Source organism: Bos grunniens, chromosome 1 (assembly GCF_055505025.1).
Source record: "Bos grunniens cultivar Pamir isolate PY7600 chromosome 1, Bosgru_T2T1.0, whole genome shotgun sequence".
NCBI lineage: Eukaryota > Metazoa > Chordata > Mammalia > Artiodactyla > Bovidae > Bos > Bos grunniens.
In genome coordinates this window covers 20928257-21072435 of record NC_141165.1, presented here as the reverse complement: position 1 = coordinate 21072435, position 144179 = coordinate 20928257, and the positions used below count along the sequence as shown (strand labels likewise).

The 144179-nt window shown below is 40.0% G+C and overlaps 1 long non-coding RNA gene and 1 pseudogene across 1 annotated transcript; both read right to left on the bottom strand.

Annotated features, from left to right (window-relative positions):
* Nucleotides 1-57292: 57292 nt before the first annotated feature.
* LOC147379098 (sodium/potassium-transporting ATPase subunit beta-3-like) lies at nucleotides 57293-58364 on the bottom strand (annotated as a pseudogene).
* Nucleotides 58365-72188: 13824 nt separating this feature from the next.
* Nucleotides 72189-126533, bottom strand: LOC147379097 (uncharacterized). Its single transcript, XR_015145997.1, has 3 exons — nucleotides 126250-126533; nucleotides 123823-123857; nucleotides 72189-73343 (listed from the first exon to the last, which is right to left on the bottom strand). It is a non-coding gene; the product is annotated as an uncharacterized LOC147379097 (long non-coding RNA).
* Nucleotides 126534-144179: the final 17646 nt, after the last annotated feature.

Sequence of the window (144179 nt, the reverse complement as noted above, 5' to 3'; positions counted from 1 at the left end):
CATGGTAGTAAGCTACCAACTTCTGAGTCTATTTTTCATGCTGAAATAAGAGGAAAAAATTTACTGAATGTTGGCAATCAGCACTGTCCTGTGTTCTCAGGGCCCAAAGGAAATTTAGCAATCATTCTGCTAGAAATAGAATTCTCTAGAATAGATTCTTTATAGTCCTCTTGTAATTCAATGGTTATAGAAAGCTGCATGTCTATTTATCCATCCAATAAACATTTATCAAGAGACCAATCTACACCAGGCTCTGTGCTAAGGGCAAGAAATATAGAAATGAAGACTGGACAAGACTCATTTTTCAAGACTCAGCCCAAATACCATTCTCTCTGTAAAACTGTGGTAGGAACAGTGCTGTGTAGCCACCCAATTCATGTTATTTTCCTTCTGTGCTGTCTGGAAAACTAACTTCTCAGCTTCCTTTGTTGTTAAATTTGAGCCATGTGAATAAATTCTAGCCAATGAGAGATCTGGCAAATGTGATATCTGAATGATCACCCCGGCCATAAACCCTCTGGGACATTCTCTACATACTCTGTTACCTTCTGTGGTGGCTGCAGGGACCATATGACCAAGATGGTGAGTTCACTTGATGGAAGGAGTCTGAGTCCTTGAGTGGCCCCATGGAGGAAAGCCACCCTGTTGGCCACATTGAAACGTGACAAAATCAATTAACTTTTATTGTGTGAAACCACTAGGATTTAAGTTGTTTGTTCCTTCAGTTACTCACTTACTCCCTGCAACTGCCCAAAAACTAATGGAAAGTTTTAATTGCCACATTATTCAGGGTTGCTCAGGAGGCAGAAAGCATAACATTTTTAAGAATTTTGGTAAAATACTCATAAAATTTGCCATCATAACTGCTTAAAAGTGTACAGTTTGGTATTGCTAAGTATGTTCACTTTGTTGTGCAACCGATCTCCATAAGTTTTTCATCTTACAAAGCTGAAATCTATATTCACTAAACAACTCCCATTTTCATCTCTCCAGCCCCTGGAAACCACCATACTACTTTCTGTTTCTGAGTTTGACTATTCTAAATAGCTCATGTAAATGGAATTGTATAATATTTGTCTTTTTGTGATTGACCTATTTTGCAGCATAATGTCCTTAAGGTTCATCTATATTGCAAACTGTGTCAGAATTTCACTTTTTAAAGGTGAAATAGCATTTCATTATATGCATAAAGTGTTGATTTCACCTCTTGGCTATTGTGAACAATGTTGCTATGAACACTGGTGTATGAATGTCTCTTTGAGGCCTTGCTTTTGATTTACGTGAATTTATATCCAGAAGTAGAATTGTTGGATCACATGGTAGTTCTAGGGCTTCCCTGGTAGCTCAGCTGGTAAAGAATCAGCCTGCAATGCAGGAGACTCCCGTTTGATTCCTGGGTCAGGAGGATTCCCTGGAGAAGGGATAGCCTACCCACTCCAGTATTCTTGGGCTTCCCTGGTGGCTCAGTGGGTAAAGAATCCACCTGCAATGTGGGAGACCTGAGTTCGATCCCTGGGTTGGGAAGATCTCATGGAGAAGGGAACGGCTACCCACTCCAGTTATTCTGGCCTGGAGAATTCCATGGATAGTCCATGGGGTCGCAAAGGGTCAGACATGACTGAGCAACTTTCACACACAATGATAGCTCTATTTTTATTTATTTATTTATTTTTTTGAGAAACCTTCATATCATCTTCCCTAATAGGTGCACCATTTTACATTCTCACCAGCAGTGCACAAGGGGTCCAATTTCACATCCTCAGTAGTCTTACCATGCATGCTTTTGAACAGAGGAAATCTAATATAAAGAATCACTTGCTAGGTAACTGAAAGGGTAAAAAGGAAATAGTGAAGTTTTATTAAGGAAGTTTATTGACTATGCCAAATCCTTTGACTGTGTGGATCACAATAAACTGTAGAAAATTCTGAAAGAGATGGGCAAACCAGACCACCTGACCTGCCTCTTGAGAAACCTGTATGCAGGTCAGGAAACAACAGTTAGAACTGGACATGGAACAGCAGACTGGTTCCAAATAGGAAAAGGAGTATGTCAAGGCTGTATATTGTCCCCCTGCTTATTTAACTTATATGCAGAGTACATCATGAGAAACCCTGGGCTGGAAGAAGCACAAGCTGGAATCAAGATTGGCGGGAGAAATATCAATAGCCTCAGATATGCAGATGACACAACCCTTAATGGCAGAAAGTGAAGAAAAACTAAAGAGCCTCTTGATGAAAGTGAAAGAGGAGAGTGAAAAAGTTGGCATAAAGCTCAACATTCAGAAAACTAAGATCATGGCAACCCGTCCCATCACTTCATGGCAAATAGATGGGGAAACAGTGGAAACAGTGGCTGACTTTATTTTGGGGGGCTCCAAAATCACTGCAGATGGTGAATGCAGCCATGAAATTAAAAGATGCTTACTCCTTGGAAGGAAAGTTATGACCAACCTAGACAGCATATTAAAAAGCAGAGACATTACTTTGTCAACAAAGGTCCATCTAGTCAAGGTTATGGTTTTTCCAGTAGTCATGTATGGATGTGAGAGCTGGACTATAAATAAAGCTGAGCGCTGAAGAATTGATGCTTTTGAACTGTGGTGTTGGAGAAGACTCTTGAGAATCCCTTGGACTGCAAGGAGATCCAACCAGTCCATCCTGAAGGAGATCTGTCCTGGGTGTTTATTGGAAGGACTGATGTTGAAGCTGAAGCGCCAATACTTTGGCCACCTGATGTGAAGAGCTGACTCATTGGAAAAGACCCTGATGCTGGGAAGGATTGAGGGCAGGAGGAGAAGGGGACGACAGAGGATGAGATGGCTGGATGGCATCACCGACTCGATGACATGAGTTTGGGTGGACTCCAGGAGTTGGTGATGGACAGGGAGGCCTGGTGTGCTGCAGTTCACGGGGTCGCAGAGTTGGACACCACCGAGCGACTGAACTGAACTGAAGTGAAGGAAGTAACAACACATGTGGCAACTAACATTTCTCGGGCTGAGTGTACAAAGGAAAGAGGTAGAATTTATTAAAATATAAAAACAGAGGAGAGTTCTGTTGGGCAGGGATCCAGATCCCTGGGAAGTGGTCACAAGCTGTCTGGTTCTGGTCCCTCTGAGAAGTAACAGTGAGGCTGGTTCAACGGTGTTGAAGACACTGCAAACTGGATTCAGCTGCTGTTACAGGAATGCACTGCCATTGCCAAAGTGCTGCTGCCAGGGTGAAGAAGCACTGCTAAAGTGGTACTCTCGGGAAGAGAGAGTGAACTGGTGGAGTGAGCCCGTTTTTTCTCCAGCCCTGCAATCTTCCCCTGGCGCCCCCTATGGCAGAGCCTAATAGAGCAGAAATGTATGTATAGTTTGCAGAGTCCCAACATGACTGAAGCTACTTAGCAGCAGCAGCAGCAGCAGCAGCAACCTCAGTGCCAAAAAGCAGACTATGGAAGGGCATATTTGGAACTGAGAGACAGTAACTCAAACAACCTGCCCACCAGGTAGTGACCTGTCTCTGCACAGTACTCTCAGCATTTTGCCTGCTTTCTTGTATGTCTTCGTACCACCGCTACCTTGAATGGGAGTTCTTTGGCTATGTCTTAACTCTCTGATTCTTATATAAAGTCCTTTAAGAGCAAGGTCATCTTGCTGATTAAGTGGCTGATTCATCTCCGTATACCTTTCTGATGTTCCCAAAGCCTAGCACAATGGTTATACATAAATGACATACAGTAATTTTGTCAAATGAATGATCTTCAATGGGTAAAAGGGCAGGGGTTAGAAAGTAGCACAGAGGGAGCCCAACCACCATGAAAGTCATTGCAGATCTGTGGATTGACTGGAATTTGGGCTGAGATATTTGTAAAGGCTAGTGAGAAGCAGACTCACACCAACTTTGTGCAAATGCTTTAAGACTTAACTGGAGGTGCCCTGAAAAGCTGCACTTATTTGGTATTGGCTCCTCAACTTGGGCAATAGAGAGGTGAAAGCAGGAGAAGAGGGCCTGTCCCAGGGCCCTCTCTTTACAGATAGCCTGGTCTGTCCAGAGTCTCTTCCTCCTCTTCTCAGAATACTTTGGATTAGTACTTAGACTCTAAGCAGTAACATCAGGCAGAAATATTGAAAAGCTAGTGTCCCAATTATTATTTCTGCTCAACAAATTATCTTCAGACTTAGTGACATAAAACAACAAACATTTTATCATATTCATGGGTTCTGTGTGTCAGAAACTCAGAAAGAATTCAGTGGAAATGACTTGCTTTTGTTTGTGGATGTCTGGACTCTCAGCTAGGAAGACTCCATGACAGGAGACTTCTTGGGTGAGATCTAGAATGCAGGCACACATGGGAGATATTGCAGGTTCTATCCAGACCACTACAGTAAAGCAAATATTGTAATAAAGTGAGTTACACAATTTTTTTTTCTGGAGCATATAAAAGTTATGTTTACAGTATACTGTAGTCAAACATGTTTAATAACATTATGTCTAAAAATATGCATGCTTTAATTTAAAAATGCTTATACACCCATGGCTGATTCATGACAGTGTATGGCAAAAACCACCACAAATTGTAAAGTAATTAGCCTCTAATTAAAATAAATTAATTAATTTAAAAATGCTTTATTGCTAAAAAATGCCAACCATCATCTGAAAACACAGGGTTGCCACAAAGTTTCCATTCATAAAAAAAACATAGTATCTGTGAACCACAATAAAATAAGATATGCCTGTACTCTGGGGACATCCTCACTTACATGTCTGGAGATTGATGCTGACTACCTGCTGATGTTGACCAGAGTTCTATGGCCTCCACATGTGGCTGGGGTTTCCTCCTGGCACAACAGCTTCAGAATAAGTTTATTATATGGTGACTTAGGGGTCTATAGCAAGTATCCCAGGAGACAGAGTGGAAACTTTCATGTCTCAGCATCACAAAGTGGGGAAAAGGGAACTCTTGTACACTGTTGCATGCATGCTAAGTCACTTTGGTTGTGTCAAACTCTTTGCAACACTATGAACTGTAGCCCATCAAGCCCTACTGTCCAAGGGATTCTCCAGGCAAGAATACTAGAGTGGGTTGACATTTCCTTCTCCAGGGGATCTTCCTGATTCATGGATCAAACCCACGTCTCTTATGTCTTCTGCATTGGTAGGTGGGTTCTTTACCACAAGTGCCATTAGCGTCACCTGAGTAAATTGATATAGCCATTGTGGAAAACAATATGGAGGTTTCTCAAAAAGCTAGAGCTACCATATGACCTACCTATGATTCTATATATGTGAAAAAGCCAAAAACATCAATTCCAAAAGGCAAATGCACCCCAATGTTTAGAGCATCATTATTTACAATAGCCAAGACATGGAAATAACCTAAGTGTCCATCAGTAGATGAATGGATGAAGAAAATATGGTATATATACAATGGAATATAATTCAGCCATGAAAAGGAATGAAATTTTGCTGTTTGAAGCAACATGGTTGGACTTGGAGGGCATTATGCTAAGTGAAATAAATCAGAGAAAGATAAATATTGTATGATATCACTTATATGTGGAGTCCACTCCATGGATCACAACCTTGTGGTGACAAAGGGGTTGATTAACTCAATGAAGCTATGAGCCATGTGTGCAGGGACCCACAAGGCTGACGGGTCATAGTGAAGAGTTCTGATCAATCATGGTCCACTGGATGAGGAAATGGCAAACCACTCCAGGATTCTTGCTGTAAGAACCCCATGAACAGTAGGAATAGGCAAAAAGTTATGACACCAGAAGATGAGCCCCCTCAAAGTCAGAAAGTGTCCAATATGCTACTGGGGAAGAGTGCAGGGAAATTACTAATAGTTCCTAAAAGAGAGGAATGTCTGGGCCAAAGTGGAAATGATGCTCAGTTGTGGATATGTCTGGTGGTGAAAGGGAAGCCTGATGCTGTAAAGAACAATATTGCATAGGAACCTGGAATGTTAGGTCCGTGAATCAAGGTAAACTGGACATGGTCACGCAGGAGATGGCAAGATTGAACCTCAATGTCTTAGGAATCAATGAACTAAAATGGATGGGAATGGGTGAATTTAGCTCAGATGACCATTATATCTACTACTGAGGGCAAGAATCCCTTAAAAGAAATTGAATAGCCCTCATAGTCAACAAAAGAGTCCAAAATGTAGTACTTGGGTGAAATCTCAAAAACGACAGGAGGATCTTGGTTTGTTTCCAAGGAAGACATTCAACATCATAGTAATCCAAGTCTATGCTCCAACCACTAATGCCAAGGAAGCTGAAGTAGACTGGTTCTATGAAGACTTGTGACACCTTCTAGAACTAATACCAAAAAAAAAAAAAAAGATGTCCTTTTCATCATAGGGAATTGTAATACAAAAATAGGAAGTCAAGACATACCCAGAAAACAGGCAAGTTTGTCTTGGAGTACAAAATGAATCAAGGCAAAAGTTAACAGAGTTTTGTCCCCAAAACATGCTGCTCATGGCAAACACCATTTTCAAAGACCCAAGAGATGACTATACACATGGACATCACCAGATGATCAATACTAACATCAGATAGATTATGTTCTTTGCAGCCAAAGATGGAGAAGCTCTATAAGTCAGTAAAAACAAGACCAGGAACTGACTGTGGCTCAGATCATCTGCTCCTTATTGCAAAATTCAGGCTCAAATGGAAGAAAGTGGGAAAAACCACTAGACCATTCAGGTAAGGCCTGAATCAAATACTTTATGATTACACAGTAGAGGTGACAAATAGATTCAAGGGATTAGATATGGTAAACAGAGTGCCTGAAGAACAAAGGACAGAGATTTGTAACATTGTACAGAAGATGGTGACCAAAACCATCCCCAAGAAAGAGAAATGCAAGAAGGCAAAATGGTTGTCTGAGGAGGCTTTACAAATAGCTGAGGAAAGAAGAGAAACAAAAGACAAGAGAAAAGAGAAAAGATATACCCAACTGAATGTAGATTTCCAAAGACTAGCAATGAGAGATAAGAAAACCTTCTTAAATAAGCAATGCAAAAAAAAAAAGAAGAAGAAGAAAAAAACAATAGAATGAGAAAGACTAGAAATCTCATCAAGGAAATTGGAAATATCAAGGGAACATTTCATGCAAGGATGGGCACAATATAGGACGTAATTGTTAAGGACCTAACAGAAGCAGAAGAAATTAAGGAGAGGTGGCAAGAGTACACAGAAGAACTATACAAAAGAGGTCTTAATGATCTGGTTAATCAGGATAGTGAGGTCAATCCCCTAGAGCCAGACATCCTGGAATGTGAAGTCAAGTGGGATTTAGGAAATGTTACTACAAACAAGATCAATGGAAGTGATGGGATTCCAGCTGAGTTATTTCAAATCCTAAAAGATGATGCTGTTAAAATGCTGCACGGGGCTCACTCAGCAGTGGGCACAGGACTGGAAAAGGTCAGTTTTCACTTCAATCTCAAAGAAGAGAGAAGTTGCTCAGTCATGTCTGACTCTCTGCGACTCCATGGACTGTAGCCCACCAGGCTCCTCAAAAGTAATGCCAAAGAATGTTCAAACTACCATACAATTGGGTTCATTTCTCATGCTAGTAAGATTGTGCTCAAAATTCAGAGGTACATGAACTGAGAACTTCCAGATATACAAGCTGGATTTAGAAAAGGAGAGAAACTGGAGATCAACTTACCAACATTCACTGGAACATAGAGAAAACAGGGGAATTCCAGAAAAATGTCTACTTCTGCTTCATTGACTATGCTAAACTTTGACTGTGTGTATCACAACAAACTGGAAAATTCTTAAAGAGATGGGCATACTAGACCACGTTACCTGTCTCCTGAGAAACCTATATGTGGGTTGAGAAGCAACAGTTAGAACAGTACATGGAACAACTTACTTGTTCAAAATTGAAAAAGGAATATGACAAAGCTGTAAATTGTCACTCTGCTTATTTAACTTGTATGCAGAGTACATAAAGGGAAATGCCAGGCTGGATGAATCACAAGCAGGAATCAAGACTGATGGGAGAAATATCAACAACCTCAGATATGTAGATGATACCACTCTAATGGCAGAAAGCAAAGAGCAATGAAAGATCCTCTTTTTTTTTTTTCTTTTTCTTTGTATGTTTATTTTTTTTAATTTAATTTTATTTTTAAACTTTACATAATTGTATTAGTTTTGCCAAATATCAAAATGAATCCATCACAGGTATACATGTGCTCCCCATCCTGAACCCTCCTCCCTCCCCATACCATCCCTCTGGGTTGTCCCAGTGCACTAGCCCCAAGCATCCAGTATCGTGCATTGAACCTGGACTGGCATCTCGTTTCATACATGATATTTTACATGTTTCAATGCCATTCTCCCAAATCTTCCCACCCTCTCCCTCTCCCACAGATTCCATAAGACTGTTCCATACATCAGCGCCACTTTTGCTGTCTCGTACACAGGGTTATTGTTAGCATCTTTCTAAATTCCATATATATGCGTTAGTATACTGTATTGGTGTTTTTCCTTCTGGCTTACTTCACTCTGTATAATAGGCTCCAGTTTCATCCACCTCATTAGAACTGATTCAAATGTATTCTTTTTAATGGCTGAGTAATACTCCATTGTGTATATGTACCACAGCTTTCTTATCCATTCATCTGCTGATGGACATCTAGGTTGCTTCCATGTCCTGGCTATTATAAACAGTGCTGCGATGAACATTGGGGTACACGTGTCTCTTTCCCTTCTGGTTTCCTCAGTGTGTATGCCCAGCAGTGGGATTGCTGGATCATAAGGCAGTTCTATTTCCAGGTTTTTTTTTTTTTTTTTTTTTTTTGAGGCTGAAAAAGGAGAGGGAAAACGATGGCTTGAAACTCAACATTGAAAAAACTAAGATCATGGCATCTGGTCCCATCACTTCATGCGAAATGGGAGAAAAAGTGGAAATGGTGACAGATTTTATTTTCTTGGGCTCTAAAATCACTGTGGAAGGTGACTGCAGCCATGAAACTACAAGTTGCTTGCTCATTGGAAGGAAAGCTATGACAAACCTAGACAGTGTATTTAAAAGCAAAGACATCACCTTGCTTACAAATTTGCATATAGTAAAAGCTAGGAGAAGGCAATGGCACCCCACTCCAGTACTCTTGCCTGGAAAATCCCATGGATGGAGGAGCCTGGTGGGCTACAGTCCATGGGGTCGCTGAGAGTTGGACACAACTGAACGACTTCACTTTCACTTTTCACTCTTATGCATTGGAGAAGGAAATGGCAACCCACTCCAGTGTTCTTGCCTTGAGAATCCCAGGGACAGGGGAGCCTGGTGGGCTGCCATCTATGGGGTCACACAGAGTCGGACATGACTGAAGCAACTTAGCAGCAGCAGCAGCAGTCAAAGCTATGGTGTTTTCAGTAGTCATATATGAATGTGAGAGTTGTATCATAAAGAAGGCTGAATGCCAACGAACTGATGCTTTTGAATTGTGATGCTGGGAGAAAAATCTTGAGAGTCCCTTGGACAGCAAGGAGATCAAACCAGTCAATCCTAAAGGAAATTAACCCTGAATATTCATTGGAAGGACTGATGCTGAAGCTGAAGCTCCAATACTTTGGGCCACCGATGCAAAAAGCCAACTCACTGGAAAAGCCCCTGATGCTGGGAAGGATTGAAGGCAAAAGGTGAAGGGGGTGGCAGAGGATGGTTAGATAGCATCACTGACTCAGTGGACATGAATTTAAGCAAACTCTGGGAGACAGTGGACAGAGGAGCCTGGTGTGCTGCAGTTCATGGGACTTCAAGGAATTGGACACAACTTAGCAACTGAACAACAACAACATGTGGAATCTAAAAAATACCAGAAAATACTTGTGAATGTAACAAAAAAGAAACAGACTCAGATATAGATCACAAACTAGTGGTCACCCACAAGGAGGAGGTGGAAAGGCAGTGTAGGGACTGGGGAGGGGGAGATACAAACCATGGCTTGTAAGGTAGGTTCAAGGATGTATTGTACAGCACAGGGAATACAGCCAGTATTTTGTAATAACCATAAGTGAAAAATGTTAAAATTTGTATAAAAATTTAAAACAGAAGTCATGCAGTACTGCTTTTGCCTCGTTCTGTTGGTTATAACTGAGTCATGAGCTCACTCATATTTAAGGGTAGAGGATATGAACCTCATCTGAATGAGTGTCAACATGATCAACTGTAGAAAAGTATATGGGATAAGAAATATAGTTGCAGATGTTCTGGGAAAACACAGTCTGCCACAGCTGTTAAACTTATTCTTCACATTTTTGGGATGAGGACACCAAGTTCTAAGAACCTGGGAAGTGGCTTGCAAAGACCCTGCAGTCAGTTCTCAGAATGTTTAGAGAACCCAATTTTGCCATGGCTGCTGTAACAAATTCCACATACTGAATGGCTTTAAATAGCAATAATTTATTCTCTCACTCTTCCAGAGGCTAGGTTTCAGTTAGGGCCATGCTCTTTCCGACTGCTCTAGGAGAGGATTCTTTCTGACCTCTTCCTAGTTTCTGGCGGTTCTCAGAAATCTTCCTGGGGTTCCTCAACTTGTAGACCCTTCACTCCAATCTCTGCCTCATCCTCAGCTTGGCATCCTCGCTGTATATCTGCACAATGTCTTCCCTCTGTGCATGTCTAGCTCTGTGTCCAAATTTCCCCTTTTCACAAGGATGCCAATTATATTGGATTAAGTTGCACTGTAATGTCCTCACTTTAACTCTATTCCTTCTGTAAAGGAAGGAATCCTTCTGCTCCTTATTCCCAAGTAAGGTCACAGTAGGCAATGCAGGGGGTGGGGGGAACTGGTGGCAAGGGAGTAGTGCTTCCCAGCTGTCACTAGTGATAAAAAATCTGCCTGCCAGTGCAGGAGACTTAAAGACATGGGTTTGATACATGGGTTGGAAAGATTCCCTGGAGGAGGGAATGGCAACCCACTTCAGTATTCTTGCCTGGAGAATCCCATGGACAGAGGATGTAGTCCATTGGGTTGCAAAGAGTTGGACACGACTGAGAGATTTTTACTTTTTACTTTTCAGGAGGAGTTTAGGTCATCAACATATATTTTGGGGAAAGTGAAGTCGCTCAGTCGTGCCTGACTCTTTGTGACCCCATGGATAGTAGCCTGCACCAGGCTCCTCCGTCCATGGGATTTTCAAGGCAAGAAGTACTGGGGTGGGTTGCCATTTCCTCCTCCAGGGAATCTTCACAACCCAGGGATCGAACCCAGGTCTCTTACATTGTAGACAGACGCTTACCATCTAAGCCACCAGGGAAGTTTTTATTTTGGGGAGGGGGGGACACAATTCAACCCAGAGCACCATCTTTTATGAAACCCATGGGAAGAGAACTTAGAGACTTACTCTAAGGTAAACTTAGAAGCACATGCAACAGCCATGCTGAGGGAATTTCCCTGGTCAGCAAGCCTGGGCCAAAGTGCTGAAGGTGTTCTAAGAGAAAAATGGACTGGGATTGTTGAAACACACTGAAAATGTTTAAACATTTTCATGACAAACATAAATGGGGAAAAGTGGGTGCTATCAGAAAGGATCTCAGTGACTTCACAGAGATTAGATGCTGGAGACTTCACAGAGATTAGATTCCCCCTCTCTCATGTCTGAAGGGTGATGATTAAACTTCATAAGCAATTTGGGCCCCAGTACCTGATACAATGAAAGTGAAAGAGGAGAGTGAAAAAGTTGGCTTAAAGCTCAACATTCAGAAAACGAAGATCATGGCATCCAGTCCCATCACTTCATGGCAAATAGATGGAGAAACAGTGGAAACAGTGGCTGACTTTATTTTTCTGGGCTCCAAAATCACTGCAGATGGTGACTGCAGCCGTGAAATTAAAAGACGCTTATTCCTTGGAAGGAAAGTTATGACCAACCTAGACAGCATATTAAAAAGCAGAGACATTACTTTGCCAACAAAGGTCCATTTAGTCAAGGCTATGGTTTTTCCAGTGGTCATGTATGGATGTGAGAGTTGGACTATAAAGAAAGCTGAGCACAGAAGAATTGATGCTTTTGAACTGTGGTGTTGGAGAAGACTCTTGAGAGTCCCTTGGACTGCAAGGAGATCCAACCAGTCCATCCTAAAGGAGATCAGTCCTGGGTGTTTATTGGAAGGACTGATGTTGAAACTGAAACTCCAATACTTTGGCTACCTGATGTGAAGAGCTGACTCATTGGAAAAGACCCTGATGCTGGGAAAGATTGAGGGCAGGAGGAGAAGGGGATGACAGAGGATGAGATGGTTGGATGGCATTACCAACTCAATGGACATGGGTTTGGGTGGACTCCAGGAGTTGGTAATGGACAAGGAGGCCTGGCGTGCTGCAGTCCATGGGGTTGCAAAGAGTCGGACACAACTGAGCAACTGAACTTAAGTGAAACTGATACAATCCACTGAAAAGCAGAGGTGGCTTGTAGAGGAGATGAATAGCTGAACAGAAAAGCTATTCTTTCAACCCTGGCTTGTTTTATTTTTTAATTTTTTAATATAAATTTATTTATTTTAATTGGAAGCTAATTGCAATATTGTATTGGTTTTGCCATACACTGACATGAATCCACCACAGGTGTACATGTGTTCCCCATCCTGAACCCCCCTCCTACCTCCCTCCCAATCCCATCCCTCTGGGTCGTCTCAGTGCACCAGCCCCAAGCATCCTGTATCATGCATCAAACCTGGACTGGCGATTCATTTCACATATGATAATATACATGTTTCAATGCCATTCTCCCAAATCATCCCACCCTTACCCTCTCTCACAGAGGCCAAAAGACTGTTCTGTACATCTGTGTCTCTTTTGCTGTCTTGCATACAGGGTTATTGTTACCATCTTTCTAAATTCCATATATATATGTGTTATTTTACTGTATTGGTGTTTTTCTTTCTGGCTTGCTTCATTTTGTATAATAGGCTCCAGTTTCATCCACCTCATTAGAACTGATTCAAATGTATTCTTTTTAATGGCTGAGTAATACTCCATTGTGTATATGTACCACAGCTTTCTTATCCATTTGTCTGCTGATGGACATCTAGGTTGTTTCCATGTCCTGGCTATTATAAACAGTGCTGCGATGAACATTGGGGTACACGTGTCTGTTTCAATTCTGGTTTCCTCGGTGTGTATGCCCAGCAGTGGGATATGAACCCTGGCTTTGAAACGGGGCAGAACCCTATGGTTCTGAACTCGCCCTTCACCACCATATCTTCTGCCTGTCTTTTGTCTGTGTAAAAAACTTTAATAAAAGAATAAGTTTAATCAGAGAAGCAAGAAATGTAGAAACAAAGAACAGGAGACTAAATAATAATACAGTCATGAAGCATAGGTAAGGACCTTTAGTTCTTTCTCAAGGGCTACAGATAATATTCTGAGCCACATTCTGCAAGCTGTCTTATAGCTACTAAAACCCCAGGTGGAGAAATTAACAACAAGATGACCAGACTACCCAGGACATGAGCTGCCACAATTCTGAGAATTCACCTCTAAGAAATGGGAAAAAATGGACCCTGGAACTGATGATTAACTGTACATAAAACAATCAAGATGATGCTGGTCAGACCACCGATGATCAATGTGAAGAAGACTGTCAGAGATGATTGTGCTGTTTCTACATGTAGTCCCCTGCCTCTCACTTACGTCTATGAAAGCTCTTGCCCCACTGATTGCTAGTTGGGGAAAATCTGCCTTTGGCCAGATGTCCACCACCCTCTCCCTCCAGTTGCCAGCATCTGAAATAAAGCAAATTTTTCTTTCTACCAACATGGTCTGTTTATTGGCTTTTGAGCAGTAAGTATCCAGACCCACACACACTCTTTTGGTAATAGCTTCAAATCATGAAAGGTAGCTTTCCCTTCCACCAAAACAGTGTTGTGAAGCAGATGATTCAGGCAGAGATAGAAGAGACTGTGGACTTCTGCAAAGCTAGACAGAGCCCTAGATTGGAGGAAAACTATATTCTACCTTATCTACCAGTGTCCTTTCCTCCAGAATTTAGGGGAATACAAAGCATTTTACATTGTTTACCAATAACAGCATCAGAAAAAAACAAGAATTGTTACTACTTATTGAGGGGCAGTTTATCTAGGCCATCTATAGCTTTGCTACAGTTTTTTGCTTATATCCCTGGCAATTCCATTATTGTTTCCTAGCACACTGACGTCTGGTAGAGTTTTGCCCCTAAAACTGCATCCTTTTGTTGGCTGGCTGCCCCCAGTTTGCTATAACTGGCTTTTCGGGCCACAGTGGGAACTGGAAGTGCTTTGGAATTCACACTCCCTTGGGTATCCTTTATCTAATGGCACAGATATGGTAGTGTATGGGGGCTTCCCGGGTGGTGCCAGTGGTAAAGCACCCACCTGCCAATGCAGGAGATGTAAGGGATGTGGGTTCGATCCCTGGGTCGGGAAGATCCCCTGGAGGAGGGCACAGCAATCCACTTCAGCATTCTTCCCTGGAGAATCCCATGGACATAGGAGCCTGGTGGGCTGTAGTCCATAGGGTCACAAAGAGTTGGACACAACTGAAGCAACTTAGCACACACATGGTAGTGTATAGCAAAGGGGTATAAATTCCCTGGGCGTCCCTGGTGGCTCAGCAGTAAAAATCTGCCTGCTCAGGCAGGAGACAAGTGTTCGATCCCTGGGTTGAGGAGATCCCCTGAAGAAAGAAATGGTAACCCACTCGAGGATTTTTATTTTGGAAATCCCATGAACAGAGTAACATGGTGGGCTACACTTCATGGGTTCAAAAAGCAGTCAGACATGACTTAGCGACTAAACAACAACAAATAAGTTCCCTGCTTCTCCCCCTCCTCTGACTCAATACCTACACTCTCCTGTAAAGAAACTGTGGGACTGAGTCAAAATTGCTCTCGGTGATACATGATAACTCACTCTTTTGTGGCCCCCTTCTCCTACCTGTCTCAATTTCCCACTTCTGTGTGTGTGTGTGTGTCTTAAGCCACTCAGTTGTGTCTGAATCTTTGCAGCCCCATGAACTGTAGCCCGCCAGGTTCCTCTTTCATGGGATTCTCCAAGCAAGAATACTGGAGTGCGTTGTCATGCCCTCCTCCAGGGGATCTACCTGACCCGTGGATTGAACCCACGTCTCTTGTGACTCCTGCATTGGTAGGTGGATTCTTTACTACTAATGCCACCTGGGAAGCCCTCCCATTTCTCTACTGCTAGTTTTTACTGATATTAATTCCTAGTAAATGATTGTCACATTCTAATTTCAAGATTAGTTTCGGGGGTCCAGTCTAAGACACCATCTTATCTAACCTTCACAACCACTTCTCCAAGGCAGGGAGGACAACCATGGAAACTCTGGCTTTGAAAGGACTGCCCCCAACCACATCATAATTGTACTTGTCTTCCCTGGTGGCTGAGATGGTGAAGAATCTGCCTGCAATTCAGGAGATCCAGATTCAATCCCTGGGTTGAAAAAACCCCCTGGAGAAGGCAATGACTACCACCCCAGTATTCTTGCCTAGAGAATTTCATGAACAGAGGAGCTTAGCAGACTACAGTCCATGGGTTTGCAAGCAGTTGGACACGACTGAGTGACTAACACTACTAACTACCTAACTCAACTTTCAAACCAGTCTTCTCTCTGCTATATTATATTGCCTCAAAGAAACAACTTGTCTTATTTCTTTTTCACCTCTTAATTGCCTTTGGATTTCCTGAATTGCTTCACTTAGAAGAAATACACTGAATTTTTTCAACTAAAGTAAAGAATTGATATTCCTATTATTTTCTCTTGCTATGTTTTCCAAGTCTAGGTTTTTATCAAAGCAGTGAATGAGGTGAAGACAGTCTACTTCATGTTCCCTTCTCCTGAGATACTGTAATAGACTAAAGATAGACCTAACTTATTTGACAGTCCTTCCACTGAAGGCTGGAGTCTGTATACCCTCCCTCTGAATCAGGGCTGACCCATGACTGTGTGACAAATGTGTGTACTGTGTGCTAAGACAAATGTGATCTGCGACTAGATTTTTTAAAGGGCTGGCAGCTTTTGCCTGGATCTTTTGAAGTCCTGAGCTGTCATATAAGAAATTCCACTACGCTGAGAATGCTGGCCCTTGACAAAGCCCAGGCTAGCCACAAGGAGAGGTCATGTGGAGACAGAGGTGTCCAATGAGGCAGCACCCTTTTGAGTTGTCCTGGTTGAATCTTCAGACATAAAGGAGCAGAGATGATCCATCCATCCCTCCTGTGCTTTGTCTGAATTTTTGATCCACAAAATCCATGGTCATAAAAAGTGGTTTTTATACAATGAAGTTTTAGAGTATTTTGGTCATGCATAAATAGATAACTTGAACAGCCAGACACATCCGATGGTGCAGAAAACATCTGTATTAGCACAGAGGAACTAGTCTACCCTCTATCTAGCACCCACCATATCATTCCACCTGCTTTTCAAACTTTCTCACCCTAGTCTTGGAGCTGGGAACAGATGAACTCTTCTTTGAACATCACTCAGTCATAGCCACCTTTAAGTTCTAACTGGACACCTGATCCAGGGCAGGGAGGACTATCATTAGGGATCAGTCTTGGGTTAACAAAATAACTTGGGGACCAGTTTCCCCCCAGCACATCTAAACTTCTGCCTTTTAACTCTTGGTTACCTTATAAATTATTCGATCTGCTACTGGGCCCCAAACCTTACTAACCTGGGCATAGTTAGATTGCATGTTCTTATTTGTATGAAAAGCACTGCTTAAGCATTTGGTTCTGTTTTAACTTTGTTACTTTGCCACTGTGGGCAAGTCACAATCTCTCTGAGTTTCATTGCTTCATTTTCATTCTTCTAAAATGAGATGATTGTCTTGTGAAGCGTTTCTTTTGCCTTCTTCAGGGGAATAATTTGTTTGTATGGTGGGATTTCTGTGGAGGTGGCACTAGTGATAAAGAATCCCCCTGTCAATGTAGGAGATGAAAGAAATGCAGATTTGATTCCAGGGTTGAGAAGATACCCTGGGATAGGAAGTGACAACCCACTCCAGTATTCTTGCCTGGAAAATTTCATGGACAAAGGAGCCTGGCAGGCTATAGTGTGTGGGTCACAAAGAGTTGGACACAACTGAGGAACTGAGCATAGGCACGTGGCGGAGTTTCTGCAGCACTTTGTACACAGTCATTTTGTAAATATCACTTATATTACACACATATTTTATTCACGCTATACAGAGCCAGTGCCATGGCAGAAAGCACTGTGTAGGTTATAAGTTTCCAAAATCAGACTTGGGTTTGCCATTTACTAGGTATGCGACCTTGAACAAAATATTGCCTCTCAAATCCTATTTCAACTTACATGCCTACCTCATACACTTGTATTGAGGATCGAGGTAAATAGTGAAACAATGAGTAGCTAAATAAACATTCAAAAATTGCTGCTATCATTATGATGAAAGCCTTTCCTTTACAAACAATTCATGATGCTATTTACTTCATGTACATTTTAAATGGTTTGAAACAAAAATTATTACTCTAAAAACAGACAGTTTAAAGAATGCTCTGAATTAAGGATTTCAGAGTCAAAGGGAAAGTTTGCTTTTTTTCCATATCACAGGCAAAAGCACAGTCCAAATGTATGCCTGCTCCACTGATTCCCAGTCTGCCAAAGAAGACAAACATATTTCATGTAGACCCAGCAGGTCTCCCATCTTTAGTCTGAAGTCATCTTAGTTGCCCTCTAAAGCTTTTGAAAAGAGAAGGGAAAAAGAGAAGAAAGTCTCAGCAGTGTCCACGGTCCATTCAATAAACCAAGGCAGTATTAAACCACTTTCATCTTACGAACCCTATGTGTGTCAGTCAGCAAAACAGTGGCCCTGTGTCATCACCCGGAGACAGAGGAACCTGGACAGAGGGGATCTGAGGAAGCTGACCAGCACAAATGGCCTTGGGGCATGAGCTCGACTTTAGCTTTGAATCTGTTCAGCACTTAACTTGATGTCCGGGACTGCTGAGGAGCACTTGTCCCTGCTACTCACTTGCTCCAGGGCTGCGGCTGGAGATCCGGTGTCAGTGTCCAAGTCTCACTCCCCCTCACGTCAAATTCTGATCTCTCAGGACAATACCAAGACAGCACACAATCAATGTGTATTGACTGAATGAATAATTAAATGAATTAATATGTAAATTATATCAACTGAGTTTTGTTTGTTCCACCATTTACATTGACTTCCACTTCTGACATTGTTATTTGGCACTTCTTAAATTTGGTCTGGAAAGTAGGGAGAAAATACAGTTTATAAAGCTCTATCATCTACTCATTGAACACCCAGTTACTTTATTCTCCCAGCAACTCCATTTCATGATGAAAAAGGGAAGTTCAGAAAAATTAGCTCATCTAAGCACCCGCAGATAATGGATGGCAATTTCAAGATTCAAACTCCAATTTTCTGACTTAAAAGTTTATGATCTCACTATTATATTTCTTGACATTTCTCAGAATTGGAGGAAATTGCTTGTTGGTATAAAAGAAAAAAAGGTGGGATGTCTGACCCTTGACTTAAGTGATCTTTCTTATGAATGGTACCCACCATACTTTTGAAAGATGGGGAGTCTATTCCTGTTACAGATATTCTGGAATGGGGACAATCATTCACTTCATAAAACTTGACAGAGTAGCCTCCACATTCTTGCTGTTGTCTGAGAAAGATAAAGCATTATCCATGGCAACTTTCAAGGAGCTGCCTAGGAAAACTCCCTTGACCTCCCTTTTAAGGGAATTATTAAAAATGAATTTGCATAACATTGCTTTTTTTTTTTTTTTGCAGTAGCAGTAGTAGAATCAGAAGAGCAGTGAGTACAAAAGGAGATGGATTTCATTTTAGACTTTTAAGTCACATCATAGGAATGTGCACAGATGCAGAGATGGCTATCATATGTGGAGGAATAGTTAGAAGGCTGAAATTCCTAAAAATAGTGTCAGATGCTGGTGACACACCCCTCTGTAAAGCCCAAGATTGCTGACCCACATGTTCCTCTGTGTCATTTTTCCTCAGAATCCTCCTTAAACAGGCCAAAGCTTTCAGAGACCATAATCTAGCAGATTCATGGCTAGAAGGAGTTTTAAGGCCCCTTAGTTGAAAGATGCTTAATGTAAATCTGCAAAGAAGAGCACTTGAATGTCAGCAACTGTAACTGCTACAAAATCACTTTCCTTCTCACCTGAGAAGGTTAAATAATGTCTCAAGAAATATATGCAATATATGCTGGCATTAGGAGCAGTATGGGGACTCTCCATCCTGACTACATTTCCCCCCAAACAGACCTTACATTTTGGAAACAAGATATAAAGACTTGAAGCTTCTGGCTTTAACAAAAATTATACCAGAGTGGAAAAGTTCTCAAAAGTTCCATTTTCATATAGCTATGGACATGTCACTGCCTCTCTGCTTCCATTTTTCATGCCTAAATTTTTTACCCATCTAATACCTGGGGCAAAATTTAATTTTTATCTAACTCTACTTGGGATTATCAGAGAGAATTTAACTGGACAATGTATTTCTTAGATCTCAACGTGTACCTCATTTTTCAAATGATTAGACAGGGAATTTTCAAAAATTTCTAAGGGGTAAGAGGATGTAGGCATCACATAGACCTTCCATCCCAGTCTTACTCAACCCTAGGAGTTCCAGACCACTCATGGTTACACACTAATGCTATTCCAAAGAGGACACCATGTTCTCAACTGGCATATCACTCACATGGATCCTGAGTATAATACATTTCACCTCAGTACCCACTTTTCCAAGCCATATACAGAGGAATGGTGATAAGATAGAGGAATAAAGGGGTTAAGCACCTGATTTTCACTGATGTGATCATGAGACCTCCCATTGTATTTTTGGAGTAAAGACATGCAGATTTCACAGTTAGACTTTCACATTCAGCTGGCCTTCAACCTCACTTCCATGCCTCGTGAAGGAAGCAGAGATGAGGAATATTGCATGCATTCATCCACCTCTTTCCTATAATTGAGAATCACTCAGAGGGAGGAAGGAGAAGAAAAATAGGCCCTGCTCCCTGATCTCAGCATCTAAGATCAGCTGAAGCAATATTTCTCAAGTGTTTAGGAAGAGGAATGAGATTATAACAGATTATAACAGAATCCATGTTGACAGTGTTGGGAAGCCCAGTAAGGGAGATTTGAGTTCTTATTCTGGCATTTCCCAAAACTTGATGAATAATCTAAGAGTAAATGACTTGAAGTGTTTTGGCTTTTAAGTTTAATTTGGACCCATTTGTTTATTTTTGTGTTTATAATATTACCATTACTTTAGGAGGTGGTTCAGAGAGAAACTTACTGTGATTTATGTCAAAGAGTGTTCTACCTATGTGTGTTTTTTTTTTTTTTTTTAGGGTACCTATGTTTTCCTCCAAGAGTTTTATAGTGTCTGGTCTTATGCTTACGTCTTTAATATATTTTGAACTTATTTTTGTGTATGGTGTTAGGAAGTGTTCTACTTTAATTCTTTTATATGTAGCTGTTCAGATTTCCTAGCACCACTTATTGAAGAGGCTGTCTTTTCTTCATTGTATATTCTTGCCTCCTTTGTCAAAGACAAGGTGCCCATGGGTGTGTAGATTTATCTCTGGGCTTTCTATCCTGTTGCTTTTATCTATATTTCTGTTTTTGTGCCAATACCATGCTATTTTGATGACTACAGCTTTATAGTATAGTCTGAAGGTTGATTCCTCCAGCTCTGTTTTTCTTTCTCAAGATTGCTTTGGCTATTCAGGGTCTTTTGTGTTTCCATATGAATTGTGACATTTTTTTCTAATTCTGTGAAAAATGCCATTGGTAATTTGGTAGGGATTGCACTGAATCAGTAGATTGCTTTGGGTGGTACAGTCATTCTCACAATATTGGTTCTTCCAATCTAGGAACGTGGTATATTTCTCCATCTGTTTATGTCATCTTTGATTTCTTTCATCAGTGTTTTATAGTTTTCTGCATATAGGTCTTTTGTGTCCTTAGTGAAAGTTGCTCAGTTGTGTCCAACTCTTTGCAACTGCATGGACTATACAGTCCCTGGAATTCTCCAGGCTAGAATACTGGAGTGGGTAGCCATTCACTTCTCCAGGGAATCTTCCAAACCCAGGGATCTACCCCAGGTCTCCCACATTGCAGGCAGGTTCTTTACCAGCTAAGCCACCAGGGAAGCCCTTTTGTGTCCTTGGGTAGATTTATTCCTATGTATTGTGTTTTTTTGTTGTTGTTGTGATGGTGAATGGGATTGTTTCCTTAATTTCTCTTTCTGATTTTTCATTGTTAGTGTGTAGGAATACAAGAGATTTCTCTGTATTAGTTTTGTATTTCATGACTTTACTAAATTCATTGATTAGTTATAGTAATTTTCTGGCAGCATCTTTAGGGTTTTCTACATGTAGTATCATGTCATCTGTAAACCGAGAATTTTACTTCTTTTTGAATCTTTTATTTCTTTTTCTTCTCTGATTGCTGTGTCTAGGACTTCCAGAACTATATTGAATAATAGTGGCAGGCATGGGCACCCTTGTCTTGTTCCTGATCTTAGAGGAAATGCTTTCAGTTTTCCACCACTGAGAATAAAGTTTGTGTGGGTTTGCTGTATATGGCCTTTACTATGTTGAGGTAGGTTCTTTAAACAGTATGGAGATTCCTTAAAAAACTAAGAATAAAACTACCATATGACCCAGCAATCCCACTATTGGGCATATACCCTGAGATTATCATAATTGAAAAAGACATATATACCTATGCATCTTTGCAGAACTGTTTACAATGCCAGAACATGGATGCAACCTAGATATCCACTGACGGATGAATGGATAAAGAAGTTGTGGCACATACATACAATGGGACATTACTCAGCCATAGATGGGAATGAATGTGAGACACTTACAGTAAGGTGGATAAACCTAGAGCCTGTTACACAGAGTAAGTCAGAAAGACAAAAACAAATATCATAATTAACACATATATATGAAATCTGGAAAAATGGTACTGATGAACCTATTTGCAGGACAGGAATAGAGACTCAGACATAAAGAACAGACTTATCGATACAGTGGGAGCAGGAGAGTGTGGGACAAATTGAGAGAGTACCATTGACATATTTACACTACCATGTGTAAAATAGATAGCTAGCAGGAAGAGGCTGCATACCACAGGGAGCTCAGCTCCGTGCTCTCTGATGACCTAGATGGGGAATGGGGGTGGTGGGAAGGAGGCTCAAAAGGAAGAGGATATATGTAAGCTTATAGCTGATTCATGTTGGACAGCAGAAACCAGCACATGTAAAGCAATCATCATCCAATTAAGAATAAATTAAAAAAATAAAAAATACAATGTTTTGGCTTTCACAAGGATAAAGTAAGGAACTGGATGAAATAAGCACAGTGCTATCTCTGTCAGTGAGAGTAGAATAATTGGCTGGAGATAGATGGCAAAGGAAAATTTACTGAGAATTCTGGATTCTATTAATTGACAAGAGAGATGTTATTCCATACTATTGGCGTAAGCACATCCTTATCCTGGCTGTCATGGTCTAGACTTAACAAGGATAACTGTCTTTTGCCTTAGAGGACATATAATCACAATATAGCTTACAAACCTTATGGTTAGATCTCACCTGCCTTCATCTTCCTCTACTATTGGAATGGTGTCATAATTTAAGACCAAGTTTAGAGATTTTTCAATCCAGAAACAATAATGGAGTAACCTAGGCTGCTAGTAGCTCTCCCCAGACCTAGACCTGTAGGACATGTTATTATAGTAACAAGAGTTATCGCAATAAAAACAGCGTGTTTCTGAACAGAAACCCAGACAAATAGGCCACAGGAGGAGCACAGAGAGGCCTTGTACATGTGGGAACTTGATATGTGTTGGCATCTCAGTTTTTAAATAAGCTTTTAAAATTATAACTTATTTTGTGTAGATAGATGGTGCTGGAAAAACTGAGTTCACCAAATAGAGAAAAGTAAAGTTGGATTTGTACTTCACACTACAAGAAAAAGAAAGCAAAGATATACAAAAATTAAAAACAAAGATCTAGTGTGAAGGGTAAAATTGTACAGCTAAAGCAAATTGAAGATGGAGATAATGGAGGAAGTGGACAATGGAAGTGGACAGTGCTCAGAATTCAACATGACCCCAAATTTTCAAATGATAAGGGGCTCTATTTCTAATCTTACAACAAAATTGTGCAAAACTGCAGCAGAAACTTCTCTGTGCTCCTCAAAGCCTCTTTTCTTTCCCTCCAGTTGTTGTTCAGTTGCTCAGTAGTGTCCAACTCTTTAAGACGCCATGGACTGCAGCATGACAGGCATTCCTGTCCTTCACCAACTCCTGGAGTTTGCCCAAGTTCATGTCCATTGCATTAGTCATGCCATCTAGCCATCTCATCCTCTGATGCCCTCTTCCCCTTCTGCCTTCAATCGTTCCCAGCATTAGGGACTTTTCCAATGAGTTGACTGTTTGCATCAGGTGATCAAATTGCTGGCACTTCAGCTTCAGCATCAGTCCTTCCAATGAGTTTTCAGGGTTGATTTCCCTTAAGATTGACTGGTTTGATCTCCTTGCTGTCTAAGAGACTCTCAGGACTCTTCTCCAGCAACAAAGTTTGAAGGCATTAATTCTTTGATGCCCTGCATTCTTTATGGTCTAGCTCACACCCCCTTCGTGGATCACTGCCTTGTCATGGCAAAGGGGGTTGTGTAGCTCAAAGAAGCTATGAGCCATGCCATATAGGGCCATCCAAGATGGACAGGTCATAGTGGAGAGTTCTGACAAAAGGTGATCCACTGGTGGAGGGAATAGCAAACCACCCCAGTATACTTGCTATGAGAACCTCATGAACTGTACAAAAAGACAAAAAGATATGAAACCAAAAGGTGAGTCCCTCCTATTACACAGATTCTTTTGCAGTTTTCTGTGTCCATGGACTGAATCCTGACCAGTGGAATGTAGGTATAAATGATGTATGCTACTTCCAGGACTGGCCCATATAGCTATAAATATAACATTCTGCCATGTTCTTCCCTATAGGTTCTTGGCCAGTACTGTACTGACCTAACTGGGAGCACAGACTCAAGATGCAAGAAGTCTGGGTCCTTGCATGTCCATACAGAAGGCCGCATAGCTAACACCTGCTTTGGACTATTCTGTGGGAAAAAAAAAAACAAAACTTAGTGTGTTGAGCCTCTGAGATTTGGAGGGCTATTGTTACTGTGGTTAGTGTCACCTTAACTAACAAAAATGGCAACATCATGGATTAAAATATAAAATTATAAATGCTCTAGAACACAATTTACAAGAAAGATTTTATGATGTAGAGATGGAAAAGAATTTTCTAAGCATGGAAAAAGAGACAAAAGCATACATTAATGTTTAATAGATTTCATTACGTACAATTCTTTTAAACCAATGACTATTTAATTGTGGTAAGTACACTTATGATGAGATCTACCCCCTTAATAAATTTTTAAGTATACAGAACAGTGTTGTTACCTATAGATGCAATGTTATACAGCAGAGTTCTAGAATTTACTCATCTTTCACAACTGAAATTTTATACCCACGGAGCAGAAGTTTTCTATTTCCCCCTCTCCCCAGCCCTTGGCAACTGACTTTCCACTCTGTCTCTATGAATTTGATTATTTTTATTGCCTCGTAGAAGTGGGATCCTGCAATATTTATTCTTCTATGACTGGCTTCTTTCACTTAGCATAATGCTCTCCAGGTTCATCCTTTTCGTCACATACATCAGGATTTCCTTCTTTTTTTAAAGCTGAATAAGATTATGTTACGCACACTATACATATATATTATTTACATTATATTTTATAATAATTATACCACATTTTGTTTATTCATTCTGTATATTCCACGTTCATATCCTTTCATTGACAGACATTTAGGTTGTTTCCATATCTTGGCTATTGTGAATAATGATGCAGTAAACATGGGAGTGCAGTTATCTCTTCAAAATTGACCACTAACCACTATTTATTTAGGTAAAAATAAACTGTTATATTTGATTTATAACTATAGTCAACACACCTCTGAGCAAACAAAAACTGTATTTGCAGTTTAAAACAACTCCTGTATCTGAGCTACACATATATTGCTCCTGTTGCTGTTCAGGTTATAATGATGGTAATTAAAAATTAAAGTACCAGTTTATTTACTAACTAGGTGGCTCAGCGGTAAAGAATCTACCAGCAAGGCAGGAGATGCAGATTCGATCCCTGGGGTGGGAAGATTCCCTGGAGGAGGAAATGGCAACCCACTCCAGTATTCTTGCCCGGAAAATTGCATGGACAGAGAAACTTGGTAGGTTACAGTCCATAAGATTGCAAAGAGGCAGACAAGTGCATGCACATGCATGCAAAAGATAAATAGAAATATTACTCATAAATTGATGTACTGTGCTTGGTCACTCAGTCGTGTCTGACTCTTTGTGACCACATGGACTGTAGCCTGCTAGGCACCTTTGTCCATGGGGATTCTCCAAGCAAGAACACTGAAATGGGTTACCATGCCCTCCTCCAAGGGATCTTCCTGACCCAGGAATCGAACCGGGGTCTCCTGCATTGCAGGCAGATTCTTTACCAGCTGAGCTATCAGGGAAGCCCCACAAGTTGAAGATAATATTATCTTCAAAACATTAAGAACCAGAGTCCCATCAAAATGTAATTCAAGCAAAAATTTTGTCTCTTAAGTAATAGCAGTTTTTTAAACTAATGGCAAAAGATAAATAATCCCAAACTATTTCTTTTAAAAGAGACAAAAGTTTTTCAGTATAGTCTGGATATCAGCACAGTTCTGAAATATTTGGTTTGTTTGAAAGTTGAGTTAATCTAGAATGAATCCTCTTTTATTTTCAGGATATTAGGATGGTAGAGGCGTGAGGTGAAAATGGAGAAGGAAACAGTGAAATATTTGGTTTGTTTGAAAGTTGAGTTAATCTAGAATGAATCCTATTTTATTTTCAGGATATTAGGATGGTAGAGGGGTGAGGTGAAAATGGAGAAGGAAACAGAGAAAGGGAAGAAGGTGAAAAGGTCGTTCTTGCAGAAATTGTCCCCTTGGATCAATATATATCCCCTTGGCAATAATGAATTTGGATAGATGGACATAGTCTAATAGCAAACATGAGATGCTAGTGGCGGAGAGAGGAAAGCTCTGATTTCAACAGGAAGCTCTAGCTGCTGGTGCGGGATTAGGTGGGGATTTGCTCTTGGCCTCATATTCTGTTGGAAAACTGCTTGTGGAATGATTACTCAATTCATTTTCTATTGAATGGATCAATGTTATAAGTTCAGCCACCAACTTCACTTGTTCTGTGCATGTAGGGCTTTCTTCTTTCAAGTCTTATTTTCAGGAAATTACTTCATTCTTAAACTTTCAATTTCCTCCAGGCTTCAGATTTCTGATGACTCTTTCTCTAGGCTAGAAGTCTTCAAAAATGACTCCATCTTTTCTTATTCTTTTTGAACAGAGCTAAGCCATCAAGGAGTTCATGTATTTTCTGAATCAATGCTAGCATGCTCTGGGGCAAGTTTTTTCTTTTAAATAAAAAGCCAGCTTTTGTTTGACCTAAATATTCTGAACAAAATATGTGCTGCATGCTCCGTTGTGTCTGACTCTGAAATCTCATGGACTGTAGTCTTCCAGGCTCCTCTGTCCATAGAATTTTCCAGGCAAGAATATTGGAGTGGGTTGCCATTTCCTACTCCAGGTGATCTTCCTAACCCAGTTATCAAACTTTCATCTCTTGCAGCTTCTCCGTTGGCAGGCAGGTTCTTTACAACTGTGCCACCTGGGAATTCTGCCTAATAAACTGAGGCTTCCCTGATGGCTCAGGCTGTAAAGAATCTGCCTGTAATGCAGGAGACCTGGGTTTGATCCCTGGATTGGGAAGATCCCCTGGAGAAGGGAATGACTACCCCCTCCAGTATTCTTGCCTGGAGAATTCCATGAACAGAGCCTACCAGGCCCAATAGCTTCAGTCACTACTGAATACCAAATAGTGTATACTTTGAAAGGACTGTATTTGAAGACTCTAGGTTCTTTGGGTCAAATTATAGGATCTGATATTAGGAATAAAATATAGGACTTGTAAAAAAAAAAAAAAATGTGAGTCTAGCTCCCACAAGAAGCTGTACAATTCAAAGTCTAGACAAAGTCATCAGTCAGCAAGGCCACTGCCTTGCACAGATTTCCAAAGATTAGCTGGGAGTAAGGTTTCTTAGAGGTTCACAGCCCCTCTGTGGCACCAACATCCCCCACCCAAATCTACCTTCACAACAAAGGCTGTATTAGAGTGTAAACTGCAGTGCACACTCCATAGAGTTGCAGTTGGACCCCACACATTGCCACTGGGATGCACCATCAGTGGAGCAGAGGATGTTTATAATAAAGAACACACATGCTCCACAACTCCCTATTCTCACTCTCCTTTGTAACTTTTTAATTAGAAAAAATTCAGATAAAGAAAAGTAGAAATATTATACAATGAACATCCATTTAGCCACCACCTAGATACAACACTATTAACAGTTTATACTATTTGCCTCACCTACCTCTCTCTCTCTCATTATTTATTTTTGTAAGTGAATCACTTCAAAATAAACCATTGACATCTGGACACTTTGGCATGCAATTCCAAAAAATAAAGACATTCTGCTGCATAACTGTATATCCTGCTGGTAGTATTGTTTCCCAGTTTACAGATGGGGAAACACTGAAAATCTCTTTGAAGAAGGTAGGGAGCTGGAGCTTTAGCACACTAACTGTGCAAGGCTGTAGGGTAAGGTGGTGAGTGGTCCTGAGACATGGGTGAGTATCCCTTCAAGTGGCAGCTCTGAGGAAACTCACTGAACTGTGGGGGCTTATGTAAAAATCTTTCATTACTATACAAAGAAAGGTACACCATAAACAAAGTGAAAAGACAAGTGACGAGCTGTGAAAAACATAGTTTATATAGTAAAAATCAAATGTTAACATTCTTAACATATAAAGAGCTCTTTCAAATCAAAACTTAAATACCTCATTTTGAAATAGAAAAGAGTATTTTAATGACGATTTGTTTTGCCAGCCTTTCCTTCTACTTTGCACAATTTTGCTTTGGGAAAATGCCCTTTGCTGCTGCTGCTGCTGCTAAGTCACTTCAGTCATGTCCGACTCTGTGCGACCCCATAGACGGCAGCCCACCAGGCCCGGCCCCACCGCATCCCTCCTCCCCCCTCCCCCCTCCCCCTCTCCCCCCCTCCCCTCCTTCCCCCCTCCCCCCCTCCCCCCCTCCCGCCTCCCCTCGCCCCACCAGCCCCCGCCCCTTCCCTGGGATTCTCCAGGCAAGAACACTGGAGTGGGTTGCCATTTCCTTCTCCAATGCATGAAAGTGAAAAGTGAAAGTGAAAGTGAATTTGCTCAGTCGTGTCCGACTCTTCACCACCCCTTGGACTGTAGCCTACCAGGCTCCTCCGTCCATGGGATTTTCCAGGCAAGAGTACTGGAGTGGGGTGCCATTGCCTTCTCCAAAAATGCCGTTTACTATCTCCTAAAACTGTCAAGAGCTTGTTTTCACCTTCCCCACCTCAAGAACTGACATGTAACCAATCAAACTACCTCACCCCTCAGGTGTGCTGATAGTTCAGGGGTTGGTACGTTCCCAATAAGTCAATCTTTTGCAGGTGTAGAGGCTGTTACATATGCTATAATATAAAAGGAACCCCTCCTTCTAAGAAGACAAACTTTCAGAGAGGGACAGTAGAAGAGAGAGGGGGAGAGAAAGAGGTGATTTCATGATTATATGGTTTGAGGTCTTGGATCTAGACTTGCATAAAAGTAGCTGCACCTGTTTCCCAGTTATAAAATCTAATAACTCCTCAATAGGTTTAATAACTCCTTTGTTAGGTTTCTGTAATTTGCCATCAAATATTAGATTGGTGCAAAAGTAATAGTGGTTTCATACCCTTAATTTTAAATCATTATAATTAGCCTCAAACACACCTTTGTTAATCAAAATAGGAACCATTACAATCAACACATTTCTGCCAATGAGAAATAAGTTTGTTTATTCCTCTAGCATAAAAATCCTTTCGTTTTTGACTCTAGATTCAACAAACTCTTGGAAAGCATTTTCTGTATCCTGCCGGCTGTGGAACTATTTTCCCTTCAAAACATTGTCAAGATGCTTGAAGAAGTGGTAGTCAGTTGATAAAAAGGCAGGTGAATATAGCAGATGAGGGAAAACTTCACAGCCAAATTCATTCAAGTTTTGAAGCATTGGTTGTGCTACATGTGGTCCGGCATTGTTGTGAAGAAGAATTGGATCCTTTCTGATGACGAATGTTGGCTGTAGGTTTTGCAGTTTTCAGTGCATCTCATTGATTTGCTGAGCATACTTCTAAGATGTAATGGTTTTACCAGGATTCAGAAAGCTATAATTGATCAGATTGGCATCAGATCACCAATCAGTGACTATGACTCTTTTTTTGGTGCAAATTTGGTTTTGGGAAGTGCTTTGGAGCTTCTTCTCAGTCCAATCACTGAGCTGGTCATCACTGATTGTCATATAAAATCTATTTTCCAGATGGGGAAACACTGATGCCTGAATGTTTCCCCATCCATTGTGTGTTTCACATCACAATCCAGTACAGAAATAGTTTGTTGTTGTTGAGTAGAATAAGAGAAGATGACACTTCAAAATGACAATTTTTTTGATTTGCAGTTAGCTCATGAGGCACTGGTAAGCTACAGTCCATGGGGTCTTGAACAGTCAGACACGACGGAGCAAATTTACTTTCACTTTTCACTTTCATGCATTGGAGAAGGAAATGGCAACCCACTCCAGTGTTCTTGCCTGGAGAATCCCAGGGATGAAGGAGTCTGGTGGGCTGCTGTCTATGGGGTTGCACAGAGTGGGACATGACTGAAGCGACTTAGCAGCAGCAGCAGCAGCAGCATGAGGCACTGACTTATTGAGCTTTTTCATTTTTTAATTTGCTTCAAGTTCCAAATGACTGCAGAATGGTCAACCTTGAGTTCTTGGGAAACTCCTTATGTAGTTGTAAGAGGATCATCTTTGATGATGTTCACAGTTGTCGTTGTCAACTTCCGGTGGCCAGCCACTGTGCTCCTCATTTTCAAGGCTCTTGTCTCCTTTGCAAAACTTCTTGAGCCACCACAGCATTGTAAGTTCATTAGCATTCCTGGGTCAAATGCATTGTTGATGTTGCAAGTTGCCCCTGCTGCTTTACAACCCATTTTTGAACTCAAATAAGAAAATTACTTGAATTTGCTTTTTGTCTAACATCATTTCCATAGTCTAAAATACATGTAAAATAAACAGCAAGTAATAATCCATTAGCAAAAAACATAAAGCAAGAAATGTGCATTTTTATGATATATAACATAACCACATTTATTTAAGAATGCATTCCATTATCAAATGACAAACTTCAGCAATGCAAAACTGCAATTACTTTTGCACTAACCTAATGTATGGCAAGCCACTCCAGTACTCTTGCCTAGAAAATCCCATGGACGGAGGAGCCTGGTAGGCTGCAGTCCATGGGGTCGCTAAGAGTCGGCACAACTGAGCGACTTTACTTTCACTTTTCACTTTCAAGCATTGGAAAAGGAAATGGCAACCCACTCCATTATTCTTGCCTGGAGAATCCCAGGGACAGAGGAGCCTAGTGGGCTGCCATCTATGGGGTTGCACAGAGTCGGACACAACTGAAGCGACTTAGTAGCAGCAGCAGCAATGTTGTTTAGTCTTTAAGTCGTGTCTGACCCTTGCAACCCATGGACAGTAGCCTGCTGGGCTCCTCTGTCCATGGGATTTCCCAGGCAAGAATATTGGAGTGGGTTGCCATTGCCATTTCCTTTTCCAGGGGATCTTCCTGATCCAGGAATCAAACCCATGGCTCCTACCACCCTCCTGCATTGCAGGCTGGTTCTTTACTGGCAGAGCCACAGGGGAAGCCCTAGCACCAACCCAGTAGTATAGCTTAATATATTTGTTGATTAACAAGCCACGAAAGAAAAAATTTTAAATGGCTAGTGGCCCAATTCCCAACCATGAGAACTATCTCAGAGGGGAAAAAAACAATTTAACATCAGATAGTAATATGTTTTTTTTTCACATTTTCAAAGATTAAAAGGGTTGATAAGTACTGAAAAGGTGTAAAATTAAATATTGCTTAAGTTTTAGGTGCATATGGAGGGTGGTGTGTGGACAAGGGGACTTGACTGACCCTTCTGTCAGTTTAATCCTTTTTGCCTTCCTTGGGCTGGATTCTGCTTCCAGAAGTTCCTTCACTTCACTCAAACTTCGTGTTCAACTTCCTGTTCCGTCCATATGCTATGAGCCACCATTTTCCTAAAGCCCCTACATGCCCTTACTGTGATCCACTGTCCAGTGGCTTTATCTCAACTTGCTGATTTCTCCCCAGAAGATGTTCTAAGTGTTCTGTGTGGCCAGGCATCCTGAAGTCAGAGTCTGCTCTGCAGAAAACGACTAGCAAGCTAGAAGCTTTACTTCTTCCCCATTAGCCTACCTCTTCACACCACAGTTAAGACACATGTGTACACACACACACAGGTTAACACCACAATTAAAACACACACATACACACACACACACACACACACAGGGGTTGTATGGCAACACGGTTTTGGGTGGGGACTGCGGCATCTGACTACCAGGGTTTAAATCTTGACTCTGAATCTTACTAGACACATGGTCCTAAGAAATATGTCTAACCCCTCTGTGCCTCAGTTTCTTTATCTAGAAGATTAAAAATATCTATCTGTTTTGAGGGTAAATGAATACACATACAAAACTTTCAGCACAGCATTGTACATGTGGGTTACCAATGGCACGTGTAGTCATTGGTCCTAAATAAGCACACAGACTTGTTTCCAGAATAGGAAAGCTCGTAAATCATTATGAAAATTTATTGACAAGTGACAGAAATCAATGTCAAGTAGCTGGAGCAAAGAAGGCAATTTATCAGCTCATTTAACGGGGGAACCCAAAGGTTGAGCTCACCTTGAGCCTGGTTACATACAAAGTTCAAATGGTGTCAATGCTAGCTGCCTAAGAATTGGGCCATTGTTGTTTCATAACTGTGGTTTGAGATGTGTGAAAGAGTTAAAGTTAATAAAACAGGTCTCAAATTCAAATTTTACCACTTGTCAATGTGTAAATTTGGGGGAGCAATGTCTATTTTTGAGAATTTGGGGGACAGTCCCCTGCAAAGGGCCTGAGATCCATGTCATCATATGATCACTTCTCCACCCCATTTGGACATGAGATAAACTAACAGGCTGTGACTGTCATTTAGGAAAGATATATATCTCCTCATTTAATATTCAAGACTGTATCTTCCCTAGGCACATTTAGTTTCCACAATAGAAAGATGTGCTAGAATAGCTTTGTGTAATAAACTTGATTAACAAAGAACAATTCCACTGTGCTGTATATAAATCAGGCAGTGGACATGGAGCCCAGCACAGAATAACGCATTTGTCCACACAGCATGCCAAGAAGGAGTTTGGAAGGTTGTGCAAGAAATCACAGAGGGAAAAAGGAAACTGTTTGCCTGCGCTTGGTAGGAGCATCATCCTGTCAGATCCCTGCCACAGGGCTGGTTCTAAACATCTGCTGTCATCTTTTTGTGTGTGTTGAGTAACAATGTTTCACTTCTCAGAAACAGCCAGTCCACTGTGCTGCTCTGGCCCTTTACATAGGAGACAAATTCTGAGCATGTAGGCTCGAGGCAGCAAACGCCCCCTCCTATCCCCATCACACCTTCAGGCCTCTGAGTCTGAAAAGTTGTGTACATATGTGGCTTCTTACAAGAAGAAAATCACTAACACTTCTAGTAATGCATGTATCTGGGTCAAAACTCACAGTGAGACTGGAATGTCACTTCCTAATTATCAACAAAGTGAATCTTTTCACACATTTGGGAGACTTTGGTTTCAAAATGTAAGAGGTGGAAGAGATCTCAGAGACAATCTTGTCCAACTCCCTCATTTTACTGAGGAAGCTCCATAAATAGTGGTGGTTTTTTTCTGAGCCAGGAGCTTCTGTGCCCTCAGTCAGTGTACCTGTTTACTCTAGAGCAGCCTTCCTAATACCAGCTAGATGATTATACCCCCTTCTTTAACTTTTGTGCTGTGGATTTTCTCTGGTGGATTTCAATGTCCTGCATTGTTATCATCTCCCTGACACCCTCCCTGACTACAGGCCCACCCTCCATGGGGATATGTTTTCAAATAAGTGAACTCGTTTTAGTACAAACATAAGCACATGTCATGATTTCAAAGCTGATTTGGCTCATTTAAGCCCTTGTTCCACTTCATTAAAGCATTCCAGGAGTGAGCACTTGTGCGCATTCATTGGGATGACATCCTCTTGGAAGTCTCTGACCCATGACCCTGGAGAGGACTTCGGCTGCAGCCCAGGTGCTCCCAGAGTTTTGCACATTTTCCCTTTCAACATTCAGCCAGATTCCTGTAGTGGTTTATCTCTACTGTGACTGTTGTATTTTATGGTTTATCTTTAGGGTCTTCCTCTTGCAGAGTGACCATTTTTGCCACAGGCTGGTCACCCAGGCAGCTGATTATGGAGGAGGAGAGGAGAGCTTTAGAGAGAAAAAAGCAGTACTTGGAGATTTGAATCTAAGACATGTGGCATAATTTATGAACAGTCCTTTTTGAATATCCAGCTAAAGGTACATGTCATGAACATAGGAGTATTTTATGTATTCAATTTTTCTTGGATTAATGAATAAAAAAAAAATGACTCAATAAAGCAGGAGCCCTTCTTCCATTTCCTCTGCTCTGCAGATGTGTTTCCTGCCACTTGAAGCTAAATCAAATTGTCATATCACTGTCCTCACATTACTTGACTCATAAGCAGCATTTGACAAGAGATTGTCCCCTCCTCCTTGACACATGTTCCTCTCTTAGCTTTGAGGACACTGTACTCTCCTGGTTTCCCTCTCTGACCATTTTCTCCTTTTCATTCACAGACTGATCCTTCATGCTTCTAACCTCCACATTTTTGTAACCCTGGGTTTAGTATTTAATCCTTTTTTCTTTATACATACTCACTCCCTTGTTGATTTCATCAAGGTCCATGATGGATGACTCTTCAAGTCATGTCTACAGCCTAGACCTCTTCTTTCAATTCTCACTCAGTGTATCCAACTATCTACTTATATTTTCACTTGGATGCACAATTTAACAAGCCTAAGTGAGGTCCTCATGTTTGTCTCCTAAATCAACTTCCATTTCAGCTAATGGCAACACCAGTCTCTGTTGATGGCAGGTCAAATCCCTGACATCATCCTTGCTCTCATCACTCAGATAAAGACAAAACTCCAGAGCATGGTGGAGCCACAGGATAAAAGGAACCTCTGTTCCTAAATGGACTAGAGCTGTCGTACAGTCTGGACCACCCACTGCCGGAATGTTACATGACCAGAAAGGAGTTCTAAATTACATAAGCCACTGTATTTTTGGATATCTTTGTCACAGAAGCTTACTTAGCCTGTGCCCTAACTAACACAGGAGGTGAGGTTGTGACTAGAAATCTTTCTTTCAAGAAGTCTTAGAAGGTGGGAAGGAGAGAAATAAAAAAGATTATTGCTGGAATGCTTGATGAAAAGATTGTGAGAAAATTTGGCTCTAGGGGAAGATGCTGGAATGCCTATGCTCTGAAACAGTAAATTTACTGAATGTTCCTCAGAGAATCCAAGTTACTCAGGATTTGGGGGACAGAGGTGGACCTGGAAAGGCATAACTATCTATGCCCCATTTACAACATCACTTCCTTCTTTTTGATGTAATACACTGAAAATTTTTAAATAATGGCATTGATAACCCAGTAGTAGAAAACACAGACTGAGATATTTAGTTCTTAAATGGGAGAGATTTTGTACTAAACCATCCATGATCATAATTCCCTCTCATGATAAGAACTATACATCTGAAGTAGACCTTGTCAGGGATGATGAAAGTAATACAAAGGAATAAAAATACCAACAACTCATAGTTGCTAAGCACTGAAAATACATCCTTGCCTTTGTAGGATACTTTGCATCCTTGTCTAAACATTCATACCTTTGTATACATTTAAGTGAATCAAATTTTTCAGGTAATAATATTTTTCTTACTATGTGTGATGCTCCTTGTATTTTTTGTTTGGTCCTATTTAATTATATTGCATAATAAAATTGCTGTTTGGACTTATTAATTGATTTCACAAAGTATTTGTCACCCTGCTTATTTAACTTATATGTAGGCTACATCATACAAAATGCCAGGATGGATGACTCACAAGCTGGAATCAAGTTGCTGGGAGATATATCAACAACTTCAGATATGCAGATGATAACACTATAATGGCAGAAAATGAGGAGGGACTAAAGAGCCTCTTGATGAGGGTGAAAGAGGAGAGTAAAAAAGCTGGCTTAAAACTCAGCATTTAAGAAAACTAAGATCATGGTATCTAGTCCCATCAGGTCAGTTCAGTTCAGTCACTCAGTCGTGTCTGACTCTTTGCAACCATCAATCACAGCACAGCACAGACCAATTCCTGGAGTTTACCCAAACTCATGTCCATCGAGTCAGTGATGCCATCCAACCACCTCATCCTCTGTTGTCCCCTTCTCCTCCGGCCCCCAATCCCTCCCAGCCTCAGGTCTTTTCCAATGAGTCGACTCTTCGCATGAGGTGGCCAAAGTATTGGAGTTTCAGCTTCAACATCAGTCCTTCTAATGAACACCCAGGACTGATCTCCTTTAGGATGGACTGGTTGGATCTCCTTGCAGTCCAAGGGACTCTCAAGAGTCTTCTCCAACACCACAGTTCAAAAGCATCAATTCTTTGGTGCTCAGCCTTCTTTATAGTCCAACTCTCACATCCATACATGACCACTGGAAAAACCATAGCCTTGACTAGATGGACCTTTGTTGGCAAAGTAATGTCTCTGCTTTTGAATATGCCATCTAGGTTGGTCATAACTTTTCTTCCAAGCTTACTTCATATCAAATAAAAGGAGGAAAAGTGGAAACAAAGACAGATTTTATTTTCTTGGGCCCCCAAATCACTGCAGACAGTGACTGCAGCCATGAAATTAAAAGATGCCTGTTCCTTGGAAGAAAAGCTATGACAAAACTAGACAGTGTATTAAAAGCAGAGACATCACTTTATCAACAAAGGTCCATATAGACAAAGCTATGGTTTTTCCAGTAGTCGTGTACAGATGTAAGAGTTGGATCATAAAGAAGGCTGAGCATCAAAGAAATGATGCTTTTGAATTGTGGTGTTAGAGAAAACTCTTGAGACTCCCTCGGACAGTAAGAAGGTCAAGCCAATCAATCCTAAAGGAAATCAACCCTGAATTCATTGGAAGGGCTGATGCTGAAGCTGAAGCTCCAATACTTTGGTCACCTGATGTGAAAAGCCAACTCATTGGGAAAAAACCCTGAATGGGAAAGAGTGGTGAACTTATTGGAAAAGACTCTGATGCTGGGAAAGACTGAGGGCAGGAGGAGAAAGGGGATGACTGAGGATGAGATGGTTGGATGGCATCACCCACTCGATGGACATGAGTTTGAGCAAACTCTGAGAGATAGTGAAGGACAGGGAAGCCTGGTGTACTGCAGTTCATGTGGTTTCAAAAAGTCAGACACAACTTAGCGACAAAACAAAATAACAAAATTGCTGGTTGGACTTACCAATTGATTTAATAAAGTACTGATGGTGTGGTGACATGCAGTTTTAAACACATTATTTTTGATTGCTAGAGTAGAGAGATTTTTTATAAATCAGCATGCTAACAAGTTGGTGAGTTTTTTTTCATATTCGTTATAGACATCTTTCTCTTATTTAAATTTTATAAAGCAAGTACCTTCTTTTGTGAAATCTCAGAGTATTTATCCTGTGTATAGCCAAGCAGCATTCAACAGTCTTGTATCTGTCTGGTGTATATACAGACCTGGCCACCCAGATCTGCAGAAGGAGATCTCAAGAATCAGAGATGAGGAAGGGGAAGTGGGTGTAAAGAAGGTGAGAACAAGCCAGGAGCTGGGCATAGAAATGGGACCTCAAGTGGGAAGAGGTTCCAGGGAGGAGGGGAAAAAAGGGATATGAGGAGAAGAAACATCAGAAAGAGCATGGCCCCTTCTCCCACTCCTATCTGTACTCCCCACCCTTGGCAGCATGGTTTCAGAGGTGCACACATCTGTCTACTCAGCCTTCCAAGGCTTTCTTTGGGGGCCTCCATCCATGGAAGGTTACCTCCTGGTTCCCAATTCCCCACCATAAGGAGATTCCAAAGACTTTCCACACCCTGCTTTCATCCAGCTCCTCCTCTGACAAGCCCAGCACTTCTCCTGCTAATGAGATCTACTCCTGGCCCAATGCTCCTTCCAGCAGACTCCATAACACTTTCAAAAAACTTCATATTATAGAAAACTTCAACTATATCCCAAAGTAGAGAAAATAGTTTAGTGAATTCCCATATACATACCGGAGAAGGCGATGGCACCCCACTCCAGTACTCTTGCCTGGAAAATCCCATGGACGGAGGAGCCCGGTAGGCTGCAGTCCGTGGGGTTGCTCAGAGTCGGACAGGACTGGGCGACTTCACTTTCACTCTTCACCTTCATGCATTGGAGAAGGAAATGGCAACCCACTCCAGTATTCTTGCCTGGAGAATCTCAGGGACAGGGGAGCCTGGTGGGCTGCCATCTATGGGGTTGCACAGAGTCGGACATGACTGAAGCGACTTAGCAGCAGCAGCAGCAGCAGCAGCAGCAGCATATACATACCACCCACTGTCAATAATTATCAATATTTTGTCCATTTTGTTTTATTGTGTGCATGCTCAGTCACTTTAGTCATGTCCAACTTCATGGACTGTAGTCTGCCAATCTCCTCTGTCCATGGGATTTTCTTGGCAACAATACTGAAGTGGATTACCATGCCCTCCTCCTGGGGATCTTTCCAACCCAGGGACTGAACCCATGTGTTTTGCATCTCCTGCATTGGCAGGCAGATTCTTTACTACTGAGCCACCAGGGAAGTCCTTTGTTTTATTATCCCACCCAATTTCTGACATTTTTAAGAGCTGGAAAAGATTATATGAAATAAAATGATAGTTATTTGGAAATTAAGTGCAAGTTAACCATCTTGCTTAACATAATATACTTTTAAATAATTTTCTTATTTTTAGTCACAAGGATTAGATCTAGATTTCTTTGAAAAATTTAGGATATATTCAGTGACTAGGGGTAAGAGCTGGAGTGCCATGCTTGGTATGTGCTTCATGGGGACGGTATGGGGATTCCAAGGGGCCTTGCCAGACTACAAGGAGACTCTGGGAGAGAGGCTTAGAGGGAGGACTCTCGAGGGATTCTGCCCTTTCAAATAATTCTCAGCTAACCCACCTCTTGGAGTCTGCCTACTAGGCATGGGAGAATACTGTTTTAGTCTTCAGCCTTGCGTCTCTGCCTGCTTAGTGGGACCCCATGTGGCTGGAGTTCCTTCATATTTCCTTTGAAATCTTTGGGTGAAGGTCAAGAAAACAACAGAGAAGAAGGCAATCACAAGGTCAAAGGATACAGAGAAAGCCCTAGAAGATAGGATTTTAATAATTGAGAAACAATACTCCTCATATCTCCTATCAATTTCCATCAAGTTATGACAGACACCTTTTAGAAGCTATTCAGTTGCTTTCTCAAACAACCTTAAGCCACAGAAAGCTTTTTCTTCTTCTTCCTCTTTCACCCCTTCCTTCTTCTTTCTCCTTCTTCTCTTCTACTTTCTTCTCTTCCTTTATCTTCCTCCACTTTCTTTATTTTCTTCTCTTTCTCTCCTTCCTCTTCCTCTTCTTCTTCTTGCCTTTCCTCCTCCTCCTCCTTTTCTCACTCTCTCTCAATTTAAATCTTATGAGGAATCTCAAAGCATAATCCAAGTAGAAGTTGAGCTGCTCAGGTGGATGGTGGAGTATAGGAACCTTTCTCTGACCTCCAAGGTGGCCCCTGAGTGGAAACTACTGATGTGGTTAAAATCCTTCATTTTATAGTTGAATCTGAGGTCCAGAGAGCATCCCCAAGTCACACACCTGGCATTAAAAATAGACCTGAAAGCAGGAGGTTGTTAAAACACCATAGAAATGTGTTTTCTAGAGTACTTAAAATCTAAAACTATTTTGTCTCTTTCTTAAAGATGTACTTTATAAAACCACTGATTTTCAAAAATGTAAATCCTACCAGTCACCCAAAGAAGCTCTCACAGAGATACCAGATACTCCCAACAGGGGGCAGAATAACTTACTGTAGAGCCAGGGTACTATCACCACGGCCTTTCCTTCCCAGGGATCTTTATACATTCCAAACCTGAAACGGAAGGCAAGTAGAAGAATCTATACAAAGGCATCCGTGGGGACTTTGGAGGGTTGCCTCTCACAGGGGCAGAGCTGTCTGAGGTTTCAATTGATGAGTCTCTCATTGCAACATGTTACCATAGGGAGCTGAGAATGCCCTAGAGTACATGTTTTCACATCCCTAAGGTTTGATCAGTTGTGAGCTAATGGGAGTAGCAATGGACAGAAGAGGCGAAACAACTCTTCCCTACACTTCTGTAGCCTAAGCTACAGTGACAGCAAAGCAGGGAATACGACAGATGGATCAGCAAGCAGAAGTGATCAGATCAAAGAGCACCACACACACATACAGGCATTCACACATATTCACCACATATGCACACATACACATACCCAACACACACATACACATACACTCATACATACTCACCACATACACACTTAAACATATACCCACCATATACACACATACCCACCACACACATACCGCACACTCCCATACCAACACACACTCACTACACACACACACCACACTCACACATACCCACCACACACACACTCTCATGCATATACATACCAACCACACATACACATAGCCACCACATACACACACACACTTACATATACTCACCACACACAAACACACATATGCAGATATAGCTTCCCAAGTGTGTAAGCCACAGGAGTAGTTCGGCTCTGCCTCTGTGCATTGGCACTCCTGATGTATGCACCTAAAGCAATACTATTAATATATTCACGTCCAAAAGCTGATGAGCACCACTATCTAACTTTTGTCTTTCCACCCCTCTACACCTCTCAAACTGAGAGCTTAAGGGAGGAGAGAAACATAAGAAGAGCAAAAGGTAAACAGAAGATACAGCCTTCATTTTTCTTTGGAGTAAGTGAAACTGTGCCAACATCCAGAGTTCCTTGTGTCATTTTGACTCAGTTGCCAACATACTTAAATAGTGAAATTAAGATTAGCATCCTTTACACGTATTAAATTGAAATCCCCTATGTACTCTCATAAAGTTTGGCACTGATATGAAAAACTGCAGTCAAAGAATGTGTAACTGAGTAAGGTATATAATCAAATGCTAAAAACATTATTATTAGCATAATTCCAATTATCTATCATAAGATTATAGAAGTGAAAAGCACAAGATTTCATCCTGAATCACGTGTCTGTCTCTTCAACTAGACCAACTGAAGACAAGTTCACTCTGGAGCTCACGGATCATCTTACTAGGGGTATGCTGATGGTAACAAAGGTATTAAGGTGAAAGTGTACTAGGGTGGCTCTAAAGAGAGCATGAGATATGCGAAGCATCTTTTTTTTTGACATAAATCATATCAAGATTCTTTATTTTTTTTAAGTTTTCAGACTCATCTTTTTTTCTTTTTCAATGATACAAAGCCAGTGTTAAAAATATTACCGTGTGTTGAATAAAAATTTTAAAAAGAAAAAAATTTTTTGAAATCTAGTAATCCTCTGCCAGCCACTGGAGTATTATGATTGGCAAAACTTAAGTTGGCAAGTACACATTCTTACAGATAGTAGGGGTTAGGAGAAAAATTGTAAAATTGGAGTTAATATCCATTTTCAAAAAGTTGAAATAAACAGAAGTTATTAAAAGCAGCCATACTTCAAATCAGAGTTTGAGGTATAATCAGTTCTTTGCCATTTTTGAGAACATTGCTACTGTGCTGTGACCTGAAGAGGTGGTCAGTTCAGTCGCTCAGTTGTGTCTAACTCTTTGCAACCCCATGGACTGCAGCACACCAGGCTTCCCTGTCCATCACCAACTCCCGAAGCTTGCTGAAGCTCATGTCCATCTAGTTGGTGATGCCATTCAACCATCTCATCCTTTGTCTTCCCCTTCTCCTCCTGCCTTCAATCTTTCCCAGCATCAGGGTCTTTTCCAGTGAGTCAGTTTTTCATATCAGGTGGCCAAAGTATTGGAATTTCAGCTTCAGCATCAGTCCTTCCAGTGAATATTCAGGACTGATTTCCTTTAGGATTGACTGGTTGGATCTCCTTGCTGTTCAAGAGACTCTCAAGAGTCTTCTCCAGCACCACAGTTCAAAAGCATCAATTCTTCGGCGTTCAGCATTTTTATAGTCCAACTCTCACATACATCCATGACTACTGGAAAAACCATAGCTTTGACTAGACAGACCTTTGTTGGCAAAATGATGTCTCTGCTTTTTAATATGCTGTCTAGGTTGGTCATAGCCTTTCTTCCAAGGAGCAAGCATCTTTTAATTTCATGGTTGCAGTCATGATCTGCAGTGATTTTGGAGCCCCCCAAAATAAAGTCTCTCACTGTTTCCATTGTTTCCCCATCTATTTGCCATGAAGTGGTGGGACTGGATGCCATGATCTTAGTTTTCTGAATGTTGAGTTTTAAGCCAGCTTTTGAACTCTCCTCTTCCACTTTCATCAAGTGGCTCTTTAGTTCTTCTTCGCTTTCTGTCATAATGGTGGTGTCATCTGCATATCTGAGGTTATTGATATTTCTCCCAGCAATCTTGATTCCAGCTTGTGCTTCATCCAGCCCAGCATTTCACATGATGTACTCTGCCATAAGTTAAATAAGCAGTGTGACAATATAGAGCCTTGATATACCCCTTTCCCAATTTGGAACCAGTCTGTTGTTCTATGTCTAGTTCTAACTGCTGCTTCTTGACCTACATACAGATTTCTCAGGAGGCAGGTAAGGTAGTCTGGTATTCCCATCGCTCTAAGAATTTTCCACAGCTTGTTGTAATTCACACAGTCAAAGGCTTTGGCATAGTCAATAAAGCTGGAGTAGATGTTTTTCTGGAGCTCTCTTGCTTTTTTGATGATCCAACAAAATCTGAGCTAACCTTCCCACTCATAAAGAGTACATGAACCAGAACGTCCAGATGTTCAAGCTGGATTTAGAAAAGGCAGAGGAACCAGAGATCAAATTGCCAGCATCCATTGGATCATCAAAAAAGCAAGAGAGTTCCAGAAAAACTTCTACTTCTGCTTTACTGACTACACCAAAGAGGTGATAGTGCCCACAAATTTTAAGTTATGTGCAGTCAACATCTCTGTAAACTTTTAATATCAGATCTTCTGGCTGGAAATTTAATGCCTTTGATACTGTAAGTCTTCTTGGTTTTAGTTTTAGAAGTCTCAGCAAAACACTTTTGTAATTCCCCAGGTAAATTCACAAATGGTACTGCCCAAGAACACATTTTCTGAGCTAACACTCCTATTCATAAATTGAGGATTGGAATTGCAAGAGTTCACCTCATAGACTCTTTCATGCAGTTTATAAGATGGGGAAGCAGTATTTGTTTCTCTGGGGACTGCATTAGTCAGGGTTTTTCAAAGAAATATAACCAGTAAGAAATTTGTATTCATTATAGAAATTGGTTCACATGGTTATGGAGACCAAGAAGTCCCACAATCTGCTATCTGCAAGCTGGAGAACCAAAACAATTAATTACATCAATTACAGGTGATGTAACTGAATTCAAGGTCCAAACATCGGAGAACTGGGGGGGTTGATGGTTTAAGTCCCAATCTGAGTGCAAGAGCCAGAAGCGCTGATGTTTCAGGGCAGGAGAAAATGTGTGTCACAGCTCAAGCCAATAGAGAAAGTTCATTCTTTTTCCAGACTTTTTGTTTCACTCAGGCTTTAGGTGGATTGAATGATGCCAACTCACCAATTCAAATACTAAGCTTTTCTGGAGACACCATCACAGACATAGAAACATAATGTTTTACCAGCTATCTGGGCATCCCTTAGCCCAGATAAGTTGACACATGAAGCTAACCCCCACAGAAACTGAGGTGAATGGTCTGTAGGTTGACTGGTCCCCTTATATCATTAGTTGAAGCCATGCAGTTACAACTCAGAACTTTCAAATGTGAGGCCAGAGATATTTTCTCACTATACATAAGATAGCAAATGGGCTTCCCTGGTGGCTCAGTACTAAAGAACCTGCCTGCTGATGCAGGATTCAGTTCAGTTCAGTTCAGTCGCTCAGTCGTGTCTGACTCTTTGAGACCTGTGGGTTCAATCCCTGGGTCAGGAAGATCCCCTGGAGAAGGAAATGGCAACCCACTCCAGTATTCTTTCCTGGGAAATCCCATGGACAGGAGAACCTGGCAGGCTACAGTCTGTGGCATCAGAAAAGTTGGACATGACTTAGTGACTGAACAACAACAAAGAAAACTCAAGTTATTTTATTTACAAGTAGCTTTTCACAAACACATCCAGTTAACTCTTACTTGTGGACTCAGGTCAAACCACTTCAGGGAAGCTTCCTCTGACTGTTTTTGGGTCATTTTCTATTTATACATGTTCATTGTACTACATTTCATCCCTTTCTTTCCTCCAAGTCAGTTGAAGCATCTATTCATTAGTTTTATTAGTGGTTTAATAACTGTATTCCACCCTTTCAGGCAGCGAGTTCATGAGAGCAAAGGCCCTGTCTTGCTTTGTTACCATCACATCCCAAGTGTCTGTTACAGTTCCTGGCATTTAGTAGACATTTATAAACAGTTGCTAAATGAATTGAAAAGTGGGCATTCATTTCTTTTTCTCTTAAATTTCTCTGAGACTCATGTCAGATATGTTATCTTTCATTGCACAAACTTTCAGGAGACTAAGGGCATGTGTGTACACACCCACCTGTTGGAGGTTACAAACTTGGAGATGTTGGTGTTTGATATGCTAAGTTTATGAGTCTCTAGATTTGTTCTCAACTATAGTTTCCTCCGGGCTTCCCTGGTGGCTCAGCTGTAGAGAATCCACCTGCCAATGCAGGAGACGTGAGTTTGATCCCTGGATTGGGAAGATCCCCTGGAGAAGGAAATGGCAACGCACTCCAGTGTTCTTGCCTGGGAACAGAGGAGCCTCGTGGGCTCCAGTCCATGGGGTTGCAAAGAGTCCGACATGACTGAGCACCTAAACAATAGCGACATAGTTTCCTCCAGGTCTATTATACACATATTATCTGTGTTGCTATCTGAAGATGTTAATTTTAGCTTCTTATAAATGTTGACAGAGCTTGGAAGGGAATCAGAAATCTTTATTTTTCGATGGAGATGATAGTGCAGTGTAGGGAGGAACAGACAGGAATCAGTAGATCTGAAATGATGTCCTAGCCATCATATATTAGCTTAGAAACATTGGAAAACTAATCTGTCTTTATTTGTAAAATGATGTCAGTAGTTTCCAAAACTACTTTTTTTTTTTTTGCTGGAAATGCTTTTTAACATGAAATTTCAGAAATCTGTAGAAGCACAGCACACAAAGGAGATGAAGTGGTGCCACCCCAAGTGAAGGTGAGATGTAGAGACCATACCTGGAATCTTCCTTGTGCTGCCTCTCCCACACCTACAAGGAAACTCCTAAAGAAGACACAGGCACCCCATTTAAAAACATCTAAAATCTTGAAATAATTATAAATGTATGGGGAGTTTCACAGTTAACACGGAAAGGTCTTGTCTGCTCACCCAGTGTCCCCTAACAGGCCCGTTGAAATGAGACATTTGGCACAACAATGTGAATGAACTTAACACCACTCATCCGTACACTTAAAAATGATAAAAATGCTAAATTTAATGTCAGATATACTTTACCACAATAAACTTTTTTTTTTTAATTAAAGAACCTTTCAGTTCAGTTCAGTTCAGTTCAGTTGCTCAGTTGTGTCCGACTCTTTGCGACCCCATGAATTGCAGCACCCCAGGCCTCCCTGTCCATCACCAACTCCCGGAGTTCACTCAGACTCACGTCCATTGAGTCAGTGATGCCATCCAGCCGTCCCATCCTCTGTCGTCCCCTTCTCCTCCTGTCTTTAGGACCTACTATTAGACAATCCTTCAAAGCCCATCCAGCTCTAAATTCTATGTATGTATCTTAAGTGTTAGATCATTCTCATTACAGTTCTGCAATCACAGACTTACCAAGCTTGAATGCACCTTAGGAATCCGCCAGTGGAAGACATAGTTCAAGTCTTCACTACTTTTCAGGGCGTCTCTCTTGTTACTGAGTTTAACTAGAGTATGGCATCTGGCCTCTAAGAAACGTGCTTTACAGAGGTGGTCTTTATTATCTTCTTTTCAGTTGTTTTCACAGTGGGCTTGGCAGTGTTGCCTTGTGTTATTTTCCATGTCAATGTCAACTTACAATGCTGTTTAAGGTGGCACCAAAACATGTAGGCTGCATTGAAATGCCCAGAGACTCCATGGAACTCATTTCCATTATTCTGATACTTTTTTATTTTTAATATTTGTATATGTAGTCACATATAATTTTATATAAACTCAAGATATGTGATCATATAATACACCCTGTTTTTTGAAGGTAGTTTTTGTTTTGGTTTAGCTCTTCCTTTCCATATACCCCTTTCTCAATCTACATTATCTCCTCATAGACACAAAGCTACCCATGGTAACAACCTACTGTATATGCTTTCATATTTTTCCTTATGTTCATGTGTTCATAAATAACTACACATAACATACATATGTATTCATAATATATAGAAACGCACAAAGAGAGGTTTTGTCATTATTTTGCAAAAACTGAAGCACGTATTTTTGAATCTTGCATTTTGTGAACAATGACTTTCTTCCTTATGGCTGCCTAGAATTTTATATTCCAGTGTGTTGTAATTTCAAACATTCTATTACTGACGGACCATCACTTTGTTTCAGTTTTTTTCTTTTGGGCTTCTAAAATAATTATGCAATAAACATCTCTGTATATACACTATAATGATACTTTTGCTTTCATTTCAATGGAACAGATGACCAGAAAGAAGCATTTATGGCTCAAAATGAAATATGATTTCTTCTAGAGAACCAGTCACATCGGAACACAATTTTAAGAAGTGAATGAATTCCCTTATAGCCATATTGATTAGGATTCCACCCTCTCTTTCTTATGGTAATTTTTTAATTAGTTTGTACCAAAGTCTAAACTTGGCCTGAAATCTCTTCTCTCCTTGTCTGAAGGAAACCGCTCAGCTTCAGCTCTGTACAGCACAACAGTACCCTTGGGTGTTGTAGAGAGCCACCAGTGTCCTTCAACCAAATGTCAGGGCAATGCATTGTGCAGCACCTTTCTCCTGGTGCTGAGGGTTAGGTTGGTATGTCTCACATAGAGGGATTTCCTCTACCTTATGCCTTTAATAAGCAATCTACAGCTTGGATAAGCGCAGACAGAATTCTACAAAACAAGAAGGAAACAACAAGTGAAAACTATGCAAGCATGTGGAAATTTTTCTCCATTGAGCTCAACAAATCAAATAAATCAGAGGCATTTATCTTTCATGAAGGGGGTTCCCAGCTTCATCTGTCATATAACTGAATAAGAAATTGTGTGGGCGACAACGTTTCTCTAAGTCTGGGTCCATTTCATCAACCATGCTGATGGCAGTCGAAAACAGGTCCTTTAGCTCTTTACCTCCTCTGCTCTGCACGCTCTCCTCAGCAGCCCCCTCTCCACAGTGTTCTTCATAGAGATGTTTTTAACTCATAATGAATGCTGAGAAGGTTATTTGATCCTTACATTATCCTAAGGATAAAAAGATTTTTTAAAATAGATTTACTGGTGGAAGACTTGGCTAATATTTCTATTTCATGACCCCACAAAAGATATCTCTTTATTTCTAGATGGAAAATGATTACATTGATGTGTTTCTGGTTTAATAGTTAGAATTTATTTATTTACTTTGTGCCCCTTACAATGCTAACTAAGTGCTTAATGTACCTTGAAAAAGTGAAAATGTTAGTTGCTCAGTTGTATCCAACTCTTTGGAGAGTTCATTGATTTCAGCCCAACAGGGTCCTCTATCCACAGAATTCTGCAGGCAGGCATACAAAGTGGATTGTCATTCCCTTTCCAGGGGATCTTCCCAACCCAGGGATCAAACCAGGACTCCTACATTGCAGGCAGATTCTTTACCATCTGAGTCACCAAGGTTAATGTACCTTGGGTTCTTTAAATCTTACAACCACCATGGGATATACATGTTACTGTGTCTATTTTACAAATGAGAGAACTAAGCCTCTTTGACTTTAACAGGCCCATATGTGCCAGGAAGTAGCTGATCTTGGATTTAAACTTGGATCTTCTTGACATTTGAAGCTGTGTCTGTTAACTACAACTGTTCTATACTGCTGTAAATTTGACCTCACCTCTGGATCTGATCTCCTGTGAGGGCAAAGAACTGGTATTTATCCCTGGGTAAGATCATGCAGTAAAATGAATTCTTTAAAAGTTCCTAGGTACAAAGTTGTATAGGAAATGTGTCAGTCAGAATCCAGTCAGGGAAGTAGAACCACTATTAATGATGGGAAGGAGGAATTCATTGTGGGAATTTGGGCTTATGCAGTGGTGGGATCTGGTAAGAAGTCTATACCTTTTGCTAACAGGCCCTGCATCACTACCAAGTGGATGAATTTAAACAGTCCCTGACCTCATGGACCTTATAAACAAGTCTAGAAAACTCTGAGAATCAAAATATTAAGTCTATACTTATGAGTAATTTTTGAAACAGGTTTATCAAGAGTGAAGTCATTTTAAGTATGTGGAGATGTTAAATGAATTCCTGGTCACTGATGATGTCTATGTTCTGGGAGAATCTCTCACTGTATTCTTTACACAGGCACTGAAAAACCATCCTCAAACTGCAGCCAGCAATTTGTTCAAAGATTTGTTATATCCCAAATGATGTTTTCCTCCTGCACAATTCTGTCCTGAAAATACATAATGAAATCTATAATAAAATCTTTTAGTTTTTTTTTTGTTTTTTAATTTTACAGTGCTGTATTGGTCTCTGCCATACAACAACGTGAATGACCCATAATTATAAATATATTCCCTCCCTCTTGAACTTCCATCCCCTCCCATCCTACTCCTCTAGGTGACCACAGAGCACCTGTGTTATGCAGCAACTTCTCACCAGCTATCCATTCTACACATAGTGGTGCATATATTTTGATGCTACATTCTCAATTTGTCCCTTGATGTCTCTCCATCCCCAACTGTGTCCACATATCCATTCTCTACATCTGTGTCTCCATTCATTCCCTTCAAATAGGTTCATCAATACCATTTTTCTAGATTCCATGTATATGTGTTAATATAAGATATTTGTTTTTATCTTTCTGACTTCACTCTGTATAGGCTCTAGGTTCATCTGCCTCACTAGAACTGATTCAAATGCATTTTTTTATGGCTGTTAATGTTCGATTGTATATATGTACCACAGATTCTTTATCCATTCATCTGTCAGTGGATATCTAGGTTGCTTCCATGTCCTGGCTATTATAAATAGTGCTACAATGAACATTGGGGTACATATGTCTTTTAGAATTGTGGTTTTCTGATGATGTACGTCCAATAGTGAGGTTGCTAGGCCATATGGCAGATTTATTCTTAGCTTTGTGAGGAAACTCCATACTGTTCTTCATAATGGCTGTATCAGTTTACATTCCCACCAGCAGTGTAGGAGGGTTCCCTTTCCTCCATATCCTCTCCAACATTTATTGTTTGTAGATTTTTTGATGATGGGTATCTAGTCAACGCTATGGTTTTTCCTGTGGTCATGTATGGATGTGAGAGTTGGACTATGAAGAAGGCTGAGCACTGAAGAATTGATGCTTTTGAACTGTGGTGTTGGAGAAGACTCTTGAGAGTCCCTTGGACTGCAAGGAGATCCAACCAGTCCATTCTGAAATAGATCAGCCCTGGGATTTCTTTGGAAGGAATGATGCTAAAGCTGAAACTCCAGTACTTTGGCTACCTCATGCGAAGAGCTGACTCATTGGAAAAGACTCTGATGTTGGGAGGGATTGGGGGGTAGGAGGAGAAGGGGACGACAGAGGATGAGATGGCTGGATGGCATCACTGACTCGATGGACGTGAGTCTGAGTGAACTCCGGGAGTTGGTGATGGACAGGGAGGCCTGGCGTGCTGCGATTCATGGGGTCGCAAAGAGTCAGACACGACTGAGCAACTAAGCTGATCTGATCTGATTCTAACTGGTGTGAAGTGACACCTTACTGTAATTTTGATTTGCATTTTTCCAATTATAAGCAATGTGGAGCATCATTTCATGTGTTTATTGGCCATCTATATGATTCTGGAGAAATGTTGGTTCAGGTCTTCTGCTCATTTTCTAATTGAACTTTTTGTTTTCCTGATATTGAGCTGTATGAGCTGTTATTTCATTTGCAATTATTTTCTTCAATTTGGAGGGTTGCTTTCCATCTTGTTTATTGTTTCCTTTGTTGTTGTTTTTCAGTCATTGAATTGTGCCCAAGTCTGTGCGACCCCATGAACTACAGCACACTAGGCTTCCCTATCCTTCACCATCTCTTAGAGATGCTCAAACTAATGTTCATTGAGCGGTGATGCCATCCAACCATCTTGTCCTCTGTTGTCCCCTTCTCCTCCTGCCTTCAACATTTCCCAGCATTAGGGTCTTTTCTAATGAGTTGACTCCTTGCATCAGGTGACCAAAGTATTGGAGTTTCAGCTTCAGCATCAGTCCTTCCAATGAACACCCAGGAATGATCTCCTTTAGGATGGACTGGTTGGATCTCCTTGCAGTCCAAGGGACTCTCAAGAGTCTTCTCCAACACCACAGTTCAAAAGCATCGATTCTTTGGTGCTCAGCTTTCTTTATAGTCCAATTCTCACATCATACTTCATTACTGGAAAAACCAAAGCTTTGACTAGATGGACCTTTGTCTGCAAAGTAATGTCTCTGTTTTTTAATATGCTGTCTAGGTTTGTCATAACTTTTCTTCCAAGGAACAAGTATCTTTTAAATTAATGGCTGCAGTCACCACCTGCAGTGATTTTGGAGCCCAAAAAAATAAAGTCTGCCACTGTTCCCCATCTATTTGCCAAGAAGTGATGGAACCAGATGCCATGATCTTAGTTTTTTGAATGTTGAGTTTTAAGCCAACTTTTTCACTCTCCACTGTCACTTTCATCAAGAGGCTCTGTAGTTCTTCTTTGCTTTCTGCCACAAGGGTGGTGTCATCTGCATATCTGAGGTTATTGATATTTCTCCCAGAAATCTTGATTCCACCTTGTGCTTCATCCAGCCCAGCATTTCTTATGATCTACTCTGCATATAAGTTAAATAAGTAGGGTGACAATAAACAGCCTTGATGTACTCTTTCCTGATTTGGAAACAGTCTGTTGTTCCATGTCCAGTTCTAACTGTTATTTCCTGACCTGCATACAGGTTTCTCAGAAGGCAGGTCATATGGTCTGGTATTCCCATCTCTTGAAGAGTTTTCCACAGTTTGTTGTGATCCACACAGTAAAAGGCTTTGGCAGAGTCAATAAAGCAGAAGAAGATTTTTTTTCTGGAGCTCTCTTGCTTTTTCGATGATCCAACAGATGTTGGCAATTTGATCTCTAGTTCCTCTGCCTTTTCTAAATCCAGCTTGAACATCTAGAAGTTCACGGTTTACATACTGTTGAAGCCTGGCTGAGAGAATTTTGAGCATTACTTTACTTGCATGTGAGATGAGTGTAATTGTGTGGTAGTTTGAGCATTCTTTGGCATTGCCTTTCTTTGGGATTGGAATGTAACTGACCTTTTCCAGTCCTTTGGCCATTGCTGAGTTTTCCAAATTTGCTGACATATTGAGTGCAGCACTTTCACAGCATCATCTTTTGGGATTTGAAATACCTCCACTGGAATTCTATAACTTCCACTAGCTTTGTTCGTAATGATGCTTCCTAAGGCCCACTTGACTTTGCATTCCAGGATGTCTGGCTCTAGGTGATTGATCACACCATCATGATTATCTGGGTCATGAAGATCTTTTTTGTATAGTTTTGTGTATTCTTGCAACCTCTTCTACAGACTCGTTCCAAATCGGGAAAGGAGTATGTCAAGGCTCTATACTGTCACCTTGTTACTTAACTTATATGCAGAGCACCTCATGAGAAATGCTGGGCTGGAAGAAGCACAAGCTGGAATCAAGATTGCCAGGAGAAATATCAATAACCTCAGATATGCAGGTGATACCACCCTTATGACAGAAAGTGAACAAGAACTAAGGAGCCTCTTAATGAAAGTGAAGGAGGAGAGTGAAAAAGTTGGTTTAAAACCCGACATTCAGAAAACTAAGATCATGGCATCTGGTCCCATCACCTCATGTCAAATAGATGGGAAAACAATGGAAACAGATTTGGGGGCGCTCCAAAATCACTGCAGATGGTGACTACAGCCATAAAATTAAAGACACTTGCTCCTTGGAAGAAAAGCTATGACCAACCTAGACAGCATATTAAAAAGCAGGGACATTACTTTGCCAACAAAGGTCCATCTAGTCAAAGCTATGGTTTTTCCAATAGTCTTGTATAGTTGTAAGAGTTGGACTATAAAGAAAGCTGAGTGCTGAAGAATTGATGCTTTTGAACTGTGGTTTTGGACAAGATTCTTGACAATCCCTTGGACAGCAAAGCGATCCAACCAGTCCATCCTAAAGAAAATCAGTGCTGAATACTTATTGGAAGGACTGATGCTGAAGCTGAAACTCCAATACTTTGGCCACCTGATACGAAGAAATGACTCCTTAGGAAAGACCCCAATGCTGGAAAAGATTGAAGGTGGGAGGAGAAGGGGACAACAGAAGATGAGATGGTTGGATGGATCACCGACTCAATGGACATCAGTTTGAATAGGCTCTGGGAGTTGGTGATTGACAGGGAGGCCTTGCATGCTGCAGTCCATGGGGTCGCAAGGGTTGGACATGACTGAGTGACTCAACTGAACTGAACTGAAGACGTTTCTTTACAGTCCAACTGTCAAATCCACTCGTGACTACAGGAAAAACCATAGCTACGACTATGCAGACCTTTGTTGGCAAAGTAATGTCTCTGCCTTTTAATATGCTGTCTAGGTTTGTCACAGCTTTTCTTCCAAGGAGCAAGCATATTTTAATTTCATGGCTGCAGTCACCATCTGCAGTGATTTTGGAGCCCAAGAAAATAAAGTCAATCACTGTTTCCATTGTTTCCCATCTATTTGCCATGGCGAGATTGGACTGGATGCTATGATCCAGTCATTACTTTTTTGAATGTTGAATTTTAAACCAGCTTCTTTTTGCTCTCCTCTTTCACTTTCATCAAGACGCTCTTTAGTTCCTCTTTGCTTTCTGCCATAAGGGTGATGGCCTCGGCATATCTGAGGTTATTGATATTTCTCCTGGAAATCTTCTTCTTGTGCTTGTGCTTCTTCATCAGGCTTGGCATTTTGCATGATGGACTCTGCACATAAGTTAAATAAGCAGAGTGACAATATACAGCCTTGACATACTCCTTTCCGAATTTGGAACCAGTCCATTGTTCCATGTCCAGTTCTAACTATTGCTTCTTGACCTGTATACAGATTTCCCAGGAGGCAGGTAAGGTGGTCTGGCAGGTAAGGCAGGTAAGGTGGTCTGGTCTAGACCAGACCTTAGATCCCATCTCTTTAAGAACTTTCCACAGTTTGTTGAGCTAAACACAGTAAAAGGTTTTAGTGTAGTCAGTGAAACAAAAGTAGATGTTTTTGTGAAATTCTCTTGCTGTTCCTGTGATCCAAGGGATGTTGGCAATTTGATCTCTGAGCTCTGCCTTTTCTAAATCCAGCTTGAACATCTGAAAGTTCTCAGTTCATATATTGTTGAAGCCTAGCTTGAGAATTTTGAGCATTTTTTTTTTTTTTTTTTGTTAGAGTGTGAAACGAGTGCAATTGTGCCATAGTATGAACATCCTTTGGCATTGCACTTCTTTGGGATTGGAATGAAAACTGACCTTTTCCAGTCTTGTGGCCATTGCTGAGTTTTCCAAATTTGTTGGCATATTGAATGTGACACTTTCATGGCGTCATCTTTTAGGATTTGAAATAGCTCAGCTGGAATTCCATCACCTCCATTAGCTTTGTTTGTAGTGATGCTTCCTAAAGCCTGCTTGACTTCACATTCCAAGATATCTGGCTCTAGCTAAGTAATCACACCATCGTGGTTATCGGGTCATTAAGATTTTTTTTTTTTTTTAAGATCTTTTTTGTATAGTCCTTCTGGGTATTCTTTCTTGCCACCTCTTCTTGTCTTCTGCTTCTGTTAGGTCCATATCATTTCTGTCCTTTAGTGTGCCCATATTTGCATGAAATATTCCCTTGGTACCTCTAATTTTCTTGAAGAGATCTCTAATCTTTCCCAGTCTACTCTTTTCCTCTATTTCTTTGCATTGTTCACTTAGGAAGGCATTCTTATTTCTCCTTGCTGTTCTTGGAACTCTGCATTCAGATGGGTATATCTTTCCTTTACTTCTTGCCTTTTGCTTCTCTGTTTTCCCCAGCTCTTTTTAAGGCCTCCTCAGACAACAAAAAGACAATTTTGTCTTTTTGAATTTCTTTTTCTTGTGGAAGGTTTTGATCACAACCTCCTGTACATTGTTACAAATCTCCACCCACAGGTCTTCAGGCTCTCTATCAAATCTAATCCCTTGAATCTATTTGTTATTTGCACTGTAAATTTTAAGGGTTTTGATTTAGGTCATATCTGTTTGCCTAGTGGTTTTCCCTACTGCCCTCAATTTAAGTCTGAATTTTTCAATAAGGAGTTCATGATCTAAGCCACAGTAAGCTCCTGGTCTTGTTTTTGCTGACTGTATATCACTTCTCCATCTTTGCCTGCAAAGAATATAATCAATCTGATTTTTCTATTGACCATCTGGTGATGTCCATGTGTAGAATCATCTTTTGTGTTGGTGGAAGTGGGTGTTTGCTATGAACGGTGCATTTCCTTGGCAAAATTCTGTTACCCTTTGCCCTGCTTCACTGTGTACTCCGAAGCCAAACGTGCATGTTATTCTGGGTATGTCTTGATTTCCTACTTTTGCATTCCAGTCCCCTATGATGAAAAGTGGAGAAGGCAATGGCACCTCACTCCAGTACTCTTGCCTGGAAAATCCCATGGATGGAGGAGCCTGGTAGGCTGTAGTCCATGGGGTCGCTAAGATTCGGACATGACTGAGCGACTTCACTTTCTCTTTTCACTTTCATTCATTGGAGAAGGAAATGGCAACCCACTCCAGTGTTCTTGCCTGGAGAATCCCAGGGATGGGGGAGCCTGGTGGGCTGCCGTCTATGGGGTCACACAGAGTCGGACACGACTGAAGTGACTTAGCATAGCATAGCATAGCATAGCATGATGAAAAGTACATCTTTTTTTTTTTTTTTTTTTTGGTGTTAGTTCTAGGTCTTGTAGGTTTTCAGAGAACTATTCAATTTCAGCTTCTTTGGCATTAGTGGTTGGGGCATACTTGGATTACTGTGATATTGAATTATTTGCATTGGAAATGAACAGAGATCATTCTGTCATTTTTGAGATTGTATCCAAGTACTGCATTTCAGACTTTTGTTGACTACATGAGGGCTACTCCACTTCTTCTTTGCTGTGTAAAAGCTTTTAAGTTTGATTAGGTCCCATTCATTTATTTTTATTTTTTTATTTCCATTACTCCAGGCAGTGTGTCAAAGAGGATCTTGCTGTGTTCATGTCAAGAAATGTTCTGCCTATGTGTTCCCTGAAGAGCTTTATACTTTCTGACCTTACATTTAAGTTTTAATTCATTTTGAGCTCATTTTTGTGTATGGTGTTAGGAAGAAAAGACAAGCAAAAAAGTTGTCTGAGGAGGCCTTATAGATAGCTAGGAAAAGAAGAGAAAAGAAGGGTTGATCTTCACACTATACAAACAGCTCATGCAGCTCAATAACAGAGAAACAAACAACCCAATTGAAAAATGGGTGGAAGAACTAAATAGACATTTCTCCAAAGAGACAGGTGTCTAAAAAGTAGATGAAGAGATGCTCACTAAATATTTGTTGTTGTTCTTAAGTCATTCAGTCATGATCTACTCTTTGCGACCCCATGGACTGCAGCATTCCAGGTTTCCCTGTCCTTCACCATCTCTCAAAGCTTGCTCAAATTCATGTCCATTGAGCTGGCGATATCATCCAACCGTCTCATCCTCTGTTGTCCCATCCTTTTCTCACCCTCAGTCTTTCCAAAATTCAGGGTTTTTTTTCCAATGAGTTGGCTCTTCACATCAGATGGCCAAAGTATTGGAGCTTCAGCTTTAGCATCAGTCCTTCCAATGAATACTCAGGGTTCACTTTCTTTAGGAATGACTGGTTGGATCTCCTTGCTGTCCAAGGGACTGTCAAGAATCTTCTCCAACACCACAGTTCAAAAGCATCAATTCTTCGGCACTCAGCCTTCCTTATGGTCCAACTCTGACATCCATACTTGATTACTGGAAAAACCATAGCCTTGACTAGATGTACCTTTGTCTGCAAAGTGATATCTCTGCTTTTTAATATGCTGTCTAGGTTGGTCACAGCTCTTCTTCCAAGAAGCAAGCATATTTTAATTTCATGGCTGTAGTCACCATCTGCAGTGATTTTGGAGCCCAAGAAAATAAAGTCTGTCACAGTTTCCATTGTTTCCCCATCTATTTGCTATGAAGTGATAAGACTGGATGCCATGATCTTGGTTTTATGAATGTTGAGTTTTAAGCCAAATTTTTCACTCTCTTCGTTCACCTTCATCAAGAGGCTCTTTAATTCCTCTTTGCCATAAGAGTGGTATCATCTGCATATCTGAGGTTATTGATATTTCTCCTGGAAATCTTGAGTCCAGTTTGTGCTTCTTCATCCAGCCTGGCATTTCGTATTATGTACCCTGCAGAGAAGTTAAATAAGCAGGGTGACAATATACAGCCTTGACATACTCCTTTCCAAATTTGGAACTAGTCCATTGTTTCATGTCCAGTTCTAACTGTTTCTTCTTGATATGCATAGAAGTTTCTCAGGAGGCAGGTAAGGTAGCCTGGTATTCCAAAATCTTTAAGAATATTCCATGTTTTTTGAGATCCACACAGTCAAAGGCTTTAGCATAGTCAATGAAGCAGATGTTTTTCTGGAATTCTCTTGCTTTTTATATGATCTAGCAGATGTTGGCAATTTGATCTCTGGTTCCTTTGCATTTTCTAAACCCAGCTTGTACACCTGTAAGTTCTCAGTTTCATGTACTGTTAAAGCCTAGCTTGGAGGATTTTGAGCATTACCTTGCTAGCGTGTGAAATGAGTGTCATTGTGCCATAGTTTGAACATTCTTCGGCATTGCCCTTCTTTGGTTTTGGAATGAAAACGACCTTTTCCAGTTCTGTGGCAACTGCTAAGTTTTCCAAATTTGCTGACATATTGAGTGCACCACTTTAACAGCATTATCTTTCAGGATTTGAAATTGCTCAGCTGGAATTCCATCACCTCTACTAACTTTGTTCGTAGTGATGCTTCCTAAGGGCCACTTTATTTCGCTCTTCAGGAGGTCTGACTCTAGGTGAGTAATTGTGATTATCTGGTCATTAGAATTTTTTTTTTTTTTTACCTTTCAAATCCACTTTTATTTTCCTTTTTCCTCCTCATGCACAGAAGTTTTCCACAAGCTGATTTTCTTGCAGGTATAAAGTCATTTGATTTTGGTCAGATGCCATTTTATCCCCTAAAACTTTGCTAGCATCAAAATATGACAGTTAACCAGTGTTAAATCTATAAAGTATTTACATAACACAGCACATTAAGCTTTAGACACTTGGCAACTAAACCACATAAAAATTGGAGAAGATTCCCAACCTACATGTTCAGAATCAGGAGTTCACAGTTGCTATCTAGTGACTGTACATGGTTCAAAAAGCAACAGAGGCAACACACGGTTACTTGGAAAGACATGGACCACTATCATCTGGAAGCACATTATGTTACCCCAGTGTCATGTCCCACTCCACCTTTCTCCAAGGTGGTCTCATAATTCTGGAATGACAGGTTTGGCTGATACAAAATGAAGCCAGACAACACAACGTTTACTCTGTGGAGACATCCTAACTCCTACTATGCATGCATGGTGATCTTGAATGTAACTCATCCTAAAAACTTGTCATGGTCATTCTGGGTTTTTAGGTTGGGTGATCCATCAATCTTGCACTCAACCATTGCTTCTTTTACTTCAGCATCACTACCAAAGCGAGCTGGATGGCAACTAGTGGCTGCAGGTAGCTCCCATGCAGTTTTTTTTCCATAATATGGAAAATATTTTTTTTTCCCATTTTAAGTAAACATTTTAATGATTTTTACAAATGTACACATCCCTCACACAAATGTACGCATTTTACAAATGTACAGGCTCCTCACACAAATGTACACATTTTACAAATGTACACATCCCTCTAACTCTAATCAAGATACAGAAAATATTTTAAATCTATCTTTCCATTGGGAGAATAAGTTGATAGAACTGCTGTGCTTTCACTCTTTGCAATACCATCTATCCTTGGTTCTCCTTGAGGCTGTAATCCAATTGTTCTGTTAATTTTCATAAGAACACAAGTGTTTCCTACTTGGTAGCCAAACGTGGGATCATCCACACCACTGCATCCTTCAAATAAGGCGAGAAGAAACTGACATGTTGTGTATTCTGGAATCTTCTGCTCAAAAAAGGTTCCAGTCTGTGAGATTGTTCTATTCTTCTAAGCCATATGGCTTTAGAAATTTCTTAAGGTCATCAATGTACCCTTGATAGGATTCTGAATCAGACAAAGTGAATGAAAAATCCAACGCCGACACTGCTTTTGGAAAAACTGTAAATCCTGGACTAGGAATCTGGTCAGGGTATTTTGGAACCTCATCGTTCAGAGTCTGAAGCATGGTCCACATTGTGAATGAAAAGAGTGCAGCCAGGAACCCATAACAGACTAGGTGAAAGAGTACAATCAAACCTCAGCTCTTGGTGGTCCAGTTGGAGACGAAGAGCTTCCATTCAGCCAGGCTCTGGTTGAAGGATTTCTTGTCTTTCTTCATCATGGTGGGTGTGTGTGCTGTTGACAAGGGGAGCTGCGGCCGTGGGGGTGGAGCAGCGAGGAGCGCAGAGACGCGTCCAGTCTCCAGCCACACAGCCCAGCGCCAGCAGCGGAAGACAACGGGGCTGAGGAAACCTCCTGGCTGTGGAGAGCAGTCAAACCGCCTGTGCTGAACTGCGCCCAGTTGGGCTGCTACTGGACTACAGTTCCGTCCTCCAGAGCCAATCCCTGCGCTGTTCAGGCCCCCAAGACTTTTTTTGTATAGTTCTTCTGTGTATTTTTACCACCTCTTCTTAATATCTTCTGCTTCTGTTAGGTCCATATTGTTTGTCTTTTATTGTGCCTACGTTTTTAATGAAATGTTCCCTTGGTATCTCTAATTTTCTTGAAGAGATCTCTAGTCTTTTCTATTCTACTGTTTTCATGTATTTCTTTGCATTGTTCACTTAGGATGGCTTTCTTATCTCTCCTTGCTATTGTTTGGAACTCTGCATTCAGATGGGTCTATCTTTCTTTTTTTCCTTTGCCTTTCACTTCTCTTCTTTTCTGAGCTATTTGTAAGGCCTCCTCAGACAACCATTTTGCTTTTTTGCTTTTCTTTTTCTTTGGAATGGTTTTGATCACCGTCTCCTGTGCAGTGTTATAAAACTCTGTCCATAGATCTTCAGGCACTCTCCATCATATCTAATCCCTTGAATCTGTCACTTCCACTGTATAATTGTAAGAGATTTGATTTAGGTCACTAATTACTGGGACTTCCCAGGTGACACTAGTGCTAAAGAACATGTCTGCCAATTCAGGACATGTAAGAGATGCGTAGGAAATGGCAACCTACTCTAATATTATTGCCAGGTTAATCCCATGGACAGAGGAGCCTGGTGGGCTACAGTCCATGGGGTTTCAAAGAGTCAGACATAACTAAAGTGACTTAGCACTCATGCATGCACTAATTATTAGAGAAATGCAAATCAAATCAATAATGGGGTATCACCTCATACTGGTCAGAATGGCATCATCAGAAAAGTTTCAAACAATAAATACTGGAGAGGACATGAACAAAAGGGAGCCCTCCTACACTGCTGGTGGGAATATAAATTGGTATAGACACTATGGAGAATAAGAAAATAAAAATAAGCTAACATATGATTCAGAAATACCACTCCTAGTCATATATCCAGAGAAAATCATAATTCAAAAAGATACATGTATCCAAATATTCATTGCAGCACTATTTACCATAGCCAGAACTTGGAAGCAACCAAATGTATATCAACAGAGGACTAGATAAGAAGATGGGGTATGTATATACAATGGAATATTACTTAGGCATAAAAAGGAATTATTTAATGCCATTGACAGCAGCATGGATGGACTTAGAAATCATTGGTGATTGAAGTAAGTCAGACAGAGGAAGATAATATCATATGATAGCATTTGTATGTGGAATCTAAAATAAAAAAGGGTACAAATGAGCTTATTTGACAAAACAGGAATTGAGTTACAGATGTGGAAAACTAATTTATGGTTACCAGGGGTAAGGGGTGAAGGGATAAATTGGGAGATTGGAACTGACATGCACACTACTATATGCTTTTGAACTGTGGTGTTGGAGAAGACTCTTGAGAGTCCCTTGGACTGCAAGGAGCTCCAACCAGTCCATTCTAAAGGAGATCAGTCCTGGGTGTTCATTGGAAATGAAGTCACTCAGTCGTGTCCGACTCTTTGTGACCCCATGGACACCAGGCTCCTCCGTCCATGGGATTTTCTAGGCAAGAGTACTGGAGTGGGTTGCCTTTTCTTTCTCCAGGGAACTTCCTGACCCAGGGATCAAACCTGGGTCTCCCGCCTTGTAGACAGACGCTTTACCGTCTGAGCCACCAGGGAAGTCTGAAGGTCTGATGCTAAAGCTGAAACTCCAGTACTTTGGCCACCTGATGCGAAGAGTTGACTCATTGGAAAAGACTCTGATGCTGGGAGGGATTGGGGGCAGGAGGAGAAGGGGACAACAGAGGATGAGATGGCTGGATGGCATCACCGACTTGATGGACATGAGTTTGAGTGAACTCCGAGAGTTGGTGATGGGCAGGGAGGCCTGGCGTGCTGCGATTCATGGGGTTGCAAAGAGTCGGACACGACTGAGCAACTGAACTGAACTGAATACATAAAATAGGTAACTAACAAGAACCTGCTGGAAATTACTCAGTACTCTGTAGTGGCCTATATGGGGAAAGAATCTAAAATAAAGTGGAGATATGTATATGCGTAAGTGTTTAATTTCGCTGTATATTTGAAACTAACACAACATTGTAAATCAACTATACACCAATAAAAATTTTAAAGATAAAATAAAGTCTCTTAATTTGTATTCTTAAAATGGAGAACACAGAATCTCACGTTAGAAAAAACCATAAGGAAAATATTTTTGGGTAGTAATATAATTATTCTAAACATAATCATTTATACTCTAAAATGATTATTGTGGTCAGAGAAGATACTTGACATGATTTCAATTTTCCTAAATTTACTGATGTTTGATTTGTGACCCAAGATGTGATCTATCATGGAGAATGTTCCATGTGCACTTGAGAAGAAGGTGTATTCTGCATTTGGATGGAACGTCCTGAAGATATAAAGAAGATCCATCTCATCTAATGTATCATTTAAGACTTGTGCTTCTTTATTAATTTTCTGTTTTGATGATCTGTCCATTGGTGTGAATGGGGGGTTAAAGTCTCCTACTATTATCGTGTTACTGTTAATTTCTCCTTTTATGTCTGTAAGTGTTTGTTTTATGTACTGAGGTGCTCTTACGTTGGGTGCATAGATATTTACAATTGTTATGTCTTCCTCTTGGATTGCTCCCTTGATCATTCATGTAGTGTCCTTCCTTATTTCTTGTAATAGTCTTTACTTTAAGGTCTATTTTGTCTGATATGAGGACTGTTACTCCAGATTTCTTTTGCTTTCCATTTTCATGGAATATATTTTTCCATCCTCTCAGTTTCAGTCTATATGTGTCTTTAGGTCTGAAGTGGGTTTCTGGTAGACAGCATATATATGGGTCTTGTTTTTTTTTTTTTTTAATCCATTCAGCCAGTCTGTGTCTTTTGGTTGGTGCATTTAATCCATTTACATTTAAAGTAATTATTGATATGTATGTTCCTATTGCCATTTTCTTAGTTATTTGGGGTTTGATTTTGTAGATCTTTTTCTTCTCTTGCATTTCTTGACTATATAAGTCCCTTTAACATTTGTTGTAAAGCTGGTTTAGTGGTACTAAATTCTCTTAACTTTTGCTTGTCTGTAAAGCTTTTGATTTCTCCATGAATTTTGAATGAGATCCTTGCCAGGTAGAGTAATCTTGGTTTTAGATTTTTCTCTTTCAGTACTTTAAATATATCCTGCCATTCTCGTCTGGCCTGCAGATTCTGCTGAAAGATTAGCTGTTAAATGTATGGGGTTTCTCTTGTATGTTACTTGTTGCCTTTCCTTGCTGTTTTTAATATTCTTTTTTATGTTTAGTATTTGTTAGTTTGATTAGTATGTGTCTTGGTGTATTTCTCCTTGGGTTTAATGAGACTCTTTGCACTTCTTGGACTTGATTGATTATTTCCTTTCCCATATTGGGGAAAATTTCAACTACAATCTCTTCAATAATTTTCTTGTGCCCTTTCTTTTTCTCTTCTTCTTCTGGGACCCCTATAATTTGAATGCTGGTGCATTTAATATTGTCACAGAGGTCTCTGAGATTATCCTTAGTTATTTCCATTCTTTTTACTTTATTCTGCTCTTCAGAAGTTATTTCCACCATTTCATCATCCATCTCACTTATCCATTCTTCTACCTAAGATATTCTGTTACTGATTCTGTCTAGAGTATTTTAAATTTCAGTAATTGTGTTGTTTGTCTCTGTATATTTATTTTTTATTTCTTCTAGGTCTTTGTGAATTGATTCTTGCATTTTCTCCATTTTATTTTCAAGGTTTTGGATCAACTTTACTATCATTATTCTGAATTCTTTTTCTGGTAGTTTGCCTATTTCCTCTTCATTTATTTGGATTTGTGGGTGTCTAGGTTGTTCCTTCATTTGAACAGTATTTCTTTGCCTTTTTATTATTTTCTTTTAACTTATTATATTTGAGGTCTCCTTTTCCCAGGCTTTGAGGTTGAATTATTTCTTCTTTGGTTTCTGCCTTCATAAGTTTGGTCCAGTGGTTTGCGTAAGCTTCTTGTAGGGTGTGCCTTGTGCTTGTGTTCTGGTAGGAAGAGATGAATTGTTTTTCTTCCTCTGACTGTCAGGGCTGAGTCAGGTGGTAATCCTTATGCAGATGATTGGGTTTGTATTTTTGTTTTGTTTGTTGTTTGGATGAGGCGTCCTGCACAGGATGCTACTGGTAGTTCAGTGATACTGGGTCTTGTATGCAAGTGGTTGCCTTTGTAGGAGTTCTATTTGATATTCCCTAGGATTAGGAGTTCTCTGGTAGTCTAGGGTTTTGGAGTCAGCACTCCTACTCCAAAGACTCAGGGCTTGATCTTTGGCCAGGAATGGAGATTCCATGAGTGGTTTATTATGGCATTAATAAATGAATGGGATTGAAACAAACACACAAAAATGAGAAACAGAAGATGCACACCAGACAAATGACAATTACAAAATCAGGCAAATAATAACTAAAATAATGAAATATACACAGACACATGTAAGCAAAACCAAAACAGTCAAAAAAAAAAAAAAAATGAAGTACAATGGATTAACCTGGGAAACAAAGGAAACCAAAATGATATCTACCAGTTAAGAACAAAACTAACTAAAGCACAAACTGGAAGACAAAACTAAAGAAGGTGCAAACTGGGGAATAAAGCAACAAAAACAAAACTAACAAATATGGTGAGAAAAAGGAAGAATAGAAAATCAAAGTTAAATACAGGTAGATGAAGATTTGTATATATTAAAGATTAACTGCAATGGGAAAAGAACAGCCAGAAAAACAAAGAAATAAATATAGAAAAAATAATAAGTTTTAAACATTAAAATAAAAAAAGATATAAAAAAGAAAGAAAAGCAAAAACTCCACAGAACAGCAAAAGGCCAATGTAGAGGCAGAAGTATATAGTAGAAATAAAAACTGTGATTGAAAAAAAAATTCTCAAAAGCTTAAATAGATTTAATAGTACTAATAAAATTGACAACTACAACAACGGGGCGGGGGGGGGGGGGGGGATGGGGAGGAGGGGAAAAAAGTGGAAAAAAAAGAAAGAAAAAATCCAGAAGCAACTACAGAACAAGTCAAAATATAAGAAAAATAAATGTTTTTCTTGAGTCTCTGCTGTCAGCATTCTTTCCCTAGTTGGGAGTCACAGTCCACCTCACCTCCCTACAATGCCCTCCAACACTGGGCTGGTCTCTGGACCTGCTCTGGGAGCAGCTCAGACTCTAATCTGGTCCTATTCCTGTGTGTTCTTGCCTACAAGGCCCAAAGCTGTCAGAATTACTGCATTTTCTTTTTTGAGAACTCCCATTGTCTTTTTGTATATTCCATAGACACGGAGTCTGCCTAGTTGATCGTGTGGATTTAATCTGCAGCTTATACAGCTGGTGGGAAGGTTTTGGGTCCTCTTCCTTAGCCACACTGCTTAGATCAATGGGACCCTGGCAGCACCAGGTACTTAGGAGAGCCTGTGGCTTGGGCAGCAGGAAATACGGTGCTCTAGAAAGGTATGACAACCCACTCTAGCATTCTTGCCTGGAGAATCTCCCAGAGAAGCCTGGCAGGCCACAGTCCACAGGATCACAAAGAGCTGGACACGACTGAAATGACCCCATGTGCACATATGCAGGACTTTTTCTAGCCCCTGGCAGCTCTGTTCCAGTGGGGATCATGCATGGAGTTGGCACGGTTGCTTGGATCACAGGGACCCTGGCAACGTCTGCTGTGGGAGTTTTCTCTCCGGACTCGGAAATGGCAAACCTGAAAGAACAACACTCGGACAGTCTCTGCAAGGACTGACAAGTTTATTTCTGCAGTCAAGCCTTTTTATAGGAGCAAGGAACAAAGAGTTCAGAGCATACGGCCAGCAGAGCACGTACAAGGCTAAGATATAATCAGTAAAAGATATTTCAAGAACCAGTGCATTCTTAATGACCCATGTGTTTAATCCCTTGACCCATTTTCTTAAGCAATGTTTTTAAAGTTTAATCGTTAAATTCTGGTGCCGAGCATAGCCAAAGGCAGGAAATGTTTTTCAGCTATCAGTACACAATGCCTGGGTACTTCTGGCCCTTCGCCATTTTCCCAAGGACCTTCTCCTTCAAGGCTATTTTGCACTGTGCCTCCCAATACCTGCTAACACAGGAGGGCCGGCGGCTAGTGTCACAGGAGATATGGTACTATTAAGGCTTTTTCTAGCCTGTGGCAGCTCTTCCCCAGTGAGAATTGAGCATGAAGGTGATGCAGCTGCTTGGAGGGGGTGAGGGTGGGTAGGCAGGGATTAGTCCTCTGGAGGCACCAAGTGTCCAGCGACACAGACTGCCTCAGCCACAGGAGCTATGGCCCTGTCAGTCTTTCTCTAGCTTCAGGCAACTGGCAATCAGAAGGCCTCTTTGACTGGTTCTCTGCATTGCTCCACCCATTCAGACATTTAGAAGACTCCCCTGGCTGGGGTCCTTCTGTATTGTTCAGCACACCAGGCACATAAAGGTGCCACCCCCCACCACCCCACTGGGGTCCTGCTCTGATGTCAGAGCATCAGGCACTAAAAGGGCTCCACTGGCTGGGGTCCTTTTCTGTTGTTCAGGCATGTCAGGTGCTTGAAGGGTCAGCCTCTCTATTGTTCACTTGCTGGTGCTAGCGTATGGAGAGAGACAGAGGCTATGATGATGGCTCCACCCCCTACGCATGACTCAGCCATATTGCCTTGCCTCCATGCTGCCTAGTTTTCCTCCACAGGCATTTCCTACCATAATATCCCTTTTCACTTCCCCTTGGGCTGTCTCCCCATAGTCAACAGCAGACCTTGCCCTGGGATTGCTCCACAATCCCTATGCTCCAGTTCCCAGCCACTGTGCCTTCTAAGGGACCCATGTCCCTGTCTGGGGTACGTATGGCTGTGACAAGGATTGTCTGTGTGATTCTCATTCCATTTAGGAAGTCACAGATCAGCTGCTTCACTCTCAGCCTCAAATGCTTCTCCTCTGTTCTAACAATTGCCCTGATGTGGGGATCGGACCCCTGCTTCAATTCTCTTACCGGCTGGGGGCAGATCCAGTCCTACTAACTCTCCTCTTTTTCCCTCTACTTCCTTCATCCTACAGAGTTTTGGGTGGTTCTATATATTATTTCCCAGTGGTCAGGTACTCCTGCCTGCTCTCAACTGGTGTTATGCAAGCAATTCTGGGTCTGAGGTGTATTCCTGATGTATCTGCAGAGAGAGATGTACTCCATGTCCACCTACTCCTCCTCCATCTTGTTCTCCTGTATTTTGGTGCCTTGAAAAGCCCATGCTGTCTTCCTGCCAGGGTTTCTCAACCAACTCTGGGGATAGAGGGCTGTATTGTCAAGTAATTCTGGACAGTGTGTGCACCGTCACTCCCCTTTACTATTTTACAATCCAATGTAAGCACATTAAAAACAGTAAGAAATCTTTGGCTTAACATCATCTAACTCCAAACTTCCCAAACTTATTTCTGACTCCTGCTCTTCAAAAAATACCTACTGTACCTCACGGAACTGGAGTTCTGTGATACTTACCTTGGGGACCAAGATAATATGTCATAATCTTGCCTTTGATTTCATAAAAATATCTGAGAGCCATGGGCTCCCTTCCTTTGTGCAAGAGATACCAATGAGTAAGAGCTGGCTCCAAAGGACTTGCTGTCTTATCTCTCCCACTCTTTCCCCGGATATTTCCGTACCCCCAACTCTGAAAAGGAATTCCACATTATGTTAACCAGATGAGTATATTTATTCTCAGCCAGTGATACTAGAGATGAGGGGATGACTCTCTAAGCATAGAACTGGAAGAATTGATAGACATAGTAACAAAATGGATATAGGGTTGATGTAGGTTATTTATGTCCCCCAAAATTCATATGTGGAAACCTAATCCCCAGTGTGATGGTACTTAGAGGTGGGAAATTTGGGAAGTGATTAGGTCAAGAGGGTAACATACTCATGAATAGGATCAGTGCCCTTTGAAAAAGGACCTCAGAGAACTCCCTTGACCTTTCTACCACCAGTGAAACGATGATTGTCTTGAACCAGGAATCAGGCTCTCACTAAACATCAAATCTGCCAGTGCCTTAATACTGGTATTCCCAGCCTCCAGAACTGTCAGACATAAATTTCCACTGCTTATAAACCAACCATAGACAGACTAAGATAGGTGTGAAGGAGAAGATGAAATCAAAGATGATTGTGGTGTTGAGTCCATTCATAAAGAAAGAAAATGGAAAGAGGGGTAGAATAAATTATTGTGTGCTCACCATGCCTAGCTCTATTTTACGCTCTGGGAACAGAGAAATGAACAAAGATAATTTTTATTTTTACCTGTCCAGATTACAGTGCAATGGAATATCTGGCCAGAGTCACCTGAAAAATTCACAAATGGCCCTCAGGCAGACAGAACCACATGAGCAATACACTTTAAATTACTCTTGTAAATTTACTTCTTGAACAAGCCTTACAGTTTAACAGTTGTCCCCTTATTAAAGCACTCCCTCTTAATCTACTGTTAAAAATATATGTGCTTTCTGCCCTCAGGAGCCCTGTAAGGCAGCACAAAGAACATGCAATGAACAGAGGGAGGGAATGAGCTGTGATTCCTACTTCAGTCTTTTCAGTCACAAAAACAGAAGAGAAAATTCACAAGCAGCAAAAGCAACGTTTGAATGAGATGTACATGTTATCAGCATTTGATATACACTGAGAACTTTCAAGATACAAGACTGTGTTGGGCGCTTTATGAACGCTATCTCATTCTCTCTAAGATGCACTTTTTTCAGCCTTGTGAATAATTGAAAACTTGCCATAGAGGTCTCTCTGTTCTATCAAGGAGGTAAATGTTTGTTTTGCAAATACAAATAAAATTTCAACAAGAGGCTTACTAATTTTTCTGTGATCAATTATCCCTAAGATATAGAAACAACAGAATCAGACCTAGTTGCAAACTATAAGAGGTCTATTAACAAGTATATTCATTCTTTTATACAACATGAGTTTATTCTTGGATTGAATTTTTGGAAATCTATATGTTACACTTAAATCAGAGGGAGAAGTTTAACCTTAAGAACATTTTATAGCAGAATGCCAAATTAAAGGTCTTTTCTCCTGTGACATCAAGCAAGGAGGCCAACCAAGGGTCATTTTTAATTTCTTCTTTTGCTTGTCTATGTTTTACAATTTTTCAACAATGAAAATGGGGCGGGGGGTGGGGGGGCAGGCAAGAAAAGGACAGGACTATGGAATTATTTTAGTAAAGTCTCTTAAAACCCAAAATATAAACAGTGTCAAAAACCAGTTGCTAAAAGTTAATATTGATTTTTTAATGTGATAAAATAACTACAGCTATGCCATATCTGATCTCCTTCTGTTCATTTAAGATGAAAGAACACTTCAGGGAGAACTTGAGGTATTCTTCCTTACTGTCAGCATCCCCCATCTCTTCTCAAATCGTGTTGCTGCTGCTGCTGCTAAGTCACGTCAGTCATGTCTGACTCTATGCGACCCCATAGACAGCAGCCCAACAGGCTCCTCTCTCTCTGGGATTCTCCAGGAAAGAATACTGGAGTGGGTTAGGGTTAATGAAGGTCAATTCATATGTTTGAGTCCATTTGGCCAGTCCCTGGTCTTGATGTAAAGCCTTTGGTAATTACAGGGCTTTAAACAATCCATAAGCCTTGACAAGACTGTTTTTCACAGAAGCAAATTATCTCTTCAATCTCTCCTAAAAGACTCGACTCTGAATATCTGATTCACCATCTTCATGATTAATGGATGGCAAGAAGGAGACAAGATGCATAAAAACAACAACAACAACAACAAAAACAGCCTGCAAAAGATCAGCTGTCCAAGCAGGAATCAAAACCAGATGACTTGAAGAGGAAATCTAAAGAGGGTTGAGAGAAATAATAGACTTAGGAGTCAGACAGGTCTGAATTTGAATTCCAGCTTTATCACTTAGAATTAAGTAACTGGCAAGAATTTCTAACCTCTTTGAACCTCAGTCTCTTCATTAGTGAAATGAAGTACATTACAAAGTGGCTTTAAGGATTAAGTGAGATGGCATATATTCATAGACAGAAACTCAGAAGCTGTACATGGAAACCTTACCCTTGTCTTAGAGGGTGATTTGGGAGATTATTTGAAATAGCACATCTAAGACACATATCACAGAGTCTGGCACATGGTAAATGTTCATAATATTATATGATGATTATTATTCTCATTGAATTTTTATGTCCTTACTCATCTGGATGTGGGTAAGGTGAGCTACTTCTAACAGGAATGCAGATGACCAATTTCAAAACCCCGAGTTACTAAGAAATGAGACTGGGCCAAGTCTAATAAAAATAGCAAAACCTCCAGGGCAGACAGAGAAGAAATACAGTCTCTTCATATTTTTTACATTTCTATTCATATGGACCACAGACTAAGGGGAGTATGTAAACAAATGCACCTTGTTACCATGAGACCCAATGTTGAAGGTCCCTGGTAGGTGACTGAGTCCTACATACTCTGGCACTACAATTGAAGTTTATACCAGAGCACTAAAGAGTTCTAAATACTAAGAAGCTATTCACTAGGACCAAACAGAACTGAACAATAGGCATCATCCACATTTTCCCAGAAGAGACGGGATGGAGAGGTTGATAAAAATTTATTCATGTCTTCATTCGTTCAAATTTACAACCTACCTAACTCTGTAACAGAATTCCAGGATGGTGAGGCCTTCTATAGCACAAGGAGGCTGGGGAGTGCAGTCTACCCTGAGGGCCCTTTGAATATAATGAATAATACATATGATAAGGTTATTGCTGTTTATACTTTAGAAAATTAAAGTTCTGGAGATGGATGGTCATCATGGTGGCACAACAATGTCAGCATACTTAATATTGCCAAGACGTAAATTTAAAATGGCTCAAATGATAAATTTTACATTCTTTATATCTCATTACAATTTTAAAAATTAATATTTATTTTTCCTTTCTTAACTTCAGGTATTGCCTCTGACATTCACATAAGAAAAAAAAAATTGACACTAAGGCAATAGCCCTCCATCACAAAACAAAACAAATTTTACAAGGAAAAATGTCATTTCTCAATTATGTTGAGCATGAAAATTAGCAGGTACTTTTAAAATATGAGTGAAATATTTATCATCCCCTGGCAATGTGTGTGTGTGTGCACTTAGTCATGCAATGATATCAGTAAATTTAGGTTTTACAAGTCAAGTCAGCCCTCTACAACAGAACAGAGATTATAATGACTCCAGGCTACAGAAAGGACATTGTAGCTGCTGCTCAACTCCTCACCTGTACATCAACTACACTTGCCAAATGTACTACTCTCATTAACAAACTGTAATTTTTAACCAAAGAATTCATATTTGTGTTAATATAAGACAACTGAGGATTTCTATTTAAAATCACCCAGCACAAGCAGTGATCCTCTCAGTAGTCCTTGGAAGTACTAGTAAATAACTTCTATTCACAGACTTACTATAAAAGTTTGCCCACATAACAGAACAGAGGCTGCACTAAGATTCAGATTCCATCAGTGGAACAGTACACTGAAGGCACACAGTAAGGGCTCAAGCATTTCTCCAATAATCACCTACTTGCCACTACTCAAGTACATCTCAGGACTATTTTCCTTAACTCTTGTACTTCCTGGTGGCACTGCTTCAAATTCACTGGGCCAGGGCCACATCCCCTCTTCCTTGTTTAGAAAAAATTAGGCCAGATTTTAAGGAAATTATATGGATGAAAGACTGGAAAAGTCATTTTTTAGGTTATTCCTTAAAAAGTTGTCTTTTCCCTCCTAATAGCATGTGGATTTGAAAGGTGACTTCACATCCATGTGGTTTAACTTCTAGGTTTATTGAAGAGCTACACTGTATTTTCCCCTCATGGCTCATTGCCTTGTCAAGGCAAAGGAGCTTGTGTAACTCAATGAAGCTATGGGCCATGCCATGTAGGGCCACCCAAGATGGACAGGTGATAGTGGAAATTTCTGACAAAATGTGATCTACTGGTGAAGGGAATGGCAAACCACTCCAGTATACTAGCTGTGAGAACCCAATGAACTGTATAAAAAGGCAAAAAGATCTGACACCGAAAGATGAGCCCCTCAGGTCTAAAGTTGTCCAATATGCTATTGGGGAAGAGAGGAGGACAACTACTAATAGCTCCAGAAAGAATGAAGCAGCTGGGCCGAAGCAGAAATGACCCTCCATTGTGGATGTGTCTGGTGATGATAGTAAAATCTGATGTTATAATGAACAATATTGTGTAAGACCCTGGAATCTTAGATCCATGAATCAAGGTAAACTGGAAGTGGTTAAGCAGGAGATGGCAAATGTAAACATTGACACTTTAGGAATCACTCAACTGAAATGGATGAAAATGGGTGAATTTAATTCAGATGACCATTATATCTGCTACTGTGGGCAAGAATCTCATAGAACAAATGGAGTAGCCCCCATAATCAACAAAAGAGTCTGAAATGCAGTACTTGCATTAAAAATGCATTTTTTAACCTTAAAAATGACAGAATGATCTTGGTTTGTTTCCAAGGAAAACCATTCAACATCACAGTAATCCAAGTCTATGACCCAACCATCAATGCCAAAGAAGCTGAAGTTGATCAGTTCCATGAAAACCTAGAAGACCTCCTAGAACTAACAACAAAAATGATGCTCTATTCATCATAGGGGATTGAAATGCTAAAGTAGGAAGTCAAGAGATACCTGGAGTAACAGGCAAGTTTGGCCTTGGAGTACAAAATGAAGTAGGGCAAAGGCTAAAATAATTCTGCCAAGAGAACATACTTATCATAGCAAACACTCTTTTTCAAGAACACAAGAGATGACTTTACACATGGACACTACCAAATGATCAGTATTGAAATCAGGTTGATTACATTATTTCGTGCTGAGGCTGGAGAAGCTGTATACAGTTAGAAAAAACAAGACCTGAAGCTGAGTATGGCTTAGGTCATCAGATCCTCATAACAAAATCCAGGCTTAACTAAAGAAAGTGGGGGAAAACCACTAGGCTTGTCAGGTATGACTTAAATCAAACCCTTTATAAATATACAATGGAGGTGATGAATAGATTCAAGGGATATGATCTAGTAAACAGAATGCCTGAAGAATATGGATGGAGGCCTATAATAATTGTATAGGAGGCAGCAAACAAAACCATCCCAAAGAAAAAGAAATGCTCAAAATCCTCCAAGCTGGGCTTCAGTATTACATGAACTGAGAACTTCCTGATGTTCAAGCTGGGTTTAGAAAAGGGCAGAGGATCCAGAGATCAAATTACAAGCATTCACTGGATCATAGAGAAAGCAAGGGAATTCCAGGAAAACATCTACCTCTGTTTCATTGACTACGCTAAAGCCTTTGACAGTGTGGATCATAACAAACTGTGGAAAACTCTTTAAAGTGATGGTAATACCAGACCGTCTTATCTGTCTCCTGAGAAATATGTATGAATCTCAAGAAGCAACAGTTAGAACCCTGTATAGAACAACTGACTGATTCAGAATTGAGAAAGGAATATTACAAGGTTGTTTATTGTCACTATGTTTATTTAACTTACACATAGAGCACATCATGTGAAATGCTGGGTTAGATGAGTTACAAGCTGGAATCAAGATTGCTGGGAGAAATATCAGCAACCTCAGATATGCAGATTATACCACTCAAATGGCAGAAAGTGAAGAGGAACTAAAGAGCTTCTTGATGAGGGTGAAGGAGGAGAGTGAAAAAGACAGCTTAAAACTCAATATTAAAAAAACTATGATCGCGGCATCTGGTCCCATCACTTCATGGCAAATAGTAGAGGAAAAGGTGGAAGCAGTGACAGATTTCCTCTTCTTGGGCTCTAAAATCACTGTGGATGGTGACTCCATGAAATTAGAAGACAATTGCTTCTTGGCAGGAAAGCCATGACAAAGCTAGACAGTGTGTTAAAAAGCAAAGACATCTCTTTGCTGACAAAGGTCCGTATAGTCAAGGCTCTGGTCTTTCCAGTGGTCATGTACAGATGTGAGAACTGGACAATAAAGAAGATAGAGCACTGAAGAATTGATGTTTTCTCACTGTGGTGCTTGAGAGTCCTTTGGAAAGTAAGGAGATCAAACTGGTCAATCTTAAAGGAAATCAGCCCTAAATACTCTTTGGAAGGACTGGTGCTAAAGCTGAAGCTCCAATACTTTGGCCACCTATGTGAACAGCTGACTCGTTGGAAAAGACCCTGATGCTGGGAAAGATTGAAGGCAGAGGGAGAAGAGGATGAAAGAGGATGAGATGGTTGGATGGCATCACTGATTCATTGGACATGAACTTGGGCAAACTCTGGGTGATGGTGAGGGCCAGAGAATCCTGAGGTGCTGTAGTCCATGCGGTTGTGAATAGTTGGACACAACTTTGTGACTGAACAACAACACTGCAATTCATATAAAAAGCTTGACTTAAGGAAAGTTATTATTATTATTACAGGAAAACAACAATCCACTGTTATATGCTTAGTAGGTTTCTGGCAGGCAGAGATGGTCTTCAGAGGCTCTGGTCACTATCTGAAGTCCCATCATCACAAGCTTGACTGGGTCTTCCCTCAGATGCAGAGACACTTCTCTGTAACCCATCAGCCACCATTCATTGTGAAGCTCTGGAAATCAGGCTCTTGTTCTGCCCTTTGGCATGTGTTCAGGACCAATGGTTTCTCCTTTCAACTCCATTGACTTCATTCAGATAATCACTGAAATCATTAATATTGGAAAGAGAAGTTTGTATTGTTAGTGTTTGGAAGACAAAAGAAGAACCAAATCATTCAAAAATTTCAGGAATTGAATTTACTCCTTTTGTATGCTTTGCACTGCTCCCAGTACCCTGAAGTCCTTAGAGCCACAGCAACTATGAGGTTGTTCATTTAGAGTTAAGTGGCATGAACCTGGAGCCAGGGTTTCTAGGTTCAAATCCTCTCTCTACCACTTCATAACTGTGTGATGGTGAGCAAGTTAATCTAATACATTTGTACCTAGGTTTCCCCAACTGTAAAATTGGGCTGGTGGTAATTTAGTCACTAAATTTGTTCAACTCTTGTAGCACCATGGACTGTAGACCACTAGGCTCCTCTGTCCATGGGATTTTCTGGGCAAGAATACTGGACTGGGTTGCCAGTATCTTCTCCAGGGCATCTTCCCAACCCAGGGATTGAACCTGTGTCTCCTGCATTGCAGGTGGATTCTTCACCACTGAGTCACCAGAGAAATCCTGTAAAATTGGGCTAATGATATTCAATAGTGTCTACCTCACAAGGTTTCTAAGATTAAATGAGTTATTATCTATAAAGTAGTTAGAACAGTATTCAACAAATATTTACATGGCACATAATAACTGTTGTATAAAATAAATCCTTACTCTGCCCTCACAGAAATTCATCATTGTCTATCAGTTACCAAGTCTTATTGATTTTGCTTTCTAAATACCTTCCAAATCTATCCCTTTCTTTTGATTCCCAGGGTTCTGGTTTTGTCTGGTTTTTGTTGTTTATTTTATAGTTTGCTGCTCTAGTGTTAGTCACTCAGTTGTGTCTGACTCTATGGACTGTAGTCCATTAGGCTCCTCATTCATACTGGAGTGAGTAGCCATTTCCTTCTCCAAAGGATCTTTCTGACCCAGGGATTGAACCCTTGTCTCTTATGTCTCCTGCATTGGCAGGCATATTCTTTACTGTCTGAGCCACAGTGATTTTGCTTTCTAAATGCCTTCCAAATCTGTCCTTCTTCTGACTCCCAGGGTTCTTGTTTTGTCTGAGACTTCATCACTTCTTGCCTGGATGACTGTAATCCAGATCAATTAGACATCCTTCCACCCTCCTACTGACTACCAGGATCATATTCTTACAATCTTATGACACCACTGTCATGACTCTAGTGGCTCTCCTATCAAAGTTGGCAAGGTTCAAACCCATGGCATGGTATCTCAGGACCTTTACACTTTGGTCCCAGAACTTTTCCAGTCTCATCTCAAGTCACCCTTCTCCCATCACTTGTGCCCCAACTACTCCTGCATGCCACATTCTATCCCAGCCATGTTTTCTCATAAAAAATTTTCTCTGTCTTGAATGTCAGCCTACAATACTCCTGTCTACTTTCTAAATTCCTACTTATCCTGCAGCCTCCATCTAAAGTATCCTCTTGTCAGTGACATCTTCTCTGACTCCCCTGACACCCCTGGGGCAAAATTACTTTCTACCACTACAGTATCCTACAGCTCATTCAATATTCAGCTATTTAGCTGCATATCAGTTGTAATGTAACCATGTATCTACCAGACTGTGAAAACAAGGCCATATGTCATCATACATTCATTTATTCAACCACAATGAGGTTGGAGACAAATTTATAAACAAGGCACACTTGATCTCAGTCTTTGTGGAGCTTATAATCAAGTACCCAAGAAATAAACAAACAAACAAAAAATAAATAATTATCAAGTATAATGAGTACCAAGAAGGAAAAAACATGCTTCTGTGGTGGAGAAAAACAGGGAGTGACATTTCTACATCCTTAGTACTAATCATGCCCTCTGGCTCATATGCCCTCATGAGTGCAGTCAGATTGGCAGAGACCATTGTGATTACTCATTTTAGTTATCAAGTGATTGATTTCATTTCAACCCTAATCCCAAGTTCTGTACAAATATATCCCTACAATAAGACATAATCACTATGGCAACTATTTACTTCCTGTTGTAAAACATTCACAGATCCTGGCCATTCATCAACTAGTAGATGTAGAGGGAAGTAGGGGGAAATTTCAGTCTTTCAGAAATGTGAGTCTACATCAGAGCCAGACAGAAATTTGTGGATTATAAATCCTGGTCTTAAATTAGCATGAGCCCTAAAGGACATCTGAAGTGAGCAGTGGTTTCTCAAAGCATGGCCCCTGGACCAGCACCAGCATCACCTGGGAAATTGTTAGAAATGTAAATTCTCAGAGTCGGCCTCAGACTTACTAAATTAGAAATTCAGCAAGGGGGCCGTTAAACTGTTTTTTTTTTTTTTTTAAGCCTTTAGGTGATGCTGCTACAAACTTTAGTTTCAGAGCTATATATAAAAATCTAAATCTTGCATAACTTGTCACACTGATTACTCTTACTCTGAGTAGGATTACAATGAAAAGGGACATTCCAGGTATGTCATATTAACTTTCTGACCTCGTGTCTCCAAGCTCTCTGGCAACTTAATCTCATGAAAGTACTTGCCATTTCCTAATTATGCCAGCTTCTGTGCCCTGAGTTATTGCCTTTGCCTAAAAAATTAATAAATCTTCCTTGCCCTTTAAGACCAAGTTGAAATTCCAGCAACTCTGGGGTGGCTTATCTGACCTCTCCAGCAGAACTAATCACTCTCCTTTTGTCATTTTATAGTGTGTTGTATATATTTTCCCCATAGTCTTCATCATATTATATGGTTATTGGTGATATACACAAATTTCATGGTTTCTTCCTTGCCCACAGTTCCTAAAAGAGCATCTCTCTACAAGTAGAGATCTCTATAAGTAGAGATGCCTGCTCACCAGGAGTGCAGACCTCACCCCAAAGCAGCCAATACAAGCTCACTCATAACTTGAGTGGTCTAGTTCAAATAAATAGTTAGACTATTCTAGATTCTCCTCCTTGAGAATTTGGACTGAGACATCAAATTGACCATCGATTTGCAGTCGGACATAAAGCAACAGAGTGGTGACATACATGGGGCCAAGGTGAAGAATCCATGGGGTCATAAATGACTCACAAGTACAGCAAGGAATCCTATCTTCCATGAGAGGGGAGAAAGGCAGGTGTGCAGAGGAGAACAGGGAGATCTTCTTGAGAGGTGGAATGTGACTGCAGTTTCTCATGGTTATTCTACTGTCTTTCAAGTTTATGAGACGATTTTTAAACATTATAAACTTCATTTTATTTGAGTACTTGTGAGGTCCTTCGTTCTCTTGTAGTCACTGGAGCAGTGAATATTCATTCACAATATTCATTCACAAGCTTCCAAGTCATGGCACTGGCTTCCCAGGTGGTGCTGGTTGTAAAGAATCGGGCTGCCAATGCAGGAGATACAAGAGACATGGGTTTCATCCCTGGGTCAGGAAGATCCCCTGTAGAAGGAAGTAGCAACCTATTCTAGTGTTCTTGCCTGGGAAATCCCATGGGCAGAAGACCCTGGCAGGCTAGTCCATGGGGCCACAGAGTTGGACACGACTAAATGAGTAAGTAGTGGTACAAAACAACCACCGTGTTGTTATACCATAGATTCTGTGGGTGAGGAATTAGGATTTGGCTCAGCAGGAATGACCTGTCTCCTTTTCATGCTCCTTGAAGTATTGGACCTCAGCTGTGAATATCTGAAAGGCTAGAGGCTTGGAAAGATCTGGAAGCTTCTTCACTCACATAATATGTTGCCTTGGTTGAGATTGTCAATTGAAATGCCTACACACAACCTCTCCAAATGATTTGGGCCACCTCACAACATAGCAGCCTCAGAATAAACATACATTTTATGTGATAGTTCAGGGCTTCAAGAGCAAGTATTCCAAAAATTTAGGCAGAATATGTACAACCTTTTACAACCTAGGCTTGGAAGTCACACTACTTCCATGGTACCCTATTCATTAAAGCACTTACAAGCCAGCACAGAATACAGGGGAGGAGAGATAGAACACATCTCTTTATGGGAGGAATGTCAAAGAATTTGACACCATGCTTTAAAATCATCACAATGTGCTAATAATGGGCTTCTTTTCAAGAGCAGGCTGTGTTCACTGATTCCAGCTGTGAAGAATAAGACCTCACACACAATAAAGAGAAAATAGGGTGTTTGCAAATATCTTACACTTCAATCTACTGAATCTGTTAATCACTATAGAAATGATATGGTGTGATTTCAGTATTCTTGAAGTGTACAGAGGTTGGGGTAATATTCAGTCTTGCCAGAATTTATTGAGATGTGGGATTAGGACTAACATAATTTATGTTGGCTTATAATGTACAAATAACTCAAATACTTCAATAAAAAGAACACAAATAACCTAGTAAAATAGATATAAATAGACACCTCATCAAAGGAGATATACTGATGGCTAATAGCACACAAAAAGATAGTTATCATTAGTCATTAGAGAAATGCGACCTTATACTTCATACACTCTAGGATGGCTATAGTAATAAAGACAGATAATAACAAATGTTGGTGAGGACATGGGGAAACCTAGCCTTCATGTATTACTGGTGGGAATGTAAAATGATGCAGCTGCTTTGGAAAACAGCTTGGTGGTATCTTAAAAAGTTAACTATGAATTTACCATATTCCATTTTTTGTAGACTCTTATGTATCTTCCCAAGTGAAACAAAAACACAGATTTGGACATGATTTTTCTTAGCAAAATTATTCAAAAATAGCCAAATATTGAAAGCAATCTAAATATCCATCAACAAGTGAGTGGATAAATAAAAGGTGATACAGTCATATAATGAAATACTATTCAACACTTAAAAATTTTTTTTGATTTAATAATAATTGCTCTACAGAATTTTGGTGTTTTCAGTTCAACCTCAACATGAATCAGCCATAGGTATACATATATATACATATATTTGAATCTCCCTCCCATCTCCCACCCCATCCCATCCCTCTAGGTTGATACAGAGCCTCTGTTTGAGTCTCCTGAGCCATACCCATTGGCTATCTATTTTACATATGGTAATGTAAGTTTCCATGTTACTCTTTCCATACATCTCACCCTCTCCTCCCCTCTCCCCATGTCCATAAGTCAATTTCTATGTCTCTTTCTCCATTGTTGCCCTGTAAATAAATTCTTCAATACCGTTTTTTCTAGATTCTGTATATATGTGTTAGAATATGGTATTTCTCTTTCTCTTTCTGACTTACTTCAACATTTAAAAGAAATGGACTACTGATAAATGCTATGACATGGATTAAGCCTAAAAATCATTACGTGAAAGAAGCCACTTAATATGAGACCACGTATTACATGGCTCTACTTAAATGGAATTTCCAGAAAAGGCAAATCTATGAAGACTAAAAGCAGTTATTTGTTGCCTGGGTGGATGGGTAGTAAGGAGAATTAAGAGTAAATAGGCATAAGGAATTTTATCAGGGTAAAAGAAATGTTTTAAAACCGATTTATGAAGATGGTTGCACCACTTGGTGAATTTATTCTGAAAATCATTGAAATATGGGCAGTTTATATACTATATAAAACTTGCTTCTATTGGTTACAAAAATAAATTTATTTTTGAAAAGAATAAATTCAAATTTTTCTTCATTTTTATTTTACTTTTTCTGAACTGATCTTTATTTCTGAATATGCAGCACATATAGAGTGAACTTTAGAAAGATATATTTATTCTGTCAAAGAACTAGACTTACGAGACCACAAGAGAATAATGTGCATGCTGGCTGGCAGTTGATCATGACTAATTGATTGAGGCCAATGAATGCAGAGATTAAGAGCAGGGTTTGGAGTCAGATATACTAAGGATCAAATCTTGCCTCCACTTCCATTACTTGATGGGTAAAATTGACTAAATTTCTAGATGACAGTTTGTTCACATACAAAATGAAGATTAAGCAAACCTCAAAGGATTGTCAGAATTAAATGAGATCATGTTTTGGAAACACATATAAATGGTAGCTATGAACCATTACTGAGTGATATAAAAGTAATTTCCCCATTTATTAAAAATATGTTTTAGAGGTTTTTTTTTTTTCCTGGTAAACAGCCTGAGGTGACCTCTAGAAATGGTTCACTATTCACTTGACCCAGAAAACCCCACCAAATCATGCAAATCTAGAGCTTTGAATCTTCCTGTTCACTTTTAGAACACTCATTAAACCATCCAGGCCATCAAGGGTATGCATATCTGAAAAGCCACCACGTATCTGAAGGATGTCCCTTCATAGAAGCAATATGTGCCATTTCGTTGTTACAATGGTGGAGTTGGTAGGTGTATACAGGCCAGCTAGTGGGGCTGGACACAGAGTTGGTGGCCCAAAAAGACTACTGAATTATTACTGAACATGCTCAAAAGTGCAGAGAGTAATGCTGAACTTGGTGGTGCTAGTAGTAAAGAACTTGCCTGACAGTGCAGGAGACATAAGAGACACAAGTTTGATCCTTGAGGCAGGAAGATCCCCTGGAGGAGGAAATGGCAACCCACTCCAGTATTCTTGCCTGGAGAATCTCATGGACAGAGAAGTCTGGCAGGCTATACAGTCCATAGGGTTGCAAAGAGTTAGACACAACTGAAGCAACTTAGCATGCAAAGCTGAACTTAATGTAGATGTAAATGTAGAGTCTCTGGTCATTGAACACAGCCAGATGACAAAGCCTCCAAGATGTGGTGCAGAACTTACAGAGCTCATGGTCAAATAAACCCATACATGAGCTCTCCTCACCACATTGAGGTGATCCTTACTGAAAAAGAAGATCGTTCCTAAACCAGAAGAGAATATTTCACAGAAGAAAAAGATATCCCAGAAGAAATTGAAGAAACAAAAACTTATGGCTCAGGAATAAATGAAGCAAATAATAATAAATGCAAATAAAAGTAAAAAAATGTCTAAAACTTTAAATATGGATTTTGTATTTCAGTGCTTAATAGACACTCAGTAAATGTTAGCAAATTTTTAAAAGCCCATATAACTCTTGCCACATTGTCTTAATATATATAAATTAAAGCTTAATCCAACTTTTTCTTGTCTCCAAATCATATTAGATATGCTTTTTTTTTTTTTTTTTTTTTCTTTTTTAACTGATTCATTTGTACTCAGTTGTTTCTAGGGCTAAGATAGATAACTATAGGATTTGGGATAAGCATGCTATCAGAAACTTTCAATTATTTTCGTGGTTTTTGACTGTGAATACTCTAGATTATCTCTTCTATAGTTCTAAAAATAGTCTTTTCTTCTCAAAAAGTGGTTACTGATCTTACAGCTCTCTTTCCTATATCAACAGCAAAAGGAAGAAAACCAGGGACAAAATACAGTATTTCCTCCGCTGTTCACTGCTCCCATCTTCCCTGACCTCTCCCAGCCGCAGGGAGGTAGGAGTGAGGTCTGCAAAGTGAAGCTCCTCCTCAACAGGAAGGCTGCTTTCCACAAACCTGACGGAAGTCATTGTCTACTTAATTTAAAGAATAAAGACATCTTTTTCCTCCTGAAAGATGCTTCCTGCTGCTAACTGCTCTTCCAGATGTTGCTTGAAATTAAATTCAATGGGAGGCATATTTACTGTTGAAATTGCCCATGGAACTTGCAACTTCTATAGTTTAGGCATAGAAAAAGACACTAAAATGAACTTTAGAGACTCTTCTATTCTAATCCTTTCAAGTAAGGAATTTGCTTCTGATGCAACTGTTTTAGTAAGAGTTCCTTCAAGCTAATGGTTTAAAGATTTTATGTATATTACATGTGTGCTTCTGTGTGTATAGAAAAATGTTCTGGAACAGAATCAGTTCTAAACAGATTTGAAGCATCATAGTATTTCTCAAACTTTTGTGGCTTGAGAACCACATGAAGGACTTGTGAAACAGATTGCTACTCGCCTCCTTCCCCTCCCCAGTTTCTGATTTAGCAGATCTAGGATGGAGACAGAGAAATTACATTTCCAACAAGTTCCTAGCTCATGTCCATGATACTGGTCCAGAGACTACACTTTGAGAACCATCATTCTAGAAGAATGACTACTCTATCTGCTGACCCAAATTCTTAGAGTCACCATTTTAAACTGCAGTATTCAAACAAATGATTTTCCATTGTGAATCTTCTGAATGAAGAACTCTGAAACCTTTACTACTCTAAGTGTTATCCTTTTTTTTGCTGTTTCTTTTTTAACACAGATTTTTGTTGCCTAGGGAACAGATTGAGCTGGAAGAGGTTTCTTAACCAAAGTGTTCCCCAGTTCAAGATTTTATTTCCTATAAACCAATACATATCTTCAAGTAGATCACTTCTCTTTTCCAGGTCTCTGCTACTTAATTTCTATACAGGAGTATATGTATATTTCTTATCACATTCCTCTTTTTAAAAGATGAAAAGTAAAATAATTAAATCATGGTTTATATAAGAATTTAAAACAAGGTAAAGGCTGACACACATATGTTACTGATTCTCACATTTGTCCTTTGTGTGGACATTTTAAAATTGCGTAACATTTTATCTTCTTCCCTTTGTGCTTGTGGGGAGTACATGGTGAGAAAAATATCATCATATAATTAACAAGATATTGTAACCTGGGATATTCTTAGTGTAGGTTTGACTTTATATAATAAATGTGGTTCTAAAAAAATTAAGTATAGATGAACCTGATGTCAAATCCAATTCTCTTACTAGTTCTCATCATAGAATTAAACATAGGCTCCTTTGGGGGAGGGTGGGGAATGGCTCTAACACATAATAAAGGCATACCTAAGACTATAATAAACCATTTAAATAGAAAATGGTAATTTTCTGATAAAAATAATAACAGCTAATCTATGCCACAAATTATGAATACCAAGTAGCTAAGGTCATTCTCATATTTGATACACTTGCTTAAAGGTCGGTCCTGAAAAACTGTCAGGCTAGCTGAAGAAAATTTCCTTCTCTTCCTAGTGATGAAATGTCACTAGGAAAGCCAGCAGTGATAAACTGCAGCAATTAACACATGCAGGGGATAACATGTCCTCTAGAGACACACACATGTCTCCTGTAGGCCAGGAGATTTGTACAGCTTTAAAGCTAGTCATCTGGCATGGTATATCAAGTTAATTCTTTAGAATTAAAATTTTGGCTGTTAAAATTTCTCTAAGCAGCAGTGCCACAAAGTGGTAAGATCACAGACTCATAACCAAAGAGCCTAGGTTCTATTCCTAACTTTAAAGCATTGGAGCTGCATAACCAGGATCTTGTAATCATAAACCAGCAGCACTGCCATCACCTGGGACCTTGTTAGAAATGCAGACTCTCAACCCTGGCCCAGAATCCACATTTCAAGATACTTGAATAGGCAGATTATATAGTGGCTGCTGGATGAACTTCCCAGTTCCCTCTTTAGGACTGAGATGCTTACTCCCCCAGTGACTGAGGAGGCTGTCCTTATCTGAAAAATGCTATTGATGGTGAGAGCTGCTTTACCAGGGTCATTACCCCTTTTCCAAAGGCAGCCTTCATCCAATGACTGGTGATTGTGAAGGTCTTTGCTCCTGACCCTACTTGGAACTACTCTGAAGGCCACCACATTTTCAAAGTTCCCCTGTGTTGACAGAAACTGTTGCTAAGATTGCACTTGGTCCAAATTCTCTTTCTGCCCAATGTCCCTTTCTTCTTTTGCCTTCTACTGGTGTTTTCCTGAGAGTACTTCTTATTAAACTTTCTTCATGCTAAGCTTCATCTCTAGATCTACTGTCTGGGGAACCAAATCTGCAATAACATTGACATCTGAAATGCTTGAATTTTGGTTATGTAAATTAATCTCTAGCTCTTCAGTTTTCTCATTTGTAAATGGAGATAAGAGTATCTTCAAGGTATGCTGTAAGGATTAAATATCCTAATGTTTGTAAAATACTTAGAGCAGTGACTGACTCTTGCAGTGTCACATAAGTGTTAGTTAACACTATACAGTAAGTCTGTGGATAAGGAGTTAACATCTGCAAAAACTCAGATTCCTCGTAAAATTTTAACAAAACGCTACCATGAATATGCAAAAATTAAGTTCAATTAGGGAATAATCATTTTACTTATATGTTCAATCACATTGCAAGGGCTGATGGGAAGGAAGTGTAGGAACACATATACTAATATGTTATCTGAATTTAAATCAAAGATATCAAGCTGAACCTACCTCAACATAACAAGGGCCATATCTGACAAACCCATAGCAAACATTTTCAACTGTGAAAAACTGAAACCATTTCCTCTAATATTATGAACAAGACAAGGATGTTTACTCTTGCCACTTTTATTAAACATAGTTTGGGGAGTGCTAGCCACAGCATTCAGAAGGGGAAAAAAAATAAAAGGAATCCAAGTTGGAAAAGAAGTAAAGCTCTCACTGTTTGCAGATGACATGATACTATGCATAGAAAATCCTAAAGATGCCACCAGAAAACTACTTGACTGTATTCATGAATTCAGTGTGGTTTCAGGATAAAAAATTAATACACATAACTCTCTTGCATTTCTATACACTAACAACAAAAGTTCAGAAAGAAAAATTAAGGAAACAAGCTCATTTCCTATTGCATCAAAAGAATAAAATTCCTAGGAACAAACCTACCCAGGGAAGCAGAAGATCTCTACTCTGAAAACTATAAGAAACTGATGGAAGAAATCAAAGATGACACAAATAGATGAAAAGATATACCACATTCTTGCGTTGGAAGAATCAATATTGTCAAAATGACTATACTACCCAAGGTAAACTGCAAATTAAATGCAATCCCTATCAAATAACTAATGGTACTTTTTCAAAAAATTAGAACACAATTTTTTAAAAATGTGTATGGAAACACAAATGACCTTAAATAGCCAAAGCAGTCTTGAGAAAGAAAAACTGAGCTGGAGGAATCAGGTTCCCTGACTTCAGACTATACCACAAAGCTCCAGTTATCAAAATAACATGGCACTAGCATGAAAACAAAACTACAGATCAATGGAACAAGATATAAAGTCCAAAAATAATCCCATGCACCTATGGTCAATTAATCTATGCCAAAGGAGGCAAGAGTATACAACGGCAAAAACACACTTTCTTCAATAAGTGGTGCTGGGAATACTGGACAGCCACATGTAAAAGAAATAAATTAGAATGTTTTCAAACACCATACACAAAATAAATTCAAAATGGATTAAAGACATAAATGTAAGACAAGAGCCTATAAAATTCTTAGAGGAAAATATAGGCAGAACACTCTTTGACATAAATCACAGCAATAATCTTCTTTGATCCACCTCCTAGAGTAATGAAAATAAAAACAAAATTAAGCATATAAGACCTAATTAAAACTTTTGCACTGCATAGGAAACCATAAATGAAACAGAAAGACGACTCACAGAATGGGAGAAAATATTTGCAAATGAGGTGACCAACGAGGGACTAATCTCCAAAATATACAAAAACTCATGCAGCTCAATATCAGAAAAAAACAAACTGAATCAAAAATGAGCAGAAGATCTTAATAGACATCCCTCCCAAAAAGACAGACTGGTGGCTAAAAAACACATGAAAAGATGCTTAACATCACTAATTATTAGAGAAATACAAAACAAAACCACAGTGAGGTATCACCTCACACTGGTCAGATTAGCCATCATGAAGATGTCTACAAACAGTAAATGCTGGAGAGCATGTGGAGGACTGAGAACTGTCTTACACTGTTGGTAAAAATGCAAACTGATACAACCATTCTGAAGAACAGTATTAGGTTCCTTAGAAAACTTAAATAAAACTACCATATGATCCAGCAATCTCATTCCTGGGCCAACCAATCTGAAGGAAACCATAATTTAAAAATATACACACACCTTAAAATTCATTTACACTATTTACAGTAGTCAACACCTGAAAGCAACCTAAATGTCCATCAACAAATGTATAGATAGAGATGTGGTAAATATATACAATGGAATATTACTTTGCCTTAAAAAAGAACAAGATAATGCCATTTTCAGCAACATGGATAAACCTGGAGATTATTATACTAAGCGAACTAAAGTCAGTCAGAAAAAGACAAATATTGGTGGCGGTCCTAGGATGGCAGAGGAATAGGATGGGGAGATCACTTTCTTCCCCACAAATTCACCAAAAGATCAATTGAACACTGAGCAAATTCCACAAAACAACTTCTGAACGCTGGCGGAGGACACCAGGGATCCAGAAAGGCAGGCCATTCTCTTCAAAAGGAGGTAGGACAGAATATAAAAGATAAAAAGAGAGACAAAAGAGTAAGGGAGAGAGACTCATCCCAGGGAGGGAGTCATGAAGGAGGAGAAGTTTCCAAGCACCAGGGAGCCCTCTCACCGGCACGTCTGTGGAGAGTTTTGGCATCTCAGAGGGCAACTTAACTGGGAGGGAAAAATTTAAAAAAAACAAAAAAAACCAAAAAAACCCACAGAATACTCTGCTAACCGCAACTCCCAGCGGAGAAGTAGCCCAGATGCTCCTGTCCACCAGCAGTGAGCAGGGGCTGAACAGGGAGGTGAGTGTGCTGCACATTTGGGGTTAGGACCAGGCCTGAATGCCCTGAGGACAATCTGAGGGAGCTAACATGAGATAGCAACCCAAACTGTGGGATAGCCAGAGAGAGGGGAGAGAGAGAGAGAGAGAGAGAGAGAGAGAGAGAGAGAAACTTTCCTGTGAAAAGCTCTAACCTAAGGAACTGCCGGGACTGTTCACAGAACAAAGGACTGAGCGAATACTAGAGGAGAGCTAGCCAACTGAGGACTGGCCCCTCCCTGCGCTGGAAGCAGAGAGGCAGGCGACAGCCAGAGCGGGAAGGTGAGGGGCAATCTTGGCCCCAGAGATGGCATCCTTTACCAAACTGTGAGCAGGCTCCCAGTTGCTAACCAAGTCTTCCTGGGATCCTGGACAGTTGACATCTGCCAGGAGGGTTGCAGTCAAAGATCAGCTCCCCAGAGGAGACACACGGCAGACCTGAGACGACACTGTCACTGCACACCCAGGAAACCGAGCGGCTGGGACCAGGGAGGTGATAAGACACACTGCACACCTGGGAGAGTGCATTCACCAAGCACCTGGTCACCTGAGCTGCTTGCACCTGGGAAGGGCACAAAACACAGACCCAACCGAGTCTGTGCCTTTGAGTAGTACCCAAGAACCTGAACCTGAGTGGCTTAGACCTGGGAGTGCACACAACCCAGGGCCGGCTTTAGACAGTTCCCCTGCAGAGCAACCTGGAGCCTGAGCAGTGTAGACAGGGAAAACACACATGCCATGAGCAGGGGCAAACCCAGTGTGGCCCAGAAACTGTGAGAACTCCCCACACACACCAGTGATATTTATTTGCAGTGTTCCTCCCCCCCACCCCAACAAAACACAACTGAGCAAGCTAACCTACATAAGTGACCACTTCACCCCTGTATATCAGGATGAGAATTAGACACTGAAGAGACTTGCAAACAGAAGAAGCCAAAATAATGAGAGAATAGCTTTGGAAGTGACAGGTGTAACAGATTAAAACCCAGTAGTTAGCATGGACTACATGGGAAGGTGCCTATAGACCTTGAGAAGAAGTATAAGCTGGAACGAAAAACTATCTGAAACTGAACTGACCCCACACTGCCCTCCACAGCTCCAGAGAAATTCCTAGATGTATTTTACTATTCAGATCAGATCAGATCAGATCAGTCGCTCAGTCGTGTCCGACTCTTTGGGACCCCATGAATCGCAGCACGCCAGGCCTCCCTGTCCATCACCAACTCCCGGAGTTCACTCAGACTCACGTCCATCGAGTCAGTGACGCCATCCAGCCATCTCATCCTCTGTCGTCCCCTTCTCCTCTTGCCCCCAATCCCTTCCAGCATCAGAGTCTTTTCCAATGAGTCAACACTTCGCATGAGGTGGCCAAAGTACTGCAGTTTCAGCTTTAGCATCAGTCCTTCCAAAGAAATCCCAGGGCTGATCTCCTTCAGAATGGACTGGTTGGATCTCCTTGCAGTCCAAGGGACTCTCAAGAGTCTTCTCCAACACCACAGTTCAAAAGCATCAATTCTTTGGCGCTCAGCCTTCTTCACAGTCCAACTCTCACATCCATACATGACCACTGGAAAAACCATAGCCTGACTGGACGGACCTTTGTTGGCAAAGTAATGTCTCTGCTTTTGAATATGCTATCTAGGTTGGTCATAACTTTCCTTCCAAGGAGAAAGTGTCTTTTAATTTCATGGCTGCAGTCACCATCTGCAGTGATTTTGGAGCCCAAAAAAATAAAGTCTGACACTGTTTTCCCATCTATTTCCCATAAAGTGATGGGACCAGATTCCCTGATCTTAGTTTTCAGAATGTTGAGCTTTAAGCCAACTTTTTCACTCTCCTTTTTCACTTTCGTCAAGAGACTTTTGAGTTCCTCTTCACTTTCTGCCATAAGGGTGGTGTCATCTGCATATCTGAGGTTATTGATATTTCTCCCAGCAATCTTGATTCCAGCTTGTGCTTCTTCCAGCCCAGTGTTTCTCATGATGTACTCTGCATATAAGTTAAATAAGCAGGGTGACAATATACAGCCTTGACGTACTCCTTTTCCTATTTGGAACCAGTCTGTTGTTCCATGTCCAGTTCTAACTGTTGCTTCCTGACCTGCATACAGGTTTCTCAAGAGGCAGGTCAGGTGGTCTGGTATTCCCATCTCTTTCAGAATTTTCCACAGTTTATTGTGGTCCACACAGTCAAAGGCTTTGGCATAGTCAATAAAGCAGAGATAGATGTTTTTCTGGAACTCTCGTTTTTTTGATGATCCAGCGGATGTTGGCAATTTGATCTCTGGTTCCTCTGCCTTTTCTAAAACCAGATTGAACATCTGGAAGTTCATGATTCACGTATTGCTGAAGCCTGGCTTGGAGAATTTTGAGTATTACTTTACTAGCGTGTGAGATGAGTGCAATTGTGCAGTAGTTTGATCATTCATTGGCATTGCCTTTCTTTTGGATTGGAATGAAAATTGCTCTTTTCCAGTCCTTTAGCCACTGCTGAGTTTTCCAAATTTGCTGGCATATTGAGTGCAGCACTTTCACAGCATCATCTTTCAGGATTTGAAATAGCTCAACTGGAATTCCATCACCTCTACTAACTTTGGCCCACTTGACTTCACATTCCAGGATGTCTGGCTCTAGGTGAGTGATCACACCATCGTGATTATCTTGGTTGTGAAGATATTTTTTGTACAGTTCTTCTGTGTATTCTTGCCACCTCTTCTTAATATCTTCTGTTTCTGTTAGGTCCATACCATTTCTGTCCTTTATCGAGCCCATCTTTGCATGAAATGTTCCCTTGGTATCTCTAATTTTCTTGGAGAGGTCTCTAGTCTTTCCCATTCTGTTGCTTTCCTCTATTTCTTTGCATTTAAAAGGAGGAGAAGAGGGGGAGTCAAAAGGAGAGAGAGAGATCTAGCCAATAATCAGTTCCCTAAGTGTTCTCCACAGCCTGGACACCCAAATAGATTCACAGAGTTAGGTAGAGAAGAGAAGGGGGAGGGAGGAGATAGAGGTGACCTGGGGGAGAAATAGGAGACTCAAAAGGGGAGACACCAATCAAGCCAGTAATTACACTCCTAAGGAAAAATGGGTACTGAATATTGGATTCGTAAAGGTACAAAATTGATAACAAATGCCAAAAATCAAAGATTAAAAATCTAGAGTAAAGGTTAGACTCTCAAAAATACAGTATTAAAAAACCAAAGCAAAATCACAAAAAATATAAAAAAGTGTATATATGAAATTTGCTTTAAAAATAAGGTCTTTTTGGCAAGGTAATAGTAGATTATAAAAATGAAAATTAAAGGAGTAATAAAGAACTTAAAAATTAAAAAAATTTTTATATTAAAAAATGATATGGGGAAACAGTGGAAACAGTGTCAGACTTTATTTTTCTGGGCTCCAAAATCACTGCAGATGGTGACTGCAGCCATGAAATTAAAAGACGCTTACTCCTTGGAAGGAAAGTTATGACCAACCTAGACAGCATATTCAAAAGCAGAGACATTACTCATTCAAATATGAAGAAGAAATCAAAAGCTTTACAGACAAGCAAAAGCTGAGAGAACTCAGCACAACCAAACCAGCTCTTCAACAAATGCTAAAGGATCTTCTCTAGACAGGAAACACAGAAAAGGTTTATAAACTTGAACCCAAAACAACAAAGTTAATGGCAACAAGGTCATACCAATAATTACCTTAAATGTAAATGAGTTGACTGCCCCAACCAAAAGACAAAGACTGGCTGAATGGATACAAAAATAAGACCCTTATACATGCTGTCTACAAGAGACCCACCTCCAACCAAGGGACACATACAGACTGAAAGTGAAGGGCTGGAAAAAGATTTTCCATGCAAATAGAGACCAAAAGAAAGCAGGAGTAGCAATACTCATATCAGATAAAATAGACTTTGAGATAAAGGCCATGAAAGAGACAAAGAAGGACACTACATAATGATCAAAGGATCAGTCCAAGAAGAAGATATAACAACTGTAAATATATATGCACCCAATATAGGAGCACTGCAATATGTAAGGCAAATGCTAACAAGTATGAAAGGGGAAATTAACAGTAACACAATAATAGTGAGACAATTTAATACCCCACTCACACCTATGGATAGATCAACTAAACAGAAAATTAGCAAGGAAACACAAACTTTAAATGATACAATGGACTGGTTAGGCCTAATTCATATCTATGGGACACTTCATCCCAAAACAATGAATTTCACCTTTTTCTCAAGTGCATACAGAACATTCTCCGGGCTAGATCACATCCTGGGTCATAAATCTAGCCTTGGTAAATTAAAAAAAAAAAAAATGAAATCATTTCAAGGTCTTTTCTCATCACAATGTGGTAAGATTAGATGTCAACTACAGGAAAAAAAAATATTAAAAATACAAACATATGGAGACTAAACAACACGCTTCTGAATAACCAACAAATCACAGAGGAAATCAAAAAAGAAATAAAAATATGTATAGAAAAGAATGAAAATGAAAACACAACAACCCAAAACCTATGGGATTCAGTAAAAGCAGTGCTAAGGGGAAGGTTCATAGCAATACAAGCTTATCTCAAGAAAGAAGAGAAAAATCAAATAAATAAACTAACTCTACACCTAAAGCAACTAGAAAAAGAGGAAATAAAGAACACCAGGGTTATCAGAAGGAAATAAATCATAAAAATTAGGGCAGAAATAAGTGAAAAAGAAACAAAGGAGACCATAACAAAAATCAACAAAGCTAAAAGCTGGCTCTTTGAGGAGATAAATAAAATAGACAAACCATTAGCCAGACTCATCAAGAAAAAAAGGGAGAAGAATCAAATCAACAGAATTAGAAATGAAAATGGAGAAATCACAACAGACAACACAGAAATACAAAGGATTATAAGAGACTACTATTAGCAACTATATGCCAATAAAATGGACAACTTGGAAGAAATGGGCAAATTCTTAGAAAAGTAAAACTTTTCAAAACTGAACCAGGAAGCAATAGAAAATTTTAACTGACCCATCACAAGCACAGAAATCGAAAATGTAATCAGAAACCTTCCAACAAACAAAAGCCCAGGACCAGACAGCTTCACAGCTGAATTCTACCAAAAATTTAGAGAAGAGCTAACGCGTATCCTACTCAAATTATTCCAGAAAATTGCAGAGGCAGGTAAACTTCCAAATTCATTGTATGAGGCCACCATCACCCTAATACCAAAACCTGACAAAGATTCCACAAAAAAAGAAAACTACAGGCCAATATCACTGATGAACATAGATGTAAAAATCCTTAACAAAATTCTAGCAAACAGAATCCAACAATATATTAAAAAGATCATACATCATGACAAGTGGCTTTATCCCAGGGATGCAAGGATTCTTCAATATTTGCAAGTCAATCAATGTGATACACCACATTAACAAATTGAAAAATAAAAGCCATACGATTATCTCAATAGATGCAGAGAAAGCCTTTGACAAAATTCAACATCCATTTATGATAAAAAAAAAAAAAAAACAAACCTCCAGAAAGTAGGCATAGAAGGAACATACCTCAACATAATAAAAGTCATATATGATAAACCCACAGCAAACATTATCCTCAATGGTGAAAAAATTGAAAGCATCTCCCCCTAAAGTTAGGAACAAGACAAGGGTGCCCACTCTTACCACTACTATTCAACATAGTTTTGGAAGTTTTAGCCACAGCAGAGAAGAAAAAGAAATCAAAGGAACCCAAATTGGAAAAAAAGAAGTAAAACTCTCACTGTTTGCAGACGACATGATTCTCTACATAGAAAACCCTAAAGTCTCCACCAGAAAATTACTAGAGCTAATCAATGAATATAGTAAAGCTGCAGGATATAAAATCAACACACGAAAACCCCTTCCATTCCTATACACTAACAATGAGAAAACAGAAAGAGAAATTAAAGAAACAATTCCATTCACCATTGCAATGAAAAGAATAAAATACTTAGGAATAAATCTACCTAAGGAAACGAAAGACCTATCTATAGAAAGCTATAAAACACTGATGATAAAAATCAAAGAGGACACAAATAGATGGAGAAATATACCATGTTCATGGACTGGAATAATCAATATAGTGAAAATGAGTATACTACCCAAAGCAATCTATAGATTCAATGCAATCCCTATCAAGCTACCAACGGTATTTTTCAGAGAAATCAAGCAAATAATTTCATGATTTGTATGGAAATACACCTCGAAAAGCCAAAACAGTCTTGAGAAAGAAGAATGGAACCGGAGGAATCAACCTGACTCACTTCAGGCTCTACTACAAAGCCACAGTCATCAAGACAGTATGGTACTGGCACAAAGACAGAAATATAGATCAATGGAACAAAATAGAAAGCCCAGAGATAAATCCACGCACCTATGGACACCTTATCTTTGACAAAGGAGGCAAGAATATACAATGGATTAAAGACAATCTCTTTAACAAGTGATGCTGGGAAAACTGGTCAACCACTTGTAAAAGAATGAAACTAGAACACCTTCTAATGCCATACACGGAAATAAACTCAAAATGGATTAAAGATCTAAATGTAAGACCAGAAAGTATAAAACTCTTAGAGGAGAACATAGGCAAAACACTCTCCAACATAAATCACAGCAGGATCCTCTATGACCCACCTCCCAGAATATTGGAAATAAAAGGAAAATTAAACAAATGGGACCTAATTAAACTTAAAAGCTTCTGCACAACAAAGGAAACTATAAGCAAGGTGAAAATACAGCCTTCAGAATGGGAGAAAATAATAGCAAATGAAGCAACTGACAAAGAACTAATCTCAAAAATATACAAGCAACTCCTGCAGCTCAATTCCAGAAAAATAAATGATGCAATCAAAAAATGGACCAAAGAACTAAACAGACATTTCTCCAAAGAAAACATACAGATGGCTAACAAACACATGAAAAGATGCTCAACATCACTCATTATCAGAGAAATGCAAATCAAAACCACAGTGAGGTACCATTCACACCAGTCAGAATGGCTGCTACTCAAAAGTCTACAACAATGAACGCTGGAGAGGGTGTGGAGGAAAGGGAACCCTCTTACACAGTTGGTGGGAATGCAAACTAGTACAGCCACTATGGAGAACAGTGTGGAGATTCCTTAAAAAACTGGAAATAGAACTGCCTTATGACCCAGCAATCCCACGGCTGGGCATACACACCTAGGAAACCAGAACTGAAAGAGACACGTGTACCCCAGTGTTCATCGCAGCACTGTTTATAACAGCCAAGACATGGAAGCAACCTAGATGTCCATTAGCAGATGAATGGGTAAGAAAGCAGTGGTACATATACACCATGGATTACTCAGCTATTAAAAAGAATGCATTTGAATCAGTTCTAATGAGGTGGATGAAACTGGAGCCTATTATACAGAGTGAAGTATGTCAGAAAGAAAAACACCAACACAGTATATTAATGCATATATATGGAATTTAGGAAGATGGTAATGATGACCTTATATGCGAGACAGCAAAAGAGACACAGATGTAAAGAACAGACTTTTGGACTCTGTGGGAGAAGGTGAGGGTGGGATGATTTGAGATAATAGCATTGAAACATGTATATTATCATATGTGAAATAGATTGCCAGTCCAGGTTCAATGCATGAGACAGGGTGCTCAGGGCTGGTGCACTGAGATGACCCTGAGGGACGGGATGGGGAGGAAGGTAGGTGGGAGGTTCAGGATGAGGAACACATGTACACCCATGGCTGATGCATGTCAATGTATGGCAAAAACCACTACAATACTGTAAAGTAATTAGCCTTCAATTAAAATAAATAAATAAATAAAAATAAAAAGACAAATATTATATGGTATAATTTATATATGGAATCTAAAAAAATGATACAAATGAACTTACTCACAAAATAGAAACAGACACACTGACTTTTAAAACAAGCTTATGGTTATCAAAGGTGAAAGGCTGGGGGAAATAAGGAGCTTGGGACTAACATATACACAATATCACACGTAAAATAGATAATCAACAAAGACCTACTGTATGGCATATGGATCTCAGCATTCTGCAATAACCTATATGGGAAAAGAATCTGAAAAATAATGGATATATGTGTATGCATGCTGTGATTCATGGGGTCGCAAAGAGTCGGACATGACTGAGCAACTGATCTGATCTGATAATTGAATCACTTTGTTGTACACCTGAGGCTAATACAACATTGTAAATCAACTATCAATTCAGTTCAGTCTCTCAGTTGTGTCCGATTCTGCAACCCCATGAATCACAGCATGCCAGGCCTCCCTGTCCATCACCAACTCCCGGAGTTCACTCAGACTCATGTTCATTGAGTCAGTGATGCCATCCAGCCATCTCATCCTCTGTTGTCCCCTTCTCCTCCTGCCCTCAATCCCTCCCAGCATCAGAGTCTTTTCCAATGAGTCAACTCTTCACATGAGGTGGCCAAAATACTGGAGTTTCAGCTTTAACATCATTCCTTCCAAAGAAATCCCAGGGCTGATCTCTTTGCAGTCCAAGGGACTCTCAAGAGTCTTCTCCAACACCACAGTTCAAAAGCATCAATTCTTCGGCACTCAGCCTTCTTCACAGTCCAGCTCTCACACCCACACATGACCACTGGAAAAACCATGGCCTTGACTAGACGGACCTTTGTTGGCAAAGTAATGTCTCTATTTTTCAATATGCTATCTAGGTTGGTCATAACTTTCCTTCCAAGGAATAAATGTCTTTTAATTTCATGGCTGCAGTCACCATCTGCAGTGATTTTGGAGCCCAGAAAAATAAAGTCTGACACTGTTTCCGCTGTTTCCCCATCTATTTCCCATGAAGTGATGGGACCAGATGCCATGATCTTTGTTTTCTGAATGTTGAACTTTAAGCCAACTTTTTCACTCTCCTCTTTCACTTTCATCAAGAGGCTTTTTAGTTCTTCTTCACTTTCTGCCATAAGGGTGGTGTCATCTGCATATCTGAGGTTATTGTCATTTCTCCTTGCAATCTTGATTCCAGCTTGTGCTTCTTCCAGCCCCCAATATAAAATAAAAATTAAAATAACAAAAAATTTATTGCCAAGATTAATAAAACAAACTACTGATACTTTTTCTTCATACTCACATATGATAATATAATGAAATAACATAAAATAAGTTAATGATTTTCTAAAATGCTTATCTACACCTGAGGATAATTAAAATTCATGCCAGGTTTTGAATGTTAGCAACAAATAATATAAGTAAAAATTTTTCAAGAGTTTAAAAACAAAATTCTATCAGGGATTCATTAAAATTTTACTGTCAACAAATTTTAAAAACTCCTCCTATGCATATCATATTTAAACTTCAGAAAAATTAAAAATATTTAAAGAAGCAAAAGGAGGAAAACACCTTACCTACAGAGAAACAAGTATAAGAATTACGGGGGACTTTTTCTCAGAAACTATGCAAGCAAAAATGAGTGAAATAGAATATTTAAAGTATTGAAAGAAAAAAAATAACCCTTGTAGAAGTCCACATCCAGTAAAATTATCCTTCAAAAGCAAAAGAGAAATAAATACTTTCTCATACAAAGTTATTTAGGAATTTATTGCCAGATCACCTACACTGCAAGAAATATTAAAAGAAGTTCTTCAGAAAGCTGAATATGGTATGAGTCAAAAACTTGGATTTACTAAGGAAAGAAAGAAAGAACATTGGAGAAGGAATAAGTGAAGGTAAAATAGCATGATTTATTTTTCCTGTTCTTAGTTGATCTAATAGGTAATTCTTTGAAGTAGTATTGGGGGGAAAATGTACTGAGTGATTATAAGATATGGATGAGTGAAATGAATAACAACAATGTTGTAAGAGACAAGAGAGGGCTTGAGATATATCTCAATATCTTTACTTTCTTGAAACTCATCTCTTGCAGTCCATTACTTTGGAAACTGGACCATTGTGACTGACTTGATAAACTACTAGGATACTTTGAGATCTTAATTTAGTCATAAGAGGTTTTTGTTTTGTTTTGTTTTTTCAAATTTGCGATTTTTCTAACTTTATTTGCAGTACAAGTATCTCCACAACCTTCAGGAAAAGTCTTAATCTTATGCAAACTTTTGTTTCCTCTCCAATAATCCTATATTTGGAAACTGGAACAGTTATAAATCTCTGAAACTTTAAATTCTTCTCAGATTTTCTTTTGGTAAAGCTGGAAACCAGAGGTACATGGAAGTCACTGACTATTTGGATGTCTTAGGTGCACTAAATTAAATGACCACCATTTTGGTTGGGTTTACCATTAGGTAATTTTGATCATTTGATCCAAGCTAAATCTTATCACTTTTTATAAATTTTTAGTAGAAAATCATGTTTATTTAGTTCTCAGTGGAGTCTGGTGTTATGCCATAGTACCCTCAAATTATTTACTCTTTAAGAGATAGCCTTGAATCAAAGTTGGTGTTTGAGCCAAATTTCCTTTATAGCATATTTTAAGTCCCTGTTACTGTTAAAAGATTTATTCTAATTTTTTTTCCACAAATCAAACCTGAGGGTTAGACTTGCTTTTCTTTTAAAAGTATCTATTGTCTTTTGTAATTTTCCATAGGCAAAAATGAAATTGGAAATCTATTGGCCTCAGCAATTTTAAAAAGTTGTATAGTTATGCCAACACGCCAGGGAAAAAACCATACAAGCAGCTTGCTTTGGAACACCTGCTAAAAATATTTTTGCCATAAAAAGTATAATTTCTCTGCTGGATGTTTATAAAAATAAGTGAACACATGCCCTACAGTGAGACAGTCTCTTTTCATGAAGCACAAAGGAAGCATGCATTAGAGGTAAAACAACAACAATGAAAACAGAAATTCAATTCATTCCATTTTCTGGAGGGATCTGTGCAAAGTAATTGACATTTTTCAAACATACTATTAGAAAAATGAATGTTTATTCAGTAACTTTTCAGCTTTATTTTTTTCCCCTACAAAACACCACAAATAAATGTACTCCTTGAGGTTTTGACAGTTGGTTCTTCATTCTCCATTTCTGAAACTTAATTAACAAGGTCTTGTATACCTTTTTCATATGGAGCATGTATCCTCAGTTTGAAATTATTAACAGAATAAATTCACCTTTATTAAATTCACTTTTATTGGGTGGTATATGAAAAGTCTTAAATGGATATGATTTAAAATCAATCCCTCTTAATGCCAGTTCCCTGGAGCTAAGTGGGTTTATATTGGATATTCAGAAATGTTTTATAATAAAGAATGCAAACAGTACTTGGTTTATATAATTAGCATTCCAATAAGGTGCATAATTCATGTCTAAATGGCCAGCTAAGAAATATAGCCTGTCTTCTCTTGAAGGTTCACCAAATGGCTGTATCAGCTGGAGGTTTCTCATGGAGGTGACTAAAGGGTATCCTGACAGCAATGGCCCTGGGCTCAGTATCGTGGTTGGGGTACCCTCCTAGGCTTCAATTCCTAGGCTCCAAGTCAGCTGGATTTGGCTAATGGAAAGTATTGGTAGGAGTTAAGAGGGCAGCAAGAAGCAAAAAGCCAGGATATTTCTCCCCTTCCTCTCTATATCCAATAGCCTCTCCTAGTGCAGCTGGGTATCCTTCACTGCTCTAGTTCACGTTAAACAGGTCTACTATGGTATTAGTTTCTTTCAGGTAATTCAGACCCCTGGGCTCTGATATGAACTGTGGTCCCGCCAGCCTAAGGGTGAGAGTAACTGCTTACTATAGTTAATCTCTGGACTGTTTCCTAGTTTAGGGTTGTCTTCACAGATCGCTCACTTTTTAACAAGTGCATCTAACCCCTGAATCTAACAACAAGGCTATATATTGTCACCCTGGTTACTTAACTTCTATGCAGAATACATCATCTGAAATGCCAGGCTGGATGAAGCACAAGCTGGAATCAAGATTGCAAGAGAAATATCAACAACCTCAGGTATGCAGATGATACCACTTTAATGGCAGAAAGTGAAGTGGAACTAAAGAGCCTCTTGAAGAAGGTGAAAGAGGAGAGTGAAAAAGCTGTCTTAAAACTCAACATTCAAAAAAACTAAGATCATGGCATCTGGTCCCATCATTTCATTGCAAATAGAAGGGGGAAAAGTGGAAACAATGACAGATTTTATTTTCATGGGTTCCAAAATCACTGTGGATGGTGACTGCAGCCATGAAATTAAATTAAAAGATACTTACTCCTTGGAAGGAAAACTATGATGAATCTCAAGAGCATATTTAAAAGCCAAGAAATCATTTTGCCAACAAAGGTCCATATAGTCGAAGCTATGGTCTTTTCAGTAGTCGTGTATATATGTGAGTGTTGGTCCATAAAAAGGCTGAGTGCTGAAGAATTGATGTTTTCTAATTGTGGTGCTGGGGAAGACTCTTGAGAGTACCTTGACAGCAAGGAGGTCAAACCAGTCAATCCTAAAGGAAACCAACCCTGAATATTCATTGGAAGGACTTAGGTGGAAGGTGAAGCTCCAATACTTTGGCCACGTGACGCAAAGAGCCAACTCTGGAAAAGACCCTGATACTAGGAAAGATTGAAGGCAAAAAGAGAAGGAGGTGGCAGAGGATAGAATCACTGACTCAGTGGACATGAATTTGAGCAAACTCAAAGAGATAGTAGAAGACAGAGGATCCTGATGTGCTACAGTCCACGGGGTCACAAAGAGTCAGATATGACTTAGCGACTGAATGACCACAAGCATCTGATTGTAGAACACTTAAGTAGTTTCTGTTTTCTTAGATGTGGCTAGTACATTGACTAGCATGATACAGTAAAAGGCATTTGATAGATGATTGCTAGAGTCATTTACAAAAGGAATGGAGAACTGAACAAAGAAAGCTTGGGAGTATACAAACTAGGACAGTTTTAGGAAATATAGCACTAGAAATTCAAGGACAATCTCTTGAGCATTGCCATCATATGACTCAGTTCCAAGTACCTTCTGCTCCATGCACACCTTCACTGGAGATTCAAATTTCCAGGAGAAGGAACTTCATCAGTCAAGCTAGAAGTGGAGATCCACCCCTGTACAAGAGACAGTGATCAAAACCATCCCCAAGAAGAAGAAATGCAAAAAGGCAAGATGGTTGTCTGAGGAGGCCTTACAAATAGCTGAGAAAAGAGAAGTGAAAGGCAAAGGAGAAACATATCCATCTGAATGCAGAGTTCCAAAGAATAGTAAGGAGATATAAGAAAGCCTTCCTAAGAACAATGCAAAGAAATAGAAGAAAACAATAGAATGGGAAGACTAGAGATCTCTTCAAGAAAATTAGAGATACCAAGGGACCATTTCATGCAAAGATGGGCACAATAGACAGAAATGGTATGGACCTAACAGAAGCAGAAGATATTAAGAAGATGTGGCAAGAATACACAGAAGAACTATACAAAAAAAAGATCTTAATGACCCAGATAACCACAATGGTGTGATCACTCACCTAGAGCCAGCCATCTGGGAGGGGAAGTCAAGTGGGCCTTAGGAAGCATCGCTACAAACAAAGCTAGTGAAAGTGATGGAATTCCAGCTGAACTATTTCAAATCCTAAAAGATGATGCTGTGAAAGTGCTGCACTCAATATGCCAGCGAATTTGGAAAACTCGGCAGTGGCCACAGTACTGGAAAAGGTCAGTTTTCATTCCAATCCCAAAGAAAGGCAATTCCAAAGAATTCTCCAGCTATTGCACAGTTTCACTCTTCTCATATGCTAGCAAAGTAATTCTCAAAATTCTCCAAGCTAGGCTTCAACAATATGTGAACTGAGAGCTTCTTGATGTTCAAGTTGGATTTAGAAGTCAGAGGAACCAGAGATCAAATTGCCAACATCCACTGGATCATAGAAAAAGCAAGAGAATTCCAGGGAAACATCTACTTCTGCTTCATTTATTGTACTAAAGCTTTTGACTGTGTAGATCACAACAAACTCAAAAATTCTTAAATAGATGGAAATACCAGACCACCTTACCTGCCTCCTGAGAAATCTATACGCAGGTCAAGAAGCAACAGTTAGAACCAGACATGGGACAATGGACTGGTTCCAAATTGGAAAAAAGAGTACGTCAAGGCTGTATATTGTCATCCTGTTTATTTGACTTATATGCAGAGTACATCTTGTGAAATACCAGACTGGATGAAGCACACTCTGGAATCGATATTGCTGGAAGAAATATCAATAACCTCAGATATGCAGATGACACCACCCTTATGGCAGAAAGCAAAAAGGAACTAAAGAGCCTCTTGATGAAAGTGAAAGAGAAGAGTGAAAAAGCTGACTTAAAACTCAACATTCAAAAAACAAAGATCATGGCATCCGACCCCATCACTTTATGGCAAGTAGATGGGGAAACAATGGAAATAGTAACAGACTTTACTTTCTTGGGCTCCAAAATCACTGAGATGGTGAATGCAGCCTTGAAATTAAAAGACTCCTGCTTTTTGGAAGAAAAGTTATGACCAACCTAGATAGCATATTAAAAAGCAGAGACATTACTTTGCTGACCAAAGTCTGTCTAGTCAAAGCTATGGTTTTTCTACTAGTCATGTATGGATGTGAGAGTTGGACCATAAAAGGCTGAGTGCCAGAGGATTGATGCTTTTGGACTGTGGTGTTGGAGAAGACTCTTGAGAATCCCTTGGACAGCAAGGAACTCAAACCAGTCAATTGTAAAGGAAATCAGTCCTGAATATTCATTGGAAGGACTTATGCTGAAGCTGAAACTCCAATACTTTGGCCACCTGATGTGAAGAACTGACTCATTGGAAAAGACCCTCATGCTGGGAAAGATTGAAGGCAAGAGAATTAAGGGGATGGCAGAGGATGAGATGGTTGGATGACATCACCAACTCAACAGACATGAGTTGAGCAAGCTCCGGGAGTTAGAAATGGACAGGGAGGCCTGGTGTGCTGCAGTCCATGAGGTCACAAAGAGACACAACTGAGCGACTGAACTGAACCCCTGTGATGGTTGTGGTGGCAGCACAGGCAGTGGTGGGATGGAGGTAGTGGTGATGTTTGAGAGAGTCAAAGGAATTTCAAAAAATTGAAGGCAGAAGTGTTCCTCAAAGGATAGGGTTCTGGAGAAATAAAATAACTGATGTCCACTACCATAACACTGACTTGCCATGCTCAGATTTTGGTCTTGAATCCTATATGCTGAGAACACTGATTTTGTGGGTGCTTTGAGACTGAGAACATATCCCAGGAACAGACTCATATTAATAATGTTCTCAGAGATTGAGCTTAACATAAAGCTAATTTACTCATTTATAATAAAAAAAAAATATAACTGTCAAGTAAACTAGATGCTTAAAATGGCCTGACTAGTACATTCTTTCCTTTTAGGGAATCCACATGAAATTAAAAGATGCTTACTCCTTGGAAGGACAGTTATGGCCAATCTAAGACAGCATATTAAAAAGCAGAGACATTACTTTGTCAACAAAGGTCCATCTAGTCAAGGCTATGGTTTTTCCAGTGGTCATGTATGGATATGAGAGTTGAACTATAAAGAAAGCTGAGCACCAAAGAATTGATGCTTTTGAACTGTGGTGTTGGAGAAGATTCTTGAGAGTCCCTTGGACTGCAAGAAGATCCAACCAGTCCATCCTAAAGGAGATCAGTTCGTTGGAAGGACTGATGATTAAGCTGAAACTCCAATACTTTGGCCACCTGATGCAAAGAGCTGACTCATTTGAAAAGACCCTGATGTTGGGAAAGATTGAGGGCAGGAGGAAAAGAGGACAACAAAGGATGAGATGGTTGGATGGCATTACCGACTCAATGGACATGAGTTTGGGTAAACTCCAGGAGTTGGTGATGGACAGGGAGGCCTGGCAGGCTGCAGTTCATGGGGTTGCAAAGAGTCGGACACGACTGAGCAACTGAACTGAACTGAACATGGTAGTAGAAAATTAATTTTTGAGCATGAAGGTATTCTCTGAGAAGTGTTTCAAGTACTATGTATCTTGACTATTTAGACATTCTAAGCTATGTCTCTCCACTAAAGTAATCTGAGATACTATTATATAATTGGACTGTTGCAGGTTGGGTTCTCAGGAAGTTATGCTGAGCCAATTTGGGATGCTCTGCATTTGTTAGAGATCAAACCTTTGAAAGGAAGGGGGAAAGCTCAGTGGAGAAGGTAAACTATGAAGCAGACCTAGCAAAACCCTAGCCCATTGAACAAGGAGTTTGGAACAAATCCTACCCATCTGCATTGTCACCATTGTGTCAAGATAGCATGCTTTTGATTCCTGTCTCACACATCACTGAGCATGCCCTGCCCAAGAAGGCCAAGACCATGGACTGGCTACTCTCTGCCATGGAGGTAGACCTGAAGAAGCTGGATGTCACATTTTCACGTGTACCAAATTCATTATGGGCAACTCTTGCTCTGGACACGGTACAGTTCACAGCCACTTAGCCAAGAACTCCTTTCCTCTTAAAAAAAACAAACAAAAACAAAAACAAAAACAAAAAAAACCCTTTGTGATCTTCAAGGTTCTACTTCTGCTATGGTGCTTACATGTGCCCTAACAGTGTTTGCCTCTTGCTTTCCTTTTAAAAATGTTCCTTTCTGTTCACTCCAATCTCTCTCTAATAGAGGCTATACAATGTAAATAATTTCGGCTAAAAAATATCCAATCACATTGTACCTTTATCACTTTGAGGTGACTGCTGGATAACTGTGATTGCTGTTTTGGGTGTTTCCAAGCCTCCTAGACTCACAGGGATAATCTCTTGTTTTACTATCACTCATTCAGCTCGGGCGGCTACCCCACGTCCGAGGGGCAGAAGCTGGGAGGAACCCATGCCCGAGAGGAGGTGGCCAAGAAGAGTTACCCCATGTCATAGGTCAGGGGAAGCGGCTGAGAGTGCCAGGCTGCCACGGTGCAGGAACAGCCAAGAGGAGCTACCCCACGTCCGAGGTCATGGGCGGTGGCCGAGAGGAGCTACCCCACCTCTAAGGAGCGGTGGCTGCACAGGCGCAGGAGGGCCTAGAGGAGCTATTCCATGTTCAAGGTCAGAAGGGATGGTGGTGAGGAGATACCCCTCATCCAAGGTAAGGAGCAATGGCTGTGTTTTGCTGGAGCATCCGTGAAGAGATACCCCACATCCAAGGTAAGAGAAATCCAAGTAAGACGGTAGGTGTTGCAAGAGGGCATCAGAGGGAAGACACACTGAAACCATACTCACAGAAAACTAGTCAATCTAATCACACTAGGACCAGAGCCTTGTCTAACTCAATGAAACTAAGCCATGCCTGTGGGGCCACCCAAGATGGGCGGGTCATGGTGGAGAGGGCTGACAGAATGTGGTCGATTGGAGAAGGGAATAGCACACCACTTCAGTATTCTTGCCTTGAGAACTCCATGAACAGTATGAAAAGGCAAAATAATAGGATACTGAAAGAGGAACTCCCCAGGTCAGTAGGTGCCCAATATGCTACTGGAGATCAGTGGAGAAATAACTCCAGAAAGAATGAAGGGATGGAGCCAAAGCAAAAACAACACCCAGTTGTGGGTGTGACTGGTGATAGAAGCAAGGTCCGATGCTGTAAAGAGCAATATTGCATAGGAACCTGGAATGTCAGGTCCATGAATCAAGGCAAATTGGAAGTGGTCAAACAAGAGATGGCAAGAGTGAACATTGACATTCTAGGAATCAGCAAACTAAAATGGACTGGAATGGGTGAATTTAACTCAGATGACCATTATATCTATGACTGCAGGCAGGAATCCCTCAGAAGAAATGGAGTAGCCATCATGGTCAACAAGAGTTCAAAATGCAGTACTTGGATGCAATCTCAAAAACGACAGAATGATCTCTGTTCATTTCCAAGGCAAACCATTCAATATCACAGTAATCCAAGTCTATGCCCCAACCAGTAATGCTGAAGAAGCTGAAGTTGAATGGTTCTATGAAAACCTACAAGACCTTTTAGAACTAACACCCCCAAAAGATGTCCTTTTCATTATAGAGGACTGGAATGCAAAAGTAGAAAGTCAAGAAATACCTGGAGTAACAGGCAAATTTGGCCTTGGAATACGGAATGAAGCAAAGCAAAGATTAATAGAGTTTTGCCAAGAAAATGCACTGGTCATAGCAAACACCCTCTTCCAACAACACAAGAGAAAACTCTACACATGGACATCACCAGATGGTCAACATTGAAATCAGATTGATTATATTCTTTGCAGCCAAAGATGGAGAAGCTCTATACAGTCAACAAACACAAGACCAGGACTGTGGCTCAGATCATGAACTCCTTATTGCCAAATTCAGACTGAAATTGAAGAAATTAGGGAAAACCACTAGACCATTCAGGTATGACCTAAATCAAATCCCTTATGATTATAGATTGGAAGTGAGAAATAGATTTAAGGGACTAGATATGATAGATAGAGGGCCTGATGAACTATGGAATGAGGTTCGTGACATTGTACAGGAGACAGGGATCAAAACCATCCCCATGGAAAAGAAATGCAAAAAAGCAAAATGGCTGTCTGGAGAGGCCTTACAAATAGCTGTGAAAAGAAGAGAAGCAAAAAGCAAAGGAGAAAAGGAAAGATATAAGCATTTGAATGCAGAATTCCAAAGAATAGCAAGAAGAGATAAGAAAGCCTTCCTCAGCGATCAATGCAAAGAAATAGAGGGAAACAACCGAATGGGAAAGACTAGAGATCTCTTCAAGAAAATTGGAGATACCAAGGGAATATTTCATGCAAAGATGGGCTCGATAAAGGACAGAAATGGCATGGACCTAACAGAAGCAGAAGATATTAAGAGGTGGCAAGAATACACAGAAAAACTGTACAAAAAAGATCTTCATGACCCAGATAATCACGATGGTGTGATCACTCACCTAGAGCCAGACATCCTGGAATGTGAAGTCAAGTGGGCCTTAGAAAGCATCACCACAAGCAAAGCTAGTAGAGGTGATGGAATTCCAGTTCAAATCCTGAAAGATGATGCTGTGAAAGTGCTGCACTCAATATGCCAGCAAATTTGGAAAACTCAGCAGTGGCCACAGGACTGGAAAAGGTCAGTTTTCATTCCAATCCCAAAGAAAGGCAATGCCAAAGAATGCTCAAACTACCACACAATTGCACTCATCTCACACGCTAGTAAAGAAATGCTCAAAATTCTCCAAGCCAGGCTTCAGCAATACATGAACCGTGAACTTCCAGATGTTCAAGCTGGTTTTAGCAAAGGCAGAGGAACCAGAGATCAAATTGCCAACATCCACTGGATCATCAAAAAAGCAAGAGTTCCAGAAAAACATCTATTTCTGCTTTATTGACTATGCCAAAGCCTTTGACTGTGTGGACCACAATAAACTGTGGAAAATTCTGAGAGATGGGAATACCAGACCACCTGACCTGCCTCTTGAGAAACCTGTAAGCAGGTCAGGAAGCAACAGTTAGAATTGGACATGGAACAACAGACTGGTTCCAAGTAGGAAAAGGAGTATGTCAAGGCTGTATATTGTCACCCTGTTTATTTAACTTATATGCAGAGTACATCATGAGAAACACTGGGCTGGAAGAAGCACAAGCTGGAATCAAGATTGCCGAGAGAAATATGAATAACCTCAGATATGCAGATGACACCACCCTTATGGCAGAAAGTGAAAAGGAACTAAAAAGCCTCTTGATCAAAGTCAAAGAGGAGAGGGAAAAGTTGGCGTAAAATTCAACATTCAAAATACAAAGATCATGGTATCTGGTCCCATCACTTCATGGGAAATAGATGTGGAAACAGTGGAAACAATGTCAGACTTTATTTTGGGGGGACTCCAAAATCACTGCAGATGGTGACTGCAGCCATGAAATTAAAAGACGCTTACTCCTTGGAAGGAAAGTTATGACCAACCTAGATAGCATATTCAGAAGCAGAGACATTACTTTGCCAACAAAGGTCTGTCTAGTCAAGGCTATGGTTTTTCCAGTGGTCATGTATGGATGTGAGAGTTGGACTGTGAAGAAGGCTGAGCGCCGAAGAATTGATGCTTTTGAACTGTGGTATTGGAGAAAACTCTTGAGAGTCCCTTGGACTGCAAGGAGATCCAACCAGTCCATTCTGAAGGAGATCAGCCCTGGGATTTCTTTGGAAGGAATGATATTAAAGCTGAAACTCCAGTACTTTGGCCACGTCATGCGAAGAGTTGACTCATTGGAAAAGACTCTGATGCTGGGAGGGATTGGGGGCAAGAGGAGAAGGGGACAACAGAGGATGAGATGGCTGGATGGCATCACTGACTCGATGGACGTGAGTCTGAGTGAACTCCGGGAGTTGGTGATGGACAGGGAGGCCTGGCGTGCTGCGATTCATGAGGTCGCAAAGAGTCAGACACGACTGAGCGACTGAACTGAACTGACTGATGGCAATCCATTTAGTGTTGGACTGACTGCATTGACTCTGAGGACCACTGACCAAACATGATAGGTATTCATTATATATGGTTTCCTTCATTACCTCTTTTTGTATTTCCTTTCCACTCTTCTTAAATAGCAGAGTTTACCAGAACATTTTAGAACAGACTAGACCTTATGATAAATCCTACTTTGGTCTGGTGTTTCGTGTCCCTAGACTCAAGTCATACCCAGGCTGAATGCTGCATCACACCCTCTGGATTTAACCCAAATAACTTACAAAAGCATATAACCCTTATCATATCATAACAAAAGAATCCTACACAAAAGGCACATGTGTTAGAGTGGTGCTAGTGCTTGCATTTCAAGAAACTCAGTCAATGATAATTCTAGTCGATCTCAGTTTAATAAAAACAGTTATTTTTTCCTTCTCTATAAAATCTGCCATAAAAACAAGTTAAGGTTGACATATCATTACTTGATGAATTCATTCTTAGAGCCCCAGGCATTATTCACAGGCCACGCACTCATGAATTACAAAGGGAAAGAGGGGTTGGGTGGTTGTATCTCAGTTATTTTCAGAAATCAAATTAGAAGCTATAGTGCATACATTTATGTATGCCCTAAAAGAAAAATAAGGTGCATTTGAAGTTGAATATCAAACTAATATGTTATATATCCTACCTCAATTCAGTCTTTTATAAGGTAATGTCTAAGAAATATTTCTGATGTGAATATTTGTCTGTGCTTGCCATCACTCATGATCACTTATCCAGCACTCACTCTGCTTCTAGTTGCATTCTTTTCCTGCCTTCCCAACCCTCAAATCCCAGTGTCTTTTTCTCTGCAGTTATGCCCCTCATGATAATCTCAGTGTATCTAGAAGCAAACATTCTCTACATTGAAAATTTCCTCTCACCATTCAGCAAGCCAGTATCTAAGCATCACAGAGAAGAAAAATAGATGGTCAATATGATGGTTTAGTAAGCAAAGCCTTGATCATTTAATCAAGTTTCTGGTCTGTATAACAAAAACATATGCATATTTAATTTTTATTCACACACCACCTCACAAACACTCTATAAACATCTACAGGATGCCTATTTTAATAACAGTTCGGGAGTGTGGGTTTCTGCACACATAGACACAAAACTTTTTCTTGAGTATACTCAGTTCTGGGAATTTGCAGAGAACTGATGTGAAATGTTTTGGCCCACTCCAATTATGCAGCCTGGACAGGCAGAGTTTTCAGGTTCAGCTGTGTAAAATGTGGGCCCCATTCAGTTGGCCTACATGATAGAGTAATAGGAAAAAATTGGTCTGGACATTTGTGACTTACTTTGCCAACCTGCCTTTTCATGCAATCAAGTGTTGAAGCTGGTGCTCCACATATATTCCCTACATTGACTTTTTTTCATATTGTAGAGTTATGTTTGTTCTCTCTTTTGTTCTTCAGAGAAGAAGTTATTAATAAACTATGTGATGCCTTCAAATACCCAATCTATGCACTTGTGAGCATTTCATCTAATCAAGACAGAAAATCAGTCTGTTACACCTGGAGGACTTCCACCAGTTTGAAGCAAAAAGGGCACCCATGACAAACTTCCTCTATGATAAGTTATCCCCACCTCCCTCAGGCTATGGCACATAAATGGTGCATGCTAGCAGTTTGTGTGTGTCTGTGTTCATGTATTCTGTCCATACATCTCTCCCCTTATGCTATTTTGTTTCAATTACACAAAAGGAAGTAATTTCAGAGGTAACAGTCAGAAGTAAATTCAATAGTCCTAATTTGAATCTGAATGAAAATCAACTCTAGTATTTCAGAAAACTCTAGATCCTTATATAGTCAGAATATTCAAAATACAATGTCCTTAAATTTTTTAAAAATATTTGACCAATTCCTCACAGATTTCCTCTTACCATTAACAGACATCCCCTTCTGCAGGCCAGATCTCACTAGTTTGTCCATCTTTTTTATTAAACTCCCAAATCAATTTTCATATCATGCTGAGGATTCTTGCATTAATCAGAACTCATCTTTCCCAAACAGCAGATCTCTATTCTACCAACTCTGATTTCCATGAGAGACATTGCAGGGGTGGGGGGAGGGGTTGTAACAGAACTGTTCTGTATCTGAACTGTAGTGATGTCAGTTACCTAATTCTGTGCCTTTGTTAAGTGGATGGGTTTTACTTGTATATAAATTATACCTCAATAAAGCTAGCTTACAATTAAAAAGTGACTCTGAAATTACAGATTGACTCCATTCACATGAAATTCAGATAAAATTAATCTATAGCAAGGTCCTTATCCCTTGGTACTGCCTCTCTGTTGGGCTACATGGGTCTTCATTGTGAACAGGGCCAGTTGCAGAGGACACAGGTCTTTGAAAAGACCACATACTTGGCTTAATGCTCTATTGTCATCATGAACTTCTTAATAATTTGATCTTTGAACTTGTGTTTTTTAAGTGAAACTAATAGGCAATGAAACATGTATAAGAGTGGAGGAGATCCACCAGATATCTTTGTGTGTATGTGTGAGCTCAGGTCCATGAGCGTGGCAAGCAGCAATCAATTGGCCAGACTGTCCAGTGTCCACACCTGCTGTGGGACCCCCCTCAAAGAAGAACCCGGGGCCAGGAGACTGGGGCCCAGTATGTTGGCAGTGACAGCAGAAGCAGCAGCGATGGTGGCAGCACAGGAGAGGCGGGGTTTCACTTGGGAGCAGCACCAGGATTTTCAGTGGAACAGGTTACTTGTCCATCTTTACATCACCTACACAAATGTTAACTTCCCAGACTAAGCATCATGACAGGAACTGCTGACACTTAGGCAGTAAACTTTGTCAGTAAATTATTATAAAATAAAAGCATCCAAAATGGGCATTGCAATAAAACAGATTAGGGAGTCATTGTTTTAGTTTCTAAGTTGCTAAATCATACAAAAATTGTTTGCAATCTTGTATTTGTCAAGTTATTGATGTCACTTTGAATTATATTAATTCAAAATGAAGTTGCTAAAAGTGTGAATGTTGTTGACCTAATAAAAGAATTTTCAGAAAAGCCCCCAAAGTCTCATGCTCAACCAAGATACCACATTATTAAAGTATATCAGTTATTTATTTTACAAAATTATAACACCAAAAGTAAGAGAAATGCCTGAGACTGGAAACTGTGACTATTGATGCAGACCTAGTTGGCAGCAAGCTGGGTTTATAAAATGAGTGGCAAGAGCCATAATCTATGTCAGTGACTTCCCAACTCCAAATGAAATCTCTTGCATTGCTGAGGCAAGTCCAGCTTAGAAACCGTAGTTGGCACATCTATGTTTGGTGGGAAGACAAGTCACATCAGCATCAGGTCAACTACCATGGACCTTTCCACACACCACCGGGCAGTTTTTATATGGGTTTTGGTTGGGCTTGACAATTTCTCGGGTTTAGTTTGGGTTTGCCTTCCTTGAAACTGCTGTCTAACCCAGATCCTGCAATGATGAAAACCCTCCTTATTCATCCAGCCAGAGCCCCATATTATCTGTCAGTAGGTTAGCAACCACATGTTATAGCACATAGCACATAGGAGAGCCAGAAGATGCACATTAAACTGTTATTTCGTGATTCAGCCCAAAGCAGTAGTGCAACTGAAAAGTTTCCCTAAGTGGTAATTTCTTAAAATTTTGTAGATCAAAAATGGCATCAGTTTTATTGTTTCATGAACAGTTAACAGTAAAAAATGTTAAACATTTGTAATGTATTTATATACAAATACAAATGATGTATTTGTAAAACAAATACATCAATACCAAAAAATTAGAGAAGAAAATAAAAGCCATTGAAAACATTTTCTCCAAGAAATAATTAATTTCAGTATTTTTCTAGGCATATATATTTCAACTCTGGGAAAATAAGTTATTTTATTTTAACCAGCTTTTCCACTTAATATACCATGGTCATCTTTCCCTGTCAATCACTATAGCTCTTTATCATTATTTTTAATAATTGCATGGGTATGTGATAACTATTAGTACTCATCATTAGACATTTCACCTTTCTACTTTTCATTACTAAAAATAATGCTCCCATGAATATCATTGCATATATGCCTGTATGCTTTTATTCAATCAGTTCCTTAAATAAAATTTTAGAAGTAGTATTATTAGGTCAAAGCATCAGTTCACTTCAGTCACTCAGTTGTGTCTGACTCTTTGTGACTCCATAGACTGCTGCACACCAGGCTTCCCTGCTCATCACCAACTCCCAGAGCATGCTCAAACTCATGTCCATTGAGTCAGTGATGCAATCCAACCATCTCATCCTCTGTTACACCCTTCTCCTTCTGCCTTCACCTTCCCCAGCATCAGTGTCTTTTCCAATGAGTCTGTTCTTCACATCAGGTGGCCAAAGTATTGGAGTTTCAGCTTCAGCATCAGTCCTTCCAGTGAATATTCAGGACTGATTTCCTTGAGGATTGACTGGTTTGATCTCCTGGCAGTCCAAGGGACTCTCAAGAGGGAGAGTTGGAGAGGGACTCTCAAGTTGGAGAGGGACTCTTTCCAACACCACAGTTCAAAAGCATTAATTCTTTGGCGCTCAGCCTTCTTTATGCTCCCAGCTTCCTTTTCTCTCTAACTACTCTCTTTTCTTATCCCCTCACAACCTTCAAATTATTTAAAAAGAGCTGTCTACACTCACTCTTTCAATTTCCCATACAATCCAATTACCTTGGCAATTACTACAATGTCTGTACCCCAACAATTGAATAACTCTGGTTGTCCATGCTGTGAACATGCATCCTTAACCCTTCCTTCTACTTACTCCTTCATTCAGTCCATCCCCAAGTCTTTCGAATTATATTCCCTGAAGAGCTCTCATATCTGGTACCTTCTCTCCATTCTCATTGCCATTCCCTTAGTTCTAGTTTAAACTATCAGCATCCTTCATCCTGATTATTGTCAGAGCTCCTTAACACGTTGGATGCAGCTCCAGGTGTCTCAGAACACAGCAGCTAAAATGATCTTTCACAATACTCCTTCCCTACTTAAAAATGCTACTTTATGGATTCCCACAGACTCCAGGATTACATGAAAGCTCCTTACTATATTATATGATTCATCACCTTGCACTTCTCCCCCACCAGAGTCTATATTCAAAGCATAATTAATTGTAATTTCTCAAAAGGGCCATTGTTTCTCTTGCTTTTAGAAATTTGTACCTGCCTCTCCTTTTGCTCAGCTGCCCTTCCCCTCCAATCTTTCATTTTTTTACTGGCAAACTCCTATTTGTTATTTCAACTCACTAGTTCTGGGAAGTAATTCTGGGAAGAAGTTTCTGTTTCATTGAAACTCACTCAGTTGCCCCCATGTTTTCTCTATGACAGCCCATATTCACCTGGATAGCAACACTTAGACAGTTCTCATAATTATCTCTTTACTTGCTTGACTGGTCTATTGAATTAGCTGAATTTGACTTTTTCTCCCACCAATGCTTTTAAACACTGGTAGATCTCACTTCTTCCTTGTAACATCTGAGGCATATGCTTTTAACATCTTCAGGTATTAAATAACAGTCTTGCTTTCAGACATTAAGAAATGCAGTTAAAAGGTCAGGTCATTCAAGATGGCTATTCCCTTGATCTCTGTACATCCCCTGCTTGACCAGGCCCTGCTTCACTCATATGACTATCCAATCCTCTAAATTATAAGGCTTAATCAGTAACTTCCTGACCCCTACCCCAGTTGATGGTTTGCCTGGTAAATGTGAACCAACCTGACATCAATCCCCCGTATAAACAGTAGCCTCCTTCTCCCCAAAGTAGAAGGTTGCTACCATATACTGCTTGCCATTGGCTGTACATGGTGGGGTGTCACTCCAGGAATTTTGCTGATTCCCTTTTGTAAGGTTCCCTATCCAATAAACATTTTATGTCTCTGTTGCTGTCTCTGTGCTCTTTCTTCAGTCTCAAGGCTAGCAGTGACAAATCTTGCAGATCTGCAAGGTGCAGCCCAACATTTCAGCTCTGTTACTCAGTTGTGTCCAACTCTTTGTGACCCCATGGACTGCAGCATGCCAGGCTTCCCTGTCCATCACCAACTCCCAGAGCTTGCTCAAACTCATGTCCATTGAGTCAGTGATGCGATCCAACCATCTCAAGAATTGACTCATTAGAAAAGATCCTGATGCTGGGAAAGATTGAAGGCAGGAGAAAGGAATGACAGAGGATGAGATTGTTGGATAGCCCAGTGGTAGTCATGTTCAATGTCAGCATTTCCATCTTTCATCCAATTCTTTTTCCACTTATAGCACCTCCAGGATTGGGCTTGGGGAGGGATGTGAATCTAGCTGGTGCTATTTGTAGCTTTCATTTGACTATTGAATGCCCACCTTCAAATGCTGGCTCTTTCATAACCACATTGGTAGATTCTTCAGTAATCTTCGTGGGCATGACTTCACTTCTTAGACAGGACCTCACTATCCAGACATTCATTATTCTGTGAACACTTTCTCTCTTCAACTTCTGTGTTCCAGCAGAATACTTCAGATTCCCTCATGCTGTGGGGCCAGCCCTCTGATACTGGATCCTTGCAGGATGACTCTGGCTTGGCTGCCCTTCTGCAGAGGCTGCTTTGCCCAGCAGTACACTTTTGTACTCTTGCCCCAGCAAACTCTGGAATTATGGAACATTCAAATTACAACCATCTCTCATTTTGAAGAACAATGCTGTTACCTCATCCAGCCTCCAAATGAGACTTAGAATATTCTCTATGTGTGTTCACACAGAGAATATGACATATTTCTTGTCTTCCTAGTCCTCACAGCTCCAACTTTTCTTAAAGGAAAGGAGTAGGAATTGAGGGGAATAACCATAAAGCTCACTACTCCTATAAATTAACATCAAAGGAATTCTTTTTCAATAAAATAATCAATCTAGGCTTCTCTTATTTATGTTGAATTTAGATGAAAGACTAGGAGTCACAGGGTTGACTGTGCTGTCTCTCAGCAATTCCTGTGGAGGCTGCCCTGGCCCTCTCTCTAATATGTAGGCTCATGGAAGCAATAGAGAGAGTCCAATGTGACACATTATGTTTGTCTTCCCTTAAGGAAATGGCAACCAACTCCAGTGTTCTTGCCTGAAGACTCCCATGGACAGGGGAGCCTGGTGGGCTGCAGAGTCAGACACGACTGAAGTGACTTAGCAGCAGCATCAAGGACTGCATTTGTAGTCTCTCCAACCTCATATCCCCAATGTCAGAGTTCAGAGTAGAGATGAATAGACTGTGTGGAATGATAACTGTTTGCTATGTATTACGATATATTTATGATAGAGTCATAGCAATACATTTTGCTACACAAGTAGAGAAGACTTTTTTCCTAATGTCTTTTTGAAGACATTAGGAAATACTGATGAATATGAAATTTTTTTTTAATTATCAATTAGTTTTTAAGGAAAGACATAAAGTTTCCTTCCCTGTTTTCAATAAGCTTATTTTATTGTTTTGTAGAGGAACATAATGTTTTTAATTATCTGCCATCATTTAAAAATATCAAAATTAATATTAATGCTCATATCAAGCCTGTCTGTATTTAAAGCAGGAATGGTCTTAGCTTTAAATAAATAATTATAAAAGTTTATTTCCAAAAGTTGTTTAGGACCTTTCTTGGTTGAAAGTAAGAGGAGCCCCTTGGATTTAATTTTAGTTGAAAAGAGAGTTTATTATAAAGATGACAGTGGTCATAATGGAACAACAACAACAACAAAAAACCTATGTAATGGAACAACAACAACAACAAAAAAACTGTAGCTGGATTTCAGGAACACACTGGAACGTGAGATTACTCCAGAATGCTCTGGCGAAGCCCCCAAATTCTCTCCTATTCAGTTTCCCAGCTTTTTCTATTTTGTAGTCCTCATGGTTTAACAGCTACTATTAATAACTTCTGAGTCAACACCTTACTAGTTTCACTGTCCTTAATCCTGCTTGCTCTCAGTCTTAATTCCAAATTCCTGTTTGATCAAGTCTCCCAGCTGCCCCCAGTCTAATCAACTGCGGCTGTGCCATTAGATCATGGGGGCGGGGGGTGCATTTCTCAAAAGCAGGGATGGGTGACTGGACTTCTAACATAAGAGACAATAACTAGGACAGATACTTCAAACGTTTAATTCTTTATCTCAGGAAAACTTTCAAGATTTTGGCAATCGATTTAGCTATTGAGAAGAGACATTATTCACTCTATTATTCTGACATGATTTATATTCTATTCAAAGATTGAAGAATCTTCTTGCTTCTCAATAGGGAAACTTCACTGTTATAACTTAACTGTTACTTATAACATTAGTTTCAGTCCCTGGTGGCTGTTCTATTTGAAATCAGAGGAGAGAAATAACAACAACATCTCTAAGTATAAATGAATCATAAAATCAGATTTTAAACTCAACCAAACTCCAAACTTATTGGGCTTCTTTTCTGATCATAATTTGTTAGCAAGTTCAGGAGGTGTCTAATCAGAAATTACATTTGACTCAGAAAAAGCTAAGACATTGGTTATTTTTCACTTGAGGATACACACATTATAATCATGTGGCTATTCTGGCAATGATCTAATCTCTTTTAAATTAAATTAGGCTCTATGATTTTTTAATTTTAAATTTATTTCTTTTTAAATTGAAGGATAATTGCTTTACAGAATTTTGTTGTTTTCTGTCAAACCTCAACATGAATCAGACGTAGGTATACATATATCCCCTCCCTCTGGAGCCTCCCTCCCATTTCCCTCCCCATCCCACCCCTCTAGGTTGAGCCCCTGTTTTGGTTTCCTGAGCCATACAGCAAATTCCCGTTGGTTATCTATTTTACATATGGTAATGTAAGTTTCCATGTTACTCTCTCCAAACATCTCAGGCTCTATGATTTTTAAAACACTATTGAACAGGCTTCTCCTTTGTATTACCATATTGATTTCTGTGGAACACTTCTATTTTACTTCCTCCAAATTGTTTTTTAACATGCCTTATGTTTTTTCCTCCAGTTCTTTCCTCCCCTGCTGTACAGATATTCACAGGGCACTTAATTCTAGTATATACCAAGGAAATAATGGATTCCAGGGCCTTGGGAGTGAAAGAGTTCAGAGGAAGGGGGAGGGCTGGGGAAGAAATAAAGGATACTGTGGGTAGTTGAAGGCAAGTATGGAGTTCTTGCCATTCACAGTAGAGCTCATTCCAATAATTAAAATTTCCTTTTTTCGTTTTTCAGGCAAACATGGCAAAGGTAGGATAATCTTAGAAGGTATGAAGTTCTGAGTCATTTTTATAGAAAGCTACAACCACAGGGGCACACAATTCTAACAAAATCTTATTTATATTTACAGAGTCATAAATAATATTTAAGTTTAATGAAGCAGCTGTGTATTTGTTGATTTCCATTGGTGCCACCAACAAGATGCAGTTTTATGTTGAGACTGCTAAACTCCCTTTAACTGCTAAACCCACAACATACAGAACACCCATAATTTGTTAAATGTGGAACTGAATATACAATACCCTCTAGAGTCTTTATGTTTCTGAACACTCATTTTAGGCCTAAAATAAATAGCAATGAAGCCAAACACTGCTCCGCTTGCTGAATGTAACTTGTTTGGATAGCCAGCTATTTTAACTAAATCTTTGCTTTCAAGTTGGAAGGTATTCCTCGTTATGGTGAATTTAGAGGAGTAGAGACTGGCAAGGAGATTGTTATTTGGACTTCGAGTGTTATTTGGCCTGGTTTTACAATTTTTATCTTCCTCTATTCCTCAGTATTCCCAAGTGAGCAGCCTGAAACTCATTAGAACACAAGTTGTGGCTCATTGTTCCAACCCACTTTTGTTTCTTAATTTTAGGTGAGATCAATTTGACCTATTTACACTATGGGGCATCTGTCACTCTAGATGAAAATCCTAGATAAGAAAGAATGAATCAGACTATGGGAGGTAGACCAAGATTTGATGGAGTTTTCTTGAGGCCAAGAAAACAAAGCCTCTCCCTAGCAAGAGGGGTAGGAAAGTGGGAAGGAGGAAATTGGACTTTTCTTGGAATGGAAAAGAGTGGGAATTCCTCTTCTGTCTGGTTTTGACTCAGAGCCCTGGGGAAACTTAAAGCAGTTTCAGTGGAACAGGGTGAGCCAGGAGCTGGAGAGTTCTGTATGCCAGTGGCAGCCCAGCAATTGTGCCAGCACTAGGACCCACATCCACCATGGGATGCCACAAAGAAACCGGTGGTGGGCAAATTTCTGGTAAAGTAGGCCAGTGGGCGAAAGTGAAAGTGAAAGTTGCTCAGTCGTGTCCGACTCTCTGCAACTCCATGGATAGTCCATGGGATTCTCCAGGCAAGAATACTGGAATGGGTAGCCATTCCTTTCTCCAGGGGATCTTCCCAACCCAGGGATTGAACCCAGGTCTCTCACATTGCAGGCAGATTCTTTACCAGCTGAGCCACTAGGGAAGCCCAATGGGTACATAAGTAAATCTGAAAATAACTGGGACATAGCCAAAGACTATTTGCTTTGATATGTAAAGATTCTTTTATCTTTATAAATATAAATATATATATATATATATATATATATATCAGTTTCCATAGATTCTTTAGCCTAGAACTATTAGATAACCACAATCCAAAATTCTCCATGGATTGTTCCCCACTTTGGTGAACACCTTTGATGCAGCATCATTTTGGTTCAGGCTAGATTCTATACTTTATTTCAAGTGCTTTCTACCCTTAGTAAGCTTGTAATCTTTGAAATTCTATAAAAACTACACTGCATATATGTAATAGACTAGAAGAGAACATTAATAATGAAAAACTTATGCAGGAAAATTCCTTTAAAATATTTGTATACAATAGCTGTGATGGTCCATTAAAATTACGGTTTCACAGAAAAGACCCTGAATAGCCAAAGCAATTTCTTCAGAAAGAAAAACTTTATTGGAGGAATCAGGCTCCCTGATTTCAGAATATACTATAAAGCTACAGTAATCAAAGCAAGTTGGTACTGGCACAAAAACAGAATTATACATCAGTGGAACAGGATAAAAAGTCCAAAGATAAACCCATACACATATGGTCAACTGAACTATATTACAAAGGAGGCAAGAATACACATTGCAATAAAGACAACCTCTTCAGTAACTGGTGCTAGGAAAGTTTGACAGCTACATGTTAAAAGAATGAAATTAAGACATTCTTTAATAGAATAGTAATAGAAAAAATATTTTTCTAATAGTAATAGAAAAAATAAACTCAAAATGGATTAAAGACCTAAATTTAAGATCATATACTATAAATTCTTAGAGGAAAACATAGGAAGAATATTCTTTGACATGAATTGCAGCAATATCTTTTTTAATCTACATCCTTAATGAAAATAAAAACAAAAATAGACAAATGGGACATAGTTAAATTTTAAAACTTTGTACAGCAAAAGAAACCATAGACAAAACAAAGACAGCTGCTGAATGGGAGAAAAAATTTGCAAATGAAGCAATTGACAAGTGATTAATCTCCAAAATATACAAACTCATACAGCTCAATATCAAAAAAACAACAACAACCCAATCAGAAAATGGGCAGAACATCTAAAAGAAGACAGATGGCCAAAAAGCATATGAAAAGATGTTAAACATCACTAATTATTAGAGAAATGCAAATCAAAACTATAATGAAGTATCACCTCACACTGATCAGAATGGCCAATGTAAAAAAATCTACAAACAATAAATACTAGAGAGATTATAGAGAACAAGGAACCCTCCTCCACTATTGGTGGGAATGTAAACTGGTATAACCATTATGAAGAATAGTATGAAGGTTTCTTTAAAAAAACTACATCTATGGGGTCGCACAGAGTCGGACACAAATTAAGCAACTTAGCAGCAGCAGCAGAAATACCACCTGGTTCAGCAATCCCGCTCTGGGCATATCCCAGAGAAAACTATAATTTGAAAAAAATACATGCATCCCAATGTTCATTGCAGCATTATTTATAATAGCCAAGACATGGAAGCAACCTAAATGTCCATAGGAGAAGGAAATGGCAACTCACTCCAGTATTCTTGCCTGGAAAATCCCACAGTTGGAGAATCCTGGTAGGCTACAGTCTATGGGGTTGCAGAGTCAGACATGACTGAGCAACTTCACTTCACTTCAAAGATAAAGAAGATGTGGTGTTTTTTATATATATATATATATATATATATATATATATACACCATGAAATATTGCTCAGTCATTAAAAGAGAATAAAAATAATGCCATTTGCAGCAACATGGATAGACCTAGAGATTGTCATACTGAGTGAAGTCAGTCAGACAAAGACAAATATGATAATACTTATAGGTGGAATTTTAAAAAAATGATACAAATGAACTTATTTACAAACCAGAAATAGAGTAATAGATGTAGAAAACAAACCTATGGCTACCAAGGGGAAAGGAGTGATAAACTGGAAGATTGGAATTAACATATACACACTACTATAAATAAAATAGATAACTAATAAGAACCTACTATATAGCTCCCTGGTGGCTCAGACAGTAAAGCGTCTGTCTACAATGCAGGAGACCTGGGTTTGATTCCTGAGTTGGGAAGATTCCCTGGAGGAGGAAATGGCAACCCACTCCAGTACTCTTGCCTAGAAAATCCCATGGACAGAGCAGCCTGGTGCAGGCTACTGTCCATGGGGTCCCAAAGAGTTGGACACGACTGAGTGACTGCACTTACTTATTGGGTCCCCTGGTGGCTCAGACGGTAAAGTGTCTGCCTGCAATGTGGGGGACTTGGGTTCGATTCCTGGGTTGGGAAGATCCCCTGGAGAAAGAAATGGCAATCCATTCCAGCACCTCACCTGGAAAATCCCATGGACAGAGGAGCCTGATAGGCTACAGTCCATGGGGTCGCAAAGAGTTGGACATGACTGAGCGGCTTCACTTTCACTTTCATATAGCACAAAGAACCTTATTCAACACTATCTAATAACCTATGTTGGAAAAGAATCTTTAAAAAGTGGATATATGTATATGTATAACTAATTCACTTTGCTGTACACCTGAAATTGACATAACTTTGTAAATCAACTATATTCCAATGATATTTTTAAATTTGTGGTTTCAAAGAATATTTGGTGGCCTGGGAGAAAGTAAGCGAGACAAAAAGCAGGATACAATTTTGTATGTAGAGTACAATTCCAATTTCTAAATGAATACTATACATTCATAGGAAAGAAGTTGTTAGTGTTGGTTCCTGTTCAGTTGTACAATTAAATTAATTTTCATTTTTTCTTCATGTTTTTGCAGTTTGCAATTTTTAATAATAATTTTACTCTCACCACTAAAAGTTATTTCTATAAATGTAGTTTTATAGACTCTAAGATATGTATTGCTGGCTGGAAAAATAAATACACAAAAGCAGATCTAAGAAGGAATGCTACCATTTAAATGGGATAGCAGGATTATGGTTGACTTCTTAGTTTCTCAATTTCCTTTCCAAGTCATTACACTTTTTTATAATCAGATCAGATCAGCCGCTCAGTCGTGCCTGACTCTTTGCGATCCCATGAATCCCAGCATGCCAGGCCTCCCTGTCCATCACCAACTCCCGGAGTTCACTCAGACTCACGTCCATCGAGTCAGTGATGCCATCCAGCCATCTCATCCTCTGTCGTCCCCTTCTCCTCCTGCCCCCAATCCCTCCCAGCATCAGAGTCTTTTCCAATCAGTCAACCCTTCACATGAGGTGGCCGAAGTACTGGAGTTTCAGCTTTAATATCATTCCTTCCAAAGAAATCCCAGGGCTGATCTCCTTCAGAATGGACTGGTTGGATCTCCTTGCAGTCCAAGGGACTCTCAAGAGTCTTCTCCAATACCACAGTTCAAAAGCATCAATTCTTCAGCACTCAGCCTTCTTCACAGTCCAACTCTCACATCCATACATGACCACTGGAAAAACCATAGCCTTGTCTAGACGAACCTTTGTTGGCAAAGTAATGTCTCTGCTTTTGAATATGCTATCTAGGTTGGTCATAACTTTCCTTCCAAGGAGTAAGCGTCTTTTAATTTCATGGCTGCAGTCACCATCTGCAGTGATTTTGGAGCCCAGAAAAATAAAGTCTGACACTATTTCCACTGTTTCCCCAACTATTTCCCATGAAGTGGTGGGACCAGATGCCATGATCTTCGTTTTCTGAATGTTGAGCTCTAAGCCAACTTTTTCACTCTCCACTTTCACTTTCATCCAGAGGCTTTTTAGTTCCTCTTCACTTTCTGCCATAAGGGTGGTGTCATCTGCATATCTGAGGTTATTGATATTTCTCCCAGCAATCTTGATCCCAGCTTGTGTTTCTTCCAGTCCAGCATTTCTCATGATGTACTCTGCATAGAAGTTAAAGAAACAGAGTGACAATATACAGCCTTGACGTACTCCTTTTCCTATTTGGAACCAGTCTGTTGTTCCATGTCCAGTTCTAACTGTTGCTTCTTGACCTGCATACAAATTTCTCAAGAGGCAGATCATGTGGTCTGCTCTTCCCATCTCTTTCAGAATTTTCCACAGTTTATTGTGATCCACACAGTCAAAGGCTTTGGCATAGTCAATAAAGCAGAAATAGATGTTTTCCTGGAACTCTCTTGCTTTTTTGATGATCCAGCGGATGTTGGCAATTTGGTCTCTGGTTCCTCTGCCTTTTCTAAAACCAGCTTGAACATCAGGAAGTTCACGGTTCACATATTGCTGAAGCCTGGCTTGGAGAATTTTGAGCATTACTTTACTAGTGTGTGAGATGAGTGCAATTGTGCAGTAGTTTGAGCATTGTTTGGCATTTCCTTTCTTTGGGATTGGAATGAAATACGAAAGTCTAAATAAAAATAACTATTGTATTGAAATTCTAATAAGGCACTCAATTAAAAATTAAAACAATAATAATTTAAATCTAATTGGTAAATAGAGTAAGCACCAAGGGAAATCACAGAATTCTTTCTCTACAATAGAAATATATAGATAATAAAGGCAGAACCACACTCCCCAAGCACAGTATCACATGAATGAGGGGACACTGCCAGATACTACAAGATACTTGGAGGCAGAGTGGAGAGGATTAGCCTGTACAAGCTGGGGGGCCAGCTTACCTAGGCTTACTTCTGACTCTACTGCCTACTGGTTGAGACATTTTTGTAAGTCACTAAGTTTTCTGAGTGCGAGGCTTCTCACCTGGAAGGTAGCAATGGTAACAATTGCTACTCAGATTTATTATAAAGAGTGAATGTTCATAAAACGTTTTTTTTTTTTAACATGAAGCATATTTTTCAAATGCTAACTCCTACATAGTCACACAGTTGACATGTTCTTTTTTTTATTTTATTTTATTTTTTAACTTTACAATATGGTATTGGTTTTGCCAATATGTTCTTTATGCAGAAAAGCTCTCTGTCTTCCCACAGTTGGGTCCAAAACTCTCCACTATATCAATTCTGATTGCTAATTACGTAAAGACTAATTTCAAACTCTACGGTGACTTTAGAAGCCTAATTACTCCTGATCCACTATTTTAACAAACTTTCAAAAGTGAAGGTAAAGATGCAGAAAAGTATGATACATGTAGAGTTCAATTAAATTTCACAAGGTGAACACACCCATGTGACCACCATCCAGATCAGAAAATAGGTCACTACCAGTATCCAGGAGTCACCCTCATGCTCCCTCCAAGTCGACCCTCCACTTCCTCCCCAGAAGTAAGCATTATTCTGACATTTGATACCAGAGATTAGTTTCTCTTCGTTATAATGGAATCACTTTTGCCCAACTTCACGTTTCTGAGATTCATTGAAGTTATGTGTAGCAGTAGTATGCTCATTTCCATTGCTATATAGCATTCCACTATATGGATAATTACATATCCTCCCACAGGTGGACATCTGATTGTTTCTGACCAGATGAATAGTATTGGTATAAACATCCTTGCACCTGTCTTTTGATGAACCAATTCATTCAGTTATCATGGACATATACCAATGATCGTGATTGCTGGGTTCTAGAATATACTTGGAGAAGGCAATGGCACCCCACTCCAGTACTCTTGCCTGGAAAATCCCATGGACAGAGGAGCCTGGTAGGCTGCAGTCCATGGGGTCGCTAAGAGTTGGACACGACTGAACGACTTCACTTTCACTTTTCACTTTCATGCATTGGAGAAGGAAATGGCAACCCACTCCAGTGTTCTTGCCTGGAGAATCCCAGGGATGGGGGAGCCTGGTGGGCTGTCATCTCTGGGGTCACACAGAGTTGGACATGACTGAAGCGACTTAGCAGCAGAATATACTTAAACTCATCTTTATTTGATATACTCTCATGGTTTTCCAAAGTGGTCCCACTTCATTTTTTATTATCCCCTCCACATGATCCCTAACATTAGCATTCTACTTCCTGTTTCTATGAATTTGACTACTTTAGGTAACTAATATAAGTGGAATCATATAGCATTTGCCTTTTAGTGACTGGCTTATTTCGCTTAGCAGAATGTCCTCAGAATTCGTCGATGTGGTGATATATGTCAGAAATTCCTTCCTTTTTAAGGAGGCAAGACTGTACAATGGAGACAGTCTCTTCAACAGGTCGTGCTGGGAAAACTAGACAGTTACATGAAAAAGAATAAAAGTAGAATATTTCCTCACATCACACGTAAAAATAAACTCAAAATGGATCAAAGCCTAAATGTTAGACATGAAACCATAAAAATCCTAGAAAAGAATATAAGCAGTTCACTCTTTGCAAATCATAGAAGTATTTTGGGTTGGGTTTTTTTTTGGGGGGGGGGGTAGGGCGGGGACTGTCTCCTAAGACAAAAGAAACAAAAGCAAAAATAAACAATACCAAATTAAGAAGCTTTTTCACAACTAAGGAAACCATCGACAAAATTTAAAAATAGCTCCACTGAATGGGAGAAAATATTTGCAAATAATATAACCTACAAGTCTTCCCTGGTGGCTCAGTGGTAAAGAATCCACCTGCCAATGCAGAAGATACAAGATATGTGGGTTCAATCCCTGCATTGGGAAAATCCCTTGGAGAAGGAAATGGCAACCCACCCTAGTATTCTTGCCTGGAAAATTCCATGAACAGAGAAATCTTTCGAGCTACAGTTCATAGGGTCGCAAAGTGTTAGACATGCCTGAGTGACTGAGCTATAAGGGGTTAATAGCCAAAATATATAAACATCTCATACAACTCAATATCAAAAATAAATAACTCAATTAAAAATGGGCAGAAGACCTGAACAGACATCTTCCCAAAGAATATATACAATCACAAGAAAAAATGCTCCATAGCACTAATCCTCAGAGGAGTGCAAATCAAAATGACAATGAGATAACACTTTACATCTGTCAGAATGGCTATCATCAAATATGTCTACAAATAACAAATATTGGGGGGCATATGGAAAAAAGAACCCTAGTACCTTGTTGATGAGATTGTAGATTGGTGAAACCAGTATGAGAAACAGTGTGGAAACTTTTCAAAAAACTAAAATAGAATTACCATATGATCCAGCAATTCCACTCCTGAATAAATATCTGAAAAAAAAAAAAAAAAACAACAGTAATTCAGAAGGATACACAAACCCCAGGGTTCACAGTAGCTTTATTGACAATAGCCAAGATATGCAAGAAACCCAAGTGCCTATCAACTTATGAATGGATAGAGAAGCTGTTATACATATAGAATAGAATATTACTTAACCATTAAAAAAAGAAATTCTACCATTTGCAACAATATGGATGGACCTAGAGGGTATTAAGCTCAGTGAAACAAGTCAGATAAAGACAAATACTCTGTTATCACTTATATGTGGAATCCCTGAATATTCATTGGAAGGACTAATGCTGAAACTGAAGCTCCAATACTGATGCAAAGAGCAGACTCATTGGAAAAGACCCTGATGCTGGGAGAGATTGAAAGCAGGAGGAGAAGGGAACAGAGGATGAAATGGTTAGATGACATCACTGACTCAATGGACATGTTTGAATAAACTCCAGGAGATGGTGAAGGACAGGGAAGCCTGGCATGCTGCAGTCCATAGGATCACAAAGAGTTGGACATGACTTAGTGACTGAACAACAACAACAAAAATAAAACAATGAATATAACAAAACAGAAACAGATTCACCGATACACAGAGAAATCTAGTGATTACCAGTAGGGAGAAGGAAGTGGGGAGGAGCAAAATAAGGGATAGGCAATTGAGAGATACAAACAAGCCTTTATTTTATAATAACTTTAAATGGAGTATAATCTATAAAAATCTTGAATTACTATAATGTATACCTGAAACTAATACAATATTGTAAATCAACTATACTATTTTAGAAAAACAGAATTTCTTTCCTTTTTAAGGCTGAATAAGATTCTATTAAATGTATATACCACATTTTCTTTATCCTTTCATCAGTCCAATGATGGACACTTCCACCTTTTCGCTATTATGAATGATGCTGCTATGAACATGGATGTACAGATACCTGTTTAAGTTCCTGCTTTCAATTCTCTGGAGTCTAGAAATAGATCTTCCAGATCATAAAGTAACTCTATGTTTAATTTTTTGAGGAACCACAATACTCTTGATAGCTTACAGTGAACGGTGTTAGATTCGTGATCTCTAAAGAAAATAATTTAGCTTCAGGACCAGAGATGAGGCTTCGGGCACTCAGAGCTTCATGTGGCAAAAGTTTTATTACAGTGAAAAAGGTCTGTCTGACCTAGACAGAAGAGGGCAGAGAGTGCCCCACTCACTAGTTTGGGTGGAGCTAAAAATCCCACTTTTTCAGTTGGTTACTGACAATAGAAAGGTCTTACCAGACTCACTCTCACATACATCTTAAGATAATAGTATTAGTCAGAAGGTTCTTGTTAAGAAGGAGAAACATGTCCTTGAGCAAGATTAGTTGTTTTGTTGTGTAATCATTAGCTCTGGGGTTAAATAAAGTTGGTCTTAGGATTTATTGTTGCCATAACAGCTCAGAGCTTAAGAAAAAAATGTCTTATGTGACTAAGACGAAGGAATGTAGGGAAAAAACGTTGCTCCTTTCTCCTCCTCGAGGGCCCCAGACCACTTTCTCCTCCTAGAGGGTCCCAGACTCCTCACCAACCGACCTAAGAATGAACTCTCACTCTTTTCCATTGCAGCTATACCATCCCATCTCATTTGAACAGTTTTCTATTCCAAATCAAAATCAGGTCCTTCATCTCAACGTCTTATCCCACTTTTGGTGACAGTCCAGCCTTTGTATGTTCCAGCCCTGGTTATCTATGTGATGAGACCGAGGTAGGGAACAAAGGTTGAATGTGGATGAAACCTAGTTCTATTTCTACTGCCACTAATTCACACAATTATTAAACAAGAAACAAGAACCCACACAGGTGTCCTGAAGTTTAACTAGAAATCACAGGAAGTTAGAGTGATAAAATAAGCAAATTTGAATACACCAGACTTCGCACATCAAACGCACATTTTTTAGCCTCAAAGGAATCATTCCAGCTGAGTAAGATCATACTGTTATTTCATAATATCTGTTTCATTCCTCTTTTTTTGTAATCATTCCAAAAATCTAAATTTAATTACTAAACACCAATTACTGAATAAGAACAAACAGATTAAAAGAACTGAGGACTTAGAGAAAAAGTAAGATTCTTTCCTTTGTGAGAAATCCAGCATAACAGCTATTGCTTTATCATTTTTCTGCACAGCATCTCTTCCTCCATTCCCCTATTCCCTTTCTGATCATCAGGATGTGGCAACCATAAGGTGTACAGTTCAGATTGTCTAAAAAGCCCACATAGTTGACTGACAGGCTCCAGCGGCTGCTCTTTGGGATCCACCATTGTATTTAAACCAAGACCATGCTTCCTCCAGGCTGTTTTCAGCCAATGACTGAGCATGATGGGGATCTAGAGCTGGGACAGTCCTACCTGGATGTAGTACTTTTCCAATGACAATCTTCTTGGGAATTCTCTATTTGCTTGGTGAAGACTCTCAGAACCATGCAGTGGCCTGAGGCTCTTCCTAATCGTCCATCCTTCCTTCTCTTCTTTCACAGACATTAGGCCTGTGTTACAGCCTAAAGGGTCTCCCCAACTACTTCTGCTTCCTTTCAGTTTATCTTTTATGGATATTTCCCCCAATAAATCTCTTGGAAATCTAATCTCATCTTGGCATCTGCTTCTAAGAGAAGGAAGTGAGGCAAGGACAGAATCTGGGGGTTCCAATTATCACCTGTGGCCTCAGTGATTGGTCAAAGGGGTGAACCTTTGATTGGCCTGCATAGGACCAATCAGAATATTTTGCTGGGGATTAGTCAATTTCAAACATGTGGGAGCAGAGGATTCCCAGAAAGTAAGGCAATAAACTCACATTCCCCTGAGGCCATGGTTCCTGGCAGAGGAAACTGTGTCTACAGTTGCAAAGAATGAGGTCAATATTATAGAGTAAAAGAAAGGAGTGAAAGGTTTGGGAGTGGAGTGGTAGGACCTGAGGAGATGCAGATTCTGAAATCCAGAGACCAGCATCACCCATCATATTTGATCATGTGAGTCAGGTACGTTTCCTGTTTTAATTGGGTTTTGATCCCTTGTGACCTAAGAGTCCTAGTTATGTGATTCCCTTGGTTAGCATCTTTCCATGGCTTCCACTGATTTTAGGATAAAGCCCAAACTTGTTATACTACAACAGTTTATTTTAAAGTTTGCAAACCTAGTGAAAATTTGTCAGAATAATAAAATAGGCTGCATCTAAATTCATCAATTATTAGTACTCTGGTACATTGGTTTTATCTCTTTCTCTTTCTATATACATATAATTTTGAGTAAATAATTTGAGAACTGAATTAGTCAGAGACATCTTAATATTTCACCCCTAAATATCTTTAAAGGTATTTTCCTATATAACCATGATACAATTGTCACATTAAGAAAATTTAGCCTTGATACAGCATAGAATCTGAATTCAAATTATCCTAATTATCCCAATAATGTCATTTATAGTTATTGCCATTGGTAGTAGGTTTTTTTTTTAAATCAAGATCTAATTAAGGGTTCAGTCAGTCAGTCACTCATTCGTGTCCTACTCTGCGACCCCATGGACTGCAGCATGCCAGGCCTCCCTGTCCATCACCGACTCCCAGAGTTTACTCAAACTCGTCTCCATTGAGTCAGTGATGCCATCCAACCATCTCATCCTCTGTCGTCCCCTTCTTTTCTCGCCTTCAATCTTTCCCAGCATCAGGTCTTTTCAAATGAGTCAACTCTTCGCATCAGGTGGCCAAAGTATTGGAGTTTCAGGTTCAACATCAGTCCTTATGTAATGCTTTTAGGTGTCATAGCTCTAATTCCCTTTGATTTAGAACATTTCCTTCATATTTTTCTGTCTTTCAACCCCTTGATATTTTTTTTTTTAAGAATCCAGGAAGATTGTTTGGCAGAATGCATCTTAAATTGGATTTTTCTGGTTGTCTGCTCATGATTAGATTCAGGTTAAACATTTTCAGGAGCAAACAGAGGTGATGTGATGCCCTCAACACATTTGTAGGGCTGTTCACAGGCTGGACCTCCCCACATATCTGATCTCATCACCTCCTACTCTCTCTGTGATTCTTTGAGTTTCAGCCAAACACACTTGTTCCTCCAGCCTGCTTGTTTTTTCCAGCTTTCACACACCGTACTGCTTATACCTGACACTCACTTCCCCTACTCTGCCCTTGGTTTGTCTGGGTCACTGGCATGTGCATTTCTGGTCTACCCTTAGATATTCATGAGGCCATCCTTGACCCTTTGGGGTGGGTCAGTTTACATGTGTACTTGAGTAATTATTTTTCTTTCTAGACCATTGGTCTTCAAAGTGTCGTCTTCAGACCCTTGGGGTTCACAAGATCAAAACTAGTTTCAAGGTAAAACTGTTTTTTATCTTTTTTACTGTATTGACATTTGCATTGATGGTACAAAAGAAATGGAGGTAAAACTACTGGTGCCTTAAGATGAATCATGGCTGGGACAACAACCTATAGCATTAACTGTTCTATTCTTCCTCCATTCATTCACAGGAAAAAAAAAATGCTAGTTTTACTTAAGAATGTTCTTGATTAAGCAATAAAAATGATTAATTTTATTAAATCATGTCCCTTGAGTACATATCTGTCTTATATTTTCCATGACAAAATGGGAACTATGCAAGCTCTTCTGATGAAATATGATGAAATACGATGGTCATCCCAAGAAAAAGCATTTGTGTGATTGGACTGTAAGCTGAGTTACATGCTATTTTCTATGGAACACCATTTTTACTTGAAAGAACAACAGGCAGTTAAACTATGCTTATTCAACCTGGGTATTTGGCAGACATTCTCTCAAAAATGAACAAAGTCCGTCATTTAAAGAAAAACAACTCATATTATGTATGGCCAATGGTAAAATTCAAGCATTCACACACAAGTTAGAATTTTGGAAAAATTGTATTTGTCACCACAAGCTCAACAGATTTCCAACACTTAAAGACTTTTCTGATGTGATCAGTGCTGCTACTAATAAACGTGATTTTTTATATATTGTGTAATGAAATATGTCAACATTTGAAAGAATGGTATAACTCAGTGAATCAATGTTTCTTAAACAATGCATGTTGTTACAAAATCATAATAAGATCCACTGAAAGTACAAACTAAACTAATGAATTTTAATATGCAAAGTTTATTTCATGTATTTATCATTGGTGTGATTTCAGATTTGATATTGTAGTAATCTTTAAGAAATTACCACTTATTGATTTTTGGTATAGTATTAAAGCAAAGAATAATTTCCACAATTATCTGAAAACACTTTTAAGATACTTCTTTCTTTTCCAATTACTTATCTGGGTGATGCCAGATATTCTATATATACCTCAACCAAAATAACATATCACATCAAATTAAAGAAAGAAGCAGAAGTGAGAATCCAGATTATAAAATATTACAAATTAAAGAGACTAACGAAATTATAAACAAATGCCACTCATTAAATTTTTTGTTTTGAAAAAATGTAGTTATCTTTTCATAGGTGTATATTATTTATGCTTACATATAATAGGTTCATTGTGCTATATTCAAATGAATTAATACTTTTCAAGTTTCCTAGTTTTAATCTCTAATACAATAGATACCAACAACTGTAACCCACATAATCAAAAGTCTTTTTCAGTCTTCAACTTTTAGAGTGTTACAGGGTCCTAAGATCAAAGCTGGAGAACTGCTGTTGTAAACTCTAAGCTTTGGCAGAGCATGCTACATCTCTCTTGAGCACTGTTCTGCTCTACACCAGAGACATTTGAAAAATAGCTGCCAGTATTTGTTGAAAATATGATTGACTGAATGACTGTCTGAGTGAATTATTGACACTTGCAAGATATTAAAGACAGAGGGAAGAGTCTGATATTAAAAAAAAAAAAAACAGAAATAAAACAGGAAGAATTTTAGGTGAATGTTGATATTGTTCAATTGCTCAGTTGTGTCTGACCCTTTGCAACCCAATGAACCGAAGCATGCCAGATTTCCCTGTCCTTCACTATCTCCAAGAGTTTGCTCACACTCATGTTCATTCAGTTGATGATGCCATCCAACCATCTCATCCTCTGTCACCCCCCTTCTCCTCCTGCCCTCAATCTTTCCCAGTAGCAGGATCCTTTCCAATGAGTTCACACTTCACATCAGGTGACCAAACTATTGGAGCTTCAACTGCAGCATCAATCCTTCCAATGAATTTTCAGGGTTGATTTCATTTATGATTGACTGGTATGATCTCTTTGCAGTCCAAGGGACTCTCAAGAGACTTCTCCAGCACCCCAGTTTGAAAGCATCAATTCTTGGTGCTTGGCCTTCTTTATGGCCCAACCCTCATGTTTGTACATGACTACTGGAAAAACCATAGCCTTGACTATGAGGACCTTTGTTGGCAAAGTGATGTCTTTGCTTTTTAATATGCTATCTAGGTTTGTCAAAGCTTTTCTTCCAAGGAGCACTGAAGTGTGTTAGTCACTCAGTAGTGTCCAACTCTTTGTGATCCCATGGACTATAGCCCACCAGGCTCCTCTGTCCTTGGAATTCTCCAAGCAAAAATACTGGAGTGAGTAGCCATTCCCTTCTCCAGGGAATTTTCCCAACCCAGGGATTGAACCTGGATCTCCTGCACTGACAGGTGGATTCCTTACTATCTGAGCCACCAGGAAAGCCCTAAGGAGCAAGTGTCTTCCAAGGAGCAAGTGTCTTTTAATTTCATGGCTGCAGTCTCACCATCCACAGTAATTTTGGAGCCCAAGAAAATTCTATCACTGTTTGCATTGTTTCCCCATCTATTTGCCATAAAGTAATGGGGCAGGATGCCATGATGTTAGCATTTTAAATGCTGAGTTTTAAGCCAGTTTTTTCACTCTTCTCTTTCACCTTCATCAAGAGGCTCTTTAGTTCCTCTTCATTTTCTGCCATTAGAGTGATATCATCTGCATATCTGAGGTTGTTGATATTTCTCCCAGCAATTTTGATTCCAGCTTGTGAGTCATCCAACCCAGCATTCTGCATGATGTGCTCTTCATATAAGTTAAATAAGCAGGGTGACAATATACAACCTTGACACGCTCCTATCCCAATTTTGAACCAGTCCATTGTTCCATGTCCAGTTCTAACTGTCACTTTTTGACCTGTACACAGGTTTCTCAGGAGACAGGCAAGGTGGTCTAGTTTTCCCATCTCTTTAAGAATTTTTCCACAGTTTTTTTGTGATCCACACAGTCAAAGGCTTTAGCCTAGTCAGGGAAGCAGAAGTAGATGTTTTTCTGGAATTCTCTTGCTTTTTCTATGATCCAATGGATGTTGGCAATTTGATTTATGGTTCCATTGCCTTTCTTAAACCCAGCTTGTATATCTGGAAGTTCTCAGTTCATATTGAAGCCTAGCTTGAAGGATTTTGAGCATTACTTTGCTAGCATGTGAAATGAGTGCAATTGTGTGGTAGTTTGAACATTCTCTGGCATTGCTCTTCTTTGGGAAGGGCAATGAAAACTGACCTTTTCCAGTCCTGTAGCCACTGCTGAGTTTCCCAAATTTGCTGGCATATTGAGTGAAGCACTTTAACAGCATCATCTTTCAGGATTTGAAATAGTTCAGCTGATATTCCATCAGCTCCACTGGCTTTGTTCGTAGTGATGCTTCCTAAGGCCCATTTGACTTTGCACTCCAGAATGTCTGGCTCTAGATGAGTGATCACACCATCCTGGTTATCTGGGTCATTAAGATCTTTTTTGTATATTTCTTCTGTGTTTTCTTGCCACCACTTCTTAATATCTTTTGCTTCCATTAGGTCCATACTGCTTCTGTCCTTTATTGTGCCCATCTTTGCATGAAATGTTCCCTTGATATCTCTAATTGCCTTGAAAATATCTCGAGTCTTTTCCATTCTATTGTTTTCCTCTATTTCTTTGCATTGCTCACTTAAGAAGACTTTCTTACCTTTTCTTGCTATTCTCTGGAACTCTGCATTCAGATGGGTGTGAGGAAACTAGTGCATGAATGAAAACAGGCTTTGGACCTAACCCCGAGTTCAAATCCTGGCTCCAACTTTTATTAGCTAAATACCATTCTGAGCATCAGCTTGTTAGCTGTGTACTAGTGCAACTTCCTGCCTCTGTGCCTGTTTCTTTACCTGTAAAATGAGAATAATGACAGCACCTATCCCATACATTCATGTTGAAAGTAAAGTGCTTGACTTGTATTGCCTAATATGCAGTCACTGGCCACATGTGACCACTGAGCACTTGGTATGTGGCTAGTGCAAGTGAAAAAATAAGTTTTAAATTTTATTTCATTTTAATTGGTTGAAATTAAAATGTTTAAATTGAAGTAGTTGGTCAAAATGAATGGGAATAAAAAAAGAAATAATTTTTGCTACTAGTTCAAGTATTAAACTCCTTTTAAGTAAATTTAGATCAACTTGAGTTTGTGATTCTAATTTTCCAGTTTATTTTTTATGAAATCTAAATACTGATCAAATATTTGCAGTGAAAAGTTAGGTCCAAATTTAGATGTGTTATAGGTATAAAATGCATTGTGGATTTCCAAGACAATACCAAAAAATGAAGTATATTAGTAAGTTTTTATACTGATTATACACACATAATTTAAAAATTTATTAAGATAAATCTCACCATTTTTTATTTTTTGATGTGGCAATTAGAAATTTAAGATACATATATGGATTACATTCTATTTCCATTGTACAGTGGCTCTGTACACAGTAAGCATTGTACACAACATTAGTGGTCACTTTTTATTATTATCTATACTATAAAGATAACATTTACCTTATAAAATCATATAAAGATAAAATTCAAGTATTCTGTAAGGCTCTTACCCCAGTGTTAAGCACATGATAAGGGCTCAGTAAATGGTACCCATCAGTAAGGAAAGAGGGAATTCTGTGTTCTTGGATAACAGAACTGAAAGGCTGTGTGGGGAGTGCATATTGTAGAAAGTTTTGAAAATCTGGCTGAAAAGCTGAGGCTTAATTCTCTATACAACCAGGAGCCACTGAAGCACATGATCCAAGATGTGTTTTAGAAAGATAATTCTGACAATAAGTGTCCTCAGAGGGGGTGATGTGAGATTTAGAAACAGTTCTAAACCATTCAGAGCTACATCTGCAGAGTTGGTTGGGTAATCAAGCTGGGAAATGCTGTCTGGGGTCACAAACCAAGTCTCAGTTTGAGTGATGAGTCTGGTTTCTTGCGAAGCTCATAATCAAGCTTTGTAGCAATTCTGAAAGAGATTTCACAGGCATTTTTGAAAAGTGATAGACCGCATCATCAGTATAAGCAGCTCTCCTTCCACTGTGACTATTCCAAAATGTGTACATTTTTTGTGTTTACACATCAAGCAAATAAATGGTACCATCACATTTTAGTGTATTTTTGTACTCCAGATGAAAGGCTCTTATAAAAACTTATCCTGGTCTCAAGCACCCTAACCAGTCCTTCAAGTTCCCCTTTTATATAAATAAACCCATCCTTCCCTAGGAAACACTTAGATACTGACTGAAACTAACTAAATCCATATACTTTAACCAGTACTGCCCTTATATCCAGATGAAAGACGCCCATCTCCTAGGCCCCATAGCTTTGAGGGTTCTGAGATGGCCCCTTTCCTGCTACACTGTTGTCCTTTATTAGTTATCTAAGGGTGCGGTGGCTCAGACAGTAAAGCGTCTGTCTACAATGCAGGAGACCTGGGTTGGATCCCTGGGTCAGGAAGATCCCCTGGAGAAGGAAATGACAATCCACTCCAGTGCTATTGCCTGGAAAATCCCATGGACAGAGGAGCCTGGTAGGCTACAGTCCGTGGGGTCGCCAAGAGTCGGACATGACTGAGTGACTTCACTTTCACTAAGGGTGCATAAAAAATCACAAAGCTTAGTGAGTTAAAATGACAATCATCATTTACATCTATCATGGTTTCTGCAGGTTGTGAATTAAGAAGTAGCTTAGCTAGGAAAGGGGCTTCTCTGGTGGCTCAGATGATAAAGAATCAGCCTGCAATGCAGGAGACCTGGGTTCAATCCCTGGGTTGGGAAAATCCCCTGGAGGAGGGCATGGCAACCCACTCCAGTATTCTTGCCTGGAAAAACCCCATGGACAGAGGAGTCTGGCAGGTTACAGTCCATGAGGTTGCAAAGAATCAGACCCTATTGAGCAACTAAGCCCAAGCACTCTTAGCTAGATGAGTCTGGTTCAGGGTCTCTCATGGGAAGTTGTAGTCAGAAGTCAGCTGGGCCTGTAGTCATTTGAAGGCTCGACTTTGGAGGATATATTGATGCTTTCAAGGGGTTCACTTACAGAACTGGGAATTTGATTTTGGCTGCTGTCAGAAGACTTTGGGTCCTCTCCGCATGGGAAGCTCCCTCACAAGACGGTGGCTAGGTTCTGAAGCCAAACATACAAATGGACAATCGCTACATCATACATGACAATAAAACCCTGAACCACAATGTGCCCCATCAGTGAAGCCAACAACAACTTCCATATCAATAAGCCCCAAATGGCCAGGACTTGATCTATTACTGATAGCTTCTCTGATTTTTGCTTCCATTTCCAACTTAAAACTAACTAAAGAAAGCAAAATCTGCCCTCCCTAACCAATCACACCAGAGAAGGCAATGGCAACCCACTCCAGTACTCTTGCCTGGAAAAGCCCATGGACACAGGAGCCTGGTAGGCTGCAGTCCATGGGGTCGAGAAGAGTTGGACACGACTGAGTGACTTCACTTTCACTTTTCACTTTCATGCCTTGGAGAAAGAAATGACAACCCACTCCAGTGTTCTTGCCTAGAGAATCCCAGGGTTGGGGGAGCCTGGTGGGCTGCCATCTATGTGTCTGGGTTGCACAGAGTCGGACACGACTGAAGCGACTTAGCAGCAGCAACCAATCACACAAAATGGCCTACTTCCATTCTGCCAGCCTGCAGCTTCCCCAGGCCACACACTTCTAATTAGGCACACCTGAGGCTTTCTATTTACCTAGAGCTATGCCCCTAGTCTGCTGCTTTTGGATCTCTGCAAAAAGACATGATGGTGGCTGACTCCCTTACTACACAAACTCTGAATTAAATAGCTTTTTCTTGTTCTAACGTGGGTGGTATTTGCTTATTTACACAATTTCAGAAATTCTGAAAGTTTGTGTGTTTGTGTATGTGTGTTTGAGAAAGAGAGAGCATGAAGTGACCAGAAGCTGTGTCCTTTTCATGACCCAGCTTTGGAAGTCACAAATTATCACTTCCACCATACCCCCTTGGTGCAGGTAGTCACAATCCCTCACCTAAGGGGAACAAAGATCACCTGTCTTGGTAGAGAGATGTGCCAATAACAATGAAAGAAGAGCATCCTAGATGGGGTAAATATGTGGGTTTGGTCATTTTTGAAAAATACAATCAGTTCCCTACCCTCTGGACAAGGAGTCTGTGGGGCTAGGAGACATGCTTGCATAAAACCTGCTCCCCAACTTCTAAGCCTGCAATGAATATGTTAGCCACTATCTAAATGTGTTTTTTTCTATTTAAATCAATTAAAATTAAATAAAATCTAGAGTCCATTTCCTCAGTCTCACTAACCACATTTTGAGTACTTAATAGCCACAAATGGCTAGTGGCTATCATACTGGACAGCCCAAATAGAGAATGTTTCCATCACTGCCTTGGATAGCACTGATCTAGGTCAAGTTCAGAGACCTCAAAAATCCATGTAGATCATATTTTGATATTAGCGGTTCAGGGCCTGGATGGGTGACCAAAAATGATGGTTGGCAGGCTTTGTAGATAGAGCTTAAATATCCAGGCTGCAATATCAGCAAGCTTGCTGCTATGTCCTGAATTGCATCCCCTCAGATTCATATGTTAAAACCCTAACCCCTGACGTGACTGCAATTGAAGAAGGGCCGAAGAAGGAGGTAGTACACATTAAGTGAGGCCATAAGAGTAGGACCTTAATCCAGCAGGGCTGATGTCCTTAGAAGAGGAAGAGATGAGAGAGCTCCCTCGCTCCACGTGCCACAGGGAAAATGCCACTTGAGGATGCAATAAGATGGTAGAATGTGCAAGACAAGAAGGAAACTCACCAAGAACCAAATTAGCTGGCACCTTGATCCCGGACTTCCAACCTCCAGAACTGTGACAAAATTAATTTCTGTTACTGAATCCACCCAGCCTGTGGTATTTTTTTATGGCAGCCTAAGTAGATTCACACACTTGTGCACAAGGTCCCTCACAGAACAGTCTAGAACAAGGGATGGAAGGAAGAGGGAAGGAGAGACACAGGTTGGTGGCTTACTCTCCACCACCATCTCACTTCAGCATGGAACCTCAAGAAACTCAAAAAATAAAACTCAAAATTGGCCTCCCAAGATTTTATAAAGACATATATGGCAATGCAGAAAGATACAATTTATTTAACAGTTTGTTCATTTGATTCATACCTTCTAAATATTTTGATATACAGTATGTAGGTAGGCCTCCATGTGTGCTCTTTATAGGAACCCATGGGGCTTCTCTGGTACCTCAGCTGGTAAAGAATCCACCTGTAATGCAGGAGACTCTGGTTCAATTCCTGAGTTGGGAAGAGTCCCTGGAGAAGGGATAAGCTACCCACTCCAGTGTTCTTGGGCTCCCCTGGTAGCTCAGATGGTAAATAATCTGCCTGCAATGCAGGAGACCTGGGTTTGATCCCTGTGTTGGGAAGATCCGCTGGAGAAGGGAAAGGCTACCCACTCCAGTGTTCTTGCCTGGAGAATTCCATGGACAGAGGAGCCTGGCAGGCTACAGTCCATGGGGTCACAAAGAGTCAGACACGATTGAGTAACTAAGCACAGTACAGCACAGGAACCCACAAATGTTGGAGATGCATAAGACTTTAGTTTACATGGTTTCTTAGTCTGAGGAATAGGAAAATATATGTGTGTGCTATGTTGCATTATCACTGTAATGAAAACACTGGATTCCAAAAAGAAGGATGATAGACATCAGGCCCAATGTAGTTGCACAAACTGGGTAGAGAAACTTGCTCTGCCTCAGTGCATATTTCATAGAGCCGGTTTCAAGACTAAGAATCAAATGGAGATATCAACTGCATTATGGTCTAAGGAATCTGCTGAGTTACCTGAAAAAAAAAAAAAAAAGACTGCATGGAATAGGCTTTGAAATAGAGTTATGCAGGAGTCACTGTTGCTGCCCTCTTCCTGGGCTGCAGCACCCATCTCTCAGTCACTGAGGGTGACTTTTCTTTCAAGTGACACTTTGAACAGCCAACCTTTATCCACTGAAATATACCTTGAAACATTCTATTTTTCCACCTGGTATTTTTTCATAATTTTATTTATTTATTTTTGGCTGTGCTGCGTGGTTCTTCACTTCTGAGCAGGCTTTTCTCTAGCTGCGGCAAGTGAGGACTGCTCTCTAGTTGCAATGCTCACACTCCTCATTGTGGTGGCTTCTCTTGTTGCAGAGTACAGGCTCTAGAGTGTGCAGGCTTCAGTAGTTGTGGTTTGCGGGCTCTAGGACACAGGCTCAGTAGTCGTGACACACAAGTTTAGTTTCTCCACGGCATGTGGGATCTTCCTGGGCCAGGGATCAAACCTGTGTCTTCTGCATTGGCAGGCAGATTCTTTACCACTGAGCCCCCAGGGAAGCCTCTGCCTGGTATATATTCAAACAAAAATGCTTGTCAGCAGCTTGCACACAAAGAAAGTCTTCCGTTTTCCCATATAAATATTTTGGGCTGTCTGATGAAAGGTCTGTTTTTCCAGATCAGCGAGTTCTGTAGCTGATGAATGTTTCCAAAACCATATGGCTGCTGATGGTGAGAACCCAAATTCCTGACTACAGAGAAAGTGGCCTCCTGCATCCGAGACTCTGGGTTGAAGGGCAAGGTTTGTCCTTGACCAGAGCAGCTGAGAGCCTTTCTATATCCCAGGGAAAAAATGCTTCTGGTGCTCCTTCCTTATTCAGTTACTTGTGTCTACATTCCCCTGACTTTGAAGGCCTTCGTGTGGCATTATCACAATGTGAGTCAACATTGCAGAAGTTACCCAGACTTCTAGACCTGGTGGAAGGCTTAACAAGTGTGTAGGCCAACTCCACCCCAAACTCTTCTCCAAATATGCAGAAAGACTGGACCCTACACATATTTTTTAATTAAAAATAGATATGTGTTGGGCAGTGAGGAAAAAAAGACCAGGAAAGATGGTGTGAAAGAAAGCTAGACTTACTACTTGCCTGGAAGGGAGATCCACACTATTGCACTCAGGTGTAAGATAAGCAGGTTTCTCTAAGCAGAAATTGAAAGAACTTATATAACAAAAAGAATTTGGCAAAGAGGCAGAATGTAAATTCTTTCTTTTTGTGTCTCTGATACAGGGAAGTCTGGTTTCAAACAAGTTTGGGATTAGTTGCCTAAGTTTCCCATGGGCTTGAGTCATTCAGCGGAAGGCTTAAGCTGAGAATTCTCATCAAAGTTTCTCTTTAATACACATTTAAATAAGAAAGAGTAATTGCCAGGAGTCAGAAGAAAAGAAGGAGACTTTAGATAGTGAAGAATATGAAAGTTGAAGCTATGCAGCCCACAAGATGTGAGCCTTATTAAATACACTTGACAGGAGAGGGTTTTAATGCCTGTCAGGAAGCAACTTGCTGTACCAGGACCCAGGAGAAAGGAGCAGTGACCCCACAAGAGACTAAGCCAGGCTTGCCTGTGAGTCTCTAGAAGTCTTGGGTGGAGGTGAAGGTCGACAGTAGGTGGCCTGCCCCAGGGTCAGGGGCACCAAATACAACAGTCCTGGGAGCCCTGGGGCATGCTGGGGTATGCTGCCCTAAGTCCTTTTGAAGGAGGTCACCATCATCCCTACCATACTTTGGCCTTAGGCCAAACTAGAGAGAGAGAACACAGCCCCAACCTTCAACAGAAAATTGAATTAAAGATTTACTGAGCATGACCCTGTACTATACAGGGAGAAGTTTTATACAGTCAGCAAAAATAAGACCTGGAGCTGACTGTGGCTCAGATCATGAACGCTTGATTGCAAAATTCAGACTTAAATTGAAGAAGGTAGGGAAAACCACTAGACCATTCAGTTCAGTTCAGTCACTGAGTCACGTCCAACTCTTTGCAACCCCGTGAATTGCAGCATGCCAGGCCTCCCTGTCCATCACCAACTCTCGGAGTTCACTCAAACTCATGTCCATCGAGTTGGTGATGCCATCCAGCCATCTCATCCTTTGTCGTCCCCTTCTCCTCCTGCCCCCAATCTCTCCCAGCAAAAGAGTCTTTTCCAATGAGTCAACTCTTCACATGAGGTGGCCAAAGTATTGGAGTTTCAGCTTTAGCATCAGTCCTTCCAAAGAACACCCAGGACTGATCTCCTTTAGGATGGACTGGTTGGATCTCCTTGCAGTCCAATGAACTCTCAAGAGTCTTCTCCAATACCACAGTTCAAAAGCATCAATTCTTCGGTGCTCAGCTTTCTTCACAGTCCAACTTTCACATCCATACATGACGACCGAAAAAGCCATAACCTTGACTAGATGGAGCTTTGTCAGCAAAGTAATGTCTCTGCTTTTGAATATGCTATCTAGGTTGGTCATAACTTTCCTTCTAAGGAGTAAGTGTCTTTTAATTTCATGGCTGCAGTCACCATCTGCAGTGATTTGGAGCCTAAAAAAAATAAAGTCTGATACTGTTTCCACTGTTTCCCCATCTATTTCCCATGAAGTGATGGGACCAGATGCCATGATCTTAGTTTCCTGAATGTTGAGCTTTAAGGCAACTTTTTCACTCTGCACTTTCACTTTCATCAAGAGGGTTTTTAGTTCCCCTTCACTTTCTGCCATAAGGGTGATGTCATCTGCATATCTGAGGTTACTGATATTTCTCCCGGCAATCTTGACTCCAGCTTATGCTTCTTCTAGCCCAGCATTACTCATGATGTACTCTGCATAGAAGTTAAATAAGCAGGGTGCCAATATACAGCCTTGACGTACTCCTTTTCCTATTTGGAACCAGTCTGTTGTTCCATGTCCAGTTCTAACTGTTGCTTCCTGACCTGCATACAGGTTTCTCAAGAGGCAGGTCAGGTGGTCTGGTATTCCCATCTCTTTCAGAATTTTCCACAGTTTATTGTGATCCACACAGTCAAAAGCTTTGACCATTCAGGTATGACCTAAATAAAATTCCTTACAAGCATACAGTGGAAATGACAAATAGATTCAAAAGATTAAATCTTATAGACAGAGTGCCTGAAAAACTATGGACAGAAGTTGGTAACATGGTACAGGAGGCCTTGATCAAAACCATCGCCCAGAAAAAGAAATGCAAAAAGTCAAAATGGTTATCCATGGAGGCCTTACAAATAGCTGAGAAAAGAAAAGAAGTGAATGGCAAAGGAGAAAAGGAAAGATATTTCCATTTGAACACAGAGTTCCAAAGAATATCAAGGAGAGACAGGATAGCCTTCCTAAGTGATCAATGCAAAGAAAGAGAGGAAAATAATAGAATGGGAAAGACTAGAGATCTCGTCAAGAAAATTAGAGATATCAAGGGAACATTTCATGGAAAGATGGGTACCATAAAGGACAGAGCGGTATGGAACTAATGGAAGTGAAAGATATTAAGAAGAGGTGGCAAGAAAATACAGAACTATACAAAAAAGATCTTCATGACCCAGATAATCACGATGGTGTGATCACTCACCTAGAGCCAGACATCCTGGAATGTGAAGTCAAGTGGACCTTAGAAAGCATCACTACAAAAAAGCTAGTGGAGGTGATGGAATTCCAGTTGAGCTATTTCAAATCCTGAAAGATGATGCTGTGAAAGTGCTGCACTCAATATGCCAGCAAATTTGGAAAACTCAGCAGTGGCCACAGGACTGGAAAAGGTCAGTTTTCATTCCAATCCCAAAGAAAGGCAATGCCAAAGAATGCTCAAACTACCACACAGTTGCACTCATCTCACACGCTAGTAAAGTAATGCTCCAAATTCTCCAAGCCAGGCTTCAGCAATACGTGAACCTTGAACTTCCAGATGTTCAAGCTGGATTTAAAAAAGGCAGAGGAACCAGAGATCAAATTGCCAACATCCACTGGATCATGGAAAAAGCAAGAGAGTTCGAGAAAAACATCTATTTCTGCTTTATTGACTATGCCAAAGCCTTTGACTGTGTGGATTACAATAAACTGGAAAATTCTGAAAGACATGGGAATACCAGATCACCTCATCTGCCTCTTGAGAAACCTGTATGCAGGTCAGGAAGCAACAGTTAGAACTGGACATGGAACAACAGACTATAGGAAAAGGAGTACGTCAAGGCTGTATATTGGCACCCTGCTTATTTAACTTCTATGCAGAGTACATCATGAGAAACACTAGGCTGGAAGAAGCACAAGCTGGAATCAAGATTGCCAGGAGAAATATCAATAACCTCAGATATGCAGATGACACCACCCTTATGGCAGAAAGTGAAGAGGAACTAAAAAGCCTCTTGATGAAAGTGAAAGAGGAGAGTGAAAAAGTTGGCTTAAGGCTCAACATTCAGAAAACTAAGATCATGGTATCTGGTCCCATCACTTTATGGGAAATAGATGGGGAAACAGTAGAAACAGTATCATACTTTATTTTGGGGGGACTCCAAAATCACTGCAGATGGTGACTGCAGCCATGAAATTAAAAGACGCTTACTCCTTGGAAGGAAAGTTATGACCAACCTAAATAGCATTTTCAAAAGCAGAGACATTACTTTGCTGACAAAGCTCCATCTAGTCAAAGCTATGGTTTTTCCAGTCATCATGTACGAATGTGAGAGTTGGGCTGTGAAGAAAGCTGAGTGCCAAAGAATTGATTCTTTTGAACTGTGGTGTTGGAGAAGACTCTTGAGAGTTCATTGGACTGCAAGGAGATGCAACCAGTCCATTTTAAAGGAGATCAGTCCTGGGTGTTCTTTGGAAGGACTGATGCTAAAGCTGAAACTCCAATACTTTGGCCACCTCATGTGAAGAGTTGACTCATTGGAAAAGACTCTTTTGCTGGGAGGGATTGGGAGCAAGAGGAAAAGGGGACGACAGAGGATGAGATGGCTGGATGGCATCACCAACTTGATGGACATGAGTTTGAGTGAACTCTGATAGTGGTGATGGACAGGGAGGCCTTGCGTGCTGCGATTCATGGGGTCGCATAGAGTCGGACGTGACTGAGCGACTGAACTGAACTGAACGGAAGCATCACTACGAACAAAGCCAGTGGAGCTGATGGAATACCAGCTGAATGATTTCAAATCCTAAAACATGACGCTGATAAAGTGTTGCACTCAATATGCCAGCAAATTTGGTAAACTCAGCGGTGGCCATAGAACTGGAAAAGATCAGTTTTCATTCCAATCCCAAAGAAAGGCAATGCCAAACAATGTTCACACTACCACACAATTTCGCTCATCTCATAGCTAGCAAAAAATTGCTCAAAATTCTCCAAGCCAGGCTTTAACAGTACATTAACTGAGAACATCCAGATGTTTCAGACGAATTTAGAAAAGGTGGAGGAACCAGAGATTAAATTATCAATATCCATGGGATCATAGAAAAAGCAAGAGAGTTTCAGGAAAATATCTACTTCTGCTTCATTGACTATGCTAAAACTTTTGACGGGGTGGATCACAAAAAAACTGTAGAACATCTTAAAGAGATGGGTATACCAGACCATCTTACCTTCCTCCTGAGAAATCTGTATGCAGGTCAAGAAGCAACAGTTATAACCAAACATGTAACAATAGACTGGTTCCAAATTGGGAAAGGAGTACATCAAGGCTGTGTGTTGTCAGTATGCTTATGTAACTTATATGCAGAGTACATCTTGCAAAATATTGGGCTCGATGAATCACAAGCTGAAATCAGTATTGCTGGGAGAAATATCAATAACCTCACATATGCAGATGACACCACCCTTATGGCAGGGAGTGAAGATGAACCAAAGACACTCTTGATGAAACTGAAAGAAGGGAGTGAAAAAGCTGGTTTAAAACTCAACAGTCAAAAAACTAAGATTATGGTATCTGGTCCCATCACTTCATGGCAAATAGATGGGGAAATAAAGGAAATAGTAACAGACTTCTTTTTTTTTGGGGGGGGGGTTCCAAAATCACTGCAAATGGTGACTGCAGCCATGAAATTAAAAGACACTTGCAAGAAAAACTATGACCAACCTAGACAGCATATTAAAAAACAGAAACATTGCTTTGCAAACAAAGGTTTATATAGTCAAAGCTATGTTTTTTCCAATAATCAAGTATGGATATGAGAGTTGGACCATAAGAACGGCTGAGTGCCAAAGAATTGATGCTTATGAACTGTAGCATTGGAGAAGATTCTTAAGAGTCCTTTGGAGTGCAAGATTGAAAAAGTAGTCCTAAAGGAAACCAGTCCTGAATATTCATTGGAAGGACTGAGGCTGAAGCTGACACTCCAATACTTTGGTCACCTGATGCAAGGAGTTGACTTATTAGAAAAGACCCTGATGTTGGGAAAGATTGAAGGCAGGAAGAGAAGGGGATGACAGAGGATAATATGGTTGGATGGTATCACTGACTCAATGGACATGAGTTTGATTGAGCAAGCTCTGCGAGTTGGTGATGGACAAAGAATCCTGGCATGCTATAGCCCATGGGGTTTCAAAAAGTCAGACACAACTGAGCAACTGAACTGAACTGATCAGAATGCAGAGTCAGAGATAGGCAACCAGAACAATTCCTTGCACAATGCCAGGGTTCATAAAACCTTGCCCCATCTGTAGTCTGGGATTGAAAAGTTGCATCTGGTAGCAAGCTTTCTGCCCCAGGTTTGGGTTGGAATACCACTAGGGAAGGGTAGGACCTTAAGACCAAGAAATGTTGTTCAGGACCTACCTGGTGTATTTTGTGGGTTGAGCAGATTTGGGCCAGCCACAAATCCATCCCCATGGATCTCAAACAAGGCTTCTCCAGGATTCCCAAGGAAGGTGAGCTCTCCGAAGTCTGAGCCTGGTCAGCTATAGTCCACGGGGTCACAAAGCATCGGACACAACTAAGCAGCTAAGCACAGCACAAAACTGCAATAAAAACCTTTTATTTATTAAAAAAAAAAAAAAGCAGTAAGTACTCTGTTTAATGGCTCTCAGGGATGAGGCAGTAGGGAAGGAGGATTTTTAAAAAAGGGCTTCAGTGTGAGAAACCCTCTACAGTGTATATATTTTATTAATCATCATCATGTGCCAGGCTCTTTATCACTTGTTATCTTGAACCTTCCCAACAACCACATTCTATAAC